The sequence below is a fragment of the Ovis aries genome, chromosome 23 (genome assembly GCF_016772045.2).
Source record: "Ovis aries strain OAR_USU_Benz2616 breed Rambouillet chromosome 23, ARS-UI_Ramb_v3.0, whole genome shotgun sequence".
Classification (NCBI taxonomy): domain Eukaryota; kingdom Metazoa; phylum Chordata; class Mammalia; order Artiodactyla; family Bovidae; genus Ovis; species Ovis aries.
The window spans coordinates 61,035,894-61,178,981 of record NC_056076.1 but is presented as its reverse complement, the minus strand read 5'-3'; the positions used below and the strand labels follow the sequence as shown (position 1 = coordinate 61,178,981).

The window sequence follows — 143,088 nt, the reverse complement described above, 5'->3', positions numbered from 1 at the left end:
ATCTGCATGTCTAAGGTTATTGATATTTCTCCCGCCAGTCTTGATTCCAGCTTGTGTTTCTTCCAGTCCAGCATTTCTCATGATGTACTCTGCATAGAAGTTAAATAAGCAGGGTGACAATATACAGCCTTGACGTACTCCTTTTCCTATTTGGAACCAGTCTATTGTTCCATGTCCAGTTCTAACTGTTGCTTCCTTACCTGCATACAGATTTCTCAAGAGGCAAGTTAGGTGGTCTGGTATTCCCATCTCTTTCAGAATTTTCCACAGTTTATTGTGATCCACACAGTCAAAGGCTTTGGCATAGTCAATAAAGCAGAAATAGATGTTTTTCTGGAGCTCTCTTGCTTTTTTGATGATCCAGCGGATGTTGGCAATTTGATCTCTGGTTCCTCTGCCTTTTCTAAAACCAGCTTGAACATCACGAGTTCACGGTTCACGTATTGCTGAAGCCTGGCTTGGAGAATTTTGAGCATTACTTTACTAGCATGTGAGATGAGTGCAATTGTGTGGTAGTTTGAGCATTCTTTTGCATTGCCTTTCTTTGGAACTGGAATGAAAACTGACCTTTTCCAGTCCTGTGGCCACTGCTGAGTTTTCCAAATTTGCTGGCATATCGAGTGCAGCACTTTCACAGCATCATCTTTCAGGATTTGAAACACCTCAACTGGAATTCCATCACCTCCACTGGCTTTGTTCGTAGGGAGGCATTAGGCACTCGAAATGCGGCTGGCTGAGAAACAGGAGGTGAATCGTACATTTTATTTTTAATTCTAATTAATTTGCATTTAAATCTGAACAGCCACATACGATCAGTGGCTACCATCTCAGGCAGTGCAGTTAAGACTGAACTGCTCATCCTAGTGACAAGGTAAGTACCACATATTTGCCATGACGCTGTGTGTACACACGGCTGAATCTCATCCTGAGAGAAGGGATGGAAGTAACCCCAGGAAACCAGTGTGCACGACAGTGGAATCTCTCCTGTGCTCACTCAGCCATTTCCGACTCTTCGTGACCCCATGGACTGCAGCCTGCCAGGCTCCTCTGTCCGTGGGATTTTCCAGCCAGGAATACTGGAGCGAGTAGCCATTTCCTTCTCCAGGGGGTCTTCCCCACCCAGGGATCGAGCCCTGCTCTCTTGCACTGGCAGGCAGGTTCTACAACTGTGCCACCTGAGCCTCTCATAAATTAACAAAATTTCTTGGTGCTTCCCCTGGTGGCCCAGTGGTTAAGACTCAGTACTTCCACTGCAGGGGAATGTGGGTTGGATTCCTGGTCAGAAAGTTCTGCATGCTGTGAGGTGTGGCCAAAAAAAAAAATTTTTTTTTTTAAAGAAACAAAAAATTTTCTTTACCACACAGCCTTCTCTGTAGTCTTGCTACCCCCTGGACATGCCACAGATATATTTGTTTCCAAAATGAGATTTATAAGATTTGTAAAATCCAAAGCAAAGATCTGTGCAGTGCATGTTGTCAGCATGAAAATGAAAAGTGCAATTTGCATGAAAAGTCTTACTTTTACTTCAGATTGCCTCCTTTTGTTAGTTGATGTCTGTACATACTGCTTTAGTGATGTTAGTTATAAAGGTTTCTATTTGTTCGTTTTGATAACAGCTTGGAGGAATCAAGTGGATGTGGAACTCAGGCAGCCAACCAGAAGAGCCCTCCCCCGCCCCATCACCTTCTTCAGAAACCTTCATGAAAGATTCACGCAAAGTGTTCTCCTTTAAATTAACTGAGTATTTATCTTACTTCTTCATCTTCTTGATGTTTAGCTGTCCCATGGCTTTTCTTATGGGCTTCCCAGGTGGCTCAGCTGGTAAAGAATCTGCCTGCCGTGCAGGAGACCCCAGTTCCATTCCTGGGTCAGGAAGATCCCCTGGAGAAGAGATGGGCTACCCGCTCCAGTATCCTTGGGCTTCCTGGTAGCTCAGACAGTAGAGAATCAGCCTGCAATGTGGGAGACCTGGGTTTGATCCCTAGGTCAGGAAGACCCCCTGGAGAAGGGATGGGCTACCCGCTCCAGTATCCTTGGGCTTCCTGGTGGCCCAGACGGTAAAGAATCAGCCTGCAATGTGGGAGACCTGGGTTCGATCCCTGGGTTGGGAAGATACCCTGGACGGGGGCATGACAACCCACTCCAGCCTTCTTGCGTGGAGAATCCCCTCCCATGGATGAGGGGCCTGGCAGGCTACAGCCCACGGGGTTGCAAAGAGTTGCACACGACTGAGGCGCTAAGCACAGAGCTCAGGCAACCGGTCAGAAGAGCCCCCAACCACACTAGCTTCCTCAGAAACCTTCATAAAACATTCATGCAGAGTGTGGTCCTTTAAACTGACTGAGTATTTATCTTAATTCTTCATCTTCTCGGTGTTATCTGTCCCATGGCTTTCCTCAATGACACAGATGTTCCTGTAGGTCACATTGTAGAAGCAGTTTCAGAGAAAAACTGAAGATGGAGGACAAACACAGCTGAAGTGAATATATCTTTGTGGCATTAAACTGAAAAAAAGGGGTTATTGTGACTTTATGATGAATCATAACAAGCTGTTAAATGAGGTGCAATTACCTCATTGTAACTAAGCTGCTATCACAGAAATGCCATAGTCGAGGTGGATTATCAGCAACAGACGTGTGCTCCTCATGGTTCCCGAAGCTGTGTTCAGTGCAAGTTCAAGGCAGCGGCAGGCTCACTGTTGGATGAGAGCCGGCTTCCTGGCTCACAGACCGACGGTTCACTGTGTCTTCAGGTGGCGGAAGGCGAGGGAATTCTCTGGGGTCTCGTTTGTCAGAGCTCTGACCCCATTTATGAGGACAAGGTCCTGTCGCAAATCACCCCCCAAGTCGCATCGCACTGGGGCTTAGGCTTCAAGGTGTGAGCTGTGGGGTGGGAGGGACCACAGGCACTTTGAAGGGACCCGCTGTCCATCCCCTGGCATAGCTTACAACACCATGCGTGGGCTAGTCAGAAAACCTTGGTCCGCTAAGTTGCGGACCTCTTCCGAATGTTGACCCATCTCATTGCACAAAATCCAACACGGCACTGATACCAGCACCAATATCATCTGAAAAGTCTTTTTATTTTGATACCATCAACCTTATGATGCCTGACACAAGATTTTTAAAAATCTAATGTTTGCTAGAAAGTTCAAAGAAACAAGGGGCTTCCCCGGTGGCTCAAGTGGTAAAGCATCTGCCTGCCGGTGCAGGGGAGGCAAGAGACTTGAGTGTCATCCCTGGGTTGGGAAGATCCCCTGGAGGAGGAAATGGAACCCCCCTCCAGTATTCATGCTGGGATAATTTACAGGCAGAGGAGGCTGGTGGGCTACAGTCCATGGGATCACAAAGAGCTGGACAGGACTGAGCGCCTGACTATGTGGCATCAAAGAAATGAGTGTTGTTGGTTGCTTTTCCTTGGTGTGACAAGCTCCCTTGATTCATTTTCAAGAACGTGCCTGCCAAGCAGCCAAGTCTGAATAACCCTAGTTGCCAGCTGTTCTTTTAGGCAAAAAGAATCTTCCCTGAAGAAAGCAGTGACTTCAGGGCGCTGCTCAAACAATGGTGCAGGTGCTTGCCTCTGGAGATAACCACAGCGGTGGGATGCACAGCAGAAGCGCTCTGTGCTTGCTTTCTGCTTTATCTCCCGTGGCCTTCGGGGTGGGCCCATGCACCCTAGAGACGCACCAGAAACCCACTGGGGCACTGGAAGAAAAGAACAGATGTATACAACTTTTGAATTTCACCCTTTTGTCGTTTCTACTTTTGTATATGTTTGTAGAGCGCCCCGGGCAGACCGCACAGCTGAGGCCGCCAGCCCTCGAAGGCCACACGGCGCAGGCAAAGCACCTCGGCCTTCCTGGGTCTCTAGCCGCGCCCCGCCCCCAGCCCTCTGCTTGTGCCCCCAAGTCGGGGCTCTTGGCCCCCGTGGACAGACAGCTTGTGGTGTTCAGACTCACTCACTGCCTCGGACAATTGCCTTTTAAAACGTTCCGGAAGCTTGCGGGCTCTTTCCCCGAGACATGTCACCAGATCGCCTTCAACACCAGTCGGGGCAAAGAGTCCGCGAGCTGAAGCTCCCCTCTCCCACCCACCCAGGTGCAGGGGGGACTGCAGTGAGTGAAAGTCACTCAGTCGTGTCCGACTCTGAGACCCCATGGACTACACAGTCCATGGAATTCTCCAGGCCAGAATACTGGAGTGGGGAGCCTGTCCTTTCTCCAGGGAATCTTCCCAACCCAGGAATCGAACCGGGGTCTCCCACATTGCAGGTGGATTCTTTACCAGCTGAGCCACAGGGGCGACTAGAACTCTCCATTTCTCTCTGAGAATGTATGATATCATCAGTCAAGGCCTTAAATGCTTGCCAAAAAATTCTGGCCTTCTCGTCATTTCACTCCCTGTCCCTCACAGTGAGCCGCTAATGACTCCTGCTGTGCAAGAGCGAGGGGTGAGCGGGGTCCATCTGCCCTCTGCTCTTTCTCCGCCGCTGCTGCGTCTGCGTTTTCTCCCCGGCTCTGTCCTCAGGCCCAGACCACAGCTGCACATGCGGGCTTAGATTTCGTCCTGAGACACTGGCTTTAGCCTCCCTGTGGGTTTAGGGAGCTGACAGGAAGGAAGAGCGTGCGGTCATTCGCTTGCTTTTCTTTCGAGCTCCTGAGGCTTCATCTTGACAGCGAGGCTGCCTGCAGGCGGTGATTTGTTTCCATGGGAGGCGCGTGTCCTGAGGTTCACTTGAAAGATACAGGAATGACCTTTCTCTAGCCTTCCAAGCCGCCTTTTTCTCTCTTCTCTTTCTGCTCCAGCCATAAAGAGGATTCCCTCTCGGGCCTTCGGACTCATTCTGTTGTGCCTTTCTCCTAAGAGCCTGAAGCGACTTAACTGGACGGTGTGGGACACCACTGCCTGATCCCAGCAGCGCCAGCAAGACTTTTTACTGCATTGTCTCTCCTCCCAAATCTCTCTCTTCACCTGATACCTAGATCCCGAATAAAAATCTAATGGAGACAATAAAAGGTTATATTCATCTGTGAGACACACGAAGGTAGAGTGTTATAATAAAAGGTGGAAAACATGAACATTGAAAACAAGGAGATTCTAAAGGTATGTGAAATAGTAAAATAAAAATGATTTCATCATCAAATACAGAGACCCAAACAGTGGTCAACGAACAAAACAAGACTGTATAGCTTACGCATCATTCCTCCTCCACAGTATGCCACCCTTTTCTCAAGAGGCTCTTGTTTCACTGTATGGCAGCTATTTATTTACAAGGCTTGTTCTGTATTTGATTTTGGTTACTTGGGGATAAAAACCAGGTTCTGTTTATCTCCGTGACTCCAGTACCCAGCATGGAGCTTAGAAAACAGTGGATGCTCTATCAAGGTTTATTAACGGGAAGAAGAACGGAAAGTCTTTCTGGGAGAAGAATGCAGAAAGCCTACTGAGAGAGAAAACTGGAGTCTAGCTTATTAACTAAACAAAACCCAGTGACTTTCTATATCACAGAACAGGGTTTGCACAAACGTAGCTACAAGCCCATGTTTCTCCACTAGCTTATGGGCTTTCCTGATAGCTCATTTGGTGAAGAATTTGCCTGCAACGCCAGAGACGCCGGTTCAATTGCTGGGTTGGGAAGATCCGCTGGAGAAGAGAAAGGCTCCCCACTCCAGTATTCTGGCCTGGAGAATTCCAAGGACTGTATAGTCCACAGGGTTGCACGGAGTCGGGCACGACTGAGCACCTTTCACGTCACTTCACGTTATTGGAAACACATGGAGGACTGACCTACCAAACAGAGAGGGGAGAGATGATGGATGGACACGATATCAGACTCATTGCAGCTGATGAATTTCAGAGCGGTGTTTTTCCCACAGGCTATAAGAATGAAATTAAAATTAAATCAAATTAAGCATCAAATATAAAATGCCTTTGAAGCCACCAGGAATGATTTGGGGATATTTTGAGAAGTAAAGATGAGCAAAAGAATAAGCCCCAAATAGTGGGTAATAACACGATCTTTAATAAGAGCCGGAGGAAAGGAAGCTTTCACTATCATCGCCATCCTCCTCATCATTGAACAAGCAGAAAACAATGTCACTGTTGGCACCCAGGCAAACATCCTCATTAGGAGATGCATTTCAGAGACAGAAGCCCCTTTCATCGCTACATTCGAGAGGCAAATGAGGTAGATAGGTAATGAGATGTAGCTTAGTGCTTATTTTACAGTGTGATTTTAGGAGAGTCATTACTGAAAACCTCCGCTAATAAAAGATTCCCCAAGGGGTTGGTATTCTGTTAATATGGAAGAAGATGGAATTCAGGATTTTTATATCTTCTGAAACAGACGGTTATAATTTAAACTTCATGAAATACAGGAAAGAGGAAATGCAATCAAACCCCTTAAAGTCCTAGTTTCTTATTTTCCAGGCCAGAGCCTGCAGTGGAGCCGTATGAACAGCTCTGAGAGGCCTTCTGCTTCTCCTCCTTCCTGGAGATGACCTGCAGTGTGTCTGCCTGGACACACGGAATAGTGAGCCAGATGGCATTCCAACAGCGCGTTTCTAAGAGTCTGAGCTCTCGTCAGATACACTGGAACGATCTTGAGCTGGTGGAGCAGGAGCCGAGTTACGGGAAGAAGCTTTGGAATGAAAGGAAGGGGCGAGCGTGAAAGAATGCCTTGGAAGGGATATTTCCTTTAAAAGGCAGAAGGATCATCTGAGGGTGAGACAAGGAAAACCTTATACGTATTAAATCTGTCAGGATCCCTGTGACACAGTGTTGCCCTGAGCCAGTCTCAACATTATCAACATATCTTAACAGCAGTGTAAATGCTATATTAGGGTTTGTAAATATTTCACTACCAGGCTTGTTAGCTGCAGGGCTTTCCTAACTGAAGTCAAACAGGTTTGAAAGCAGATTATAATGGATTGAAGCAAAGCTAATGAGCCTCCCTTAGGAGCTGCCAGACACTATTTCAGGAGACCAACACCTCACTTCAGACTCACGATTTAGTGTGTGAAACTGGCCCAGAGCTTCAGTATTTTATGTGTTTATTGTATTTGACTGCACCTTGCTGCTTCCATGATCTTAGCTCCCTGACCAGGGATTGAACCTGGGCCCTTGGCAGTGAAAGCCCCGAGGCCTAACCACTGAATCACCAGGGAATTCCCCAGAACCTCAGTATTTTAATTTCAGGCTCTACTGTCTCTGAAAACACACCCTTCTTTTAAGGAAGTCTTTACTGAATTTGTTACAATATTGCTTCTGTATTATGCTGTTTTTTTTGGCCATGAGGCAAGTGGGATCTTAGCCCCTCAACCAGGGATGGAACCTGCACCCCCCACATGGGAAGGTGAAGCCTTAACCCCTGGACCACCAGCGAGATCCTAAAAAACACGTCCTTAGACATCACGTTTTATTCACATCCTCCCAGAGACAGTACAAAATAAGCTATAGATTGATCACATAGACAGTTACTGAATCACTCAGTGCTTCAGTTTTGATCCTGAGTATAAGTTTTTTTGGTGGCGCTAGTGGTAAAGAACCCACCTGTCAAAGCAGGAGACGTAAGAGATGTGGGTTTGATCCCTGGGTCAGGAAGATCCCCTGGAGGAGGGCACAGCAACCCACTCCAGCATTCTTGCCTGGAGAATCCCATGGACAGAGGAGCCTGGCGGGCTGCAGTCCACGGGGTCACAGAGTCAGACCCGACGGAAGCAACACACACGTGGTTTTAGTCCATTCACAGATTTGTGCAACCAAACTCTTTTTATGACTGAATAACATTCCTCTGGGTAGCTCTACCACGTTTGGTCTACCTATTCACTTGTCGGCAGACATTTGGGTTGTTTCTCCCTATTGTAAACACTGTTGCTATGAACATTCACGTACAGATGCTTGATTTCCATTCTTCTGAGTATATACCTCAGAGCGGAATTGCTGGACCCTACGCTCACGCTCTGCTTGCATTCGTAAGTTCTGTGTGTTCCTGTCTGGCTGCGCGGGGTCTCTGTGGCTGTGTGCAGGCTTCCTTTGGCTGCGGCGAGCGGGGGCTGCTCTCTGTCGCGCGCACGGCCTGCTCATCGTGGTGGCTTCTCCCTCTGTGGGCTCCAGGGCGCATGGCTGAGGTGCCTGGGCTCAATGGCGCCTCAGCATGTGGAATCTTCCCAGACCCGTGTCCCCTGCACTGGCAGGTGGGTTCTTAACCGCTGTTCCTCACACCGGCTGCACCATTTTACATTTCTACTAGCACTGTACAAGAGTTCCAGTTTCTCCATATCCCAACCAACACTTGTTATTTTCTTGTGTGTGTTTTGTTTTATTTATGATGGCCATCCTAGCTGGTATGAAGTGTTATCTTACTGTAACTTTGATTTGCATTTCTACAGCGACTAATGATGTTGAGCAGCTTTTTAGGTGCTTGTTGGCTTTTTCTGTATCTTCTTTGAAGAAATGTCTATTCAAGTCTTCTGGTCATTTTTAGATTGGGTTGTTTGTCTTTTAGTTGTTAGAGTTCCTTAAATATTCTAGATAGTAAACACTTATCAAATACACCACAAATATTTTCTCCCATTAGCACAAATTACTCTCAACAGGGCTGAAAAGGGGACACTGCTAAAAATCCTACAAACTTGGAAAAGATAACTAAAATTCCAAGATAATTTGTGTGCACCAAAAGACATGTTCCAAAATGGTCATTACTCTTAATGGCCATAAACTGGAAGCGATCCCAAATATCCATCAACAGCACATGGGGTGACGGAATTGTTGCATGCTCATGCGGCGGAACGTTGTGATGTCGATGGCAATGAACTGTTGCTCCCAAAGCAACGCTGACGTGTCCTGTAAGCATGACACTGAGCCAAAGAAGCCAGGCCCTAAAGAGTACATATGGTACCATCTCATTGTACAGGTAACGTGAGGTTCAAAGACAAACAGGCAAGACTGACCCATCACGTAGAAGTCTGGAGAGCAATATTTTTCAAGGGGTTTTACCGGTGGAGGATAGGGAGCAGGAGACTCGAGGGTGCTAAGCACGCCCTGTTTCCTGTTCTGGGCGGTGGGTCCAGTATTGTGTTTACTCTGTGAAAACTCATCAAGTTGTATGTTTATGATTCGTGCACTTTTCCATACGTTATGCTTCCCTAAAAAAAATATTCAGACAAAGAAAACTTCACTTTAACCCTCTGTACCTGGGCTCCCAGGATCTGAGCTCCCAGCAAATTAGCTGTTATCTAGCTTGAATCTCTCTTCATCTGTTTCCAGTTTATTTTTCTTCTGCCCTGAGCAGATGACAAATAGCCCAGCCCTCACGCAGAGCGGACGGAAGCTCCCATTCCGCGTGTCTCCCTCTGCCTCTGTCTCTGCTGAAACGCTCCGTCGCGTCTGTCCCTGCTTCCTGCTCTCCCTCGGCCCTCCCGCCTTTTCCTCTCTCTCCATCGTGCCCCGCTTCTTTCTCTTCTCTCCCTGTTTCTCTTCTCTCCCCACTCTCTTCATGAATGAAGTATACATGGAGGTGGGGAGGAAGTCTTCGGCTTTCACTGCAGACAAATTTACTTTCTCTATTCTTCAGTTTAAAAGCAGGTAAGCTGAAAGTACTCATTTCCGCTACGAAGCACTCTGGCATTCTGGTTGTTCAGATTTTAACTTTCCAAGTTGAAGGCTGCTAAAATACAAATTGTAAGCATTATCAATGATTGCCTCTGGGTGGCAAGATTATAGGTGTTTTTTCATATCCCATGTATATTCCATATATGTATATTCATTTCTACATTGGAAAAAATATGTATTTGGCTGCCTTGAGCCTTAGTTGTGGCACACGGGCGTCTCTAGTTGTGTTGGGTGGGGGCCCATGGGCTCAGGAGCTGTGGTGCGTGGCTTCGTTGCCCCGAGGCCCGTGGCAGGCGGATCTTAGTTCCCTGACCACGGATTGAACCTGCCTCCCCTGTGCTGGAAGGCAGACTATCAACCACCGAACCACCAGGAAGTCCCCTATTTCTACATTCTTTGTAAGTATTATTTTCGTTATGATGTGAGTAACAAATTGCCCATGTCTGTTATCCTTTTAAGCTTTACTTTTTTTGGACTAGTCACATAGCAGCCGGCATCTTAATTCCCCAACCAGAGATGGAATCCAAGACACCGGAAGTGGAAGCTTGGAGTCTTACCAGCTGGACTGCCAGGGAAGTCCCAGGCTTTACATTTTTTAAGTTTCAGAAGTTAAATTTTTTAGAAAAAAAATAAAAAAGTTTTAGCCGGCTCTAGCTTTCCTCTTTGGTACTATGGAACATAATACCATAGTAACGAGATACTTATTACTTTTCCTAAGTTGTCCATTAGGATTGCCAGAAAAAATATAGGAGGCTCAGTTAAATTTGAAGTTCAGGTAAAAGAATGAATAATTTTGTAGCCTAACAAGAATTATTCATTTTTTATTTGAACTTCAAATGTAACTGGGCCACTTGTATTTTTATTTGCTAAGCCAAACAATCTTAATGTTGAGAGATCTTTTTCTGTGGGTCACCATCTTCACTAGAAAGACAAGTTTGTTACCCATGCCAAGTAGAAAATTGGTCATCAGGCAATGCCAGTGAAGCTCAGGTTTTAGATAGAATTGTTCTAGAGGCATAGAAATCCTTAGAAAATCTTCCTCTTATCACACTGTTGCCAGCCAGAACTTCCTGAGAGTACTAAGCAGCAATGGGAACTTCCACAGAGCGGAGCACAGTCTTTGGCGTCAGATAAAACTGAGAGTCGATCAGCTGTGTCCGACCTTTGCGGCCCCGTGGACTGTAGCCTGCCAGGCTCCTCTGTCCATGAAGTTCTCCAGGCAAGAATACTGGAGTGGGTTGCCATTACCTTCTCCGGAGGATCTTTGAACCCAGTGATTGAACCCGGGTCTCCTGCATTTACCAACTGATGCACCAGAAAAGCCCAGATTCAGGTGAACCTGGTTCAGATCCTGGCACCATCTTTTATTTGCTCGATGACGCTGAGCAGGTAATCAATGTTCATCCGTGACATGCTAGCAGTACTATCACAGGCCTTCCAAGTTGTCATAAACAGGAAATAAAATATGTAAAATATTTAGCTCAGCACTTGCCATGGATTAAACTTTTTCACAAATAACAGCTCTTGGTATTATTAGCGAAGAGACAAGACTCCTTCCTACTACACCATCAAAGAAAAACCATAAGGTGAAGGCACAAACAACTCTAACAGCAGACGGACCATGACGTGGGGCAAAAGAGGACAGGCCCTGCGTTACGAAGGTTTGAGGAGAGACAGGTGTTCACACAGCTGAACATGAGCAGGGGACAGGGTGGACTGCGCTAGAAGCTGGCCTCGGTTATGGAATTTGGGTCAGGACACTACATGGAGACACAGCTCTCACCAAAGCACAAAGATGGGGAGATAGGAGAGATGTCCCGGAAAAAGCAAAGGACTTTCTTTAAAGAAAAGCAAGACTAAGGCGGAGTGTCAGGTGACCTTCCAGTCTGGGGGTGACCTCACACCTCTGGCGTGTTCACAGAGCCATGACAAGATGAGGACACTTAGAAGATGACTCTGGGGACTTCCCTGGTGGTCCAGCGGCTAAGCCTCCATGCTCCCAACGCAGGTTCAATCCCTGGTCGGGGAACTAGATCCCACATGCCGTGACTAAGAACTTGCTTGCCGCACGACTGAAGGTCCCGCTGCAAAGAAGACTGAGGATTCCATGTGCTGCAACTCAAACCCGGGGCAACCGAATAAAGAACGAAGTTGGCTCAGTTCAGCAGCTCAGTCGTGTCCGACTGTGACCCCATGAACTGCAGCACGCCAGGCCTCCCTGTCCATCATCAACTCCCGGAGTCCACCCAAACTCATGTCCATTGAGTCGGTGATGCCATCCAGCCATCTCATCCTCTGTCGTCCCCTTCTCCTCTTGCCTTTAATCTTTCCCAGCATCAGGGTCTTTTCAAATGAGTCAGTTCTTTGCATCAGGTGGCCAAAGTATTGGAGTTCCAGCTTCAGCATCAGTCCTTCCAATGAATATTCAGGACTGATCTCCTTTAGGATGGACTGGTTGGATTTCCTTGCAGTCCAGGGGACTCTCATTAACGAAGTAATGAATGAAAAATAACGAATTAATAAAAAATTAATGAGTGAAACAAAAGGTTGTTCTGTAGTAATGCATTGCAAGGACTGAGAGGGAAACTTCCTGGGGGCCTAGAGTGGGGGCGCCGAGTTCAGGGTCCGCTAGAATAAGGTTGATCTCATGACTTCCCTGCTTAAACCTTTCTGCGGCTTCCCCTGCCTGCGGGACCACGGCCGGATGCCCAAGGAGTGTCAGGGCTGCAGGCTCCGCTCCTGCTGGCTCCTCTGGCCTCCGTGCCCTGGCCTCCGTGTCCGTGCTCCCCTGTCACCAGCTCGAGGCCGGGCCTTCCTTGCTCCCTGTTCAGACTGCAGCTTCCTGGACCCTTTCTCAGAACCTGTCTCTGACCCGGCCATGGGGTTAGCCCTCCTGTGCATGGTCCCACAGCACCGTACGGCTCTCCTGGGCAAGCCTGTCATTACTCACCGCTTGTAATCATTCCCTTGCTTCCCTGGTGGCTCAGTGGTAAAGAATCCACCTGCCAGTGCAGGAGACCTGAGTGTGACCCCTGGGTCGGGAAGATCCCCTGGAGGAGGAACGGCAACAATCCAGTATTATTGCCGGGAAGTCCCGTGGACAGAGGAGCCTGGCGGGCTACAGTCCAGGGGGTCCCAAAAGAGCTGGACAAGACAGCCACCAAACAACAATGCTTTCCTTGCAGCTCGTAGCGCTCGGAGAGCAAGGGTAGGGGGTGGCGGGGGCTGCTCCCTCAACACGTTCTAGGTGTGAGTGCATAGCCATAAAGAAAAGAAAGTGGACGTGAAGTCGCTCAGCCGTGTCTGACTCTTGTGACCCCGTGGACTGTAGCCCGCCAGGCTCCTCTGTCCACAGGATCCTCCAGGCAAGCATACTGGAGGGGGTTGCCATCCCCTTATCCAGTGGATCATCCTGACCCAGGGACCAGACCTAGGTCTCCCGCACTGCAGGCAGACTCTTTACCATCTGAGGCACCAGGGGTTCCTAGGCATAGCCGTAGGCTTCCAGCAGATGTTTACCAGTGAACGTGGATAGTGATGAGACTCCTCCATTAGGATGATGACGATGGAGATGTCAAAGGCAGGAGGGGGGGTAGGACTTTGTAATCCCATGCTTGCCCCTCTCCAGGCTGAACGCTCTAGAAGAGGGGTGAGCAAACTGTGGATGGGACCAAGGGCAGGCCGTTGCCCGTCTTCGTGAATGCAGTTTTGTGGGGATGGGCACGCTCATTCATTTAGGTGTTGTGTAGACATCTACTCTCTCACTACTCCCAAAGTGGGTAGCTGCCTGGGCAACAATTGTTTACTATTTGGCCCTGTGCCCAAAACTCTGCCAACCTCTGTTCTAGAAGAAAGTTCGCATACTGGTTCACTGTAATAATAGCTGTGGTTATCTGTATGTGCCAGGCTTACAGAGGAGCTTTATATGCATCTTAATATTCTGCACTACTCATATTTTCTACAAAGAACATATATCATTTTTATAATCAGTAAAACAATAAAAGTTATTAAAAACCAGATTGAGTTTCCCTCTAATTCTTTTTTCTAAGCGTTTTATACTTTTTCAGGGAAAAACTTGTTAATCAGAGCAATTTTCCTTTGGTGCTTTGGAGAGCATAGGAAGAGAGCCCTGGAATCTACAGAAGAAATGTCGGTTTCCCTCACTTCCTGCTCCAGGGGGAGAATGTCCTTCTGTTATTTTATGCCTCTGGCTTGTGATTCAACGTTCAGAAAATCAAGCTGAGCGCTTCGTGAGGCTTGGGTCCCAGTAGATGTGTGCCCGTCACACACTGACTGCCCGTGGCCAGCATCGTGACGAGCACACTGCCACTCCTGGGCTTCCCTGGCGGCTCCGCCGGTGAGGAACCCGCCTGCAGTGCAGGGGCTGGGGCTCGATCCCTGGATGGGAGGGTTCACTGGAGAAAGAACTGGCAGCCCACTCCAGTGCTCTTACCTGGAGAATCCCATGGACAGAGGAGCCTGGTGGGCTACAGTCCACGGGGTCACAAGAGTCAGATACAACTTAACAACTAAATCACCACCACTGGCTACTAGCCAGGAGTCTTCTGACTGGGACTTATTTTCTATATTTTAGTAACAATTATTAATATTAAGTAAAATTGCATAACACGGACACAGCTCTCTTTTGTTTGTTTTCAGTATGTTGTTCATGGTTGTCCTTTTTACTTAGTTTTTCCCTGTTGAGATACAACTCTTAATAGTGATTGCAGATTTTTTTAAAAGTGTTAGCAAATGACTTTAATTAAAACAGAAAATGCATAACTCAGATCTTCAAATATCTGGTGAAAAGGACAGGTCCAGTTTCTCAGTTAGATACCACTCTTCTTCCTCTTCCGTTCAAGAACTTTCAAAATAATCGAACTAAATGATTATTGTGGAAATTTTCTGCTTATAATTTTCACTAGATGTAAGCTCTGTGGAAACAGGAGTGATTGCATTGTTCACGACTGTGTTCTGGCACTGAGAACCGCAAGAAGCACAGAGAAAGTGCTGATAATGAATCTTTCTTGACGGGATGCCTATAAAAGAAGTAGAAGAAAAGACAGCTCCCCAGGAAAGTGGCCCTTTTGCGAAACAGTTTTGTTGATTATAAGAAAGACGCACACTTGAAAAACAATTAGAAAATTAAGCAAAGTAGAAAAAAGGACAAAACCTCACTCTGTTTTCTCAAAGTTGAAACTATCATTGTTTTCTTGCGTTGCTTTCGTTTCTTTTCCCTATGCATAATTTTTAATGCAAAGTTAACCAGGTAAATGGTTTTATGTATGTATGTGTGTGTGCAGCTAGCTCTTTGTGACCCCATGGACTGCAGCCCACAAGGCTCCTCTGTTCTTGGAATTTTCCAGGCAAAAATACTGGAGTAGGTTGCCATTTCCGACTCCAGGCGATCTTCCTGACCCAGAGATGCAACCCGTGTCTCTTGCGTCTCTGCAGCTTCTGCACTGACGGCGGATCCTTTACCACAGCACCGGCTCGGAGCCCTGTACACATACGTAGGAAAGGGGAGACAGTTTATATATGTGTACATGCATTTGGGCTTCTCTGACAGCTCAGTTGGTAAAGAATTCGCCTGCAATTCGGGAGATCCCGGTTTGATTCCTGGGTTGGGAAGATCCACCGGAGAAGGGATAGGCTACCCCCTCCAGTATTCTTGGGCTTCCGTTGTGGCCCAGCTGGTAAAGAATCCATTGAATGTATATTTATATATACATATAAGTATGACTATACATATGAATGTATACTCACATACATATATAATATATACAAACAAATAAATTATAGTCTTCCTTTTAAAATTAATCTTGCACTGTAAGAATTTTCCATGCAATTTCAAGTTCTTTATAAACATTCATTTTCATGATTAGATAATAAATTGAGTGGAATTGCACCCTTTACTTAATAATTTCCGCTCTCTTTTCTTTTGTAGCTATGAACAGTGCTGCCATCCCTTTGTTCATTTAGCCGTTTTTCATAGAAAGCACGTAATAGGTGGTATATCAGCCCAGAGAATCTCAGTTATGTCTCAGTAACCCCCTCCCAATCTCTGTGCTTACAACAACAGTGGTTTATTTCTTGCTCACACTATAAATCCACTATAAAAATGAGAATAAAAAAATCATAAAAATGTAGTCCCCTTCAATTCAACAAATATTTGTGGAGTGCCTGTTATCATAAGGCCCACTGCTGGCTCTGAATATAGATGAAAAGATTTTCTGATGAGTCACAGATAAATGCAAGCTGAGAACTCTATTTTCATAACATGCTGCAGATCAGCAGAAAACAAAAATCAATGAAGGTGAAAGATCATTTTTCTAGCCTAGTCATTTGCATGCCACATCTGTATTGTTTTAGATAGGAGTCTCTTTCTGTCGGCCTCTTAAAAACTCCCCTTCGTGTATAAAGGTCAGCCTGGTATGGCCTTACGCCTCACGCTGCCAGCCATGTGGATCGCCAGCCTTGGGTTTTGCAACAGCTTCATGCTCCCATGACCTCAAAAGCCGTTGTGAAATTTTCCAAACAAAACTCACTTTAAGTTACCAAAAATAATAATGTAAAATTCAAAAGGCTCTTTACACCAATAATCCGAATCCTAGAAGCTGTCCTAAGAAAACATCCCACCACAGGAAGAAGTGATGTACATATGAAGATCTTTATTGTAGATGTTTGTTATTATAGCAAATAGCAACAGGTAAATTATGACATACTAGATTGAATATCATGAGTCAGCAAACACTCACAAGCATGAAATTTATACAGACACTTCTGATTTAAGGTAAAAATGGGAAATTGGTGATTTACGCTTATGATTTAAGGTAAAAAAAAGAAGGCAATAAAATTCCATCTATGTCGAATAGTTATGTCTAAAATATGAATACATTTTAAAAAAGACTAGTAGGAAACACGGCAAATGAAATGGCCTGTTTGTTAGGGTATGGGAATTTTGCATTATTTTTAAAGATTTTATATTTCTGTTGTTTTTAATATTTGACACAATAAAGCACTTTTAACAAATACATAGAAACCATTCCTGGGAGGAACCCTGTATCGAATTAATGTTTTTGAAAATCAGAAATAAAGCCTTAGGCAGATAACTAGCATTGTGCTTGCTGGGATGTCGGTGTGCTAGCTCTTCTGGAAACATTTCATCAATTCTGTCTTTGCCTGATACGCCTTGTTACTCATTACTGAGACAGTGAATTATTTAGATGATCGGGGGTGGGTGGGTGGAGGAATAGAGCTGTTTTGAGAAAGAACACCCCTTATGAAGCGATTTTTTTTGCTATCACTTCGAAGAACTCAGGAAATGAATACAGCTGAATACTGAGGGGCACTCTTACCTGAAGTATGTAGGCCTGTGTAACACAAGACATTTTCCGGAAATGAATATACCGGTCTTCCCTTTTGCTTGGGACACGGCACACAGGAGACATTCAACAAATTGCTGACGGAATGCAAAGGAGAGGAAATTCCATCATGCAGGCGAAACCCGAGGGAGAGCGGAGCCGAGCTCTGGGTCGTGCAGAGCCCCGAAGTGGGAGGCGGGAAGGGCGATGGGGACCCCAGGAGCCTCGGGGAGGGCACAGGGCATCAGGGCATCTCCGTGGAGGTTGTCAGGAGGCGCTGGTCAGCAAGAGCTGACCCGGTTATGGGAGGTGAAATGCGGTGCTCTGGGGTCTTGCGGCGCATCTTCGCACCCTGCTGACAGAAGGCGGAAGGAGCTGGCCAATGCCAGCCACCAGAGATGCTGGATTCCTGTAACTCGTGTCTGCATATCGCATTCTTTTAAGTACTTACTCATCTACGGCCGCGCACGGTCTTCCTTCTCGCGCGCTGGCCGGCTCCAGTGGCGGCGAGCCGGGCTCTCAGTTTCGGAGCTCTGCGAGGGGCACACCGCCTGGCTTCTCTTGCAGAGCACGAGCAGGCTGCAGGCGCGCAGGCTTCAGCGGGTGCAGCGCACGGACTGAGTTGCCCCGCGCAGGTATACGGGATCTTCCCGAGCCAGGGATCGACCTCCTGTCCTCTGCGTTGGCAGGCGGATTCTTAGTCACTGGACCACCAGAACTGGCCAGCCTATCACATTCGCTACTGGAAGCTTCCTCAGGCCGGGATGCTGGAGGGACAGGCTCCTGGAACCACCATTTATCCTTGCATCAAACACTCCTTGGAAGCGCGCCTGTGCTTTGCCGGTCTGAATCCACAGCGCAGCAAGAAGGCCAAGGACTTTATTTTCAGCGGCCTTTGCAAGTCCTGCTGCTGCGGTCGGTTTGTTAGTTCGGGGAGTTTTAGCTTTGCCTGGAGCCGGGCCAGTTTCCTCACTTGGTGAGCCCGCGAGTCACACGTCACCGCAGCAGGAACCTTCCAGATGATACTGGTGGCACCAGTCTGGGCAGCCAGTGCCTGCCGGCCACCGCAGCCCCTTGGCTGTGCTCCTGCGGACGGTGCGGCGGCTTCTGACAGAGGCACCCGCCGGGCCTCTTCTCTGTGCTGAGCCTGCAGGCGGCATGGACGCCCACGGGCTGATCAGGGGCCAGGACGAGCCTTTGGGGGACAATCAGCATATTCTCCGGGCAGTGGTATTTGACAGACTTGCCCCGAGAGGCCCTGGTGTGGTTGCTCCGCCGGCCTGGCGTGGGAGGCGCTGGATCAGGAGCCTGGCCCGCACGGCCGGCCCAGCTGCTCTGGCCCTCTCTCCATATGTACGTTTGTTTGCTTTTGTTTTGCTGTGCTTGGTTGCAAATTTAGCTCAAATATATCTATCCCTTGGGTCACTGTGAAGTTTCAATTCCCTTTGCAAAACATTTTGAGGTTCTCAGAGGAGAAGACAGAGTATATCTGTCCGACCGGGTAACGAATTAGACTTGGGCTTTCTCTTCTGCATAGCTAGGAGGCAAGTTACTCTCTGTTCGTAGTGCAGTGAAGTCCCGAAATGCTGACAGCGACAGGGTGGCCGCCTCACCTGCATTCTCGGCTTTCAGTGTCTTTCTTAGGATCTTCCCCCTCCCTTCTTTAGCTCTGGCTTTTATTTTATACTGGAGCTTAGCCAGTTAACAGCGTGGTGACGGTTTCAGGTGCACAGCAGAGCGACTCGGCCGTCCGTACACAAGTACCCATTCTCCCCGAAACTCCCCTCCCAGCCAGGCTGCTTCATAACGTTGAGCAGGGTGTTTCTCAAGATCTTTGATGAGGAAATTTTAAAACAAAAATCAGACAAGAGAACCTCAAAACTTTGTTATCTAAGTTATCTGATGTTTCTTTTGCCGAAGATTTAAAAGATGCAAAGACGTCAGAAAACTGTGGGAAGTGAAGCTTCTGATGCTAGCTTTCAGGAAGAACACTCTGAGTGGTTTTCAATCGCCTGCTGTAATAAATGATTAATTTCCCCATTAAATTACATTAAAGGGATTACAAATGTTACAACCCTCCTTTTATGTCTAATTGTTATGAGTCACTTGTATAATGGTGTGTCATGAGGAATAAAAATGGACCAGGCAGTTAAATAAACTATGCCCCAGCAGAAGGCGGGGCTTCCCTGATATCGCAGTTGGTAAAGAATCCACCTGCAATTTGGATGACCTGTGTTCCATCCCTGGGTTGGGAAGATCCCCTGGAGAAGGGAATGGCAACCCACTCCATCACTCTGGCTTGGAGAATTCCATGGACTATGGGGTTGCAAAGAGTCGGACACAACTTTCACTTTCCCGACAATCTTGATTCTGGCTTGTGCCTATCTACCTCCAAATGTCCTCGTTTATAAGGACACTAATCATTCTAGACTAGGGCCCCATCCTAATGCAGGATCCCATCTTAACTCATCACATCCTCAATGGCCCTATTTTCAAAATAGGTCACGTTTTGAGGTTAGAACCTAGAGGGGGTGAGGACTTCAGCACAGGAATTTTGGGGAGACAAATTCAGCCTATGGCGCTCATCCCAGTGGGCCTTTCCCTAACGCCTGTCTTGCGGCTCAGGCTGTCCTTCCTGGAGTTGTGGGTAAGTGGCCATGTCTGTCAGGGTTTTCCATTCAAATCATGAGGCTGAAACTCTTCCCTGGTCTTCACACCCCTGGAAGAGGGAAAGCTCCCTGGGGGAGCCTGGACTAAGGGGGCAAGCCCAGAGCTGCTTTGCGTTTGAATCCTCCTTGTTCTCTTTTCTCCTCCCTTAGGTTACAAGGGCCTTGACTTGCTCTCCATCCCAATCTCCTTTCCAGAACGGATCTGGGATTTATTCACATAAAAGAGACAAAGCACAGGCTCACAGAACGTTAGTGTTAGGTTCCACAGTTCACCCAGTTTAAAACCCTTCACAAATGGCCTTGATGCTTCAGAAAGCAAAGCCTCAAGTCCAATGAATGAATGTCCCTTGTGGAACTCGGGGTCCTGGTGATCAAGAAGGACTTTTTTTTTTGGGGGGGGGTGGTAGGGAGGCTGGTTGTGAGGATTCTGAAGTCACATCCATAAAGTCAATTGGTTAGTTAGGGCTAGCTTTGGGTTTTCATACCTGCGATTCAAACGGCATCATCCTTGGAGGCGGAGCTTCTGGAGGAAGGTGGCTAGGTAGGCGAGAATCTCAGAACCATTGGGAAGGCTGACATGGAATGGTCCCCACCCCCACACCCCAACACACTGATTCTGATACTCTCTGCCCTTGAGGGGAGCCACCGTGTAGGAGCCCTCAGCTGTGCTGGAAGGAGCCATGTGCCGAAATCCTGCGCAGGGAGCGCAGCAGGCCGGGGACACTTGGCCCCTCCTCCTCCTCGGTCAGGACGGGGTGTTCGCAGTGACCACTGGCGTAGCTGGGTTAACGTCTGCCGTATTTGTCACTGTTTTCTGTTTGTAACCCTTCTGCTTTGTTCCTATTTTCATCATCTGCTTTCTTTCTTTTCGGGTTTTAACCGATCACTTCATATACTCTCATTCTCTCCTTTCTTCACGTATCAGTTCGACTTTCTTCTCTTCCTTTTTCCTTCCCCTTCTGATATTCCCATTATGCTTTGTCTTTTGTAGTTGTCCTTGAATTTTTTTTTTTTTTTAGGTCTTTGTTCTCTTTTTGGTTTTAGAGACTTCTGTTGATATATCCTCTAGCTCAGAGATTCTTTCCACAGCTGTGTCCAGTCTACTAATAAGATCACTGAAGACACTCTTTTTTGTTAGGAAATTTCTCTAGCATTTCTTTTTGGTTCTTTCCTAGGATTTCCATCTCTCATGCACACTGCACACCTGCTCCTGTGTGCTGTTCACTTTACCAGTTAGAACCCTCAGCACATTCATCACAGTTTAAAACTTCCAGTCTGATTATCCCAACATACGTACCATATCTGATTTGGATACTTGGTCTCTCTCTTCAAATCTGTGGGGATTTTTGGGGTATACTTTATTTTTTCTTGATAGCCAGATATGATGTACTAGATCAAAGGAACTGATGTTAACAGATTTTTTTTTTTTTTTGACCTCACCACACAGCTTGGGAGATCTTAGTTTCCCCCAATCAGGGATCGAACCTGGGGCTCCCGTAGTGAGAGCACCGTGTCCCAACCACTGGACCACCTGAGAATTCCCTGAACAGGCTTTAGTAATGTGGTGGTGAGGTGCAGGTGGAGGGGAAGCTATGGTCTCCATCTTCAGTGAGCCTGTGTCTCTGGACCAAACCTCACACGTTTCTCACTTTTTCCTCCCCTGTTCAGTGGTTCAGGGTGAGCAGAGTGGGCCAGGTATTTCCCTGCCCTACGCCAGCTGGCCAGGCTCTGTTTAGCTAGTTTCTCCTGAAGGCATTTCTGTTAAGAACAGAAAATTCTGGTGTATTTCAGAATTGTTCGTTTTTCCCTTCCCCTGGCTGGAAGTAGGAGGAGGCCGTTCAACCTCCTGAAGGTAAGACTCACAGTATTGTGGGGACCCCTCTTCTGCCCTACATAACTGGGTCTGTCTGGAATTTTTACATTCAAAGCCGTCCACACTGAGCCTCCAGCAATTTATCAGTCGCAGCCAGGCTTCCCTATCAGAGCAAGGGGGTGGTATGCAGGTCTGCTTACATCCTGAGACGAGGATGCCCAGAGGAGAATGGTGGAAGGACACTCTCTAACCACCTCATTTACCTGCTTCTCAACCCAGTGTGCTTTCCTTTTAATAACTTGTCCCCTAATTTTTAAAGTAATACATAGTCATGGCACAAAACTTTGGACAGACCAGAAAAGTATATTTTTTAAATTGCTATGATCCCTTTCTTTACCCAGAGATCTCTACTGCTAGCATTCCTATATAGTTTATGCTGATTTTCTCCTTAGTTTATGCTGATTTTCTCCTGTGTATCTGTGTAGATAGACAGATGGTAGATAAATGCTTGCTGCTGCTGCTGCTAAGTTGCTTCAGTCGTGTCCGACTCTGTGTGACCCCAGAGACGGCAGCCCGCCAGGCTCCCCCATCCCTGGGATTCTCCAGGCAGGAACACTGGAGTGGGCTGCCATTCCCTTCTCCAATGTGTGAAAGTGAAAGTGAAGTCGCTCAGTCGTGTCCGACCCTCAGCGACCCCATGGACTGCAGCCTTCCAGGCTCCTCTGTCCATGGGATTTTCCAGGCAAGAGCACTGGAGTGGGGAGCCACCGCCTCCTCCGAGATAAATGTATAGAGTTGATATTGCAGATTACAGTTTCATATCCTGCTTTTTCCAAGTGCTGTTTATCTCCCCATGTCACTCTTAAAAAAATTTTTTTTTTATTTATTTGGCCGCACCAGACCTTAATTGCGACACGAGGACTCTTACTTGGCACACGAGGTCTAGTTCCCTGACCAGGGACCGCGCCTGGGCCCTCCGCGCGGGGAGCGTGGAACCTTAGCCGCTGGACCCCAGGGAAGTCCCTCCCTGGCCGCTCGGGTGCAGTGGCTGCCTCACTGAACACTGTCTGGATTTCCCACAGTTTATTCCCTGGCCCTTGTTTGGGAACTTCAGGTTTGATTTGTGATTTGGGGGCATAAATATCTGATACTGTTTGATTATTTCCTTTCTTCAGTGTTCTAACAGTGGAATTGCTGGGTTGAAGGGCATGGGCACTTGAAAAGATCTGACGGAGACTAGTTCATTGCCAGAGGGCTTGTGCTTGCGTCCTTTCCACGACCCGGCACGGCCTCACCCCTTAGTACAACTGCCCAACGTCTGACGCTCATTCGCTGGGGAAGAGGCCACTGTCCTGCTGTGGAGGAGCTGGGGAGCTTCCCCATCGCTTTTGCTGTAGTGCAATGATGTCCATCAGCCTACCTGCTCTTTCATTTAAATGCTTTGTTTTCCCCACAGATGCTGGAGAAGGCTGGTGAGCACATGACCAAGAAGGCAGAGAAGAGAGCACTGCCAGAAATCAGTCACCTCATTTTTTTTTCTCCAAAACAAATCCAATCCATAACAGGAAGGAGACGGGAAGGAGGAGATGAACCGAAGTGCTTGTTAGCTGCTCACGTGTCCTCTCTCTCAACAAACCTTGAAATATAAGCTGCGGGAGGCAGGTGTGCTATCAACAGAACCATCAGTTCGTGAACCAGGAAACTGAGTGATGTTGGTAGGAACGCTGGCCAAATCAACACCCAGATAAACCCCGAGGCAGCGTCTAGAAAAAGCACTGTTTGCAGAACCCATAGCTGCCCTGAATGACCCGGGAAACCGCCTGTGGCTCACCCCTCCTTCCTAATCCCCTGCTTCATTAAGGTGTTTTTCCTCTTTAAATCTTTTGGCTGTGCTACCAGGCACAGGGGAACTTGGGTCCCTGACCAGGGATTGAACTGTGCTTCCGCATTGGCAGCATGAAGTCTTAGCCACTGGGCCACCGAGGAAGCCCACCTCACTGAGTGTTTGCTTGATGAGACATTTTAGAGCTGTGAAAAGCTGCACCCACAGCCCAACTTGTTAAACAGAATAGAGCCTTTTGCCCAATATTACACCCTCCTCTTCATACGTTCATACCCCTGAACCTGGAAATAACAATCATTCATAGTTCAGTGTCCATGAGTCCCATGTGTTTATATTCACTACGCATATTTGTATCCCTAAACAAAATGTAGCATTTCTCCCGTTTTCTTGTTTAAAACTGTTATAAGAGTACCGAACGCTTCCTTCTGAAACTTGTCTTTCTCCACGTGCTGCCACTGAACACGTTGCTCAAGATCACTCACCTTTGCTGCTGTTAATACCCTTTTTTATGTGTGCACCATTTATCCACTTTCTAAGGGTGGGTGTTTAGGAGGTTTCCAGTTTTTCATTATTAAAAACAAGAGCGCTACAAATATTCTCACACATGATCCTGTGTGCGTTTCTTCAAGTGCCTATTTAGCTGTGGTCAAAAGTAGTTCTCAGCATTCAGGCCAGATCAGTCACTCAGTCGTGTCCGACTCCTTGCATCCCCATGGACTGCAGCACGCCAGGCTTCCCCATCCATCACTAACTCCCGGAGTTTACTCAAACTCATGCCCATTGAGTTGGTGATGCCATCCAACCATCTCATCCTCTGTCGTCCCCTTCTCCTCCTGCCCTTAATCTTTCCTAGCAACAGGGTCTTTTCCAGTGAATCAGTTCTTCACATCAGGTGTCCAAAGTATTGGAACTTCAGCTTCAGCATCAGTCCTTCCAAAGAACACCCAGGACTGATCTCCTTTAGGATGGACTGGTTGGATCTCCTTGCAGTCCAAGGGACTCTCAAGAGTCTTCTCCAGGGTGTGGAGAAAAGGGAACCCTCTTACACTGTTGGTGGGAATGCAAACTAGTACAGCCACTATGGAGAACAGTGTGGAGATTCCTTAAAAACTGGAAATAGAATTGCCTTATGACCCAGCAATCCCACTGTTGGGCATACACACCAAGGAAACCAGGATTGAAAGAGACACGTGTACCTCAATGTTCATTGCAGCACTGTTTATAATAGCCAGGACGCGGAAGCAACCTAGATGTCCATCAGCAGACGAATGGGTAAGAAAGCTGTGGTACATATACACAATGGAGTATTACTCAGCCATTAAAAAGAATACATTTGAATCAGTTCTGATGAGGTGGATGAAACTGGAGCCTATTATACAGAGTGAAGCAAGCTAGAAAGAGAAACACCAATACAGTATACTAACACATATATATGGAATTTAGAAAGATGGTAATGATAACCCTGTATGCAAGACAGCAAAAGAGACACAGATGTATAGAACCGTCTTTTGGACTCTGTGGGAGAGAGTGAGGGTGGGATGATATGGGAGAATGGCATTGAAACGTATAATATCATATAAGAAATGAATTGCCAGTCCAGGTTCGATGCAGGATACAGGATGCTCGGGGCTGGTGCACTGAGATGACCCAGAGGGATGGTGCGGGGAAGGAGGAGGGAGGAGGGAGGGGGTTCAGGATTGGGAACACGAGTATACCCGTGGCGGATGCATGTTGATGTATGGCAAAACCAATACAGTACTGTAAAGTAATTAGCCTCCAATTAAAATAAATAAATTTATATTTTAAAAAAGAGTCTTCTCCAACGCCACAGTTCCCAAGCGTCAACTCTTTGGCGCTCAGCTTTCCTTCTAGTCCCACTCTCAGCGTGGCACTAACTTTTCTAAATGTTCCCCATTTGCTCTTCAGAAGAGCTGTGTCTCCCAGTCCCCCTCCCACGGCCTCAGCAGCTCGGGAGTTCATGGGACAGGGTTCCTGTGTCCGTCCTTGACGACTGCTGTCACTACCCCTGCACGTGGCTGGGGGCCATCGGTGCTGCCTCTGTGAGCCGCTCCCTGTTCTCACTTTAGTCTTCAGGCTGCCTGCCCCATTTTGAATGTCCCGAACTGGGCAGCAAGAGCGTGCTCACCCCTGCAGTGGAGGAAGGGGGCAGCTTTGGGAAGAGAGGCTGGCTCGCCTGGATGGTGGAAAAGAGCATTCCTCAGCCCTCAGCAGACGGAACCACCACACGACTCCAGCCCAGGGGTGGTTTGGAGCCCAGGGAAATCTCCCAAGGCATGTATTCCAAGAGAGATGCCACAGAGCCAAGCCCGTTGAGCTCCCTCAGTGAATCAGCTCAGGGCTCTTTACTACAAGCATCAGGAAGCAGTTCGAGCTAATTTAATCCAAAATGGAATGTACTAACAGGGTGGCAACATCCTTCAGAAGGTTAGAGAGCCAGGCCTGGACATGGCTTTTTACATTAAGACATCTGTACACACACACACACACATATGCGCTTAGTCGCTCAGTTGTGTCCGACTCTTTACAGCGCTATGGACTATAGCCGCCAGGCTCCTCTGTTGGCAAGAATACTGGAGTGGGTTGCCATGCCTCCATATATATACAGACACAGGTGGTTACAGAAGGAATCAGAACAGAACTTCTATTTTCTAGGTGAAGAAGTAGGATCGATTGCCAATAATTAAGAGAAGGGGCAGAATGTTGGAGGCTTGAGAACAGTAGAGAAACAGATAACGTTAATCAAATTTCAAAGGCCATGATAAAAAAATATCCAATTAAAATATCTCTTAAAATGGTTCACCAATGAACAAAAATCAGGTATCATGTGTCATCTTTGAAAAGGACCGCTGGTCTCTGTCAGAGGGCTCCATCAGGCTCTGCAGAACCTCGCACAAACCACAATCTCTCTCTCCAGGAAGGGAAATGACGGCATAGTTAGCACCTGCTTGTTCTAAGCTTAAAGTCCAAATTGTGATACTTACTCTGACTTTCTAAGAACGAGAAAAGAATTTTTTAGAGCAGCAGTTCCAACAACTTTTGGCACCAAGGACTGGAAGACAAGTTTTCCACAGACTGGGGAAGGGAGATGTGATTTCGGACAGAGTCAAGCACGTCATGTTTATCGGGCACTGAATTTCTATCACTATCACATTGTGATACACAGTGAACTACTGATACCCCTCACCACAATGCGGGATCACTGGGAGCCCTGAGCGTGTCTCCCTGCAGCTGCACGGTCCCGTCGGGGGTGATGGGAGACAGTGACACCTGAAGCGTGCTGGCTACGTCCGGTCGACTCTGTAATCTTGTTCTGGCTGCTGTTACTGCAGAAAATGCTGCTTCCTAAAGATAGGATGTTAGAAATGGAAGCAGGCTTTTCTGTGCTTTTGTGGCAACTAAGGATGCTCTTGAGAGTCCCTTGGATAGCAAGGGGATCAAACCAGTCAATCCTAAAGGAAATCAGTCCTGAATATTCATTGGAAGGACTGATGAAGCTGAAACTCCAATACTTTGGCCACCTGATGCGAAGAGCCAACTTATTGGAAAAGACCCTGATGCTGGGAAAGATTAAAGGTGGGAGGAGAAGGGGATGACAGAGGATGAGATGGTTGGATGGCATCACCGACTCAATGGACATGAGTTTGATCAAACTCCGGGAGATACTGGAGAACAGAATCCTGGTGTACTGCAGTCCATGGGGTACGAAGAGTCGGACACGACTTAGCAACGGAACAACAGGATATTCCACTCTGACTTTAATCCAGCAAGTATGGAGATTTGAAGTTGTTTCAGACTAACTCTAACCTCCAGCTGTGTGGCCCAGCTCCTAACAGGTGTACCCGTCCATGGTGCAGGATTTGGGAACCCCTGTTCTAGAGCAAAGGGACAGTTTTGACCAGTGGTGATACATAGTGACATTGGAGGGAAAAAAGGAGTCAGTTTTGCTCTTCTGGAACCGGAACGGGCTCCTCCTGGGCGAGCCGGAACAATCCTCCTGATGTGTGAGTACCATGGGCGGTTCTCCCTGCACAGAGCCTGGGGGACTGAGCACCTCCCGCACTTGGCCCCTCCTCGCACCCGCTGCATCCCAGCCCTGGGCTCCTGGAGCAACGTGGCCGTTCCCCTGGCAGGAACTCCTTCCCAGAGGCCAGGGGGCCACCTCCTCTGCACAGCCTCCCCGCCCAGTGCTTTGATAGCACGCGGCAGACTTGCAGTGTAGTTTGATTTGAACTTTTCTTTTCAGCCCGGAGTTGAACCGCGCTTCACATTCTGCCTCTGGGCCGTTTCCCCAGCGTCACGTCCCTGATGCCGCTTGCGGGTCGTGATGCAACAGAAGCGAGGATCCGTCAATGGTCTGCTCCATTTGACTGAGGATGGTCATGGACCCTCCCCTCCCCGCGGCCTGAATTCTTTCAGAGCGTATCTAATGCCCTGAGCGAATCTGTTAACTGAGTTAGAGGCCGCCGGAGCATCAGAGGACCTCCCTGGGCTCTGTCTCCAGTCCAGCGGTGAAAGGCGGGCTGCAGGAGGCTGCGCTGGTCTGGTCAGGAGCAGTGAGAGCGGGTGAGTGACGGCCGGGACGCGCTCAGACCTGCAGAGCCCGCGGAGCAGGCTGCGGGGGGCACTGGGGGCTTCTGGGCAGCCCTCCTTCTGGAAGCTCTGACACAGGGCAGGCAGGGCTGGGCTGAGAGGCATGACTGCGGGGCGCGCTGTCCTTCCCTGTGAAGCGATTTAGGACTCGCAGCCGCCGTCTCCCGGGAAGTTCCCCTGTCTGCCCCGTGGGCCAGAGTGGAGACGCCCTGCTGAGGACCGGAGCTGTCCCCAGGGCCCTGATGCGGTCCAGATGGCCCTGCGCCCGCAGGCAGAGAGCCAAGCCCCAACGAATTCCTGCACCATCGGATCCGGGCTCCCGCTCGACTCCCCAGACCGCACCCGCAACAGGCCCGCACCACATTCCTCTCTGCAAGCGGGCAGGAAGCTCTGGAATAATTCAGGCCCAAATAACTAGGGAAGGCCGGGCCACTTGCCTGCCAATCCCTGGGTGGGGAAGACCCCTGGAGGAGGGAATGGTGGCCCACCCCAGGGTTCTTCCCTGGGAAATTCCATGCACAGAGGAGCCTGGTGGGCTACAGTTCATGGGGTCACCAAGAGTCAGACACAGCTTAGCTACTAAACAATACATCATATATAGTATAAACACTAATTGTATATGTGTAGTTTTATTATATGAAATAACATTTGTATTTCATGTCAACATAAGAGAAACTTGAATACAAAACTCTTCTCTGCCCTTTGGTCTCCTCTCTACGCCCATCGTGAGTCCTGTACCTGGACTGTAATTCGACCAGACCTCCCCGTCAGCAGGAGCTCCCGCTCAGCCAGAAAGAGCAGCACAACACCCTCCTAGCATTGCCAGCTCCTTTAAAGACAATGTTCCTTCTTAATCTTGTAAAGGGCCTCAAGTGTGCTGAGGTTTGGGCTGTGTAAACTGGCAGTGGGCTTCCCGGTGGCTCAGCGGTAAAGAACCTGCCTGCAATGCAGGAGATACCAGTCCAATTCCAGGGCAGGAAGAGCCCTGGAGGAGGAAATGGCAACTGTCTCCAGCATTCTTACCTGGAAATCCCATGGACAGAGGAGCCTGGCAGAGAGCTGGACACGACTGAGCGACTGAACAAGGCCAGGTGGAACCAGAGGATGGATGTGAAGGGGCACAAGGGCAGCGTGCTTGTTCACCAGATCCCATGCTTAAACAGGAGCCAGTAAAGCGGGAGTTATACCTCAGACAGCTGCTCTTCACCCAGCACTGTGCTGAGAGGTAACCGCGGGGCGTGAGATGGTGTCCTCGCCACCCCCGCAGCTCGAGGCCACAGTGGAATGGAGTGTGGGAGGGGGACACGCGGGAGGTGGCCTAGCACCTCGCCAACAGCTGACTCCTGTAGACAGCAGACTGGCTTTCATCTTTAGGTCAAGACTGGCAGGATGTTACTTCCCCGGCCAGGGATCAAACCTGTGCCCCCTACCTTGGAAGTGCAGAGTCTTAACCACTGGACCACGAGGAAGTCTCCAGACTTTTTACCACTCTACTGGGCTCTTGCTAAGTTGGGGGTAGGGAGTGAGGTGACCCCAGGGTGGGGACACTAGGGGCAAAGCTGTCACGAAGGGCAAAGCTGTCTTGAGTTTGGGTGCCGGGGTCAGCTCTGTCGTGACCGGTCTAAGCTGAGGCCAGTGAGAGGGGAAGGGGAGGGGAAATAGAAATCCTCCAGTTGGTCTGGGCTGGTGCCTCTGGCCCTGAGGAGAGGCAGCCTTGAGTCCTCTCTGGATAAAAGCATCCACATCTTAGGCTCTCAGGAGGACCCCAGAAATTGATCAATGAGCTCAGAATCAAACACTGTGAAAACTACAAGGAAACAGCCACCATGAGAGAATCAGCACAGAATTAACCTCCCTTCCTTCTGCTCATGAGATTAATCAGACACAGAAACATAAGTGATGATTTGGCCCATATGTAAAGGCTGGACAAAGGAATCGCAAAATAAGTGGGCAATATAAGATCATAGAAGAGCCAGGAAGGCTACGGGAGGAAGAAGCCAACTTGAACAATTATAAAAGCTAACAAAACACGCCTCAGTGCGGAAAAGGGAAAATCAGTATAGCTGATGAGATCGTTTTTTATCTAATCCTTAAATATGTACTGAATATTTACCGCAAGTCTTTACTGTTTTAGGTCAGGGGAGTATAGCAGTGAACACAACAGAGAGAGGTCCTTGCCCATACAGAGGTTACAAAGTAGACAACAAGTAAAACGCTTTAGAAACCCTGAGTCTGGGAAAAGAACAGAGAATGCCACGTGGGCAGAGCTGTATTTTAAACAGGAAGGACAGAAACGTCCTGGCTGAGAGAACGGCGTTTGGGTAAAGGTGTGAAAGAGGCGCAGGGTCCGCCCACACGGACAAGGCCGGCGCTGCTCAGTCGCGTCCGGTGCTGCCAGCCCTGGACCATATGCTGCCCCCCAGGCTCCTCCGTCCATGGGACTCTCCAGGCAACAATGCTGGAGTGGGCTGCCATTCCCTTCTCCAGGGGACCTTCCCGACCCAGGGATCAAGCCCACGTCTCCTGCATTGGCAGGAGGATTCTTTACCACTGAGCCACCCGGGAAGCCCCACCCGTAAAAATACTGGGGAGACAAGCAGGCCAGGGAAAGAAAATACTGGGAATGGTGGCTCAGAGGCCATGGGCGGGGGGGACAAACTTGACCTCCTGGAAAAGAGGCCTGGGTGGGTGACAAGATGGGGTGAGGGCCCAAGGGCAGGTCCTGGGACCTTGTGGGAAAGTCAGGGATGAGGCCAGGTGGTGCTCACATCTGAGAGCGTATCTGCAGTTAGTGCTTAAGAATTTGAATTTGAATTTGCCTGTAACACGCAGCTGGCAAGTGACCCTCAAGCTCTTTCCCTCCCAGTTCGTCTGGCATGCCTTCTCGTGTGTCTGTAATCCTCTCCTCCCCCTAGTCCTTCACCTCTGACGTTTTCCTGACCATTTCGGTCTGATTTATTTGCACCCTGACCCCTGCTCCCGTCTCAGCCTGTATTTACAGATCCGCCTTTGTGTCCTGTTGACTGTTTCATGCCTTCAACCAGGAGCTCCATACGCATGAGGAGGAGGCACAATCATCAAAGGTAACGCTCAATATATTGAAATGTCCTCTACAAAACGCCAGATTATTGCAGGAAAGGGCTAAATGGCGACTGCAATGAAATTCTTTTGGCGCTGTTACCGGATTTGGCTTGTCTTTAATTTAGGCGCACTGCTGAATGTGCAATCAATATTTTAGTAATTATGTACAAATAGCTCTTGTTATAAATCAAAGTTGTGCTCACTGCCTTAAGCTCTGGCTTCAGTAACAAGCCTTTTCTTGAACACTGCTGTTCCGGTGTGAGTCTCTTCACTTGGCTCCCGGGACCTTTCTCCCACAAAGCTGCACGTTGGGGCCAGCTGGTCACACAGATACTAACATCCCTACCCAGCTGGAGTGAACCGTGATCAGCTTGCTTACTCACGGGAGAATCGGGCTTCCTTTCCTGACTGCGGGCTTCTAGCCAGGAGGCTGCGCTGTTTGGTCCAGGCCACCATGAAGCCCTGCACAAGGCTCTCCAAGGAAGTACCGGGACTTGAGCTCATGAGTGTGAAGGACACGCTGGAACACACACTGTGGGACGGAGCTGGCCCGTCCTGGGGTGACGGCCCGGGGTGACGGCCCTGGGGTGACGGGCCTGGGGTGACGGCCCGGGGTGGCGGCCCTGGGGTGGCGGGCCTGGGGTGGCGGTTGGCCAGGCTGGTGCTGGCAGGGGCAGCGTGGTTCTGGGAGGGGGTCACCCCTGAAGTAAGACAGCGCTTGGGTGGCCTCAGCAGTTAGGGGAGAGGTGCGTGGACCCAGATAAAGAGCATCTGGGTGGGCACCCACAGTCACCAATTTGCACTTTCAGAAGATTCAAACCGGAACAAGACGGCTTTGCCAACAAAGGGGAAGAAAGCACAAAAATCTGTGGTTTTTTTTCTTCTTCTTTTCCCATGAAGGACTAGGCTTAGTAGCAAACCAAGACCAAGGGGGGTCTTTTGTTTTTCAAAGGGGGCCTTTAAGGAGGGGTAAATCGCCTACGACAAGGCGATTGACACGGAGCCCAAGGTTTCCATGAAGGGTCTTCCCTGTCACCGTCGAACGGCTCCGTGTTTTCTAAGCTTGTCTAAAGCAGGAGACAAGATTTGCTTTTCCATCTTCACCACGGAACCTGCCTCTGCGTTTGCAGGCCTCTCCCCGCCAGCGTCTGCGCAGCCCTCCGGGTTGGGACAGGACTCTGCAGTGATGCCCTCGGTCCCGGTAAACACCTCCATTTCCAGCCACGCTTTTACATTCCACATGCCTGTCCTGGGTGGGCAAGAGGGGCAGTGACCAAGGGCGACTCCAGAGCAGAAAAGCTCCCCCGGCGGCCCTCCCCGTCTCCTGACCGCGGAGCCGCCGCCGTCCAATCAACGGCTGAAGCGACATCCGCCGCCCGCGGCTTCGGTCTGAGTCCCCACGTGCTCCCCACCCTGCGCCTGCTGTGATCCGCCCCAAAGCCTTCGTGTGCAGCCCTGCACACTCATTATGGGCGCTTATATCTACTCTTTTTTTTTTGAATTTAACTTTTTTAAGGGTGGTAAAAGTCACATAATAGGAAACATGCTCTTTGAACCGCATTTAAGTCTATAATTCAGGGCCCTGAGTACACTCACACTGTTGCACAAATCTCGCCATCGCCCATCTCCTGAATGTCTCACCTTCTGAGACTGGACTCTGTCCCTATGAAACACCAACTGTCCACTCTCGCCCCAGCCTGTATTTGTCCCTGGCGCCCGCCAGGGTACTTTCTGACTCTGTGAGTTTGACTGTTTGGGGTACCTTGTATAAGTGGAATCACAGTATTTGTCTGCACCGAATGTGTGCTGGAATGATTTTTTAGGGTCGCCATACGTCCTACAAACAGGTTGCGAGTATGCTCAGTCACTCAGTCATGGCTGACTCTTTGCGATCCCAACTGTAGCCCACTAGGCTCCTCTGTCCATGGGATTCTCCAGGCAAGAATACTGGAGTGGGTTGCCGTGCCCTCCTCCAGAGGACCTTCCCGACCCAGGGATCCAACCGTGTCTCTGTGTCTCCTGCGTTGGCGGGAGGATTCTTTACCACTGTGCCAACTGGGAAGCTCACAGACAGATTAAATACTCTTTAAAAAAAAAAAAAAATCAGTGTGTCCAAAGCTCTGCTGCCGGCCTCCCTTCCTGGCCCAAGCACATTCACGAACCTTCCTGCCTCCCCATGACCTGCACTGGGAAACCCCCGGGGCCTGTCCCCTTCTCATCCCCGAGATGACACCACACAGCCGGTTCTCGTCTCATTCACGCTGGGAACCTCGATGTTCCTCTCCATTCTTGCCCTTGGCTCAAAATAAAAACCCCAAACAAAAATTCTAATAAGAGATGAAAACAAAAACCTGACATATCCAAAGAACTAGTCATTTAGCCCCTGGAAGTATGAATAGTTCCTGCCTTCTCTGTATCAGGGCACTGAATCAGAAACAAAAGCGCATGTGTTAACTATACATTTAAGCCTCACCTCCGACAGACGACTGAGGGGTGTTATGTGCTGTTTTGTGGGTTTTTTTTGTTCAACCCACGGAGATAATTATTTACTCAATAAAATTTAAACAGGTATCATGGCATAACTGGAAGCCGAGGAGAGCTTTTTTCTCTTCCCACCTCCTCTCAGCTGCAGTTGACAGAACCGCGCCTTAGACAACATGGCTATTTTAAATAGTTTGCTTCTATGGTTTGATGCTTCCAGGTGGTGCTAGTGGTGAAGAACCTGCCTGCCAACGCAGGAGACACAGAGACACAGGTTTGATTCCTGGGCCGGGAAGATCCCCTGGAGGAGGGCCTAGTGACCCACTCCAGTATTCCTGCCTGGAGAATTCCATGGACAGAGGAGCCTGGAGGGCTATAGTCCATGGGTTGCAAAGAATCGGACACAACTGAAGTGACTTAGCATTACCAGTCAGCTATAAAGTTCTCTTCTTTTTCATTTATGAGCTTATCAAGACTAGGAAGGTTTTGAACCATCCAAGAGAATCACTGGACCTCAGTGTCCTAAGGGTAACCTGGACGCTTAAAGGGCTCCAAGGTCAGGACTTACCAGGATTAGCTGGCACCTGGCTCATCAGGACAGCTTGCCCATCCAGCAGGTAAGCTAACTAGAGCTCACAGGAGGGATATTTCCGCAGCTGACAGCTTGTGCACAGTTAACAGCTTGTTAGCACGAGACCCAGGCCGTGATCCAGACCAGGTAACTCCTGAAAGGGGCTCCTGGCCCCTTTCCCCAGCTGCACAACGGTGGTCTCCTGGGTGGCTCTGCGAGTTTCTCCTGACGTTTGGAAGGTATCATCCTTCTGGAGTGACTGAACTTCCACACGGCGTCCTAGGCAATGTGGAACCCAGGATGGGGTGAATTAACCCTTAGTTGACATGCGTTCAGTGAATCGCTCCAGCGCATCACAACATGGAGCATGAACACACAGCACACAGCTGGTGCAGGTCCTGGGACACACACGGCGCTTCCTGAGCTCGCGTTAGGAGGCGGCGATGGTTCAGCCACGTTCTGTGCTTCTGGGCGGCGCCTTCTGCTGGTGGATGGACAGTGGGCCCACCGCGAAGGAGGTGCAGCTGCCCCAAGGCTTCGGTCTGCCTTTTGTTTGGCACGACGTCAGCTGCTGCCCTCCTTGGAAAAGGCCAGAGGCCTCATGGGCTTCGCTTCCCACCCGCCACGGCCTTCCTCCGTCTGCATGTTATTGGCTGGAGCTGTACTGGCTGTCGGGACCGCCTGCGGAAACTCCTCCCCTGAGCGGGCCTCTGAGTCAATCTCAGAGACACATGAGGAGCAGAGAGGCCGCGGAGCCGCATCTCAGGGAAGAAGGCAGATGAACACACAGCAACCCGAGGGCACAGAGACTCTGCTGGAAGGAGTGCTGTCCTCCCCGACCTCCTCCTCCTTTTCCTTTCTTTTCTTTAACTTTTTGGCCTCACAGCATGGCATGCTGGGTCTTAGTTCCCTGGCCAGGGGTGGAGTCCATGCCCCTGTGGTGTGGTGCTCAACAGCTAGGGAAGTCCCCCCTCCTCTTTCTCGTTTGCTCCTTTTGATCCCTCCACTCCTGAGGACTTCTGATGCCAGCCCCTGCCAGCTGGGAGCCCAAGACACCGGGTGATGGTCCTGTCTAGAATCTGTGCTCTGAGAATGGCCTCTCTTTCACCCACTAGAGGGGAATAAACAGTGTCATGGAGATTTAAATCATCATTAATGGAGACTGCTTTATGAGAAAAGGTATTTTTCTTTTCTGAAGGGGATAAAAGATTATTAGCCAACTGGTTACTTAAGTTTATGGGAGCATACAGCATAGGGTGCCAGTGGTTTTCTGTTATTATCAGGGGTAATTGTAAACTAAGGAAACTACAAGATAACTTGAGGACTTTTTCCCCCCCCCAAAGATAAAATATGGGTTGCACCCAAGAGCTCTCAAAAAACAAGAAGAAATGCTGCCTTGAAAACGAGATCAGTGTGGCACACGTATACGACGGGATATCACTCAGCCGAAAGGAAACACAAAACTGGGTCATTTGTAGAGATGTGGATGAGTCTAGAGTCTGTCAAACAGAGTGGAGCAAGTCAGGAACCAAACAGCGCGTTCTAACCCATGTGTATGGAATCTGGGAAATGGCACAGAGGAACTATTTGCAGGGCAGCAGTGGAGAGCAGACGCGTGGAAGCGGGGAGGGGAAGCGGAGGATGGACGGCAGGAGGGTGATCCCGACAGGTATACCCAAGCACGTGTGAGAGAGCTGGCCGTGGGAGCCCGCTGGTGGCACGGGCTCCGCCAGAGCTCTGCGGTGACCCAGGTGACGGGGGGCGCCGCAGACGGAGGGGGTGTATGCACACACCACTGATCCACTGTGCGCACAGCAGGAGCTAACACAACGCTGGCGAGAGTTATGCTCAACAATGAAACTTTTGAAAAAAGAAAGAAAAATATGTCAAACAAGAAAAAGAAAAGCACCTTTTCCAGGCAAAATGCCCTGATTAACTGTATCCTCACAGCCAATGGCCATTCGTGTTAAATACCGCACTTGGTGATTAAACCTGTTAAAGATCTGTTCAACCAAGGATCAAGAAGCCTACCCCTCACCCTCCCCTCCTGCATGGGCCTTCTCACTGGGCAACCATTGCTTGCAAAAAGGATCCCATAGTTTTACATTTTTATGACCCTACTTTCAGTGTCCAGTAGTAGCCCACAGTTGCCCTCATCCTTCTCAAGTCGTCTGCTGAGCCCCTAAGGCCGCCGGGGGCCTTCACTTACCTCCAGCCAAGCTGAGGCTCTGGAGCCGGCCGCCTGCAAAACTGGGCCCAGCCTGCAGCCTCTGAGACTGCCTTGGTTTGAATGTCGTCTCTCCCAAGACCCAGAAGAAAAAACAAAACTGGGTCATTTGTAGAGACGCGGATGAACCTGCTCTCCCCCAGGAGCAGGGCCCGCGTAAAGAACTGGGGCCAGACGCATCACTTGGAAAGGGCCATCCCTCCCTAAGGCTGCTGTAACAGCTTACTACAAGCCAGGCGGCTGAAAATAACAGAGATCTCTCTTCTCACGGTTTCAGAGGCCAGAGGTCTGAACTCGAGCGGTTGGCTGGCCACGCTCGCAGGGAAGGCTCTTGGGGAAGGCCCTTTCTCCACTCTCCCTGGCCCCTGGCAGCGGCTCCCTAGCCGTGGTGCTCCCCGGCTTGGACCTCGCTCGTCACGTGACCGTGCTCCTGCTCTACTCGTTCAAGGACACACTTGCTGGGTGAGGGGCCCCTGTGCCCAGTTATCTCCATCCTCAGCTTGACGGCACTCGGGTTTTGGGGGGACGTGGGATTTCAACCCTGCATGGGCTCAAGGACCGTCGATTCTGGAATCACCCAGTGTTGACAGGGAGGCTAAGCTGGAAGTGGAGGGAGAGGGGACGTGGTGGGTGAGGACGCACAGGGGCCGCCTCCTTCGTTCGGCTTCCCTGGGGCTCAGCGGTGGGGAAGGCGCCTGCCAATGCGGGAGATGTGAGTTCAGTCCCTGGGTCGGGAAGATCCCCTGGAGAAGGGAATGGCAACCCACTCCAGTGTTCTTGCCTGGGGAATCCTATGAACAGAGGAGCCTGGTGGGCTACAATCCAGGGCGTCACAAAGAGCTAGACACAACTTATCAACTAAAAAACAACAATCTCCCTCATCGCTTACTCCTACCGCTGAGATTTTTCCGTGAACAATTCCTAACCAACTTGACATAGTCTACAAGCCTCTGTCCTCTCAGACATGGCAAATACCTCTGAGAAATAGCTTCTCAAGCTGCAGTTCTCAAGGGGGTGGGGCCCCTTACAATGGCCTGGCCTGGAGTCTCACCAGAATGCCTGCCCCAGGAATCCTGCCTGGGGTGTGGTGGGGATGGAGGCGTGCCTTGCAAATAAATCATTTCCACAGTGAAATGCTGGCCCTCCTGCAAATGTTTTCTACATCTCAGGTGTGTAGCTTCTGTTTCAAACCGTGACGATGAACTTCCTGGCAATTGTCAACCCTGGCACTTTTCTGGAGCCTGGGGAGGAGTGGTGGGTGGGAAAAAGGGATGGTCAGGGAGACCAGGGAGCAGCTGCCTGAAAGGGCAAATCACCCACATCTCACTCATGTCACGTTTCCTAGAATCATATGCACAAAATTTGTAGCGGGGATGGCAAACCCAGTTGAAACCTTGTGTGCAAACGTGGGGACTGAGCAGGGTGCTGTGCTAGGAAGGTTCAGCAGCTGCATCTCTGTGCAAAGTGGGTGGGAGCCACGGTAAAGTCACCATCTAAGTTCACGGCACATTCTTCACAACAGCCAGGACGTGGAAGCGGCCTAGAAGCGCGTCAGCAGATGAATGGACAGGGAAGCTGAGATCCATATGCACAACGGAATACCACGCAGCTATAAGAAGGAGCGCGTCTGAGGCAGCTTCAGTGAGGGAGGTGAACCCAGAGCCTGTTCAGAGTGAAGTCAGAAAGAGGAAGGCAAACACCATTTATTCACACAAACATACGGAATCTAGAAAGACGGTACTGACGACCCTACATGAAGGGCAGCAGAGGAGACGCGCAGACGTAAGGACAGACTTTTTTTGGACGGAGCGGGGAGGAGAGGGTGGGGGGTGGTTTGAGAGAGCAGCACTGAAGCATATGCTGTCCTAAGACAGGCCGCCAGTGGGAGTCAGATGCATGACGCAGGGGCCCAAAGCCGGCGCTCTGTGGCGACCCCGAAGGATGGGGTGGGGAGCGAGGGGGAGGGGGCTCCGAGGGAGGGGACGCGTGTTGCCTATGGCTGATGCGTGTGGATGTATGGCAGTGCGTGTGTGCGCGAATGCTAAGCCGCTTCAGTCGTGTCCACCTCTTTGCAACCCCATGGGCGGTAGCCCACCAGGCTCCTCTGTCCTCGGGGTTCTCCAGGCAGGAATACTGGAGTGGGGGGCCGTGCTCTCCTCCAGGGGATCTTCTCAACCCACGGATCGAACTTGCATCTCCTGTCTCTTGCATTGGCAGGCGGGTTCTCTACCACCAGTACCACCTGGGAAGAAACCCGACGTGAGGCAGAGGCCGTCACAATGTCGTAATTATCCTCCAATTAATTAAAAAAAAAATTTTTTTTTAAAGTTATCATCTGCCACAAACACCCGCAGGGACTCTCGGGTCAGGTGCCACAAAGCTGTCATGCTTCAAGTATAGCTCTGTTTGGATCATTTCCTAAATGTGCTGCTTATAGACACAGGTAACAGACGTCTATGGCCTGATATAAAAACACACACAGTTGTAGAAACAAGCTATGTGTGCGCTGTCCCCACTTTCCCGTTCTTCTAGAGACGTGCTGATGCTCAGTGGACGAGCTGATCTTTGAACCGTCGGTTGGGAGAGCCGAGGCACTGGGCCTGTTCACTCTCCGCAGCTGAGCGCCTGCGTGGTGTCTCTTGTGTAGCCAGGGTTGCTGCGCTTAGGCCAGGCCTGGGCTAGGCTTACTGAAGTGGGGGGCGGAGGACAGATTAAGAGACGGGGGTGGGACGGCGCTGCATCTTAAACCGACAGGGTTTCCCGGGAAGTCGAGTGCTTAAGAACCCGCCTCGCGATGCAGAGGACACTTTGTCTCCACCCCTGGTCCAGGAAGACACCACCTGCTCAGAGTAACTGAGCCGCGCCCACAGCCACCCAGCCTGCGCTCTGAAGTCCGCGAACCCGCTACTGAGCCCGCTACTGAGCCCGCGGGCCGCCCCGACGGGGCCCCGCGCGCCCTCCGAGCCCGAGCTCGGCGGCGAGAGCAGCCTCCGCGGCGCGCAGTCGGCGCAGCCAGCCAGAGGGCCGCCCGTGCGCGGCAGCGGAGCCCCCGTGCGGCCGAAGTGGACACTACAGAGACGCGTTCATCTACAAAACTCAATCAAGGGGGTACACTGCAAGGACCTACTCCGCAGCGCAGGGGACGCCGCTCAACGCCGCGTGGCAGCACGGACGCGAGGGGCTCGGGGGAGAACGCGCGCACGTGTGTGTGACTGAGTTGCCTTGCTGTCCGCCTGAAACTATCACGACATTGTTCGCCAGCTATATTCCAAGATAAGCTTAAGATTTTAATTAAAAAAAGAAACTGGGGGTGGGAGTGTTTTTTGGTCCCAGTTCTGCCCCTAAGGGCAGCTGCACGCACCCCCGTGGGTAATTTTCAGCCCTCGGCATCTGTTTCCCCATCTCTAAAATGGGAATGAAGAGGCCGCCCCGTCTTCCGGCGCAGGTTGGCGAGAGGCGGATACGGAGGGGAGGTGGGAACAGAGACCAGGAACAGGGCGGGCGTTGTCTTCGAGAGCCATTCCTGCCCAGTCTGAGGGCAGGGCCACGACAGACAGGGCTGTGCGCCTGAGCAGGGCACTGCCAGGAAACCCGGCTCTGGCTGTTAAAGACGGCCACCCGGACGTCCCCAGGGCCCAGCCGATCTGAGGATGCCGAGCAAGGCAAAGCGCTCACCCGGAGGCCGAGCAGTGCCCGGGACGGGGTGCGAGGATCGCCCGAGGGGCTGTGCCCGCGGCCGACCCTTCCTGCAGGGGCCCCTTCTGCAGATGCCCAGGAGGGGCGGCCCAGGCCCCCGCCCTCACTCACGGCCAGCCCCAGAGCTCGCTAGCAGGGGCCCCGGAAACGACTCAGCAGAATGTCTGCGGTGAGGGAGCGGGAGAAGAGTCGTCTTTGCCAGGATCTCAAATGCGTGGCTGAAAGGGGACAAGAACTCTACTTCCAGAGGCCAGGAAAAGAGGGTGTCTGGAGAGCTGGAGAGCAAGCCCATCTTCTCTGCGGAGAGCTGGCCTGGGGGGACTGGGGGGACAGACCGTGAGACTAGAGGGTGTCAGCTGGGCCCTGATGCCCGCGGTCCCTCCCAGGTAAAGGGGGTGGTGTGAGCAGAAAAAAAAACCCACCCATGGGACTTCTGTTTTTAAACGTTTAATCCTGTGCAAGGGGCTTTCCTGGTGGCTCAGCGGTAAACAATCCGCCTGTCATGCAGGAGACACAGGTTCCATCCCTGGGTCGGGAAGATCCCCTGCAGGAGGGCACGGACACAGTGTTCTTGCCTGGAGAATCCCATGGACAGAGGAGCCTGACGGGCTAGTCCATGGGGTCACAAATGGGTCAGACATAACTTAGTGACTCAACAACACCGATCCTGTGCAGTAAAGCGAGCTGGAGGCTAAGAAGTCACGAGGCTGTGGGAGCAGAAGGGGTTCCTGACATCTGCATCCCACGGGTGAGGTCAGTCAGTCTTCTGGTGAAAGGCCGTGAGTTAAAAGGCAGGCAACGGGGGCAGTCTGCCTGGTGCAAGAGGGCACACTGTCTACACAGAATATCAGAACGCTAGGAAAACCATCTAAAAGTTGGTCAGCCACTCAGGATCACTGCGCTAACGATACAGTGACATTGTGTGTGCTGAGTTGCTTCAGTCGCATCCGACTCTCTGTGACCCCATGGACTGTATCCCATCAGACACTGGAGTGGGCTGTCAGGCCCTCCTCCAGGGGGTCTTCCCGACCCAGGGATCGAACCTGTGGCACTGGGAGGCAGTTTCTTTATCACTGGCGCCACCTGGGAAGCCCAATGATACAATGTTCCTCACCAAAAATCTGGTGGAAGTTCTAAACAGCTGTGGTCACTGTGGAGTTTACTGTTATCCCCTGAAGCCTTGATGAGCACAGCTGCGGTGTTTATCCTTTTAATAAACAGTCCATGTGGACATTAACCCTGCTGTCACCTAGGGAGGACGCAGTTACAGGCGCTTGTCCCCAAACAGGACATGAGGCCTTGACAATGGGGGTGACTGCAGACAGAGCTGTGGGCTGGAGTGACTTAAATTCTGCTGTTCAGGAAATGGCAGCCCACTCCAGTACTCTTGCCTGGAGAATCCCATGGAGGGAGGAGCCTGGGAGGCTACAGGCCATGGGGTCGCAAAGAGTTGGACACGACTGAGCGACTTCGCTCACTCACTCACTCATGTAAGCGTACAAGCATACTTTCAGACTGCCAGGATCCGCCTTGCACAAGGTATACGATGCTTTACGGCTGTGTTTGAAAGATGAGTATGAAGAAATTGGTGAGAGGACCGCTACTTCTGCAAAAAAAAAAAAAAAAAAAACTAAGGAAAGGAAGTTATATTAAAAAGAAAATCAAATTCGAAGAAGTGTTAGGAGAAATGACTGAAGATGTCAATGTTACATTTGCCAGAAGAAATGAAACTTGCAGTGTTCAATGCGTGAGTCAGTTGCCAGGAACTGGACAAGCGCCTGGTGACTCAAAGAAGTCCTGTTTGCCATCATTCTGGCACTTTCCTCTGATTTTTGCAGAAGTAAAACTTGAGGATCAAATACAACAGAAATGTGTGGTGTTCTCTGGTGATGGGTTTTAGGGAAAACTTTTCAACTGTGGCAGAGTTAGAACGCTGCTAGAGTCGATCCTGAAGAAACCCAGGCTGCATCGCCCATTCTGAAACTTGCTGCGATGTGAGGCTGAGCTGGGCCCTCATCAAATTTATCTGTATGGTCCAGACTTCTGTGTCTCTACTTATACGTCTTATATGTAGACATATTAGCGTGCTAAGTTGCTTCGATCGTGTCCAACCCTGTGACCCTAGGGACTGTAGCCCTCCAGGCTCCTCTGTCTGTGGGATTCTCCAGGCAAGAATACTGGAGTGTGTTGCCATGCCTTCTCCAGGGGATCTTCCCGACCCAGGAATCAAACCTGCATCTCTTCCGTGTCTTGCACTGGCAGGTCAATTCTTTACCACTGGTGCCACCTGGGAAGTCCTAGGCACGTAAATAATGACTATTTAAATGACATAACTACCTATATGTCTCCTGTTACAGGCGAGAGAAAACTTCAGAAATTAAAATGAGGGCAAAATACTCCTCAATCCACTATGAGCTAGATCTGCAGATGTGACTGTGCTCTCTTCAGCCACCTCCTCAAACCCTCGCCCACTGAAGGCTGTGTCACAGACACAGGGGAGAAAGCTGGGGTCTTGGGGGGGTAAGACTGACTTGTTTTGGTAATCCTGGCTCTGTTCCTTACCGGCTGCAAGATCTTGGGCGATTCATTCTCCGAGCCTCAATTTTTGTTGTCTGTAAAACAGAGACAACAGCAGACTCTGAAAATCATTAAAGAGTAAATACACACAGAGGATTTAGAACAGATACGTCCTATAGGCACCACAGCTCTGGGCCCCAGGGAGGGAAGCTCTGCGGTAGTTTGGGCGTCAGAGAACAGGGCGTGGGGGGCAGGTTTAAGGCAGCCGGTAGCTTCTTCCGGGAGACCTGCTCTGCTGTGTCTCAGAGAATGGACCAGTCGGAAGATGCCCTGTCTTCCCACAGGGACCCTCCTGCAGCTCTGATTGGAAGGCTGAGGTGTATTAGCAATTGCTGCTACAGCAGAGAGCGCAGACCCCAGGAGCTCCATGCTTCCGGCCTGGCTTCTCAGCAGTCAAAGCCAAGCTTCCTAAATCTGCCCTCTCCTTACGAGCGCGACCAGGCAGCGGGATGGAGTCTGGAGGCTTCAGTAAGAACAGCACACACAGGGCTTGCCCCAGTTCAGGTCATGTTTTCCTAGTGCTGGGCTCATCACTAGAGAGATGGGGTCAGGCCAGATCTTAAGGACCCACTTGGCAACTCTAAGGACTGGCAAGGAAGGAAGGAAATGGTAAACAATGTTTTTAAAATATGTTAAATGCTAAGCAGTCTGTCTCATTTCTAATGTTTATTTACAGGTATTTGCTGCTATTTTTCAAGAATTCTGGTAGTGAGTATCCAACTATTGCAAGCCTCCACCTGTTCCTGGGGAGCGGCTTCTGAAACACAGTCACACACTTCCAACAGCCCACGTAAGCTGACAGGTGGACGTGTCCTCCGGGGTGAACTCAGGGGTAGCAGAAGACCCTGCTTCCAAACAGTCCTGCCACCTTCTTGGTGAATAAATGAGGAAAATCTCCCCTAGGGAAGAGCAGTGTACAAACGTCCATTGACTCAAAGTTCAATTCAGTTCAGTTGCTCAGTCCTGTCCAGCTCTCTGCGACCCCATGGACTGCAGCACGCCAGGCCTCCCTGTCCATCACCAACTCCTGGAGTTCACTCAGACTCACATCCATCGAGTCAGTGATGCCATCCAACCATCTCATCCTCTGTCGTCCCCTTCTCCTCCTGCCTCAATCTTTCCCAGCATCAGGGTCTTTTCAGATGAGTGAGTTCTTCACATCAGGTGGTCAAAGTATTGGAGCTTCAGCTTCCACATCAGTCCTTCCAGTGAACACTTAGGACTGACCTGACTCAAAGTTATTGATAATCAATCAGATCAAGTTTTAACAGAGGAGAAGAGGGAAGAAAGACGGGGGCCCGCAGTTTTGATAAGAGAGCAAAGAGAGGGATGCAGAGGATGAAATGAAAGGCGGCCAATAGCAGACTTGTCCACTTCGCCCTGGATGGAGCAGAATGAGCAACAGCGGGAGGCTCCAGGGCTTCCCGGGAGACCCAGCGGTAAAGAGTCCTTCGCCGTTACAGGAGGTGTGGGTTCGGTGCCTGAGTCAGGGAGATGCGCTGGAGGAGGGAATGGCAACCCACTCCAGTGCTTTTGCCTGGGAAATCCATGGACAGAGGAGCCTGGTTGGCTGCAGTCCACGGTACTGCAAAGAGTCAGACTCGATTTAGTGAATAAAGAAAGTTCTAGCCTGGCCCTGTCTGACTCCCCTGTTGAAACACTTCCAGTGATGTTGATGCGAGAAGTTGGCTCAGATCCGACCAGAAATGCACTTAAACCCATCCCATCAAACCAGCCCGTCGTTAGCTGGTCCCTCTGAGCGAGCTGCGGGTGTTGAGGCACAAAGGGTTCTCCCGTCTCTGCAGCCCAGGCGGCACCGCCAACGCGGGCCGACAGCGCCTTCTCCACCACCCACGCACCCAGCCCGGCATAGCCCGGCCCCTAGAGAGCGGCGCCGCGATGCTCCGCGGCCCCAGAGCCTCCTCCCGCTCGCCTCCATCTGACTGTATGGTCCGGCTGTGTGTTGATCCGGGGTCCTTCAAGGGATGGAGGTGATAGGAACTTGATCACAGAGGAGGCTGTTGATGAGGGGAGCAGCCGGAGGGTCTATTTAATCTCAGAATTAAGGATAAGTGATGTGGTCTTCTGGGCTTCCCTGGTGGCTCAGAAGGTAAGAATCCGCCTGCGGTGCAGGAGACCCAGGTTCCATCTCTAGGTTGGAAAGATCCCCTGGAGAAGGGAATGGCTGCCCACTCCAGTGTTCTTGCCTGGAGATTCCCATGGACAGAGGAGCCTGGCGGGCCACAGTCCAGGGCGTCGCAGAGAGCTGGACGCGAGTAAGCAGGACGGCACACCAGCTCGGTCACTGGCGTCGTCAGAGCTTCTGTGAACCGCCGCGCTGACACCCTCCTCCGTCCCGGCCGCTCCGCTAACAGGTGCTGGAGGGGCCCCAGGGCCCGGGCCCACCTTCCACGGGCCCGTCCCGCCGAGGGCGTCCCTTCAGGCGCGGTGTCAACCGGGTGAGTGGGCATTTCCTAAACCCGAATCAGCCGAGTTAACATGCTGAGGATTTAAACAGGACGGCCCATCTGAGCGCGGCGGTTTCACAGCCTCATCGCGGGGGTCCCATTTAGGACCCTTGACTAGGGCAGCAGAGCGCGCCCGTCTGCACCAGGACAGAAGCGCTAACGGCAGGGAAGGAGAGGGGAGAACCTGGCAACGTCCTGAAATTTCTGTGAAGGGCCACGCGCGGGAGAGTCCATGGACACCACCCTCAGGGAAAGAGGCAGACAGGTGGCCTCACACCCCGGGCTCCAGAAGCTGGTCTCAGCCACCAGGAGAGGAAAACGCCGTGTCTCCCACCCGGGTGGGCTGGCATCGCGCAAGGATCCGACGTGTTTAGACCCTTTCCACATCGCCTGCTGCTGCACGCGGCCTGACACAGATCACTTCAGTCCCCTCGTGTCTCTTGTTTAGAGGCAGCTCCCTATAATTTTATCGGGTTAGAATTTCGGGGATGAAGAACCGCTCCGATAAACCCACAGCACCCAGCCCCTCGCTGGAACTCCTCTCCGCCAGAGGCCTTGTATTCGTTTCCCGGCGCTGCGTTCATCCAGTGCCGCGTACGGAGCGGCCTCAAACAGCACACGTGCCTTCTCTCCGGACGCTGGAGGCTCTGCTGGAGGTGAGGGTGTCAGGGGGCCGCTCTCCCTGCGGGAGCCGGGGCGGCGCGCGCGCCTGTCCCGGTGGCTGCGCCGTCGGTGGTCTCCAGCGGGCAGAGACTCCGGCGGGCAGACGCCCTCCGGCCGCCGCACTCGGTGCTCCCCGAGGCCCTGTGTCTGCCCCCGTGCGTGCCCTCACGAGCACGCTGTGTGTGTGTGTTTCTCGTGCTCTTCTTACAAGGACCCCAGTCCTGCTGGGCTTGGGGTCACCCTCCCCCAGGGTGACCTCACCATCACTCACTCTTGAGACGTCTGCACAGAGCCCGTTCCCAGATCCGGTCCCGTTCGCAGGTCCTCACATTCAACCCACAAGAAATAGGAAGGGGCAGGAGCAGGCAGAAACCCTCTAGACCAGGGCCAGCGACAAGCGTGAGAGCAGACGGCTTTCCGCATCTCACCGCCAGACCTGCATCGTGTGAGGCTCTGCGGCAGTAGCAGATAGCACCGCGCTCTCATAGGCTATGACTTAAATAGGCTGAGACATAGGTCTTAAAGACACACCATTTCCTGAGAAAGGCAGCAAGGGCCCATTCTTTCTTTGAAACACCCTTCCAGTGTATATCTGCCACTAACTTACCACCCTTTATTTTTAGCAGATGCAGAGGAAATAAATATGACCCATTTACCACCATCTGTGCGTTTCCACTGAAATGGAGACTCAGCCTGAACGGTACAGGGACTTACCTTTCAGTCTCTATCTGGGATTCCTTCTTATTTAGTACATTAACCATTCTACAGGTCATTCAATAAATCCTATTGCACCAAAACACAGAGCATTCTTGTTCCTTGCGCTTTTTTACGTCCGCATTGCCTTGTTACTGATAATCCATGCATGCATGGACTACGCTGAAATGCTGTCCTCACAGAAAACACTTTCTCCTTCCAAACAGATGTAACAGTGACATCTGTCACTTACTGAGAGTCTCTGTGTTCCAGACTGTGTGCTAGTTGGTTCACACACATTATTCTATTGAATTCTTAGGACAAACACACTGTCAGTATTGTCAGTCCCATTTCACACTTGAAAAGCCTGAGTCTTGAAAAACTAAAATTCTATCTTCAGTTCAGTCCAGTTCAGGCACTCAGTCATGTCCGACTCTTTGCGACCCCATGAATCGCAGCACGCCAGGCCTCCCTGTCCATCACCATCTCCCGGAGTTCACTCAGACTCACGTCCATCGAGTCAGTGATGCCATCCAGCCATCTCATCCTCGGTCGTCCCCTTCTCCTCCTGCCCCCAATCCCTCCCAGCATCAGAGTCTTTTCCAATGAGTCAACTCTTTGCATGAGGTGGCCAAAGTACTGGAGTTTCCGCTTTAGCATCATTTCCTCCAAAGAAATCCCAGGGCTGATCTCCTTCAGAATGGACTGGTTGGATCTCCTTGCAGTCCAAGGGACTCTCAAGAGTCTTCTCCAACACCACAGTTCAAAAGCATCAATATTTTGGCACTCAGCCTTCTTCACAGTCCAACTCTCACATCCATACATGACCACAGGAAAAACCATAGCCTTGACTAGACGGACCTTAGTCAGCAAAGTAATGTCTCTGCTTTTTAATATGCTGTCTAGGTTGGTCATAACTTTCCTTCCAAGGAGTAAGTGTCTTTTAATTTCATGGCTGCAATCACCATCTGCAGTGATTTTGGAGCCCCCCCAAAATAAAGTCAGCCACTGTTTCCACTGTTTCCCCTCTATTTCCCATGAAGTGATGGGACCAGGTGCCATGATCTTCGTTTTCTGAATGTTGAGCTTTAAGCCAGCTTTTTCACTCTCCTCCTTCACTTTCATCAAGAGGCCATTTTAGCTCCTCTTCACTTTCTGCCATAAGGGTGGTGTCATCTGCATATCTGACGTTATTGATATCTCTCCCAGCAATTTTGATTCCAGCTTGTGTTTCTTCCAGCCCAGGGTTTCTCATGATGTACTCTGCATAGAAGTTAGATAAGCAGGGTAACAATATACAGCCTTGATGTACTCCTTTTCCTATTTGGAACCAGTCTATTGTTCCATGTCTAGTTCTAACTGTTGCTTCCTGACCTGCATACAGGTTTCTCAAGAGGCAGGTCACATGGTCTGGTATTCCCATCTCTTTCAGAATTTTCCACAGTTTATTGTGATCCACACAGTCAAAGGCTTTGGCATAGTCAATAAAGCAGAAATAGATGTTTTTCTGGAACTCTCTTGCTTTTTCCATGATCCAGCGGATGTTGGCAATTTGATCTCTGGTTCCTCTGCCTTTTCTGAAACCAGCTTGGACATCAGGAAGTTCACGGTTCACGTATTGCTGAAGTCTGGCTTGGAGAATTTTGAGCATTACTTTACTAGCATGTGAGATGAGTACAATTGTGCGGCAGTTTGAGCATTCTTTGGCATTGCCTTTCTTTGGGATCGGAATGAAAACTGACCTTTTCCAGTCCTGAGGCCGCTGCTGAGTTTTCCACATATCTAATCACATAGCTCTTCGACGGTGAAGCTGGAACTTAGATTCAAATTTATGATTCCAAAGCTCACGTTGGACTACCGTTACACTTTCCACAGTGTTCCTGGTGGATTTTTCTTGACCAGCCTAGTTTTGTTTTCCCCCTTCTCCCCAGCCTTTGACTCCCAAGAAGAGCAGCCCAGGCGGAGGGACAGAGACTGACACCTAAGGGTCCAAACCCGGCTCCACACGCCCGCATTTTGCTGGCGGCCACCAGGGGGCGATATACCGATAAAGATCCTGAACTCAACCCAGTCCCTGCGCGAGGGCGGCTCCCCTTGGAAGGGGGCTTGGAAGCCCCGAATCCAAATGGCTGCAGAACCAGAACCTGACTACTCATGAGTCAAAACACACAAGACTGGGCTTGTGAACTGCCTTATTCACCGCAGTGTTTCCCTAGGCTTTATCAAAAGTGAAAAAAGAATTCCACACTGATGCCCTGTGATGGCTGAATCAAAATCCGCTTTTACATGCAACAGCCTGTATGAGCCTGGATCCGCTTACATGCAACAGCCTGTATGAGCCTGGATCCGCTTACATGCAATAGCCTGTATGAGCCTGGATCCGCTTACATGCAACAGCCTCTATGAGCTTGGATCCGCTTACATGCAACAGCCTCTATGAGCTTGGATCCACTTACATGCAACAGCCTCTATGAGCTTGGAGGCCACTTACATACAACAGCCTCTATGAGCTTGGAGGCCACTTACATACAACAGCGTCTATGAGCTTGGAGGCCACGCGAATGTGCTTTTGACCTGTAAAGAGCTGCATTGATGTAAAAATCATCATACTAAGAATTGTATGTCCCACGAAGCTGAAGATGTGACCCTTGCCTGCCTGCTCAGTCCCTCAGTCGTGTCCGACTCTTGTGACCCCACAGACTGTAGCCCACCAGGCTCCTCTGTCCGTGGGATTCTCCAGGCAAGAATACTGGAGTGGGCTGCCATTCCCTCCTCGAGGGGATCTTCCCGACCCAGGGATCAAACCCATGTCTCCTGTGTCTCCTGCCTGGGCAGGCGGGTTCTTTACCACTGAGCCACCCGGGAAAGACCCCTGTGGTTATCAGCACTAAATTGCCTTGGACGCCTTAAAAAATATTTTGAAGTTTATCTAGAGTTACAAGGGAACCAGAAGATGGGTAGCTGAGCTCCTTGTTGCAGAGCCCGAGAGGGAGAAGGAAGCCTGGGAGAAGCGGGTGGTGGTAGCTAAGGAGGGTGGCCCTAGGGCCCCCTGAGCAGAGGGGACATCCTCACCCCACAGAAACCCTTCAAAGACATCGCCCATGGCGAAGCAGTTCTCAGGGGACTTCCCTGGGGCCAACCACCCAAGAGGAACCTGGATCTTCAGAGCCACGTCAGGAAGCGCTGAAGACTCCAGGGGTCAGGCTGTGTGAAACCCGCTGTGGCCCAATCCCGAGGGTTCTGCTGATCCATCAGAGCCAAGGAACAAGGAAGGCCGCTCCCCGGCCCGAGGGACGGTGTGAATACTGCTGAGGTGCTGACGGAAGCCTCGGCACTTCAATTCGGCCACTCAATAGTGCTGTTGTTTCTGTATCATGGAAAATGATCTTTCTGCTGGGAAGTGAAAAATAAAAGCTAGCTTCGAGAGGTGAAGCCCAGAGAAGGAGGGGCCCTCCAGCTTTAACCTCTTGAATTCCTGAGACAGTGAGAGCAGACAGGACTTGAGGCTCAGGGGAACCATGTTCGGGGGGCGGCGGGTGCAGGGAGCGAACGCAGAGGGGGTGACTCAAGAGGCAGGTCAGTCAGAGAAATGACAACCCCGATGACCAGTACGATGTCACCATTTAAGGAAAGAGGGATCTGGGACAGACAGACGAGGAAGTGTTCATTCCTGGCCAAAGGCAGGACTCAGTCACTAGACAGATTTTAGCCTGAGGCGGCCACCAGGCCCAGGCAGTGCCAACCTCAGCACAGGTTCCCGTTTCTCAGGATCACCAGTGGGTCAGCACACAGGGCAGCCACGGGGCTCGGGTGTGTGGGTTTTGGCACAGGCTCTCATGCAACCACGGAAACGAGATGGAGAGAGGTGCCTTGACTAGCATCGCACCCTGGCCGTGGGCTGGAGGAGCGCTGACCCCGGGCAGAAGGCTTCCAGCACGGGCTGGAGGGGCAGCTGACCCCGGGCAGAAGGCTTCCAGCACGGGCTGGAGGGGCAGCTGACCCTGGGCAGAAGGCCCCGCCCAGTCCCCAGACACCGACCGTCCACAGGATGCCAGCTTTGAGCCCGGAGCTGAGGACTGACCGCTGTTGCACTACTGTCTGAATACTTAATACTGTGCCTGTGGAGATGCTCTCCTCCCCTAAGTGAGCTCGTTTCTCAAAAGATTAGACTCAGTAATTCCACTCGGTGTGTGCGTGTGTGTTAGCCGACTCTGCAACCCCAGGCACTGTCGCCCGCCAGGCTCCTCTGTCCCTGAGATTCTCCAGGCAAGATTACTGGGGTGGTTTGCCATTTCCTCCTCCAGGAGATCAGGGGATCTTCCCGGCCCAGGGGTTGAACACATGTCTCCTGCACTGGCGCGTGGGTTCTTTATTGCTTGGCTAGCAGGGAAGCCCTAACAGCATTATATAGAGCCCCAAAGTGGAAACAGCCTAAATATTCATCGGCTGATAAACAAAACGTGGTATGGCCACACAAGATTTGTACATTTCATTGTATATAAGTCTCACCCTAATAAAAGAATGGTAAGCAACAGCAAAAATGTGGTATGTCAAAAGGAGACTGAAGTACCAATCCATGCTGCGACGCTGACACACTTGGGAAGCATGCTGCTGATAAGTGAAAGAGGCAGTCAGCAAAGACTGCGTGTCGCATGACCCCATCGCCACCGACTGCTCTAAACATCCAGAAAGGCTCCTCTTTAGAGGCGGAAAGATTACTGGCTGCCTAGGGTGGGGAGGTGGTTGGAGGAGAATGAGGGGTGACTGCTCAAGGATGCTGGGTTTCTTTTTTGTGGTGATGAAAATGTCCTAAAATACTGCCCCATTCTGTGCAGGCGCACAAATACACTGAAGTGTGCACGCCCAACGGGTGGAGTCTACGGTGTGTGAATCCAACTCCAGAAAGCTGTGTCCAAGAAAAAGAGGAAACTCCACTAGTGCAAATCTACATAAAAAATGACCACACATTCTGAACGGTCCCATGTCAGAGGTTCTATCAATTTATAGTAGAATTTACCTGCCAGTGCCCCCTGCTGCTGCTGTTGCTAAGTCACTTCAGCGTCCGACTCTGAGTCCCGCCCATCACACGGTGAACTCCTCTGGGGAAGGAAACATGTGTCGGTCATCTTTGTCTGCCTAGCTTCTAGCATGGCTTCACGCCACAGGAGCTCAGCACTATATGGTGAATTCTCGGTAAATTGCTAGCACACTAACTGGCAATCTGGTGAAATTAAGTGCTCAGTGAGTGCTTCTTTGTAAACATGTGATATTGTCCCTTTCTATAAAGTCAATTCTCCACTTACAAGACCCACTTTATAGCACTGAGTGCCCAAACTGATCAAAAATAAGCAAAAAGAAAAGAAAAGACAAATCTATATTTTTGCTAGCATTTATTCAGTCTTGAAATCCAAATAGGTAATATATGTAATATATTGTGAATATTCCTTCTGGAGTTCTTTTGTATACACAAGATGAGATGGAGATTTTAAGAGTAAGAAATTCGTCAAGTTTTGGCTGAAGGCACCATGCTCTTTGCCCAGTTAATCCTTCAGTATCAACCACGGTTACCTTTATTGTGCCAAGAACTTCTAACTCCAGAGCAAGCTCAGTCTTCTCAATAAGTGTCCATGGATTATCTGATGGGTATAAATGTCTCCAAAGATATTCAATGGCACATGATGATGAAAAGAGCTCTCTGGGCCTTCCTGAATCGTGGTTTTTGGCTATTCCACTTATACACACACCCTGTGGCTGAGCTGCTCTGATGAGAGCTCGACAATTCAAGCCCATCTGTAGGAAAAACATCTTTATTCAATAGCATACAATGTAGACAGGGGGCAATTTTTCTGCTTTGACAACCTCAAAGGTGCTACGGTCCAAAAGAAGTTTTGTTCCCTTGGAATTAAATTCTTAATATATAGATTATAGAAAAAGAAATAAAAATTTAGCTTCACTAATAGACTATTTTTCCACTCCCTTTGGCAAAAATCCAAAAGGAGAGGGGCGAACAAACTCATTGCTAGTGGGAATGCTAAGCGGTGCAGCCTCTATAGATGGGCATTTAGCAATAGCTGGCAAAACCACACGCATCCACCTTTTGATTCAGCTTACGGAATCTATTCCAACGATCTGCTCTCAAAAATAAGAAATGAATATGCGTAAGACGTTTCACTATAAACCATTTATAAAAGCAGAAGACTGGAAATAGCCCAAATGTTCATCAATAGGACAGCCACGGGAAAATTAAAGTGTGTCCACATGTTAGAACACTGGGCAGCTATAAGGAATGGAGGTTCTCTGCTGACAAGGAGAGGGAGCTATTTTTAGATGCAGCTGAGCTGCAGAAATGTGTGTAATAGATTATCTTTTTTCTAGGAGGGAAAATAATGAAAAATATATTCATGTATATTCAGGTACATGTTTTCTTATATCAAAAAACTGAAGGGGAAATCAGAGCCCCCCAAAACATATTATGATAGGAAAAGGGATACAAGAGAGGGGACAGGAATGGCGGCTGGGCTTTCCTCAAGATACCTCGTTTTAAGACCTGTGGAGGGCTAGCCCAGGTCGCCGGCGGTCAAGAGCTGCGGCCAACGTGCTGGGATGAGCGGCTCTCTGGGCCGGGCGGCGGCGGCGGCGGCGACCGCTCTGCTCCGCTGGGGGCGCGGCGTAGGCGGCGGCCTCCGGGGCCCGGGCGTGCGGGCGGCAGGCTCGGGCGGCAGCGGCTCGTCGGAGCACTTGGACGCGTTGGTGAAGAAGGACAAGGTGGTGGTCTTCCTCAAGGGGACGCCGGAGCAGCCCCAGTGCGGCTTCAGCAACGCTGTGGTGCAGATCCTGCGGCTGCACGGCGTCCGCGACTACGCGGCCTACAATGTGCTGGACGACCCCCAGCTCCGGCAAGGCATTAAAGACTACTCCAACTGGCCCACCATCCCGCAAGTGTATCTTAACGGCGAGTTCGTGGGGGGCTGTGACATTCTCCTGCAGATGCACCAGAATGGAGACCTGGTGGAAGAACTGAAAAAGCTGGGGATCCGCTCCGCCCTCTTAGATGAAGCGAAAGACCAGGACTCGAAGTGAGGGAAGGAAGCCCCGGGCGAGGAGCCGCTGGCGTCAGAGTCTCACCACCAGAGAAGCCTTACCCATCCAGGTTCCCACTCTTCAGATGACTGCTTGCGCTGGCTCCTCCAGTTTGTAAGCAGCCAAGTGATTTTAGCGTGTCTGGTGTTTGGGCAAGGAAGATCCTATCGCGAACATAATTGTAACCACTGTATTGTCATAATCAATGTTGCATTACGAGATTGTTGTAAACAAAATTCCTTCTTGTGTTGTCCTTTGCTGTTTGCCTGATTCAGGAGTAAACCTGGGAGCTTTTGAATCATTGTTATTCTTCACGGGTCCTCCACAAATATGTCAGTCTTCAAAGATAGTATACCATCCCCCCCAACCCTCCCCCAGTTTTTTGTGACTTGTTCTATTAAGAAAACTGATGGACAAGGAAGAAAATAAGATAACCGGGTTTTTTTTGTTTTTGTTTTTGTTTTTTTCAAATAAAATGCCAACCCAGGGAAAAAAAAAAAAAAAAAGACCTGTGGACCCTGCGGGGAAGGAGAAGGCAGGTGGGACGGCTTGGGCGAGTAGCACTGGAACACACAGGTGGCCTCGCGTGAAACAGACAGCGGGGGAGCCCGGCCGGCGCCCCGCCGCAACCAGAGGAGCAGGACGGCGCAGCAGGGCGGGAGGGGCCGGAGGGAGGGCCGCGCGCACGCCGTCGGCCGATTCAATCGCAGTGTGGCAGAAGCCGGCACAGCGTAAACCGGCTACCCTCCGATTAAACGTGTAAAATTTAAATTTAAAAAGATCCCTTGTTTCATACTTATGACCCTTACCTATGTATATATCTAACAATACAAAAGCAAAATTAAACCGAAATGGGGAGAAAACTCAAACTCAAAAGCAAAAGGAAACAACTGACCCTAACGGTTTAATCACCGGTGTCTTTGCAACTGACTTTAAAACACGGTTATTATATTATGATATGTGTACATGTGCACTGGAGAAGGCAATGGCAACCCATTCCTGTTTCCTTGCCTAGAGCATCCTGTGGACAGAGGAGCCTGGTGGGCTGCTGTTCATAGGGTCGCACAGAGTCTGCCACGACTGAAGCGCCTTAGCAGCAGCTGCAGTGTACATACACACGCAGTAAGCACACACATATACACATACATGTGCGTGCGCACACGTGTGTACATATGCACACATATGTGTGCGCACATATACACGTGTGTGCAATACACATGTACATATACACGCGTGTGTACATATACTCATGCATGTGTACATATACACATACACATGTGTACAAATATACACGCACACGTGTACACTTACATGTGTGCATATATACACGTACGTGTGTGTACGCAGCCACTTCAGTTGTGTCCGATTCTTTGCACCCCATGGACTGAGCCCGCCAGTCTGCTGTCCATGGCATTTCCCACGTAAGGCTACTGGAGTGGGGAGCCATTTCTTCCTCCAGGGGATCTTCCCCAGCAGGGATCGAACCTCCGTCTCCTACACTGCAGGCAGATTCTTTACCACTGAGCCGTCAGGGAAGCCCCATACATATACCTATGAACTCCTAACTATCAACAAACAGAAATCAGAAAAAAGACCTCCGAAGAAATCGTAAAAGTATTTTCAGTAACCATATTGCTGGTAAAGATGTAGTGTTGTTATTTGGAACCAATATTTTGAACATATTTATAGAATAGAACAAATAAGGAATTATACTAATGTTATCAGGAACCAAGATTCTCAGCATAAGAGAAAAGAACATGAAAAGTCAAAGAAGCAAAAACTACATAAGCCTAATTCTGAATTGCAAATATCAGTATGAACTCAGAATGTACAGTATCTTTTAAAAACTTGCTTCCTAGGTATTCCATTTAAAAAGTTTAAAAACAGTGATGCTCCTCATGAGGACAGAAGCAGAGGCAGGCAGGCTGTTGGGGAGGGAGAACTCCACTCTCCCACAAACAGAGAATCAACTGAATAAGTAAAAATTGACCAAATGCAGGAATAAATGACCGTTCCAGTGTCTTTAGTCTCCATCTCATGCCTCATAAAAGGCTGGAAACTTGGGCCAGAAGAGTTTGCTTTTACAGCTGAGGTTGCCCAGGACCCACACTTGCTTGCTCCTCTCTTGTCTGGGAGGCACCACGTTTTTGCCTTAACTTCGCCTTTTCAATATACTGAACATACCAAGAGATACGTCTGATGACTAGAGCAATCTGTCTTCCCTTTTGGAAGGCTGGAAAATAGGAAATTCCAAAAATGTCAAGTTGGAAGGTTATTTCATAATTGATGTTTCAGCCAGCTAAGTAGATTTCCTCAACTGTAATTGTCAAGGGCTCCACATTGCTTCTGCCAAAATCTTTTCATTATCACACCAGCCATATTTCTGAATTTCAATTTAAATTCATACAGCATGCAAGCACTTGTCTGCATAAGATGACAGGTGGCAACTATTAGTTACACTGGCTATCACATGCTGTAATGTCAAACCCCTGCCAGGAATACGCTCCTGTGATTTTTCAGGGAAATTCTAGGTGTTTGGGCCTACCTTTTAAAGAGCTACCTCTTCAAGAAACTGACTCCCAGAATTATCCTTAATGGAGATCCTTGGGGAACTGCCTGCACAATAACGATGTTGCTACTTGACTAACAAGAATACATTTCAAGGAGGATTTAATTGAATAGCTAAAAAGAGTCTTTTAGAACAGGGTCTGCCTCCCTGAAAATCACCTGGAGAAGGCAACTTTCTATAATCTGAGATGCTTTGATGAGTCCTCCAGCATAGGCAGGAAAAAGGAAAAAACACCCAGTGTGACGACCTTCTGCCAGGACTATAGATTTTTCACTCTAGATTGAAGTCTTCAAAGCCTATGGCTTCATCAGCTACCAATTTATTTGAGCATCAGGCTGTGAAGACAGTGAAATCAATTATGTTGGCTGCAGCGATTAACGTGTGTCTAGCCAGCGCTGGCATATAATGACTGCTTGTAACGCTTGCTGTCACAACCTCTTTATCATAAATGACACCTTCATTAATAACCAAACTCATCCCCATGCTAATGGCCAGGAGGTCGCCCAGTCAGTACCCAACCTCGAGCTAACGCATCTCTCTAACAGCTCTCTTTTAGTTTTGTACATTTTTCTTCCAATTTTGACAAATTTTCATCTATCACTGTGACTGAGAAAGGAAATACAATGCATAAAATATAAACTTGGCAAAAATGTCAGAAGAGCCAGTGCTCAAAAAATGAAGCATGATGGTTTGGTGGCAAATGTTAACACAGGCTCACAGACTTCAGACCAGAGCAGACACAGAGATGGTTGTGTGATTGCAACAGGGTCTCGTCTCTAAAGGATCAAGGAGGTCAACCTAGCGAGGAGACCTGTGGGAAATCAGATGTGCTATCAAAGACACGAAATTAAAAGACATGTGCTCCTTGGCAGAAAAGCTATGACAAACCCAGCCAGCATATTAAAAGGCAGAGACATTACTTTGCCGACCAAGGTCCGTCTAGTTAAAGCTATGGTCTTTCCAGCAGTCATGTATGGATGTGAGAGTTGAACCATAAAGAAGGGTGAATGCCATAGAATTGATGCTTTGGAACTGTGGTGTTGGAGAAGACTCTTGAGAGCCCCTTGGACTGCAAGGAGATCCAACCAGTCCACCCTAAAGGAGATCAGCCCTGAATATTCATTGGAAAGACTGATGCTGAAGTTGAAGCTCCAATATTTTGACCACCTGATGCGAAAAGCCCACTCATTGGAAAAGACCCTGATTTTGGGAAAGACTGAGGGCAGGAAGAGAAGAGGATGACGGAGGATAAGATGGTTAGGCAGCATCACAAACTCAATGGACACGAACCTGAGCAAGCTCCAGGAGACAGCGGAAGACTGGGGAGCCTGGCATGCTGCAGTCCGTGCGGTCACAGAGGCAGACACGACGTTGCAACTGAACAGCATCAGAGACAGAGGAACAGCCTTCGAGATCAACATTGTCCCGCAGAAGGTGGAGATGGCGGCGGTGCCAGCGAGTGTGCCGGCCCACCACCCACACGTGACTACTGAGCACCTGGAATGCAGCTAGTGCCGTGCAGCAGACGACGTAACTTCACGTCGTTCAGATCGGAAGGGCCAGGCCAGCTCCAGACCATTAGGCCCTCGTGGGGGAAAGGGGCACTGTTTGGTCTCAAAGAATGAGGGTCGCGTGAGACCTTCTGGAAACCTAACCATTTAAATATGGCTATAGCAGGCACGCACGTAGCCTAACCTGGGTATGTCTGGAGACTGGCTTACCTGTCCCGGGGGCCCTGACCCGCCTCAGAGTTACACAGGGTGCCGTGCAGTTTGCTCGGCATCCTCAGATCCAGGCTAGCACAGCCTGGTCCAGGGATGTTTCTGAACTTGGTGCTGAGGAATGGAACAGGGTCAGGCCCAGATATCTCAATGAGTCACCCTGGAGAGTAACAGGGACTGTCCCCCACGCAGGGATGGGAGTCAGAAGTAGGTGCACGAGGAGGACTCCCAGGTCGAAAGTAGAACGCGGGATCTCGTGTGCACGCTAAGTCACTTCAGTTGTGTCCAACGCTTTATGCCCCCATGTGCCGGGGTCCAGCCCCGGTGGATCCAGGGTAATTTGAAGGTGGGGACGGAATCAGCGTCCTGGAAAAAACTTATTTAATTACAGATATAGAGGGAGATTAGAAACAGATAGTGTAGTCGGAGAATTAATGGAGAAAAGGAGGCTGAATAACTGGTTTACGTGGAATACTGATCACCACCTACGAAGGCCACAGGCGTCTTTCCACTCTCCCGAGGGAGAGGAGGCACTGAGGCCTCCCTGGTCTGATCTTAGAAGCCCCGGCAAAGTCAGTAGGCTTGATGTGTACCCTCGTACCAGATGGGAATTCAGCCAGGAAAGCTGGGAGCGAGAAAGAAACGACACGGGGGAATCAGTCTTTCCAGAAACTGATCCGACTTCTTTATTTTTCGGGTTTGTTTATACACCTTTTTGTTATACATGGGGATGAATCCAGAGTCACGCGGGCGTCAGCAGACCTGACCCTCGTCACAATCAGGTGCTTCATACAAAATTATACAAAGGTCTTAGGAGTTTCATCATCTTCTGGCCATGAGACCTGCTGACATTTTATGGCCCTTTCTGATACCAGTTAGTTAACCAGAAAACTTATTTTTCCAGGGGTGATTTTTTCTTAAATCAGGTGCCACCCTCCAAATAAAGTTGCATTCCTATAGGGTGAGGGTGTAGTGAGTTACAATCAAGAAAGAAATTTACTTAACCTAAGGTTTAACATGATTAATCTTAAAGGTTAATACTTATTTCTCCTATATGCTAGTTATATTTATTATAAGGGTAGGAATATGGAGATTTAGCAGCAAATATTGGCTCAACAAATGTAAACCCTTCACCAATGTTCCCCTTAAGATCTATTTTGTCTTAAGATAGTGATAAAGTTACATTTTTACATAGCATAGTGATTTATAACAAAGTACGGTGATCTATAACAAAAGAGAAAATTCATTAGCTCAAAAAGTCTAGTATTGCTAACATCAAAAAACTATATTTCCTTTTCTTTATTCCAAATACATTGATTAATATATTCCCAGGTGCCTAAGGATATGGAGGCCTGATGGCAATCATTGACTCATCAATGAAAAAAGCCCTATGCTAATACTCCAAACTCTCTGTGCTGTTTATGGTTGAGAGGTTGTCACACAAGCTAGTCTGTCAACAGAGAGGTTTGACCTGAGACATCCTTGTCACACCCAGGGCAGGGAATTAGCAGTAATTATTGGCAGGACAAATGAAGAAAAAACCCTTCACCAATATATTTCCTAATCAACCCACTAATACTATACTAATGATCTTCTAACTTCTCAAAAGAGTCTGTATTTAGAAAGTTTTAAAACATCCCGTGCCTCTCACAGTTGGGAGGCTGTAAACCATCACATGAGGCCGGACGAGCCTGATCAGGCAGGCCAGAGAACCTCCAGAGTTCGTAAGCTGAAACACTCTTGTCACGCCCAGGAATTTTTATTAACTGGAGCTACAAGTTAACTCCTTCTCCGAGAGAAATGGTTATGGGGGAGAGCTCCCCGTAAAGTACTCTGGTTTTGGGGGTAGAAGCTCGGGAACAGGGGGTTTCCTGAGGCTTGATCACGCCTTTGCGTATGCCAAGCTTCCTTCCTCATGACCTTTGCCATGGGCAGAGTTCCTCACGCTGGCTCCCAACACCCATGGACTGTGGCCCGCCAGGCCCCTCTGTCCATGGGATCCTCCAGGCAAGAATGCTGGACAGGGCTGCCGTGCTCTCCTCAGAGTCTCACGTCTCCCTGCACTGGCAGGCGGGTTCTTTACCACGAGCGCCCCGTGGGAAGCCCCGGGGACCATTACTCCGCCGGTCCTGAGGGCACTGAGGAAAGGAGGGGTGGCCGTGAGCCCCAGAGCTAGGTTTCCTGAGCCCAGTGGGGTGCATTCCTCTCCCACCCTTCCCCACGCAGCACCCAGGGGGACGCTCCGATAGGACAGAAGGCCCTGGCCGTGAGGCTGAAGACCTCTGTGCGCAGCTCTGGTCAGGAAGGACGCGGCGGCTGGGACAGCAGGCAGGGGGCCTCAGGGCACTGTCGCTGGAAGGCAGAGGCCTCTCCCCACCTTTTCCAGACAGACTCCCAGCCCCTCGGGGAGGCAGAGGGGCGGCCCACCCCCGGGCTAGTAGTGAATTTCTCACCGCCCTTGTAGAGCGGAGGCTCAAGGTCACGTCTAATTTGATCTAGAAAAAGCGACGCAGTAATGGGACACGTTTGGTTGCTGAACGTGAGCAAACCCACACCCGCTCGGAAACACGGCCTGGCTGGCTTCTCAAGCAAGTGTTCCGACCTGTCGATTCTCCCATCGCGCCGTCACTATCTGCTCCCAGAGGCCTGCTGCTTGCAAAACGGATTCTCTCATCTCCCAGGCTCAAGGTCCTTTTCTAGTTTACAGCAGGAAAAAAACGTCCAAAGAAACAACATGCGGAGACATGCCTGTGGCTTGGCTCGTTAATCACAGGACCCAGCGGGCCGGGTGGGAGCGCCCAGGCTCCTGGGTGAGGAGCCCCTCTCCTGAGAGAGAGGGACGCTGTGCCTGCGGGTCAGGTGTGAGCCCCACCCGGAGCTGGTCCTCAGGCCTGAGCAGCCTGGGGCTCCACGGAGCGCCTCCTCCTCCCAAGGACCCGAGGGCTGGGAGCTGGAAGCGTCACCGCCCCCCGGGGGCTGGGTAGCTGAAGACAGTGGGTCCCGTCAAGCAGGAGCTGGACGGGCTCGTTTATAAGCGAGAGAGCACTTTATTTAGAGCCCCAGGGGACGGTGGCCCCTCTCCGAAGGCAGTGGCATCACTCATTTCCACGGGAAAACAAACCCTCCCCCGCTCGGTCCACGCAGAGGGCCGGGAGGCGCGGGCGGGGCCTGTGCTCACCTGGGCGGCCCTGGGCACGTGCACCGCGCCTGGGAGCCACCGGACCGAGGCGGCGGCAGAGCAAGTCCAGAGACGGAAGGGCAAGGCCTGGAGAGACATTGGTCGGGTCGGGGGAGGCCGTGGAGTGAGCGGAAAGACAAGAGAGGCTGTGGGGAGTCCGCCCGGGGGAAGCGCGCTCTGGAGGCCCGGGTACCGTTCACTTAGGTATCTGTACTCTGCAGGTGCTGAGAATACTGTTTATTAGGTGTATGGGCTCCCCACACGGCGCTGTTGGTAAAGAACCCAGCTGCTGACGCAGGAGACCTAACAGATGGACCTCCGTCTTGGGTGGGGAAGATCCCCCGAGGAGGAAGGCACGGCAACCCGCTCCGGTGCTCTTGCCTGGAGAATCCCGTGGACAGAGGAGGCTGGCGGGCTACGGTCCATGGGGTCACAGCGTGGGACACGACGGAAGGGACAGCAGGGACATTAGGGTCACAGGCTGTGCCTGGCACCCCAGGTGGTTTACATCACCTACTTCTCATGACAGCCAGTATGTTCTGTTCATATGCTTGTTCCGGGGCTGACAATTCAAGTGCAAAAGAGTTAAGATCACAAAGGCTTTGGGTAACAGCGCCATGACCCCAAGTCTGAACCAGGGGTCTGCCCACCGTCCCACCCACCCTCCCACCCACCCAACCGCATGGCAGCAGGCCGGCTGGACTTGTGCCTGGACACACACAGACACACAGGAGTGCAGCTTCAGAGAGGTTTCTTTTGGGAGGGGCTGGACAGTGAAAGCCCACTGGGCCCCTGCCCCGGGCTGTGGGGTGGAGAGATGAGAAGAGCTCTGGGAAGCAGCCGGAGAGCTGGGCAAGGCCCTGGAGCCCACCGAGCAGCGTGGGCGCCGTGTTTTGCAGCATTTCCTCGATGGACTTCTGGATTTTGCGTTTTGCTCAGCTTGTTCTTTGGATTCTAGGCTGTGTCTGGCTCTTTGCGACCCCAGGGACTGTGGGGCTCCAGGCTCCCCTATCCTTCACTATCTCCTGGAGTTACTGCAAACTCACATCTAGGAGTCTGCTCAACTAGATAAAAACAAAAGTTACCAGGATATTTTTCAGCTCTTTTCAGCTGTTTTAAAAGAATCTGTGGGCATCATATTGCGCTTTTGTGTCTTGTCTCTTTTGTTCAACCCCTTTCTGCAGTTCACCCATATTATTGTATGAAGTCCATGTTCAATTTCACCGTCGCAGTGTCCCACGGAAGGACGATGCCAGCCCTTTCTTGTTAATGGGCATTTGGGTGTTTGCACTTTGGGGCTGCTTTGGGGAACGGTGCTTGGAGCCTCTTTGCCTGTGTGTCCTGGTGCAGGTCTGCAAAGGTCTCTAGGTGGACAGCTGATGGTGAACTCTGGGTCCCGGGGACTCACGCCTTGAGCTTTGTCCTGACAGCAAACTGCTCTCCTTGGTGGGGGTCCCTGACTCCCATCCCCAGCACAGCGTAAAAAGTACCCGCACCTCTGTGTCGTCGACAACTGAGAGTGTTAGAACTGTTCAAATTCTGCCCACCTGTTGGGTATGTAACGACCTCCCACTTTAGTGTTTTCTTGATGAAAAGTAACTTTGGGTCACTTTTCACATATTTATCAACTCTTTGGATTTTCTCCTTTTAAAGTACCTGTTTTGTTTACTAGATTTTTTTTCTTATTGCCAGAAATCCTACCCATATTTTGAATACTAGTTTTTCATTAGCTACATGTATTTCAAATATTTTTTTCCCATCTGGTTTTCGTTTGAACTCTCTTTATGATGTCTTTTGATGAAGAGACGTTCTTTCAGTGTGGTTGAATTTGCCATTTAAAAAAAAAAGATTAATGCCTTTTGTATCTTCCTTATGAAACCCTTCCCTACAGTCAGGACAGTGTAGTCATCCCTCAGAATCCCTGGGGGGACCGGTTCCAGGACCTCTGAGATTACCAAAATCCTTAGATTTTGCAGTGCCTGGGCTTTTCTGAGATTCCCAAACACCAACAGACCTGCCTCTTGGTTCCCCCACTCCCAACAAAGGTCTCAGCGTTTCTGATGCGCTACCAGTGACCTACCATCTGCAGCCAGTCAGATGCTTCTTGGCTTCTGAATGTTGATGCCTTCCTCTGCCTCGCCTGGGGTGTGTGTGTGTGTGTGTGTGTGTGTGTGTGTGTGTGCGTGTGTGTGTAAGCACACATACTTTTACTGTCACCATGGTGGGTTTCAGGGAGAGAGACAATAGATGCAAGTTCAAATCTCTGTGTTTAAATAGAAGTCACAGCAGCATGGCTTACAACAGCAAGATAAATTGGAAACCTAAACATCCACCCACAGAAATAAAACAGGTCCACGCAGTGGATACCACACAGCTACACAGCACTGTGCTGCAGAGGCAGGCGAGTGTGGTGGTGAAGAACACGGATCCTGACACTCAGCCACTGTGTAACTCCAGGCGCGTTACTTTACCTCCCCCTTAGTGTCCCCACCTGTGAAACGGGATAACATTTTAATCCAGGTAGAACTGTTGGGAGGATTAAAAAAGTTATTATTTGTAAAGAAAGATGAGGAATTGCAGGAACATAGTTAGGTGTATATAAGAGTGACTACTCTTATTAATAAAATAATGAAGTGCATTTATAAATGAAGATATGACTCTCCAAGATATATTACTAACTTTAAAGGTGAAAAACAGTATGTAGAAAAAACATATAGAAACAGTATGATCGCACTTTCAAAAGGACAAATGTACGTAATAGGAACACAGAACATTTCTGAAAGGGACTCAAGAAACTGTGAAAGTGGTTATTTGGGGTAAAAGGTAGAAGGGATTTTGAATTTAATGTCTTCTGGTATTCTCTGATTTTTTATGTGTGCTTAATACTGTTGTAATTAAAAACAAAATGTAGATAATTGTTGAAACTAGGAGTTTGTTATATTAGCTCTACATTTGGGTATCTTAAAAAAAACCTTTTTAAATAAATTAAAGCAAGTAAACCATCTTTGTTAGATACTCTCCAAAATCCAGAGTTGGAAACTGGAGGCATGCGTGCCGTGCTCAGTCACTAAGTCGTGTCCGGCTCTTTGTGACCCTCTGGACTGCAGCCCACCAGGCTCCTCTGTCCACGGGATTTTCCAAGCGAGAATACTGAAGTGGGTTGCCACTTTCTTCTCCAGGGGATCTTCCTAACCCACGGATCAAACCTGAGTCTCTTGCTTTGGCAAGCAGATTCTTTACCACAAAGACACCTGGGAGACCCGATTGCCTTAGCTTTTCTCAAATGTTGCTACAAGAAATGGCCACACGCAACTTGCTTCTGCAGCTGCCATAAAACATTCTCCACTACACCATTCATGTAAAGCCATATGAAAGGTTTGTTTTCATTTATAAATGCACATAATTGAAGCATTTCCCTCAATTTCTCAAGCTATTAGGAAGCTCGGAAGTGGACCTATAACCCAGACACGGCAACTCAGTTCACCAGAACAGTTGGTCTGCTTACAGTCTCTTCATCCCTCCATCTTTATTTCCTATTTCATCACATTGGGTGTGCATCTATTATTGTTTCTTTGAATCCTTTTTTTTTTTTTTACTTAGTTGGTTCTCTTAAAAGTTTAATAGGCGCCTACTTCTTGGGACGACTGAAGCCAGGATATCTTTCTTCTGCAGGATCACCAAGAATGGTTCCATGAAGACATGGCACCTGAACGGAGCCTCTGGGGACAGGTCGGGCTTGACAGACACGGGGAAGGATGTTATTGGCAGAAGGAGGTGTAAATAAAAGAGCTATGGAAAGAATGCACGGGCCATTTGCGGAGGAGAATAGGATCTGTTTGGGCCAAGCCTTGGGTGTAAGGAGACTCTGAAGGGCGGCCATGCTGGAGATGCTCAGGTCAGAAGGAACCCACACACCAGGCTGATGAATTCTGGTGCTATGGTGTAAGAGAAGATTTTTTCCCCCAGAAAAGGGAAAACTATTGCATATTTTTAGGCAGAGGACAGAAACTATCAAGACCGAGCTTAAAGACAAAGCCCAAATAGTACAACTGCTCTAGCAAGGTCCACGGTGATGCAGCAGGAAATGACGGTCAAAGCATTAACCTCGGAGCTTAGCATCACCCACTCGAAGGACAGGAGTCTGAGCAGGCTCCGGGAGTTGGTGATGGACAGCGAAGCCTGGCGTGCTGCAGTCCCTGGGGTTGCAAAGAGTCGGACACGACGGAGCGACTGACGTAACCTCAGAAAGACCTGGTGGAAGAGCCGCAGATAGTCTCAGAGACCAGGTTCTCCCCAAGCTCTGCCACTCTGGATGCTTAAATTGTGCTTTTCTTTAGGGGAACCTTGGTGAACATTAAACAAGCAATATCACACACTTCTGGAGTAGAAAATGGCAACCCACTCCAATATGGCTGCCTGGAAAATCCCGTGGACAAAGAAGCCTGGCGGACTACAGCCCACGGGGTCGTAAAGACTGGGGCGTGACTGAACATCACACACGTAACCACAGCAATGAAATAGGTTCCTGCCCAAGAGGTGATGAGGGGAGCTTTTGGTTTTGGTTTTAACAAAAGACTTCCAGCCAACATCGGTAGAGGGAACATGTGTGTGTGCTTAGCCGCTCAGCAGTGTCCGACTCTCTGCGACCCCGTGGACTGTAGCCCACCAGGCTCCTCTGTCCATGGGGTTCTCCAGGCAAGGATACTGGAGTGGGTTGCCATTCCCTTTTCCAGGGGACCTTCCCGACCCTGGGATCTGCCATCTCACCACTTTGAGTGAATAGAGTACTCACTGGTGGAGGCTGCAACCATCAGGTGAGCCTTTGGGGGAAGGGAGAGATGGCACTCCTAGGAAAGAACTTCATGAAGATAAAATCTTTCTAAACACAAAGACCCTGATTTGGAAAGGTGCACAGGCCCCAGTGCACACAAAGACCCTGATTTGGAAAGGTGCACAGGCCCAGTGCTCAGCAGCCTTGTTTACAACTGCCACAACAGGGAGCAACGTAAGTGCCGGGTGACAGAGGAATGGGTAAAGAAGGAGCAGGTATATGCGCAGAATGGGATACTACTCAGCCACAAAAAAGAATGGAATCTTGCCATCTGCAACCACATGGATGAAAATGAACTAAGTCAGAAAAATGCAGATACTGTCATATCACCTATGTATGGGATCTAAAAAGGCAACCGATCAGTGAACATAACAAAAAGCAGCAGGCTCACAGATACAGAGATCAAAGTGGAGAGAGGATGGAGGGAGGGGCGACGCAGGGGGAGGGGAGAAGAGGAACAGACTGGCCGGGATAAAACAAGCCACAAGGGGACAGTGTGCAGCATGGGGGACACGGCCAAGATGTTACAAAATCTATACATGGAGTATCACCTCTAAGAATTAGGAGTCACTATACTGCACTCCTGTAACATACAATGTTGTACATCAACTGCACTTCAATAAAAAAACAGTAAAAAGATCACAGAGTACTTCAGAGTTGCGAAAAGGAAAATACAAAAAAGAGGAAAAAGTAAAACTCCTTCTTCGAGGTATTTACCTCCTTTGGAATATTTGTTGCTGACTAGAATGAAAAAATAATAAAACACTCCCATAAAACAAAAATAAAAATAGAACTTTCTAATGGAGTGATCATCAGGCCAGTTGAATCCACTGCTCCATCCAGGACACAGGCGTTAGCAAACGGGAGACTGTCAGACAAACGGACCTCATGACAAGAGGAAACAAGTAGGACCTGACACCCAGGAAGCTTTTTGCCTGAAATAACTGAACCTGAATCTAATTGTGAGTCTTGATATAAACACTGTTTTACAGAAGAAGCAGTAGGAAGAGCTAGTTAAATGACAGCTTGTGGAAGGAATCGGATGAAACCAGCAGGTGCAACATTCTACAGGATAAATGACCCATTTTCAAACAAATCAATGGCATTAAAAAAAAAGTCTGTAATAGAATAAAAGGGACTAGAGACATAATACCAAAATTGAAACAGTGACAGAATTTATTTCCTTGGGTTCCCAAATCACTGGGGACAGAGACTGCAGCAGTGAAATTAAAAGACGCTTGATTCTTGGAAGAAAAGCTACGAAAAACCTACAGTTACAGTGAGGTCACTCAGTCATGTCCGACTTTTTGCGACCCTGTGGACTGTAGCCCACCAGGCTCCTCTGTCCATGGGATTCTCCAGGCAAGAATACTGGAGTGGGTTGCCATTTCCTTCTCCAGGGGATCTTCCTGACGGAGGGATTGAACCCAGGTCTCCCGCATTGCAGGCAGACACTTTAACCTCTGAGCCAAGCCTCCTGGCATGACAAACCTAAACAGCATATTAAAAAGCAGAGACATCGCTCTGTTGACAAAGGTCTGGATAGTAAAAGTCATGGTATTTCTGGTAGTCATGTGTGGATGTGAGAGTCGGAAGATAAAGAAGGCTGAGCGCCGAAGAATTGATGCTTTTGAACTGTGGTGCTGGAGAAGACTCTTGAGAGTCCCTTGGACTGCAAGGAGATCCAACCAGTCCATCCTAAAGGAAATCAATCCTGAATGTTCACTGGAAGGACTGATACTGAAGCTGAAGCTCCAATACTTTGGCCACCTGATGCGAAGAACTGACTCATCAGAAAAGACCCTGATGCTGGGAAAGATTGAAGGCAGGAGAAGGGGACGACAGAGGATGAGATGGTTGGATGACATCACTGACTCAACGGACATGAATCTGAGCAAATTCTGGGAGATGGTGAAGGACAGGGAAGCCTGGTGTGCTGCAGTCCATGGGGTCACAAAGAGTTCGACATGACTGAGCAATTGAAAAACAACTCAAATGCAATATATGGAAAGAGCTGATAGCTTCTGGACGACCTCCTCTGAGCTGAGGCCAGCGCAGGATCTGGGGGCTGCCGGCCCAGCTGTCTAGCTGGGCGCAGGGACCTCTGTGTGACGGGCTGGAAGCTATGCCGAGGGGTTGGCCTGGGAGCTGGGACCACGGGCATCTCAGCTGCGCCCCCAGGTCCTGAGTTCATTGACGAGGGTGCAGCTGCTCCCCACCTCACAACACCCCATGTCTGGCGCCTGGTGCACCCCGAATTCTCAGCACTCCGCACTGAATCCTCAGTACTCAGCACTCAGGGCCTCTCTCTGCTCTTTCTTTATTTTTAGCCACCTGCATGTCTTGTGGGACCCTACTTCTCTGACCTACGGGAATCCGGAATCTAAGGACACCTCGGAGTCTTACCCACTGGGCCGCCAGGGCATTCTCTCTCTCCATTCAGTTGGAACCGCTGATCACGTCGTGCTCTGAGTAATTAGTACAATTAGCTTGCAGTAACTATAGCACTTCCCTTCTCATCTTTAACATGATATAAAGATTTATGCAAATTGAGAATATCTTTAATAATCAAATATTTATATAACATCTGCTGAGACAACAACCAACAGATAGAATGAAGACTTTCTGAGGTAAACTATTTCAAATCCTGAGAGGCGCAGAACTCTGCGGCCGCATTTGGGGGGAGATTTATCTGGGAGGCACTGGCGGGCTGGAGGGTGACGAGGGCTGTCTGTGGCTGATGACAAGTCTATGGAGTGGAGGTGAGCTCACATGCATGGGTTATCCACCAAGGATGCGCAAAGACGGCCTTTCCTGGTGGCACAGAGGATGAGAACCCACCTGCCCATGCAGGAGACACGGGTTCGACCCCTGGTCTGGGAAGGTTCCACGTGCGGTGAAGAGGCTCAGCCCGTGCGCCCCAACTGCAGAGCCTGTGTTCCGGAGCCCGCGCTCCCAACAGGAAGAGCCACCACGGGGAGGGAGACCCACGCGCGGCAACCAGAGAACGTCCCTGTGTGGCAGCAGACTCAGTGCAGCTAAAAAATACATAAATTAATCATTTTTTAAAAAAGAAGTCTTAAAAAAGGAGGTGGGGATAAGGTAAGACGAGGACAGAACTACCCAGGGGTTGATCTGTGTAGTTCTGTGCGGGCTTCTAAATTCTCGGGAGCAACGCCGTCCACGGCAGTTAAGGCAGGAGGCAGGAACCTCCCACTCCTCAAATAAGATCACATTTACAGACTTCAATATTTTCGGGGGCAGGGGGACAACACCCTGATGACCCACCTATATGGGAAACGTCTTTCTTCCAGTAAGTAAGTGAAGTTGCTCAGTTGTGTCCGACTCTTTGCGACCCCGTGGACTGTAGCCTACCAGGCTCTTCTGTTCATGCAGTTTTCCAGGCAACAGTACTGGAGTGAATTGCCATTTCCTTCTCCAGGGGATCTTCCTGATCCAGGGATCGAACCCAGGTCTCCCACACTGTAGACAGACGCTCTACCATCTGAGCCACCAGGGAAGTCAGATCCCTAAGTCAAAGACTCAGGTCTCCATCTAAAATGGCCTCTCTTGTCCCTGATGTACTAGAGGGGGAAGTGACCCCAAACTCCAAAGCTTCAGTGGTTCTCCATTGTGCTGACTTCCAGCTGGGGGCCAGAAGTCATCTTTGGGGGCAGATGATTCTTTCCCTTTGGGAAAAATACATTGATTGTCCGTTTGTACAAAGTAAAACAAACATCCCGTACTGGAAAAGGGTGCATGCGCGCTAAGTCACTTCAGTCATGTCCGACTCTGCAACCCTATGCCCGCCAGGCTCTTCTGTCCATGGGACTCTCCAGGCAAGAATACTGGAGTGGGTTGCCATGCTCTCCTCTAGGGGATCTTCCTGACCCAGGGATCGAACCCGTGTCTTGTCTCCTGCATTGGCAGACAGGCTCTTTACCACTAGCGCCACCTGGGAAGCCCCCTGAAAAGAGCAGCTCAAGATGAAAGGACTTCTATGATAGTGTAAAAATCTGTCTTCGCCAACCTGCAGATTGTTTTGGGGGAAGTGGAGGAGCCTGGATTCTAGGTAGAGCAAGATGGCTCTAGTGCCTCCCTCTGCTCAGGGTGGAGGTGGGAGAAGTGGACGTGGGGAGTGGGTGGGGGTCACAGGCCACGCAGCATGGAGCCAGGCTGAGGGCGAAGGGAGAAGGCCCCCTGAGGGTACAGGGCGCTGGAGCCGGCAGTGTGGACTTGCAGGAGACGATGGCAAACTCAGGATGCATTCTAAACTGGAAGCAGACAATCACATGCACCCTGTAGAGAGCTAGCTTTAAAAGTCCACCGTCTCCTACACGAGCACCCAGAGCACTCCGAGGTTACCGTTGTTCTCATTTTGGTTTCGGTTTCCCCCAGAGCACAGGAATCTGCACATTCTTTTCAAAACAACATTAAGGAAGTTGGAAGTTTCCTTTTAATGAAAATATAACCTCATTTCAATGTTTAAAAATGCCCCTTGAGCACAGGATCAATTGCTAGCCTACTTACTGCTTCAGTATTGAAGATGTTGGCTGCAAAGTTTTAATTACATAATAAGAGGGGAAAAGCCATAATTTAAGAGTGCAATTACCCAGAAGAATTTATCTCATTATTAACTTCTTTGGATAGAGCTAAAGCCCACAGAAGCCTTGCTTTCAGAAAACAAAACAAACTCTGCTCATCATCAGTAACTATTTTAAACTGCATTTGGAGTCAGTTTGTGACTATCAAGTGCTGGTGAGGAGGACTGGGGCAACTGGCCCTAGTGCTTGGCAGTGTTGCAAACACACACTTACCAGGCAGTCCAGCAACCCCACTCCTAGGTATTCAGTCAAGAGAAATGAAAACTGTGTCCCCACAAAAACCTGTATATAAGATTTACAGCAGCTTTATTCATAATTACCCCAAACTGGAAATACCCCAAATGTCACTCAACTGGTAAATGGATGTGGAGGCTGTGGAGGCTGTTTCATTATTTATCATAAATGCTCTAAAGAATACACAGTCATGGAAAGGAATCTAGAGCCCTGCAGCCTTCACCCAGCAGACGCAAGTACAGACCAGTGTCCAGGAGCAGCCGTGAGTGGAGGTACTCATCCTTCTGGCATTGAACGTGAATCTACTCTTGTTCTAATAATAACCAGATGATAATTAAGATGATGATGACCAGCATCATCTTAACTCAGAGAATGGAATCTCTTTGGGGACAGAGGGCCAACAGATTGTATGCTTAGGATATAAAGTGTCTAATGCGAAGTTTTAGGGCTCACTACTGAATCTGGGAGATTCTAAGTTTGATTTTAAGAGGGTTTGGGGCTTAAAAAAAAATTTCCATCATTGATTTATTCCACCCACATCAGTTCAACTCTAGTGTACACTACTTTGCTATAGCCCCCAAACAGAATACCTCATGATACTTTAGTGGAAGCAAAACACGGTGGATACAATCATGACCACCATCTGCAAAGTCTAACAGTGGGTAGGCATGCAAGCCTTAGGACTTAGGTGCAAAACCCACACAGCAGCTTTGTGAGCTTGTGAAGTTCATTAACCCCGCTGACCCTATTCTCTCTTCTGTAAAGACAACAAATGTCACTTGATGTATCTGCTGTGATGATTAAATGGGATAACATATATGTGAAGAACTCTGCAGGCTGCTTCAACCAACGGTCCCCAGGTGCCTCAGATGGTAAACAATCTGCCTGCAATACAGGAGGTCCAAGTTCAATCCCTGGGTGGGGAAGCTAACCCCACTGGAGTGGGGCAACCCACTGCAGCATTCTTGCCTGGAGAATCACCATGGACAGAGGAGCCTGGCGGGCCACTCTCCATGGGGCCACAAAGAACTGGACACGACTGAGCAACTAACACTTTCACTTTCAACAAATAGTAGCTGTTTGCCCGAGTGTTGTTTACAGCCCACGGGAGGTGAGGCTCTCTCTTCCCCTTGGGCCCAGCCCACACTCTTGCCCTCCTGTAACAGGACTGGCGGTGGTCACTGCTGTTGCCCCTCCCTTTATTTACAGCAGACGCTTGTGTGCTGCTGCGGGGAGGGGAGCCTTCAGGAATGACGCTGCACTTCCCTGGCTCACGCTCAGCCACTGTCCCCATAGCCGAGGCGGAAGCGGCCAGCCTGGGGAGCGTCCACCAGTCAGCAGCAGCTTTTCAGTGCCAGCCCAACTGGGAATCCTCGGCGCCTTTCTCCTACTGGGCCTCTCATGGATGCCCCCAATCCTTCCCGAAGCTCCCGAGGGTGCTGCGCCTCCATGCAGCCCAGCCTGCCCTGTCCCCCAACACCAGCTCTGCAGACCAAGGGCAACCGTGGAGCGATTTTGTCAGGGCACGAAGGATCCTGTTATAATGAATCTCCAGCCAACAGATACCAACTGGCCTTACCTTCGTGTGACTGAACAACCTTTCCCGTGATAACAAAATCTACCTCAAGGCTACCAGCTCCCCTTGTTTCCAGACACCGGTGATCGTGGCATTTGGAGTTTATTTTCATGGTTTCCCTCTCCCAGCACCTCTTTATTATCATATTATTTTTGTTGTTGTTTTGTGGTTTAGTTGCCAAGTCGTGTATGACTCTTGCAAACCCACAGACGGGAGCCTGCCAGGCTCCTCTGTCCATGGGATTTTCCAGGCAAGAGTACTGGAGTGGGTTGCCATTTCCTTCTCCAGGAGATCTTCCTGACTCAGGGACTGAACCCGCGTCTTGGGTCTTCTGCATTGCAGGTGGGTTCTCTACCGCTGAGCCACCTGAGAAGCCCAACAGTATTATTAATACATAAAATAATGAAAACAGAAAATATTGATAGAAAACATTCCATGTTTCTAACCAGATAAAGACATTTATGCCAACAAGTAAAACACAAAACTCACAGTTTTCATGGGTGAACGTGCTCTCTAGAAGCCAGACTGTGGCATTCCACAACATCTCAGAGGCCAGAGCAGCCCACAGAGCAAGCAACAGCTCGGGGCCCTGCCACTGGGAGTCCCACTGTGAAAAGAGGTCCTATTGTAGATACATTTACTCTGAATAAATGCTGCTGCTGCTGCTGCTGCTGCTGCTGCTGCTGCTGAGTCGCTTCAGTCGTGTCCAACTCTGTGTGACCCCATAGACGGCAGCCCACCAGGCTTCCCCGTCCCTGGGATTCTCCAGGCAAGAACACTGGAGTGGGTTGCCATTGCCTTCTCCGCTGCTGGTTTATATATCCTGAAACTTAATTTTATTATAAAATGAAAAATTGTCTGTTTTTTCACTAATAGTAAATAAAGAATGCTCTAAAAGCTTTAAATATGTGTTTTTCCATGGTTTCTTTGTCACTGAAATAAACGGCCTAAAATCCTGTATATTCTCATATCCAGAATATATAAAGAATTTGCAAAACACAATGAGAAAATAAACCGATTAAAAAATAGGCAAAAAATATGAAGACACACTTCACTAAATAAGAGATTGAGATGGCGAAATGAACATAGGAGATGATGCTCAGTCATGGGCTGCAAATGTCGGTTAAATTAAGGCCACAATCACACCTTTTAGAATGGCTAAAACTAAGCAAACAACTGACACTAATGAGTGCTGGTGCGGATAGGGAGCAGCTGGGGATGCAAAACGGTACAGGCACTTTAGGAAACAATTTCACAGCTTCTTACAGCGTTAAATATATACATTCACCATATGATCCCACGGGCTTCCCTGATAGCTCAGTCGGTACACAATCCGCCTGCGATGCAGGAGACCCCAGTTCAATTCCTGGGTCAGGAAGATCCCCTGCAGAAGGGATAGGCTACCCACTCCAGTATTCTTGGGCTTCCCTTGTGGCTCAGCTGGTAAAGAATCCCCCTGCAATGAGGGAGACTTGGGTTCGATCCCTGGGTTGAGAAGATCCCCTGGATAATGGAAAGGTTACCCGTTCCAGTATTCTGGCCTGGAGAATTCCATAGACTGTATAGTCCATGGGGTCACAAAGAGTTGGACACGACTGAGCGACTTTCACTTTCACTATGATCCCACAATTCCACGCCTGGGTATTCACCCAGGAGAAATGAAAGCATGTGGCCACTCAAATTATTACAGCAACTTTATCTGTAATTGCCCCAAGCTGGAAAAAATACAAGTATAGGTGAATAAATGGTGGTATATCCATACAATGGAATACTACTCAGCAATGAAGAATGAACTAATCACCGATGTACCCAACAACTTAGATGGCTCTTAAGGGTATTATGCCGAAAGAAGATAAACTCAAATGGCTCCCTACTGTACGATTCCATTTGGACGACTTTCTGTAAAAGGTAACAGCACAGAGACAGAGAATAGATGGTGATTACCAGGAATCTGAAGGGAAGTAAGGAGGAAACTGACCACAAAGAGAAATGGGAGCTGTAGGGGGCACTGAATGTAGCCTACATCCTGACTGCAGCAGCGGTTACGCAACCACATATTTTTGTGAAAACTCATAAAACTGTATACCTAAAGAGAGGGAACTGTAGCGGATATAAATTACAAAGTCAAAAAGCCTGATGGAAACAAAAACTTGCTTTTTCCCATGATATAGTAAGTATTTTTGAGAAGTTCTTCTAAGGGCTTGAAATATGCATCTTTTTTCAGGTTTCTTTGCCATTGGAATAGAGAGGCCATAAAAGCCAGTAAAAATGAGCCTGATTTTCCGTTTCACGGGGATGACTCACTGCCCCTGCCTGGACTAAGGTGCCTCATAGGAGTCCCAGCCTAAGAACGCAGTTTTTCTTGTGATTCTTCAGTCCGTGTAGCCTTGTTCCAGGGCTGCCCCTTCTTGTGAGAAATCAAGCACCTTGGTCACAGTGAAAGATTTCGCTGGGCTCCAGTTCCTGGCCAAAGGGGTCTGGGCCTATATCACGACCTCTTCTGTGCCGGCAGCCAGTTTATTGTCCTCCCCACACTGGGAGAGAAAGCCAGGACTCTAGGAGAAAGACAAATGTGGCATTCCAACCAACACTGCAGCGCCCTTCACTCTGCCCAAGTGTCGGAGCCATGAGGGACCCACCAGGCCCGTTCTAGCTGTGCGGCCCCGTGAGGCAGGGCCGCGAGGGCACAGCCCACCTCCCTCACTGCGCGACGTCAGGTGGTGACACCTTCAGATCGACGACAGTCTCGTCAGTTGCCTGTGGAGAAGGCGCGTCCCTGAGCTAGCTTCAGCGAGCAGGAAGGTGTCTGAGGGCGGCGGCAGAGCTGCTTTTGGTGCCATGCGGTCTGTATGACAGGAAGAAAACATGATGCCCGAGACCACTTCTGTGTCCAGAAATGGACGGTGTAAGAGGCAGAGGGGAGGGTGACGAACAAGTTGGCTCTCCACTGCCGGGACTCTTCAGGAGCGCCGCTGGTGCCCGGAAGCTCCTCACCCCTTTTCACCCTCACAGCAGCCCTAGAAACTAATGTTCCTTCCGTTCACCCAGGTGGAAATAAGGCTCAGAAATGAAGTGACTGCACAGGCAGGTCAGCTGGTGGTGGGGCTGAGTTTTGACTCCAGGTCTGATTGCAAACCTTCTCCTTGTCCCATCAGATACGGGAGGAGGGTAACTTCATCAGCCCCTCGGGGTGGAATGAAGTTACCAGATCAGACCTGGAATTTGGCTTTTTAACTTTGATGCTATTAGACATCTTATTCTTCAATGAAGATTTTTTTTTTGGAAAGTGTACATGCTATTTTTATTAACACTAAGGGAATGGGGAGAAGAGATACTGGCTAAGCATGAGTGTCAACCTCACCCTGGGGTCAAGATAACCGGAGTGGTGAGGTGGACAGACAGACAGACATAAAATCAGACTCCCAGGAGCTGTGAGAGACCACGGTGCAGCGAGTCGCAGAGGCCGCATCAGAATCCCTTAGGGGTCCCTCCATACGCTTCAACCCTCGGGCCACATGGGGCTGTTCCACCAAGGGAGGCAGTTCCTCAGCAGGGGCCACCAGCAAGTGCTGGTCCAGGCTTTCCAGCCTCCGTGCCCCCCCGCCCGGCACCTTTGCTGATTCCTTCCTGTGATACCACCTGCCATGCTTGTGCCACCTGCTGGCTCCACCAAGGCCCAGTTTCAGGCCCCCAACCCCCACCTGTTTTCAGCAAGGCTGCAGTAGGTGCAAGGTGGTCCGTTCACCAGCATAGCCCTGGGGAGTCAGAAACTGCACAGACAACCCCTTCCCAGCACTGCAGCAGAGCAATGTTTACAGTCCTCCCCAGCAATCTAGAACACCCCTGGACTCCCTGGGACCCTCTAGTTATCCTCACCCTCTTTTCCAGGGATGCTCGTGGCCCAAGCATCAAAAGCACACTGAATAGAAATGACTCAGACTCACCAACCAAACGTTTGGACCTTTGAATGATTTATCCTTTCTCACAAAAGGACGTTATGCAGCTCATACCCAGAGCCCCCCAAAGCAGATGGCCAAAGGGAGTCACATGCCATCAGAGACTGTCAAAGAGAAAAAACTTCAAAATTATACCTCTTCCACCCGAGCAGCACTGTGCCTCAGGTCACCCTTCTGCCCAGCACCTCGCCATCAAGAGTCTGTTCATTACATCAGCCTGAACAGTGAACACAACATCGTTTATCTGTTTGTGAACAGGTTCCTCTACCCAAAGATCTCACCAATTTCCCTGGTTCTATAAATTATCACTTTTCCACGATCTGTGCCAATGGCATGCAACAGTACTGTAGACCCAGTGCGGTCATCACGGGCACCTGGCTTTGGAAGGAATTTCATACTGAAATACGAATGCAAGTCTCTCACTTGCAGGAATTCTCTGTCGTCTGCAGCAAGGGAACCTGCTCGCCGGAGAAGGAAGCCCTGATCAGGGCTGGGAAATGTTCCTCCCCGGCTCCCGACGCACCCTCCCCACATCATCTGATAACCAACAACGTGCCTGTGGTAGAGAGATGGCAAAAGGGCCCCACGCCCCCTTTGCTGTCTACCAATCCCCCAGGGTTCCCTGCAGCTCTGCGTGCCCTCCCCTTCAATCTGAGCGGTCCTGCCCGTGTCTTGCTCTGCTCAAAGAATGAGGCAGTAGTGTCAGCCTGCCAGTTCAAGCTTAGGTCTCAAAAGCATGGGACGGTTTTGCTTGCTCTCTGGGAACTCAGCCATCACCAGGACAGGCAGGCCAGGGCAGCCTGCTGGGAGAATGAGGGGACCGCAGGGAGCGGGTTCAGTCCAGCATCCAGCCGGCCAGCCCCCAGCCAACCAGCCAGCAATCTGCACATGGCTCAGCAAGTCCAGCCAGGCTCACCCCAGCCTAGTGAACCAACCAAGTTGAGCCAACCCAGAGGTGGGAGCTAAGTCAATGGTGGTTGTTTTAAACCACTGAGTTTTAGGGTACCTCGTTACACATGCAGAGCCCTCTCTCTTCTTGCCCTATGAAGGTCCCAATATCTCACACTCAAACTGCTCTTTTCCTTACAAGGAGAGCGAAGAAATTAATTCTTTCTATTTCTGAGAATTGAACTAGGTGGGGGTGGAAAACACCAGACTCCATTTCCCTTCACCCCCTCCACCACACAGCAACCCGCACTTTAAAGAATTTGACTGGGGAGATCTACGGTGGCTATATTATTAAAACAAGGCACTTCATGTCCCAGCTCTTGCCAAGGTTTCCGCCAATGACACAATACAACCAACATGTGATACACCACGGCACGCCACAGAGATCAGAAAGAAGTCAGGTCAGTATTTCACAAAAAGATTTGTTTAAACAAGCCATGAAAAAAAGTGTGTTGTCAAATATAAGTTTAATAATCTCTTTATCACATTCCCCAGTTTTTCATTACTGTCTTCATTTCATCCTGTTTACATCTGTCATACCCAACTCTCTACTACACAGACACAGAGCTATATTTGCTATCCATCTTCCATCATTTAACTGTCTTTGGATCAATATAGAATTAGCAGGGATCAGCATGGGAACAGAATACTAGCTTCTTCTGAAAGCAGATTCTTACGTGTTTTTTAGCACCTTTTATTTAAGGAGCTCAAGAAACTTTAACATTCACTGTAGCATTCTTTTGTTATTTCCAAGTAGGGAAAGTGTCAAAAATGACCATTAGTGCCTTTTTGTAGGAAAACTTTAAAAAAAGGAAGCAGAGAAAGGTAAAGTATCAGTGAGGTGTGACAGTCACAGTGGAAACTTGGGTCCTCAGCTCTACCTTCTCCTCAGTGAACTGTGATATGACAAAAGGCATAATAGTTACTTCCATTTCTATAACACCTGTCTTTGGATGGATGTTATCTAAAAGGGCAGTGCAGACAGTAAATTCTCACCAAAGGATCATTCTGGCAATAAGCTTATTTCCTGCCACTTTTCATGTCTGCTAAGGAGCCACAGAAATTATAGAGCCACCTCTGCTTCTCCGTTAAAAATAATAATTGACAGCTACTATTCTAGCATTTCCAACAGACCTGCAACCAACAGGGAGAAACCCCTGTTTGAGGTGATTCAAGTCTGGACAGTGACTACTATTAGCACTTTCAAAACCTACCAGATCCACAAAATCAATTTTAATGTGCCCAGGCATTGTAACTTCAGTACCTGAGGAAAACAAATGCTAACTGGCCACAATAGATGAAATCCGCGGGGTAACTCCTTTCAACTTGCTCACACTGTATGTTCCTCACAAGGGCACTGATGCTAAGAGCATCTCTATGATAAAATTTCTTAAGTTCACAATATAAGGATTTGGTTTTTAATTCAGATGCATGGAAAATAACAGGAATGTTTTCCACTTTTACAAGGCTAAACCACAGACACACATTAGGAAGAAAATGGGGCCTATCGCTTAAACACATTCATGCTATTCTTGTTTAGAAAGAAACAATGCATATTAACATCTTTATTCTTCCTTTCTTGAACTTTCCCAGCACCTTTTTTTTTTTCCACTGAGTGTGCAGGCCATCATCCCATATCCTACTCATTCCACGTTTTCCCCATTCTTGAGAAATGAGAAAGCCGAGTGCAGCAACGTGGAGATTTTTAGACATTTAGATACCCGAGTTCTGCTGTCTCTGTCGGGATGGGGATGCACATTCATCTCCGCATGGATGGGGATGAACCATTTTGAGATGGATTAAAGGAGAAAGACACAAATTGCAGCTTTGGGCTGCCTAGAAGTTGACACACACCTAAAAATATTCAGGGGGATTCTCCCTTCCTTGAGAAAACTAAGAACTCAGAAAAGTTTTCAAAAGCTCAAAGTCTCTCCTCTTGTTTCCCAAGCTTCCCGCCAGGTTTCACATTTCTATAGCCTTTTCCCAAAGTGCTTAATACAGACTCCTCGCCCCCTCCCCTTCCATCACTACAGACACCTGCTTGTGAGAAGGGGTGAAGGAAATATAAAGAAGACTGTCACCCGCAGAATTTTCAAGAAAATCGTTAAATAGTAAAAAGAAACGGGGTGGGGTGAGGAGACAGTATCAAGAAAAACGTCATGAAAGACAGTGAGACACAAATATAAAATATGGAGAAAGGGCGGGGGTACAGACCCAAATGGAACGGGCAGCCGTAGAAACAGAGGCCACGGAGAGGCGAACTACTGATGAGCTCATAATGGGAGGTCAAAGGAGAAGAAAAACTAGAAAAAGAGGTAAAAAGTGGAGCGACTGAAGACAGCAACGTGTACCTGTGCAATGCACTGACACTTGACTGTGGACGCCAGAGTAGTAACAACAAACGTACATTTCCCCCCCTCCCAAGTCCTCGATCCCATCTAAGCAGATGGACGAAGGACGCCGAGTCATTTCACGCAGCTGTGCAGGGGCGTGAAGGCGCAGACGCTGGACAATGGCCCCGCCCACCAGAGACCACGCCCCCGGCCCCGCCCCGCCCCGCCCCGCCGCCAGGCGGCGACGCGGCTCCCGACGTGCGTGGCGCGCGTGCGGAGGCCCCGCGGCCCCGAGCGGCGCCGAGAACTGCGGAGGGTGCTCCCAGCTCAGCGCCGCGTCTCGGCCGCCCCCTGCTCCTGCACCGGCCGCGAGGCCTTGTCGGGCGCCGGGGCGCCGCGCTCCTGCAGTCCTGGGCCCACGCCGAGGCCGGGGCACGCGTCCGGGAAGCGCGGCCCGAGGCCGGCGAACGAGTCGCGGCTCGGCGGGCTCTCCTCCTGCACCGGGCGTCCCGCCGGCTCCCCCGCGCCGCCGCCCGGCCCCGCCGGGCCCTCCTGCGAGTTCTGACTGACGTAGACCACGATGATGTCGCCCTTGAAGTTCATCACCTGCCCGCTGGAAATAAACGTGGAGTTACTGTTTCCAGTCACACTGCCTGCAGGGGAGAGCAAGAGGGAAGCGCGGTGAGTCAGGATCTGGGCGGGAGGCCGGGGGACCCACCCCGGCTCCGGACGGGCTCCGTCGCCTCACCCGGCCTGACCAGGGGAGGAAGGGCGCGAAGGAGACGCCTCGGCCTCGTCGCTGGCCGCATGGGCGACACGCGGGCAGGCTCGCAGACCCTCAGATGGTTCGGGAGTGCCGACGGGCGCGCGCGTGTGACTGGTGCGCCGCAGACACGCCGAGGGCGCAGCGGGGGTCCGCGTGTCAGCAAAGACGCAGAGGCTGGAGCCGACCTGGGGCCCACTCAGCCCAGCCTCCTCGCTCAGCGGACTCCCGTCTTTTTCCCCTCCCTGGAGAGGCCCCTGAGCTCAGCCCTGGATGGCCCTGCGGCCACGTGGGCCCAGTATCTAGTCGAAATGAACTTCCTTAACATTTTTTTTAACTCCTAGAGAACGAGATTCATAAGACTAACATGAAAAGAAGAAAAAAAAACCTCAAAAACAATCTTACAAATCACTGTTCCCTTCTGAACCCTGAGGTGGGGGGTTGTTTTGTCCCCAGGGTGTTCTATCAAGACCTTTTGTGGGTGACTGGATTTAGCCAGTCTTTAATTAGTGGGCTTTTTGAAAACCAAATAGAAAGTTCATCAATGTTAGGACAACTGCCGCCTCTTATTCTCCTGTTTTAAAGACTGATTGCTCTAGAAATGACCCCGGGCAAAAATCAGTGCCAGATACCAAGCAGAAGCAGAAAAGCCCCAAACATCAGCAACGCAAGCAGAATCTCACTCTGACCAGCGAAGGTGAGCAGCCAAACAGTGCCTCACTATTAACTTCATCTTTTGTTCCTTCTCTGTTATGACAAAGCTTAATAAAACTTTTCACAAGTAAAACTGTTTTTGTCATTACTCTCCACGAAGAGACTTCCTCCAATATGGAGGGCATATTTTGGATGGTCTGACTGAAGAAACAACCAGGAGCCTTCCGTCCACCCAAAGGGCACCTGCAGAGATGCTGAGACAGGCCCTGTGGCCCACTACAGGGATTTCAGTGAAAACAGATTTCAAATATGAGCCACAAATTGGAAGTCATAATTGAGGATTTATAACTCCTGCTGTTTTTCCCGTAGGTAGCTGTGTTGGGTGTGCCCCTAGGTGGGTGTTGGCGGGGATTTATTTATTAATTCCCCAAGCAACTTAGGCAAGGCCAGCTAGTATTCCACTCACCAACACGTTCTCCATTCCCTCTAAAAAATGACCTAGCAATCCCACTCCTGGGCAAATATCCAGAGAAAAGTGTAATTTGAAAGGATAACGCAGCCCAGTGTTCACTGCAGTGCTGTTTACAATAACCAAAACATGGGAGCAACCTACATGTCCACCAACAGAGGAATGAATAAAGAAAGTGGGACATATATACAGCGGCGTATTACTCAGCCATTCGGAAAGATGAAATGATGTGATCTGCAGCAACATGGATGGACCTAGAGATGATCATAGTAAGCAAATCAGACAGAGAAAGACAAATACATGACACCACTTATAGGAGGGATCTTAAAAGAACAAAACAAATGAACCTATGTACAGACAGAAGCAGACGCACAGAAAACAACTTATAGTTACCAAAGGGGAGAAATGAAAGAGGGCATGAGTTGGGAGCTTGGAATTGATATATGATACTGCTGTATTTAAAACAACCTACAAAGACCTACTGTCTTTGTAGGAACTCTACTCAATATTCTGTAATAACCTAAATGGGAAAAGAATTTGAAAAAGAATAGGTATGCATATAACTGAATCACTTTGCTGTCCACCTGAAACTAAAACATTGTAAATTAAACTCCAATATGAAATAAAAATTAAAAAGTATACAGATGTTCTTATAACCCAGCACACCCTAAGCTAGGGGTCTACTCTCCAGTATGCCGATGTCTTTCTGCTCCCACCAGTTACCAAGTTCTCAGGTCTGTTTTTAATCAGTTGAACTCATGAAATTTAATTAAATACAAGCATAGCATACCTTGTTTTCTTGCTTGAGTTTATTGTGCTTTGAACACACTGGGTTTTGTATAAATTGAAGGTTTGTGGCAACCCCGCGATGTCAGATAATGTCAGCAGTTCTTGGCAGTAAAGTATTTTTAAGGCATCTACATTGGTTTTTAGACATGCTATCACGCTTAATAGACAGTGTATGGTGTAAACACAACTTCATACGCACTGGGAAACCAAGAGGTTCATGTGATGTGTGCTTTATTGTGGTGGTCTGGAACTGAACCTGCTTTGTGTAAAGTTGTGAAATGTAAGTGTGAAAAAAAGCAAATGTTTCTAAGAAAACTAAAGTGAATGCTTTGCAATGACCCAAATAAATGTGAGCCACTAAACACAAAAGACATCAACAAGCTGCTGAACTGGCCAAGGCCTCTGTTAAAAGAAAAAAAGAAAAGGGGTCTTTAAAAGTGCAGAAGGAGTTTACACTCAAATTTGTTCTGCAGAGATCTACAATTTCTCATTCCCCACTAAAGAAACAGAAATTGGGAATTATGGTGGTGTGGTTAATGTGAAAAAGGCTCAGGAAACTATAACCAACCAACACATATGTCCCTGTACTAAAAAAAGTCAATGTGTGACTGTAAGTTATATGTTTTAAGTTAAAGATGTTTAAGATATGAACTTGTAAATGACTTTTTCAAGTAACTCAGCAACCAGCCAAGCCTGACACAAGAGCCCCTGCCACAGTAGCAGCAGAATGAGTGACCATAAGTAGGAGAAGTCTTCCTAGTTGAGGGATCACTAGTTAGTTTAACACAAAAGTCAAAGTGAGAAACCAAAAGCGATATGTGTATACCATAAACATTCCATTCCAATTTAAAATATACCATGTTTAACAATAAAAGATAAAAGATACTATGTTTATTTAATAAGAGCAGCAATTGTAAGTGGCTTTAAAGTGTGATTTTTGTTTTCTTGGTATATTTCTTCCAGCTTTTTATTATTTCAACATCGACTGCTGATTCTGTCATTTTTCAAAATTATAAACCTACACACAGGGCAATGCTCACCACAGTATGACTGATTTATGGTCTTGAATTAAATATCCTCTTCATCCTCTTTGTATTGATTTATCTGTTTTTGTCATGATATATATAATTTCTCCATCCTTTAAAGTTTTGTTTTCCAACAAATCGTCATCATGACTCCATTGCTGTTAAACCTTATTCCTTGTCAGAATCTTCAGTTTGTCTGAACTCAGATTGAAAAACAATTTTTTAAACCATCCTCTTACATGTCAAGATTTTGTTAAACTTTTCTTCTTAAGAATTTCATTCCATGCCTTTGCCTCATGGCCAACATACCTTTGATTTACTCTATTTAGGGGTCTATATTTTTATTTTCTAATTTTTTCCAAAATAGAACTCAAACCCTTTTGCATGAGAGATATATTTAAACATTTCAGAATTCTTTGATCCATAGATTGGATCAAGAATATTATTCTTGGGAGGGGGAGGTAAAGTAGAGGGGAGAGGACCAAAAAAAAAAAAAAAAAAAAAAACCTTTAAATTCCTGACAATTAGGATGTAAAGACCAGCTACCTAGAAAGAGTATGAGAGTCTCAATTTTATTCTTCATGTATTTCCTTGTCAGAAGTACAATTAATGATAAAGACCATCTTTGATCAAGTCCAAGTCTGTTCCATTCACACTGACTTTTTATGAGTAATAAACTGGTACAAACGAGACTTCTTAACGAAGTTCTACTTACTTGCCAGTAGCAGTCAGTGGCAATGGAGCCATGTTCACGGGCATGTGACCAGCACAGGCACCCAGGACCCTGTGCTCAGAAGGGCCCCAGCCTTGTTTAATGTTGCTGCCAGCATCTTGAAGCTCTTACTAAGATTTGCACAAGGGGCTTCATAGTTTCATTTCCCTGGGCTCTGGAAACTTGACAGCTGGTGACAGGCAGCCCTCAGAAGTCCTGCTCTGTGTTCTCCCCCTCCCTGATGCTCTAACTTAGTGTCACTCTTTGGGGAGGTAACATTTTAAAAATTGGACATGTTTCAATATTGCAGACCTGTCTGCCGATCTAATTTTCTCTATTGAGAAAGAACTTAAGTTTTTAAAAACTCTAGAGTTGCAGAGGCTATCCACCAGTGCTCCTAAAACACAGATTATATGATATGTTTCCTTGGTGTTCAAGTCACACGTCACTTGCTGTAAAACTTTCAACACCCACTTTCCGATGGAGAATTACTGAGACTTGTCCCTTTGAGAAAAGGTCTGCTCACTTATCAATGATTCCCGGAAGGGTTTGCTTCTGATCTTGTTTTGGTTCATTTAAAGTGAAAGGAGCGGACTTCCCTGGCGGTCCAGTGGCTAAGACTCCGCACTCCCAATGCGGGGAGCTCAGGTTTTATCCCAGGCTAGGGAACTAGATCCCACGGGCTGCACAACTAAGGGTTCGCAGGCCCCAGCTAAAGATCCCACGTGCTGCAGACAAGACCCAGAGCAGCCAAATAAATATTTTAAAAAATTTAGGTTATATTTTAAAAAGTACAATGAGCACTCAGTCAGCTGCCAAGTGGTCTAAGTGCAGAATCCTTCTAGAGTTTTATCCCCCCAATCTTGGATAGTCTCACCAATCCCACCTTCAATAGCAAAAGGATTTTAGCAGCTCATACTTTGAATTGTCCTGAAGCACTTCATCATTTTCATAGAAATAATTCTCATGCTTATCAAATTCATTTTTTTAAACCAGTTAATGTTCAGTTAAAGTTTAAAATTACAACAGGATCAGCTCACACTCATGGGACTGGGATGACCCATGGATTTTAGTAAGCCTGGCCACTCACTGGGGAGGAGCCGCAGGTCCTAGGCGTTGCAGCCTAGAGGGACCCACTAGCTGTGAGTCATCCGTCAGCGTGCTGTCGGCTCCCATCAGCTCCCTCTGCAGAGGCTAGGAGAATGCGGGTTCCTCTGTGCTAAAGGGCAGCTAGATTGAGATTAAGCTGGGTCACTATTGCAGTGATAACAGTGATGTGACTGTGTGCTCAGTTGAGTGCGACTCTTCACGACCCCGTGGACTGTAGCCCTCCAGGCTCCTGTCCATGGGATTCTCCAGGCAAGAATACTAGAGTGGGTTGCCATGCTCTCCTCCAGGGGATCTTCCCGACCCAGGGATCGAACCCTCGCCCCTCATGTCTCCTGAAGGTTCTTTACCACCAGTGCCACTGGGGAAGCAGTAACGGTGGTGCAACGCCCGTGTCCAGACCTCACTGCGCGTCCCCGCTACGCCAGACGGGCGGCATTATCACACCAGCCTGCCCTTACTCTGCACCTGAGCGCCCCAGGCTTGTTTCTTTCCCCCCTGGACTGACTGACGTGGCTTCAGCAATGAAAACTAACACCCTTCTTTCCCAGCCTTGTCACAGGCAGACTCACCTGCAAGTAATCTACTAGCTTCAATGGCGTGCTAGTCTCCACCGTCTCAACTTCAATAGCAAAAAGATTTTGGCTGCCTAGAGTGGTGTCTCACTCCCTGAAGAGCAGAAAGCGCATGACGGTGACTAGCGGGGCGCTGGTTTCAGTGGCTGCCCGAGTCCAGGAGGGCCAGAAACGGGGCTGGGACGGAGGAGCAGACAGGCTCTGAAAGCCCTGGTCCTCCCCAGGCTTGGCCTCGACTCGCTGTGGAATCGGACAAACCACCTACAGTGTGGTCTGCTCCTTCATGAAACGAGCATCAGCATTCAAGCCCATCTAGCCCGGCAGGTGCAGCCGCCAGAGCAGGCATATGATAAATGTGAAATGAATGAACACAGGATTGCGTGAATACCTGGCAGGATGGCGTAGGGTCGGATGAGGTGGCGGCTTGCAAAACGCTTGGGAAATAACAAAGAATTTTTCACAGGTGCAAGGCTGGCATTACTACTCCCAGAACCTAACAGCTGTGCTCGTGACGCTTCCCAACCGGGAAAGGTCTCGAGCAGTCATGCTGTTTTCCACTGTTGAAGGATTTCAACTGATCTTGAAGACTGAAAGGGCACTTACCTCTAGATATCTAACCAACTTTTGTTTTCTTGGCTGAAGTGGTCCATTGTTCTAACCATCTCTGGTTTGAACACTCATCTGAGTACTTCTACGCGGATTCTCCCACGGCCTCGGTTTTCATCCTGCAGGTCAGCTGTGAGCTGGGTGTAGCACGAGAGAAGGTCAAGGCCTCTTTCTCTCTCTGGCTGGACCGAGCAGCATATGGGGTCTTAGTTCTCGGACCAGGGATTGAACCTGCGGCGCCTGCACTGGAAACTCAGAGTCTTAACCATTGGGCCACCAAGGAAGTCCGAGAGTAGGGCAAGGTTTTGAGTGAGTTGGTGATATCCTTATCTTATGTTATGCCTCAGTCCAGAATTGTCCTTGCCTACAACTAATCATTCCCTAAGATCTGCTTTCCACCATTCAGTGCGTTTTACATGGTCGTGCGAATGGACCTGACAGGCCGAGGCCTGGGGCGGCGAGGCGGTAGGGCTGCACGTCCACACGGTGGGTGCCCCATGGCTGCATGGTTTCTGCAGTTGGCGCAGGCCCTGGGAGGGGTAGCTCTCTCCACTGAGAACCAAGGACACGGCAGGATGTTCTGGCTGGTAAGGGGGGACTGTGAAGAAGGAAGGGGGTGCATGAGGCTTGTCCAAGAGGCCTTAGGAAGACTCGAGGTCTTTATAGGCCCCAGCTGTCCACAGGGGTATCCTCGGTGGCTCAGCAGGTAAAGAATCCACCTGCAGTGCAAGAGTAGCAGGAGACGTGGGTTTGATCCCTGGGTCAGGAAGATCCCCTGGAGGAGGGGCCCGGGAAATCCCACGGACAAAGGAGCCTGGTAGGCTACAGTCCATGGGGTCACAAAGAGCGGAACTCGACCGGAGCAGCTGAGCACACACGAACAAGCCACAGACCTCTGGGAATACAAGCTAAACCAGGCCAGTCACGTCCCTCTTCCTCACTGTCTGAAGCTGCCTTTCTGCCAGCTTTTCCCCAATCAAAGCTGCCCCTGGCGTTTATTTTATTTTACTTGCAAAACAGGATGAGGTTGGAGGATGTGGAAGAAAGAGCTTTCCTCACCAAAGCAGCAGTAACTGCAACAGAGGGGACTCAGGCCAGGGGAGCCATCACCTCTTTGCACAGACACTAGCATCTCTCCCCACGGACACTTCTGGGCCTGGCCTGGCCTGGCCACCGCCCCTCGCTCAGCCTGAGTAGCCAGCAATCCCGGCCCAAGTTTGTGTGTATTCTGTGGCTCACTGAGGATTCTCCAGTGCACGATAAACAAATGGAAACAGGATCACTGGCACTGATTTATAGGGAGACAGTGCCATGGTTCAAGGCACAGGCTTCAGAATCAGCTGTGTGAGTTGTGGTTTCATTGCTGACTCGCTGTGTGGTCCTGGGTGAGGAATGTGCCCCTAGGATTTCTGTGAGGAAGTAAGAAGGTAAGCATTAATTGCTCATCCGGTTCCAACTCTCAGCGACCCCATGGACTGTAAGCCTCCAGGCTCCTCTGTCTATGGAATTCTCCAGGCAAGAATACTGGAGTGGGTTGCCATTCCCTTCCCCAGGGGATCTTCCCAACCCAGGGATCGAACCGGGGGCTCCCACTTTACAGACAGATTCTTTACTGTCTGAGCCACCAGGGAAGCCAAACTTGGCCAGCATCTGGTAATGCAAACCTCTGACTCTGTCGTTCAGTTGCTAAGTCACTTCCAACTCTTTGCAACCCCATGGACTGCAGCACGCCAGGCTCTTCTGTTCTCCATTGTCGCCCAGTTTGCTCAAATCCATCTTGAGCCGACGATGGCGTCCAACATCTCCTCCTCCGTCGTCCCCTTCTCCTCTTGCTCTCAATCTCTCCCAGCATCAGGGTCTTTTCCAGTGAGTTGGCTCTTCACATCAGGCGACCAAAGTATTGGAGCTTCACTTTCAGCATCAGTCCTTCCAGTCAGGGTTGGATTTCCTTTAGGATTGACTGGTTTGATCTCCTTGCTGTCCAAGGGACTCTCCAGAGTCTTTTCCAGCACCACAATTCAAAAGCATCAATTCTTTGGCGCTCAGCCTTCTTTATGGTCCAGCTCTCATACCTCTGATATCACTGATAAAAATACAACCTTCAGGATGTCAGAACAGTCTTAATATGTCTCTTAACACAAGGCGATTGTTAGACCTCTATGTGAAGGCGATCTAAAAGGATGCTTTGAAAACCAGCATGACATGAGAGCTCTGGCTTTTTTATTTTCTGGGTGTTTATTTATTTACTTGGCTGCACCTGGTCTTTGTTGTGGCGTGTGGTGCGCAGCTCCCTGACCAGGGACTGAGCCCCAGCCCCCTGCATTGGAAGCATGGAGTCTTAACCACTGGACTACCCAGGGAAGTCTTGAGGGCGTTCATTGAATTGGAAAATCTGAAGTTTCTAACATTTAAAATGGGTTGGTTGGCTTAACGTTAATATTTAATGTGACTTAGCTAGAAAAGATTTCAGGTCACTTGAGAAAGTTAAAAATAGCATTTTAAGTCAACAGAAACAATGAAGAAATGAAGAGTCTTATCACGACCAGAAAGATTCTATACTTTGTGAACCCCCTGTCTTGCATAGCAAGCTCCATGGAATCACTATTTCTCAGGCAGAGAGAATAAGCTTCCTTGTAAGAACCCAACCCCTGACAGAATTTACATTTTAAAGCAAGGTAATGCACACTTGTCTCCTCAAAGGCTTATTATGTTGTTTAAAATGCATGATGTATGAATATTAAATCACAAGAACTATAGCAAATATTATCACCTAATTGTCATGTAGATTTTCTTCCAAGGAAAAGAACTAAAAATATACACAAATACACTCAAATTACCCAAGCTATATTGGGTTCTTCTGGAATTTTTTAAAAACATATTTTATATTTAACCCATATGCTTCTCATGTGACTTTCCTTTTTATGGAAATGCAAGATCTGTTTCAGGCATTTGGGAGAAACTGGGTCTATGATGATACGGGAAGGGAAGCAGGATTTAATAGTTCCATTCTGAATCATGCTTGAAAATTACTTAGAATGGCTTATAAACGAAACCTTTTCCAAAATGAGCCCCATTAGAACAGAAAGAAGGCAAGCAGGGCTAAATGAAAGTATATAGTGAACAAAATTTTCATAAATTTTGAAATAATGCATTGACTTTTAGCACCAGTGAATGCTCAATTTTATTACCAAATAACTGAACTATCAAGTATTTTTAACTTATAGAGTCCTTGAGCTAATGCCTGCTCCTATAATACTTGGCTAAAAGTCAAACATATGGCTCAGGTAAACAAAGTTTCCCTGGTGCTCAGACAGCAAAGACTCTGCCTGCAATGAAGGAGACCCAGGTTCAGTCCCCAGGTGGGGACGATCCCCTGGAGAAGGGAGTGGCAACCCACTCCAGTATTCTTGCCTGGACAATTCCATGGACAGAGGAGCCTGGTGGGCTGCAGTCCATAGGGTCGCAAAACAGTTGGACACGACTGAGTGACTCACACTTTTCACTTTCCAACATCAATACAAGTCAGTGGATGGCATTTCAGCAGGAAAGAGAAGCACGCCAGAAACAGAGGACTGTTCTTTGCTTGAGGGGAGGGGAGAAATGGGAAGAAAATTGGGGTAAAAAGACCTTATCTGTCTCACAGGATGGAAGTGGATGGTCAAAAACAGTCGTTTCAGGACAGGGTGGGCCCAGGGATGGGAGGCCTGGAAGGGGGACCAGGAGTCGGGCGGGGCCCTCACCCTCCTGTGTCTCGGGCTCCAGGCCTGGGGGTGTCTGTGCCGCTCGGATGGACCAGCATCCTTACTCCTGCCACGTCTGCCTCCTCCGCCAGGACACCCGAGCCTGCCCAGGACAGCTAGTGGCCGTCCTGCCATCCCCTGCCTAGCCCCCAAGCCCCAGGACAGACGGGAGATGTGGGGGGCTGAGAGGAAGTCAGGGGACAAACTGGAGCTACGGTTCTCATTCCTCTAGTTATTCACGACTGGACGAGTGAGTGAGTGAGCTCATGGACAGGCATTCATTTATCCAGCGAGTAAGCTGCCTTGGGAGAGACCAGGAAGGCCAGGCGTGGTGACGGTCCCGGCAACTCCTACCAACTAACTGGCCGTGGCTGCCTCGAGATGGCTGTTGTTAGAGATGTGGGTATCCTGGGCTGGGTGAGAAGGATGCCAGGGGTTGTTACTAGGGGCTGCTGGGGGCACAGACGGGGAGTTTCCCTCGTTTAGGAAGCAGCATTTGAGCTTCCCCGGCGGCTCAGTGCTAAAGAATCTGCCTGCAGTGCAGGAGGTGCAAGAGACTTGAGTTCAGTCCTTGGGTCTGGAAGATCCCCTGGAGGAGGAAATGGCAACCCAGTCCGGTCTTCTTGCCGGGAAAACCGTGGACAGAGGAGCCAGGGGGCTACAGTCCATGGGGTCACAAAGAGTCGGACACAACCTGAGCAGGGACTTCAAGGTCAGGAGGCACTGGGTGCTCTGGAAAGGGGACAGGGCAGGGATGAGGTGGCCACACGAAGGGAAGCGTGTGGGCACAAGCAGGAAGGGGAGAGGTTCCTGCCAAAGGGGCCAGGCGGAGGTGGGCGAGCCGGCAAAGGGGCCTGCGGGGTGCCCACTAGAGAGGGGCCTGCGCTTTCTCAGATTACTGATTCTTTTTGTGTTCTCCACTCCCTGGCGCCCATCCCTACTTCCCAGCTTTTCCAAGTCTCCATGTCTCAGGAGAACCTCAGTGAAGACTCGATAGAGAATCGTGTAGCTGGTGCTCATGAAGAATCGTTAAGTGTGCTCATGAAGAATCGTTGTGAGCCCCATGAAGAAACACCTCTCTCCAGCTCAGAAGTGTCCGAACCAATTATGTCACCTCAGGAGCCAGAATCAAGTCACTGGCCAACTGGTGACGCCTGCATCACCAGAAGCCGTTCTTTCCTGCACATGGAATGATTTTCTAGACAGAATCCTCCAAACTCAGGTGAAAGAGCTTGTCAGCAAGGTAACCAGCATCACGTCATCAGGAGACTTTAAGGCGTAAGTTAGGGCATGGTTACATAAACTTCGACCCCAGTGTCTTTTCCCCCTCCACTGGTTTTGGCTGATAATCCTCCCTGCTCTTTAAGAGTCGTAACATGACTAAAATAGACTTACCATCGGGTGTTATTTTTGAAAGGTATGCTTATGGAGCTGTTTGAAGAGCTATCATCGTCTGCAAAAGTTGGGTGCCAAGAAGGTACTTTTCCTACTGAGGAAGTGTCCAGGCCTGTCATTTCTGCACAAACCACTTGATTTGGTTGCAAGTTTTTTTTTTTTTTTCCATTTTAAATCCTCACACATATAAATCCAAAAGCCAATAAAAAGGTCACCTCCCTCAAGGTCACCTCCCTCAAGTCCTGGGAAGATGCTGCCTTTTAGGATTAAGCCCACTCATAACTTTTACCCAAGCATCATCCTCTTTCACACATTTTTATAGAACATAAATCATGACAATTTTAAAAAAGCAGTAAAGAAGCACTTCCCTGGTGGTCCAATGGCTAAGACGCCTTGCTCCCAATGTGGGGGGCCCAGGTTTGATCCATGGTTAGGGAGCTAGATCCCATAAGCCACAACTAAGACCTGGAACAGGCAAATGAATTTTCTTTCTTTCTTTCTTTCTTTTTTAAGTAATAATGGGCTTCTCTGGTGGCTCAGACAGTAAAGAACCCACCTGCAATGTGGGAGACCTGGCTTTGGTCCCTGGGTCGGGAAGATCCCCGGGAGGAGGGCATGGCAACCCATACCAGTGTTTTTGCCTGGAGAATCCCCATGGACAGAGGAGGCTGGTGGGCTACAGTCCTTGGGGCCACAAAGAGCTGGACACGACTGAGCGATGACCAAGCACAGCACAGCACTGATGAGGACCTTCCTGGTGGTTTAGCGGCTAAGACTCCATGATCTCGGCGGAGGAGGCCCAACTAACGACACAGCTAAAGATCCCGCATTCCACAGCTAAGGCCTGGCACAGCCAGGAGAAAAAAAGCAAGAGTGAGAAAGCGCTATCTGGACCAGGAACCGGGAGGCCATTCGTGTAGAAGTAATTATAGAGGCAACAGCACAGCCTCAAAACTCAGTCTGGCTGCTCCTCAGGCGAACATGGATCTGGCCCGCTTGCTGGCAACGCTCTACGGATGTTTTATATGGCTGAGCACCAGATTTAGACAGAAAAAGCAGTGTAAACTTCTTGCAAATTAACACCACTTAGTGGATGGTACACATTTTTTTTTTTTCCATGCTTAGATGTTTAGTGCTGGAGAGAAATAAAGGATAAAAGCAGAGATGGGCAGTTTTAACTCTTCACAGGACAGTTCAAATCGGCCATTTTGGTGTCATGACACTAAGGAAGAAAAAAACCATCTCTTTCTCTTTGGCCAACATTGCTCTTCCTAGAACTGCGTCCGTTTTTCACACGGCAGCAACGTCACCTTCGTGACGTCAGCAACTGAGAAAGCGCTCTGTCCCAGCAGCATCAGGGACTTGGCCCCTGCCCCATGCGCTTTGTGTGTGTGTTCAACCAGTGGAAAGAAAAGTCATCTCCAGAAAGGAAAGAGAACCACACAAACGGACCACAGAGCCAAACTTTTAGATATGGAAATCACTTAAGATCTTTGAAAAAAGAAAGCTGAGGTCTTTGGAAGGAAAAAGACATCAGGATTCTTTGAAAACTAGCCCCCAGCTTATCTCCCTCTTTCAGTTTGACTGAGAGCTGATCGAGCATTGACACAACAGTGAATCTGTGTAGGTACAGCCAAACCGCAAAGCTTGGAAAACAGATTCAAATTCACCCTTCTACTCAATAAGCTAGGAGTCATCACCAGCGTGAGACAAAGCGGTCCCCAGTCGGGGCCCGATGGAGCTGCCTCATGGTTATAAAGCAATTCCGAGATCGGCTGCTAGAGCTGCCGGCGGTCTAAACCAAGAGGCAGGAAAGCAAAAGCATCCCAGAATAAAGGTGTCTCTGACTAGGCTTTGTGGTTTTGCAGAGGGGAGGAGGCTGTGAGGCCCTTTAAATAGAGCGTGTGCACATGGCTCAGACGGTGAGCAGTCTGCCTGCGATGTTCTGGGAAGGTCCCCTGGAGGAGGGCATGGCAACCCACTCCAGCATCCTTGCCTGGAGAGTCCCATGGACAGAGGAGCCTGGGAGGCTACAGTCCATGGGCTCACAAAGAGTTGGACAGGACTGAGCAACTAACACTTTCATATATTCATAGGGCTTCCCTCGTGGTGCAGATGATAAAGAATCTGCCTGCAATGCGAGAGACCTGGGTTTGATCCCTGGGTTGGGAAGATCCCCTGAAGAAGGAAACAGCAACCCACTCCAATATTCTTGCCTGGAGAATTCCACAGACAGAGGAGCCTGGAGGACTACAGTCCATGGGGTTGCAAAGGGTCAGACAGGACTGAGCAACTAACACTTTCACTTCACTTTTCATATATTTATTTTTCTGGCAAGAGTGTCTAGAGCTTTTAGAAATTTCTGGAAGAGATCCCTGACCTCCCTGCTTCCCATAATACAGCAAATAATCTCCAGAGCCAGAAGAAGCCCTCAGCGTCAGTGACAAAGTTCCTTGTAACTGCACAATAAAACAGAGGGTGTCTTACCTTCGCAGAAAGAAGCTATATTACCATTGGTGGGTCATTTGTGCTCAAGCAGTGGTCCAGCAATAAATCTCGGTCATGATTTTAAATTGTAAAACCATCCTCCTGGTTCCATAAATGCATCCTATGCAGTGACTACAAAAGAGGCTTCTTGTAAAAAGTATCAAAGGACAGCTGCTGCTGCTGCTGCTAAGTCGCTTTAGTCGTGTCTGACTGTGCGACCCCATAGTCGGCAGCCCACCAGGCTCCCCCGACCCTGGGATTCTCCAGGCAAGCCACTGCCTCATGAATTTAGTCCCGAATCAACAAACTACCCTCAATAAATACTAATTCCTCAAGGATTAACTAGACAATTTTGTTTGTTGTCCTGAAATTTATGAGTTTTGTGGGGTGGGATTTGAAGCCTAGGTTGCTTTAGGAAAAAACAAACCAACACCCAAATCCAGAAATCTGAGGGAATGCCTTGACTTCAGCCAGTCCTGAGGTCAATGTCGACAGTCTTCAGGGCTCAATGCTGGGATTTGAGGCCTAACCCCATCGCGAGGAGCCTGAAGGCAAAAGGGCACGAGACACGTGTAAATCAAGAGAGAGAGTCCGGAGAGAGAGAGGGTACAGCCCACAAACCTGTCGTGCAGACTGAACGCAAACCCACCCAGCAAAGAGGCTTCCCAGGAGAAAACAGGAGCGGCTGTTTGCCTCTGCGCATCCCTGCTCACCGGGAGGCGGGTGACTCGCGCGCAGACCCTGGACGAGCCCAGGCCTTTGTGCCGGAGGGAGAGCCCGCGGTCACTTACCTGAGGCAGGCGGCTGGTCACCGGGGGCCCCCCTCGCGGGGCCGGGAAGCTCGGCGGCGGCCCCGTCCGGGGGCTGGCCCCCCGCCTCGGCCCGCTCTGCTGCGGGCGGGAGGCCCATGCCGTAGGCGCACTGGGGCAAGGGTCCACTCGGGGGGGTCTCCAGGCCGGGCGCCGGGTCCCCCGCAGTCAGGTCCCCGCAGCCTGCACAGCCGACTGCAGAGCGGGCGCCGGCTGCCCAGTGCGGGCACCGGCCGCCCCCCGCTTCTCCGTGCAAGGACTTCTTGGGGGACGCGGGCCTCCACGCAGTCCTGCAGGGGGGCGCGGGGAGGCGGGGGCTCTCGGAGCCCCCCAGGCTGTCCGTCCCCGTGAAGCACTGGCTGAAGCTGTCGTTCTCGCCCACCTCCAGGGGCTCGGGGAAGGGCGACCGGCCTCCAGGCGGGGTGAGGACCACCACGGAGTCTGCGGTCCGGGGGGGCCTGTCTGTGTATTCGTCCTCCGTGGGCACCGGCCGGCAGGGGTCCCCCTCGATCTCGCTGACCAAGGAGAGCATCTCGGCGTCTCCCCGGGGGGGACAGGCCGCTGCGCACGCGCCCCCCGCCTCCGGACAGCACGTGTCTTCAGAAAACACCTTCTGTTCCAGGGTCAGCAGGAAGACACCCTCACAGACTTCGCGGGCGCTGGCGGCCTCCACGTGAGTGCAGCTGAAACTGTTGCCTGCGGACTCCTGCTGATTTAAATTCAGAAGGCAGAGCGTTAATACCAGCGTTAGAACGTGCTTCTGCTAAACGCGGCTGAAAACGGTGTTTATGGTAATCATTTCCACCATAACAAGTACAGATGGAATGCTCAGTGCTGCGCTTTATTTGGGTTATTGAAGATTAGGGGGTGGGAGGAACCCTCAAATAGAGCCCAACCAGAAACAGATGAATCGAACTGCATTTCCAAGGGGGCAGCGTGTTTACATCCAAGCAAGGGGGGGAGCTAACCCAAGTAATTTCAGAACACTGGATCTGCCCATGCTCTCAATCTCAATTAAAAAAAACAACAACCCATAAACAAATACTGAATTCTAGTTAGTAGCTTTGCTTTTTGCTGTGGTATGGCTTAGTAATTCTGAAACTATTGTCTGTGTATTCTGGAATTGAGAAAATGAGTAAATATATTGAGAATAACAGGGTTTCCTGCTTCGGAAGAAGGGAAGATTCAAGCACAGATAAGGAAAGACTACAATGAATTCTGTAGTGCTGGGACCAGAATTAGAGAAATCAGTATGAACTCTAGGTGGTGGCTCAGGTAGTAAAGAATCCACCAGCAATGCAGGAGACCCGAGTTTGGGAAGATCCCCTGGAGAAGGGAATGGCAACCCGCTCCAGTACTCTTGCCTGGAGAACCCATGGACAGAGAAACCTGGCTGGTTACGTGACTGAGCGACTAACACAACGGAATGCCTAAGAAACTAGATCTGAAAAGGATATAATGGGATAATTACGGAAATCTTAAGATCAAACGTAAATTATATAATAGTATTGTACCACTACTAAGTTTTTTGATTGTGATAAATGTACTATGATTACATAAGAGAACGTCCTTGTTCTGATGAAACTCTCATGGGCGTACTTAAGGATGGAGGCGCATGGTGTTTGCCTCTGAAAAGATTCCAGAGAAAAAATACACCTGCACATAGACACACATCCTGCTGTGCTCAGCCGCTCAGTCGCGCCTGACCCTCTGCGACCCCATGGACTGTGGCCCGCCAGGCTCCTCTGTCCACGGGATTCTCCAGGCAAGAATACGGCAGCGGGTTGCCATGCCCTCCTCCAGGGGATCTTCCTGACCCAGAGATCTAACCCGCATCTCCTAAGCCTCCTGCACTGGCAGGCGGGGTCTTTACCACTAGCAGCGCCTGGGCAGCCCAGACACACATATGGAGAGCAAATAATAAAGCGCTGTGAAAATACACGCAGCTGCTGGATCTGAGCGGAGGGCACGTGGAAGTTTCTTACACTACTCTCACGTCTCTCCTACAATGCTGAAGTCATACCCCAATTAAAAGCCACCGAAATAACTACAAAGGAAAGGAATGTGACTGCTCTTCTCTCCTAGGGGTCTGTCCCGGGCAGTCGGCACAGAGGTCGGAACTAAAATAATACTGTAGACAATACAAGGGCACAGAGATGACCAAGACAGAGTGAGATGCGAAGAAAACAGCATTCAGGATCGGGATGGGTCCTGGGATGCGAGGCCCCACCCCCTTACTCGTTCACCATTTGGCTCAATATTTGACTAATGATAGCTATAGCCACCTGCGCACTCCACGGGTAGGCTCTTAATTCCCCACCCAGGGATCGACCCCAAGCTTCCTGCAGTGGAAGCACAGAGTCCCAACCGCTGGGCCTCCAGAAAATTTCCCCGAATTGTTAACAGCACTTAAGGGAGGCACTTTAGACTTCTAAATTTACCTTATTTCCATTTAGGCGGCCGCAAGCCTCATTGACCCAGTGCCACAAATTAGCTAGAAAAACAAAGTAAAGATAAGGCCTTCATATTATTATTTCCTATTTCTAATTCAGTATTATTGACCTCTATGTCAGTTCAATACTATCTTTAAACAGTCATCTGCAAATCTGTGAGTAAAAGATCCCGAGAGTGAAAACACTGAATCAATTTAAAGACTATGAAGGCATCTTCCTCCTCTTATCAAAAAGGAACTTTTTGATCTATAAAGCCGAACATTGGGTTGGCCAGAAATTTCGTTCAGTTTTCAGTTCGATTCAGTCACTCAGTCGTGTCCAACTCTTTGCAACCCCACAGACTACAGCATGCCAGGCCTCCCTGCTCATCACCAGCTGCCAGTTTACTCAAATTCATGTCCATTGAGTCGGTGATGCCATCCAACCATCACATCCTCTGTCATCCCCTTCTCCTCCTGCCTTCAATCTTTCCCATCATCAGGGTCTTTTCCAATGAGTCAGCTCTTCGCATCAGGTGGCCAAAGTGTTGGAGTTTCAGCTTCAACATCAGTCCTTCCAATGAACACCCAGGACTGATCTCCCTTAGGATGGACTGGTTGAATCTCCTTGCAGTCCAAGGGACTCTCAAGAGTCTTCTCCAACACCACAGTTCAAAAGCATCAATTCTTCGGTGCTCAGCCTTCTTCACAGTCCAACTCTCACATCCATACATGACCACTGGAAAAACCATAGCCTTGACTAGACGGACCTTTGTTGGCAAAGTAATGTCTCTGCTTTTCAATATGCTATCTAGGTTGGTCACAACTTTCCTTCCAAGGAGTAAGCATCTTTTAATTTCATGACTGCAATCACCATCTGCAGTGATTACTGATAACTCCTATAATAATCTCTCTCGGAGGATTGCAAAAGCCCTCCTTACTGGTGGGTCTGAATCCAGGCCTACTGTACCCCTAAATTTGTTTTAATTAGTCAAACAGCCAAGTACTAACCCCACAGGACTGGTTTCCTTCCCTCTGCTCAGGATGGGAGCAGGCTCCTTCGCACCTGCAAGGCTGCGCCACCAGGACGTGCCTCCCTTTCCAGGTTCATTTCACCCTGGTTCTCACTCTCTGCCCCAGCTGCACTAACTTTCCAATCCCCCCAGCTCGCCCTGCTCCCCCCGAAGATGCAGTTCTCGTCTCCCCTTGGGCTAGTGCAATCCCACCTGTCCTTCAGAACTTAGCTCCCCTGGGAGGCCCTGGCTGGCCACAAAGCTGGACAAACAGCTCTGCCACCTGAGGCCCTGTACCTCCCTTTCCACACTCAGCCTCACTCTGGGCAAAACGCCTGCCTTGCCCACTGAGGAGCCTCCTCCATAAGGACACGGGCTCTGTTTGTGTTGCTTGGTATTGACACCCCAGTGCCTGTCCAGCCCCTGGTGACTAATAAACGCGTATTGAATGAAGGGATGAAGAGGAAGCAGACAGTCATACATCCCGACTCACTGCTTGGCAGCCCACTGCCCTTGGCATTCGTAAGATATAGCCAGAAGAGATTATGAAGAGACAAAAGCTGAAGAATAGAACATCAGAAGCCTGTTTATCTCGTGATAACATGACTGGATGAGCCAGCAGTACATCAGCATCTCTGAACACACATTATTCAAATCTCCACTTCCAATGCTGGGGAGGTGAAGCTGCATTGAATAACAACAGTCAACAGCGAAGAGACTTGTAAAACAGGGAAGTCCAACTTTTCCCCTTCGCTTTCTGCTCAATGCTTGGCATCTTCCATCACCATCTTCCCTCTTCTGTTAGTCTTTTGATTGCCCAGGGTTACAATAGGTATTGGAATGTGAATGGAAATAGATATGCAGGGTTTTGTGAAGTCCACGGATGTGACTGTGGGAGAACAGATGGAACCACAGCAAAGGCGGATGCGATAAACAAGCAAGCAGCTGAAAACGGGGAAGGACGGTGAGACTGCAGGTGCTTCAAAAGACAGCATGTTACATGTACACGTATGGCTGAGCCCCTTTGCTGCCCACCGGTAATTATCACAACATTGTTAATCGGCTGTTCTCCAGTATAAAACCAAAAGTTAAACAAATCAGGGGCACTAGGTTTAGGAAACCTAGTGATGTCTTGAACCCTTTCTTAAAAATTATACTGTTTTAGCTTTGGAGTACAAAAGTCAGACAGGATGTGATGTTAAAAGATACTATCAAACAATTTTTTGGTGGAAAACTATTCCCAATAAACAAGATGACATTTGATTATTCATCCAAGAATGAGCAACTGCATCTTACTGAATATAAAACAATCTATTTTCAGAATTTTAAATTCACCTATCAAGGTAACCCCCCAGTCAAAACTGTCCATCTGCCATTTACCTGAACATATTGTTTTTGTTTTACTTAATTATGTAATTTAAAATGTATTCTAGGTTACATGCAACCCCTGTATATCTGATATGCATAATCTTTACAATATTTATCACTTTCCTGCACCTAGGATAAATAAGTATATTTCTTATTCATAAACAATTTTTGTTTGTTTTGCTAGAGAACAATGAATTAGATATAAACCGTGTTTCACCTTAAACAGATCAAAAGAGGCAGTCAGAGGGCAATATATGTGTCTTCAAAGCATACACCTAGAAATGCATCAGTTTGCTTTAAAACTCATATTCAAAGCCCACCATGGACACGATACCTGTTAGTGCTTTCCCTTTTTTCCTGTAGTAAACACCAAAGATGACGGCAGCTACTAAAGCCACAGACGTGAAGAGGAGCAGGATGATTAGACTGGGCAAGTAAATCTGCGGTTCTGTGTTGGAAGAAAATGAGAAAAACGGCATTAACTACTGTTCATTTTCACTCTTTCTCAAAAGCATAACCCTTTCAATTAAATCCTGGAATCAAGGCTGTTGGAATGGAATGAAAGCAGCAGGAAGGGGCCCAACGCGGCTATGGGTTTGTCGAGGAAGCTCCCATTTGAAAGGGTGAAATCAACAACGTAGCCCAAGCCTGCTGACCGCCTTTGCTCAGAGAGAGGCCAGCCCAGGACCAGCTTTAAATGCTTGCACTTGAGAACAACCCTAATCGGCTTCACCGCACCATCCGGCTCCATCTTAGCTCAGCTACAGAACATTTCACTCTCTCCAGGTGGATGGGCTCTGGGGGCAAGAGGAAGCCCCTATCATAGCTCCTTCCAAATAACCACATGGTGCCAGGGCTTTGCTGGTCCTGCGAACAGAACCACAGCCATCCTGCCAAGTGCCTCAGGTCCTTCACCTACAACACAACGTGGACTCAACCGTTCTGCTCATCCCGCCCAATGACGGAGATGCTCCTGCCTTTTCACTATAAACTCTTGGTTTACACGGCCTGGTTTCTGGGACTCTGACCTTGCTTTTCCTTCTGTCTTTTTTAAGACAGTTTTTAATTCCCTTGGTTTTCTTTAATGTCCTCTTCAGAACGGTCTCTTTAAAATGCTGCTCTATGTAATTTCTTATCCGGAACCTTTGATGCCCTCCTGTTTGCCAAAATGTCCAAGCTACAGCCTTGCTTTTCTTAGTCTGGGTTCGCTGACATAGCTCTGCAGCCAAGGTGCTCCTGCCTCATTAGGAAGCTCCTCCTGCGCTGAGATGCCTGGACCCACCTCCACAGCATCTCACTCACCTGGGCAAGCAGCTTGCACACTACCTGCCCGCTTTCTGTCAGTCACTGAAACGGTCCTTAAGGTTGCCTGGATCCTCCAGATGTTCCAGAAATAATGGTAATTGTATTCTAGCAAGTTGCTGACTCTGTTTGGTGACCAAAATCTCCCACAGATATCCTGCTGTGATAACCACTACCTTACCATATTTGGGCATTTTAATTTATATTTGCACCTCAATTTTCTTTCCTTTTTTGGGGGTACATATGAATAAAGTGTTGGTTACCCATGCCACAGTAGAGAATCATCACCTAAACAGCCTATCTGGAATTACAACACTGATAAAATGAAATACTGAGCTGACCATGGATAGTGAAGCCGCTCAGTCGTGTCTGACTCTGCGACCCCATGCACTGTAGCCCGCCAGGCTCCTCTGTCCATGGGCCGGGCAAGGATACTGGAATGGGTTGCTATGCCCTCCTCCAGGGACCAGGGATAGGATGAGATGAAAAGGGAGAGATGGTTGCCTTGGATACAGCATGTAATTTGAGAGAAACCTACAAGCGCTGACTAGACTGAGGCACCCCCACCCACCCAATCTTTCCTATTAAACATACCATTCGGTGAACTTGCAGGTAGGGGACGACTACAAACCACATCTGATTTATCAGTTCCGTGATGCACTTCTGTCCGTCCAAGGATGGTACAGCTGTGAAGGGGAAGGCACGTAAGTCCTTTGGTTTCATATCCTTATTTAAAAAAAAAAGAAAGCTATAAAAGATTCTACCCCGTTAGACTGCAAGCTCCTTCAGGAGAGGAACCATGGTCTTCCTGGACGTCTGCCCCCCCAGTGCCTGTCCACAGACACTAAGGTGGACAGAGAGACAAGCGGAAGTGATTCCTGCTACGGCTAACATCTGCTCTGAGTGTGGTCCGAGAGAGCAGACCGGTGCGCTTAGTAAAGAAGATTCCGAATCCAATTATCATGGCTAAGTGATAAACTACAGATGAATACCCTTTGAAGTTGAAAATACAGAAAATCTTTTTGAAAATAAAACCTGGATAGGTGGATCAGACAATGAGTATTTAATGAGAATTAATTTATTGGGAAGTGAAAGAATCATGACACTGACGATGAGCATTCAACAACAGGCATGCAGTGACAGCGTCCAGGAGTCTCACCACGACTTTGCTCACATAAGTGTGAGATAGTACACAGGCGAGACGATACATTACAGATTTATTTATCTCTGGAAAAGACTGGAAATCACTTAAACGACTATCAACAGGGCGCTTGTGCGGAGAAGGCAATGGCACCCCACTCGAGTACTCTTGCCTGGAAAAATCCCATGGATGGAAGAGCCTGGTAGGCTGCAGTCCAAGGGGTAGCTAAGAGTCGGACAGGACTGAGCGACTTCACTTTCACTCTTCACTTTCATGCATTGGAGAAGGAAATGGCAGCCCACTCCAGTGTTCTTGCCTGGAGAATCCCAGAGACGGGGGAGCCTGGTGGGCTGCCGTCTATGGGGTTGCACAGAGTCAGACACAACTGAAGTGACTTAGCAGCAGCAGCAGTAGCAGGGAGCTTGTGAGAGTTGGACCATAAAGAAGGCTGAGGGCTGAAGAATTGATGCTTTCAAACTGTGGTGCTGGAAAAGACTCCAGAGTCCCTTGGACTGCAAGGAGATCATATCAGTCAATTCTAAAGGAAATCAACCCTGAATATTCATTGGAAGGACTAATACTGAAGCTGAAGCTCCAGTACTTTGGCCACCTGATGCAAAGAACTGACTCACTGGAAAAGACCCTGATGCTGGGAAAGATTGAAGGCAGGAGGAGAAGGGGGCGACAGAGGACGAGATGGTTGGATGGCATCATCTACTCAGTGGATATAAATTTGAGCAAGCTCCAGGAGACAGTGAAGCCTGATGTGTTGCAGTCCATGGGGTCGCAAAGTCTGACGTGAACGTGCAACTGAAAAGCAACAAGGGACCTTGTTAAATGGCTTATGGCGCATCTCTGTGGTGGCACCAGGTGGTTAGAAAAAGCCACACAGATGTAAGCCAGTTAGTGTGGAGTGAGCTTCCTTCAGGATATATTATGTGGGAAAAAACCCAAGTGTGTAAACATTTATTTAAGCAGGAGGCTTCTATATGCACCTATACAATGCACACACACACACACACACACACACACACGTCTTTGTACAAATAAGCCAGTGATGCTGGGAAGCTGGGAAAACAGAGACTGGTGAGCGATAATAAGCATCATAAGCAGCTAAATAAAGTTACAGAAGGGGGAAAGCAGCTGCAGCTGTAAACGAAACGAGTCTGCAGTGATACCCGGCTCCTGCCCCCTGTCCGGGGGGACTGGCTGCAGGCGCTTCTCTCCCTCGCACCAGCTGACAGACTGTGTCTGTTGTGAAACTAGCTTCCAGAGGAAGCCTCCCCAGGTTGCGCCACTCTGTTTTCACAACAGACACAGACAGCGGAGGTGGAGTTCTTCCAAATCAAGCAGCTCTCGATTCCCGCGTTGTCACTTACTTGGTCCAGGGTCTGCACGTCTCTGTGGCGGAAACGGTGTCGGAGAAGTAGCCTGCGGGGCAGGGCTCACACACTGTGTCCTTGTTGAGCTGCACTGTCGGAAAGACCGACAGACAAGAGAACACGGGACAGACGGACACTTAGAGATCGGCCAGGAGGGGCCCCAGCCTCTGCCCGCCCTGGCCCTGGGCCCCCTGCGGCTGCTGGTGGCAGCACCCCCACCCCAGGCTTCAGGGGGCCCGAGATCCCGCGGCTCGAGGCAGCAGCAGGTCCAGGGGCTCCCGGGCGCAGGGTCAGGACGTGGAGGCCAGGCCTGAAGCTGGCCCGGCTCCCGGTCCACGGGCAGGCGCCCGCCCTTCGTTTTGGGGCAGGGAGCTGCTGTCTGTCTCCTTTCAACCAACTCTGTTCCCTCCTGTCTCCCTCACCAGGCTTCGGTACAGAGAATGATAGCCCATTAACCACTTGGAAAGGAAACTTCTTGCCCTGACACCTTCTGATCAATAATCTTACCAGTCTGAGTATCAGAGTATTGACAAAGTTCAAAAACAAAACCCACGCTACACAATGGGTCTCCTTCTCTTAAACCAAGGGGTGGCAGGAACAGCTGTTTCTATGAAGGGCCATATGATGAATATCTTCAGCTTTTGAGGCCCTCTGGTCTCTGCAAATACTTGCAGCATGAAAGCTGTCATAGACAACGTATAAAAACACATTGGCTGCGTTTCAATAGAACCCTATTTACAGAAGCGCAAGTGGTGGGATGGATTTTGGACCCCTGCCTTAAGCCACAGCACTCAAAGCAGGAATTAATCCTGGTGAGTAAGCTGTCTTCGCCTCTCTCATAGTCCTCATAAACTATATTATCAAACTAGGAAATGTCTCCGATTTCCTCTGTCTGTTCCTTTACTGCAGCCGGCACATGATGACCCTTTGGTAATTCCAAGAAAGAAGGACATCGGCCACCATGTGCTGTCATAAGAAACCATTGTCTTGTGCCAAAACCACAAATTAGTCTTGAAATTAGTAGCACTTCTGTGGTTTATCTTCATGAACAAAATGCAAAAATAAGGAATCACATTTTCTCTGTCCAAAGTCAAGTGGGAAGTACACTCTTGGTTTTTGCAATTGTTCAATACAATGGGTGTGTTGAACCCAACTGCACAAGCGGGTGTGCGTGTGTGCCAAGCTATTTCAGTCGTCTCTGACTCTTTGAGACCCCGTGGACTGTAGCCGGCCAGGCTCCTCTGTCTGTGGGATTCTCTAGGCAAGAGTAGTGGAGTGGGTTGCCAAGCCCTCCTCCAGGGGATCTTCCCGACCCAGGGATCAAACCTGGATCCCCCGCGTTGCAGGCAGATTCTTCACCGTGTGAGCCCCCGGGGAAGCCCCAGTAAGTGGCGGACTCATTCCTTACTCGAGCAACAAGATTTGCCTCGAAATGATATCAGCAAAGGTACAGTTAGCATCTAGTCACTCAGATGAATTCAAACAGCTTTTAAAACGATTGGTCACACTCTAGAGTAACCCTTAAAAACAAAATGACTTCCTCAGGGGCTGCAAGGCACAGAGAGCTTGAGAGGTGCTGCCTTCCATACACTGGACTCTCACGTCTGCTCCGACCTGCTGGGGGCATCTGCACTTTCTCCTTTTTTTCCTCTTTCACAATCACACTACTCCCACTTACAAAAGAAGGCACACTTCATACCTACTCCAAATCCTACCGTAGAGCCAAACTTCTCAGGTGCCAAACAAAGCAACAAGTCAGAGGATCGGTGACAGAAAGCTCCTTTGTTTGGAGCACCTCAGAATAGCTTCTGGCTCTCCCTGTCCATCTGGGAGGGCGTCCCCCCACGGCTCAAACATAAAGAAATCACGGGCAGTGCAGGAGATCCCGGTTCGATCCCTGCGTCAGGAAGATTCCCTGGAGAAGGGAATGGCTATTCACTCCAGTATTCTTGCCTAGAGAATTCCATGGACAGAGGAGCCTGGCAGGCTACAGTGCATGGGGTCACAGAGAGTCGGACATGACCGAGCGACTGATATCCATTAAGGGCAAGGGTGCAACAACATAAAAGGGGTAACTGGCATCAGGCTGACCTGTTCTGAGTTCAAATACACTGTACTGCAGGGGTGAGATTTTCATGCATCCTTGTCACCCTCTCGACCCTTCAGCCAGTGCATTCCCAAAGGGGCAAAGCAGAGAAGACATGGGCCAGAAACGAAAAGAGAAAAAAGCAGAAAGCGACCAGCACCTCCTTTCATGCAGTTTAACAAACTGTATGAAAGGCGCTGGGGCTTGCCTACATCTTAGAACCAGGATTCAGAAGGGAGTAGGCTGTCATGAGATTTGCTTTAGTAAACAGAAAATCAAGTCCGACTTTTCCCAAGAGAAAGCCTGTCTAGTTCCACTGATAATCTGATAATAAAGGCTGACTTAGTCAGACTCTGTGATGCAGATTTTCCTCAATATGAAATGAAATGAATAATGTTTTAATTCTCCCAACCTCAGGCTTTACTTTTATAACTGCAGTATAGCAAAATACAGTCATTCATCTTTTGGACCAACTGTGTAATAATCACTGTAGAACAAATCAGTTCAGAAGAAATGTTTGTAACCTTAAAAGCTTGAGTCACAAGAAGTTTTTAAAAATTAAAATTTCATGGCATTCCCTGGCGGTCTAGTGATTGGTTGGAACTCAGGGTGGGGGTGGAGCGGGTGAAGGATGGGGGGTTTCCTTCCTGGTGGGGGAACCAAGATCCTGCAAGGTGCCTGGTGCAACCAAAAAGAAAAGAAAATTTAAATTTCAAATGGGTGCATTTTTAAAATGTGAGAGTATGAAAAGGTAATTAGTAAAAACCCTCTGAGCCTAAAAATATATTACGATGAAACTCTGTGGGGAAGGTGAAATGGATACAAATCAAAGGAGAGAAAAGAGCCACACCTTGGGACCTGAGGGACCTTAATTCCCCGACCAGGGGTCAAGCCCGCGTCCCCTGCTCTGGAGCGCGGAGTTTTAACCACTGCACCTCAAGGGAAGGCCTCTGATAGCTTTTTACATGGATGATGATGGGTATCCAATTGCTACGGAGTTCAGAACCCACTGAAAATTTTAGAAAGTGTTACGGACTAATTCCCTGGAAACGAAATCCTTAGCAACTCTTGAAATTTGTAATAAAAATGCTTAGATGTCGATTTAAAATTTTGGCTGGAGGCACATGGCTTTGCAAAATTCTAAGAGGGTACACAAGTTTGGGAACCCCCGCCCCTGCAAAAAGTTTGGGGACCGCTGCCTGATCCGGTTTTCCCCTAAATGGGGGGTGGGAAGGTTTCGCAGGAGGAGGAGCCTGGGGATGGGCGCCGAGCTCTCACGCGTCCTGCGGGCGCGCACCCCGCGCTCGGCCTCCGGGGACCCTCGTTCCTCCGCGCGCCCGCGCCGGCCGGGCGTGACGGCGCAGGGGAGCGCCCCGGGAGGCCGCAGGCGCGGGGCCCGCCCGCGCACGGGGGAGCGCCCCGGGAGGCCCGGCCCGGCCGCGCGTACCGGGGCGCCGGGCGCCGAAGCCGCGCGCGCACTCGGCGTTCCGGCTGCAGCAGCGGCAGTCCTCGCTCCAGTGGTAGCCGGCCGTGCAGGCGCAGCGGCGCGGCGCCGTCCGGTTGCCGGGCTCCACGGCCCTCAGGGCCTTGCCTGCGGGAGAGAAAGACACACCGTCCGCCTCGTGCTATTCGCGCCCGCCGCCCCCGCCCCGGACCCCGGGTCCCGGGCCCCTCGGACCCCTCGCGCCGGCCCGCCCGCCCGCCTGGGGCGCGCGCGGTGGGTCACCGAGGCCAGGATTCGGGAACCCTCGGGTGCCTCCGCGCACCTGCAGTGCTGGGACCAAAACATCCCGCTCGTTTTTGGTTTGTTTTTCTCTCTCTCTCTCAATAATTAGGAGACCTGTGCGTTTTGAGAAGTCAATTTTCATGTCAGTAGGAAGATTAAGGCCCGGGGGTTGCTAAGCACCGACGATTCTGACTCGTGCAAAACTGGACTTCACAGCTCCTTAAACTCAGCAGTGGCCACAGGACTGGAAAAGCTCAGTTTTCATTCCAATCCCAAAGAAAGGCAATGCCAAAGAATACTCAAACTACCGCACAATTGCATTCATCTCACATGCTAGTAAAGTAATGCTCAAAATTCTCCAAGCCAGGCTTCAGCAATATGTGAACTGTGAACTTCCAGATGTTCAAGCTGGTTTTAGAAAAGGCAGAGGAAGCAGAGATCAAATTGCCAACATCTGCTGGATCCTGGAAAAAGCAAGCGAGTTCCAGAAAAACATCTATTTCTGCTTTATTGAGTATGCCAAAGCCTTTGACTGTGTGGATCACAATAAACTGTGGAAAATTCTGAAAGAGATGGGAATAACAGACCACCTGACCTGCCTCTTGAAAAATCTGTATGCAGGCCAGGAAGCAACAGTTAGAACTGGACATGGAACAACAGACTGGTTCCAAATAGGAAAAGGAATACGTCAAGGCTGTATATTGTCACCCTGCTTATTTAACTTCTATGCAGAGTACATCATGAGAAACGCTGGGCTGGAAGAAACACAAGCTGGAATCAAGATTGCCGGGAGCAATATCAATAACCTCAGATATGCAGATGACACCACCCTTATGGCAGAAAGTAAAGAGGAACTAAAAAGCCTCTTGATGAAAGTGAAAGTGGAGAGTGAAAAAGTTGGCTTAAAGCTCAACATTCAGAAAATGAAGATCATGGCATCTGGTCCCATCACTTCATGGGAAATAGATGGGGAAACAGTGGAAACAGTGTCAGACTATTTTTTTGGGGCTCCAAAATCACTGCAGATGGTGACTGCAGCCATGAATTAAAAGACGCTTACTTCTTGGAAGAAAAGTTATGACCAACCTAGATAGCATATTCAAAGCCAGAGACATTACTTTGCCGGCTAAGGTCCGTCTAGTCAAGGCTATGGTTTTTCCTGTGGTCATGTATGGATGTGAGAGTTGGACTGTGAAGAAGGCTGAGTCCCGAAGAATTGATGCTTTTGAACTGTGGTGTTGGAGAAACTCTTGAGAATCCCTTGGACTGCAAGGAGGTCCAACCAGTCCATTCTGAAGGAGATCAGCCCTGGGATTTCTTTGGAAGGAATGATGCTAAAGCTGAAACTCCAGTACTTTGGCCACCTCATGAGAAGAGTTTACTCATTGGAAAATACTCTGTTGCTGGGAAGGATTAGGGGCAGGAGGAGAAGGGGACAACAGAGGATGAGATGGCTGGATGGCATCACGGACTCGATGGACGTGGGTCTGAGTGAACTCCGGGAGATGGTGATGGACAGGGAGGCCTGGCGTGCTGCGATTCATGGGGTCGCAAACAGTCGGACACAACTGAGTGACTGAACTGAACTGAACTGGAGACGCATTCCTAACACCAGGGCCAATGGGCTCTAACCCCATGTGGTTTCTGGAGATGGGGGTTCATCTGGGGTCCCGCAGGGCCGCCCTGAACACAGACCTACCTCCCTGTGCGAGCAGATAAGCGGGAGAAGCACAGAGGCTTGGGCCTGGCAACATACTTGGAAATTAATCTCTCCCCCAAATTCAGAATAAGGCGTTTGTCCTCTCTTTTCTTACAACACAGAGCAGAGTGCTCTCTGCTTATCTCAGCCTCCTGGCCCTTTCCAGGCTTTGTGCAACAGAGGTGAATGCTCACATGCTCAGTTCATCCTCGCTATTTGCTGGTTCATACTTGTGATTTCACCTTCTCCTTAAAATCTAATCCTATCCTCCAAATCAATACTCCTGGCGCTTTTGCAGTTATTCTCAGAAACACTCAGAAGAGTAAAAACTTTGAGCCACCAGCCGGACAGGTGTGTCCCGGCCGAGGGCAGGGCAGGTAGTCCTTCCAGTTTCAGCTCACGCGGCAAATCAGAGTCCTTCCTGTGGTCTGTTTAGAGCCTAATTTTTGTGTTTTTTGTTGGTGAGCTCCTTCTGTAAAGTGGCCCCCTAGCCTAGGGCTGAACTGTTTCTCTGAGTGTTTCAGAGAAGGCAGTGATATGTCTTTCAGAGAAAATCCATATGTTAGAGAAACTTTGTTCAGTGTTTATTGTGACATTGTTAATGAATCAAAATATTTCTTAAATAAGGTGACTTTACACAAAAAAACAGGCACAAATCTAGGTCATATTTACACACCCAGGGGCAGTATTTACTAACTCAGTGTTTGTGATGACTTTATAGAACTTAACTAAACTATCATGATAACGGACTTCCCTCGTGGTGCAGGTGGTAAAAGAATCTGCCTTCAACAGGGGAGACCTGGGTTCAGTCCCTGGGTTGGAAGATCCCTTAGAGAAGGGAATAGCAACCCACCCCAGCATTCTTGCCTGGAGAATTCCATGGACAGAGGAACTGGTGGGCTACAGTCCAAGGGGTTGCCGAGAGCTGGAACCAGATGAGCGACTTAGCACGCACGCGCGCGTGCACCATGAATAACAGGAGCCAGCTGCGCACACACAGAAGGCAGCACGAGAACACAATTCAAGACAGGCCTCCTGCCGCGTACAGCCTCACCTAATCTGACTGTCCAGACAGCCCTGTGCTGTGTACTCCTTAATGCTGACCAGTGTTAGCTATGGACTGACGTTTGTGTCCCCGGAAAATTCTTCTGTTGAAATCCTAATCCCCTTCAATGTGATGGCGTTAGGAGGTGGGGCCTTGGGGGGTGATTAGGTCATGAGGGTGGCGCCCCGCTGAATGGGATTAGTGCCTTTTTAATGAGAGACAGCAGAGAACGTGCTTCCACTCCCCCTCTGCCCCCACCACATGGGGACACAAGGACGTGGCTGTCCTGGAGCCGAGGACAGGGCCCTCACCAAGGGCCTGAGCATGCTGGCACCCTGATCTCGGGCTTGCAGCCTTTAGCACTGCGAGGAGTACGTATCTGCTGTTTAAGCCACGAGTCTGGGACATTCTGCGATAGCAGCCTGGACTGCCCAGGACACAGCTGCAGGAGGAAACAAGCCAGCCAGAAACCCGTCCCAGTTCGCTGTCTCCAGCTGTAACCGCAGGGAAGCAATGTCTCCTACCCCACTTCCAGACCAGAGCTTGGGGGCCGGGAGGTCCCTCTCCCTTCTGGGTCCACTCTCCAAGGCCCGGGTCAGCTGTGAAGCACCAAGACCAACTTGCATAAACATGGATATACTGTCTGGAACACACAAGAGTCATTTTCCTTTGAAAACTTGAATTCCAGTCTCTCACTCAAAATGTGTGGTTGTCGTTTATTGTTAAAGAGTGTCCGAATCTTTTGCGACCCCACGGACTGTAGCCTGCCAGGCTCCCCCATCCGTGGGATTTCCTAAGCAAGAATAGTGGAGTGGGTCGCCACTTCCTTCTCCAGGGATCTTCCTGACTCAGGGATCGGACCCCTGACTCCTGCTTGGAAGGCAGATTCTTTACTGCTGAACCACCAGGGAAGGGCCTCCCCTCCCTCAAAAGTAAGTGCATATAACCCTGTGTGGTGGTGGATGATTTGACATATTTTTAAATATCTTAATGCACCAGGTTTGGGGCTTTAATCAATTTTGGCAGTAGACAGAGTGAATCTTTCTTTCCAAGAGACAGTGATGAGTCAAACTCATTACTAAGCAATGGGAAAGAAAAAAGACTTGATCAGATGCTTCTGCTCAGTGGAGTTTCCATGTTATCTTCTCCAGACAAAACCTGCCCGCTATCTCTAATTTTAGAAATATTACAGGGCTTTTAAAAAAACTTAGTTCCTAGTATTTTTGTTCTGTCTATTGAAAAAAAAAAACAACCCTATATATCAATAGAAGGATCAATCCTTGTAGCAATGAGCCTTCTGAGCACCCAGATTGAAGTCACTAAATCAGACGTTCTAATGAAGCCATGAGAAATCCTTGGAAAAATGGCTGATGCCAGCTTCAGGGAAGGAGATGTCCAAGATAAGCCTGGGAGAAAGAGCTCTTAAAGATACCCAAGGCTGCATCAAAAGAGGGTCACTTGGGAGAGGGGAGAGAATCGAAGCCCCAGTAAGACTGGTAATTGCGGCAGATGAGGACGCCTGCAGTGTGCACACGCGTGAGCTCATAGTGTGCACATGTGTGAGCTCATAGCATTCTTTTTCTAAAAAATAAGCTCTGGCTAGTTTTGGCAACCCACTCCAGTACTCTTGCCTGGAAAATCCCATGGACGGAGGAGCCTGGTGGGCTGCAGTCCATGGGGTTGCACAGAGTTGGACACGACTGAAGCGACTTAGCAGCAGCAGCAGTTTTATTAAAGAAAGGTCGTGCGTGGTCTGCTTTTCACCAGTCTGTCCTGGCATGCTTCTAATGATACCAGAGTCACCTGGCTCAGGAAGCCAGCATATCTGGCTCTGGAGTATTTTCCACAGCTGTGCCCAATTCACTGTTATTTTTGCCACCATAGTGAAAGACACTGGTGGTAAAGAATCTGCCTGCCGATGCAGGAGACATAAGAGGTACAGGTCCGATCCCTGGGTCAGGAAGATCCCCTGGAGGAGGAAATGGCACCCCGCTCCAAAATACTGCCTGGAAAATTCCAAGGACAGAGGAGCCTGGTGGGTGACAGTCCATGGGGTCGCAAAGAGCTGGATACAACTGAGTGACTGAGTGCCGGCGATGGACACCACTTTCGGCCGTTGTAGCATAATACGCGATTTCAGATTCCCTCAAGGCTGGGCAGAGTTTAGCGAGGACGACCAGTTTCACTTTGCCTTGTCTGATCATTTTCAGAGTCTGCTCGTACCCCAGCACACACTTTCCACTTTACATAACGAACTGGAGCCTAGAGGTGATCAACTCCAGCGACTTTTTCACCTTCTTGGCAGCCTTAGGTGTGGGATGCCCCCAACCAAGTGCGGCTGCCAAGATGACAGGGAGCGAGCAAGGGAGCAGAAAGGAAGCCAGCTCTTCATGCTCACGCAGACCCTCTGGAGACGGCCTGGTGGGGCCGTCACTTTGGAAAGTGGAAAAATGAAGTCCTGAGCATTCCTTCCGTCTTTCCTGTGTAGACTGCACTTCAGGGTGACGACAAGTTGGTGAGAGAAGTTTCTGTTTAGAAAGCATTCCAGCCAATAAATGAAGACAGGATGATGGAGTTAGAACATCACCTTTCTGCAGCCCCTGAATGAAAACGGACCTAGGTCATGATGGTCAACAGCTGCTCATATCACTCAGAAAAGAGAGAAGCACGTACACGGTGACCCGTGACATCACCCTTTGAAGGAGTTTTGCCAAAAAACAAAGCAGAAAAACCCAAACCAGATTCTGATCAGCCTTCTAGATCTAATAACCCCTTTACAGGAAATACAGGGGACAGAAGACATCGTTTCACGAGGCCGAGATAATGCAGCTAGCAAACCTTGACAGTGGAAACCCCACAGGACTAACGGCGTGGCCTCCTTAACAGATGAACTGCATGAAGGATGGAAAGAAGGGGAGGAAAGGAGCTTCTGGGTTGGGACTCAGGAGACATATTCTGATCCTATTCTTATAAATAAGCTTCAATTTTTAAAAGCTCTGAGGCAAAGCCCTATAGTAGTATGATAAGGAGATCAGACTATGCAGGTAGGAAGACATGGATAGTTTAGGAAAGAGACCTGGGAGTTAGAAGGTCTGGTTTTGAGTCCTGCTTCTCACTTGTAACCTTGGAGAAATCACTCACTCCCTCTTAGTTTCTTCATTTTTACAGTAGGATAATCGTAGCTTTCTCACAGGGTTTTTTGTGAGAATTAAGTAACACAACATATGTGGAAGTGCCGTGGAAACCTTTTGTCAAGTGTAAGACACCTTTTAGGGCTAAACACGCAAATGTCATATATTATCACTTATATGTGGTATCTAAAAAAATGATACAGATAAGCTGATTTACAAAGCAGAATTAGAACCACAGACATAGGAAACAAACCTGGTTAGCAAAGAGGAAATGTAGGAGGGGAGATAAATCAGGAGTCTGGGATAACATAACATTGCTGTATGTAAGGCAGACAGGCATCAAGGCTCAAGGCTCAAGGCTCATTCCTGTACGGCACCGGAAGCTACACTCGATGCTTTGTAAGAACCTATAAGGGAAAAGAATTGGAAAAAGAACACCCACCCACCCCCCGAAATAAGCGCAGCACTGTACATCAACTGCACTTCAATGAAAACAGAACAGAACAGATATATTCCAGAACAGCAGTTCTATATGAAAAGCCGTAACACAGTGCTCCTGGGATCCAAGGCACACCCTCGGGGGTCTGTGGGCACTGTCTTCCCTTGTCCCCAAAGGCAGAGCATCGCTGCATCCGACAATGTCATTTGCCCACACTGCCCCTGCCGGGCTGACTCACCTGGGTCGCAGACTTTGTGCAGTAAGCATTTATCTTCTTCGTTCCAGGTGTCCAGGTATTCGTCCAAGCCGCAGGGCAGACAGACGCTCTCAGAGGTAGTGGTGCATTTGGAAGACATGTACGTTCCTTAAATTAGAACGGGGAACATGTGCCAATCAAAACTGCTCCCTCCCAATAAATCAACAAAAATGAGTCAATCTGGGAATTCCCTGGCAGTCCAGTGGTTGGGACTCTGCATTTTCAGTGCCAGGCACCCAGGTTCGATACTTGGTCGGGGAAGGAAATGGATGGCACCCCACTCCAGTGTTCTTGCCTGGAGAATCCCAGGGACGGAGGAGCCTGGTGGGCTGCCGTCTACAGGGTCACAGAGTCGGACACGACTGAAGCGACTTAGCAGCAGCAGCGAGGAACTGAGATCCTGCAAGTCTTATAGTGTAGCCACGGAAAAAAACAAAAGCACCAGTCTACCAACCCCTTTACATGAACATGGTCCCAGGGCGTCCCCCAAAGACAGAGGTCATGTCCAACAGCAGGGGCTCCTCAGGCCTCCCGGCTGGCCCAGATAACCTCACTGGGGTTTGCTGTGCCTGTGCTCACCACAGTCTTTTAGACCTTCTAGGTAAAACCCTAGCCCTTCCCACTCCCAGCCTCTGCTGACTCAGGAAAAGAACTATGGTTTTCAAACAGGTGCCTGCAGAACTCAAGGGGTTCCCTGGGGACTAAGCGAGAGAAACTTCATCTCCTGCCTCACCTCTCCATCTTCAAAACCCCTTTACTGTTGACCCACAGAGTTCCTTTCTTTTGTCCTACGCACACTGTGGGCTCACGGTTAACTTCGTTTGATCAGAGAGTAACACACACGCTCAGAAACACACACACACACACACACACACACACATGCATGAAAATCAATGGATCTTCACTCTGTGCACCCCAAAATATTTGTAGCGGAAATATCTGAAGGATTTGTAATCAGGTAAGCTCCTTTTCCTCAAAGCTGTTCTCCCTTCCCCAGAACAGGGAGTGAGTGAGAACCCTCTAGACTTGGGGCCTCACCGAGGCCACAGAAGCAGGTGGCCACCTCCTTGTCAAAACAACTTTGGGGAAGTGGTGACCGGTCTACCTCCTACTCCTCAGTAGATGTTGTGCGAGAAGTTATAACAGGATTTAGGCAAATTTTAGCAGTGATTCAAAGAAAGTCATCCCCATCCCCACCCCTGGGTTGACCCTGGGCTACAGCTGAGCCCAAACCACTGAACAACCAGGGAACTACGGCAAATAATACTTTTAAATAAGAGTTGTACTGCATATTTTGAGAGTTTGAATCATAAACTTCTAAAACAGTTAAAAAAAAAATTGCCTTCTCCAGAAATAGTGTTCTGGAAAACTAGTGCTTAATTCCAGTTCCTGAAACTGCTCTTGATTGTTAGGTTAGTTCATCTATTGAGAGTAAGATTTTTGTCTTCAGAGTGACAGACATTACTACCTCCACTGCCAGAAGAAGCCCATCCGATTTCGTTTCTCATCTGGCAAGATGGAATCAGGTATTTACTAACATTAAAACAAAAAAGAGCCCCACCCGCTTTGGGAGGACCACAAAAGGAGGTTCAGCAGCACGAACCTGGCTCACATTTCTTACAGCATTGTCCAAGATGCTCGTAATGCCTCTCGCTGGTACACGGAGGGGTGATCTGCAAAGTCACCTAAAGAGAAAATGTGCGTCAGGCAGAGATTAAACACAAGTTCTTCCCAGAGGAAGCCACCAGAAAGCGTCCTGCCGCCGCTCGGCATGACCCCCCCCCCCAACCCCGTCCCAAAGGGATCACTATCCTGTTCTAGCCCGTTTCTTCCCCCTGACAATGTACCAAACCAATGATACTGGCATCAAGATCCAATGATACTGGCGTCAAGTATTTAAAAATATTTTGGTTATGCTCATGTTAGCAGGATGGATTGAAGGGAAATTTATAAATGGTACCCAGAAGGTTGAAAACTGCTTTCGACCAACCACGTACAAAAGTGGCCCCACTTCTGTGTCAGCCACAGTGTGGTCAGTGGTGGACAGTATGGTCAGGGCACTTTGGCCGTGAAAACTGGAGAAGCACAGAGTGGGGTCCCTTCATACGTGCATTAGACTCTTTGCAACCCTCTGGACTGCATCCCGCCAGGCTTCCCTGTCCATGGGATTCTCCAGGCAAGAACACTAGAGTGGGTTACCATGCCCTGCTCCAGGGGATCTTCCTGACCCAGGGATCAAACCTGCGTCTCTTTGTCTGCTGACTTTTACAGGCACATTCTTTACCTCTGAGCCACCTGGGAAGCCTGCGTGTTATACCAGGGGAAATGTGATCTGACAAGCTATTTCTGATTTTAGAAAGATGCTTAATACTGCTTGCCTTTAAAAATTTTTAAACATGCAAAGAATTTTAAAAAGTGGGACAGCAAGGGGTTATAGGGAGCCTGTGACCTGGAGCCTGGAGCACCGCGGCCCACCGGCTCAGGGGATATCCATGTGCCGCTTCAGCTTTTTGAACTCGGATTCTAACATGATTCTAACACCAATAATAATTTCCACATTTGCTCATCTAAGCAAAGCAAAACAAAGGCCAAGTACCCTGCATTCACTCAGATTCTTATCAGTTTGCCACAGTAAAGCTCTTTCCCTTATCAGCTGTCTCTGCTAGAGAAAAACAACACACACCCCTGTTGACAGGCAGGCAGTTGAGTAACAGACCCAAGGGAGACGCGGAAGCCCGAGGTCAGCGGCACAGACGGCGCGTGCACACACCGAGGGGCAGGGCCTTGCTGGGCTGGGGGTCCGCAGTCACCACCTTGCCCTCCAGGGGCTTCCGCTCTCCAGGGTGGGCTGCAAGGGGGCAGCGGGCCCTCCCTGCGTGCACGGGGGTCTGGGGGTGTCCTCAGGGCTGTGAGTGAGCACCAGCTCACAGGGCAGAGATCAGCCGGGGCTCCCGGGCAGCTCAGCGGTGAAGAACCTCCTCCCAACGCCGGCGACACAGGTTCGATCCCCGGTCTGGGAAGATCCACATGCCGCGGAGCAGCTGAGTCCGTGAACCAGAGCGACTGAGCCTGCGCTTTAGAGCCGGGAACCGCGACTCCCAAAGCCGCACGCGGAGCCTGCGCTCCGCAAGAGAGCCCGGTGAACCGCAGTTGGGGCAGCCTCTGCGGGCTGCGAGTAGAGAAAACCCGTGCCGCAACGAAGACCCAGCACAGCCAAAAATAAATTTAAAACCGGAAAAGAGGGACCTCCCTGGTGGTCCGGTGGTGAAAACTGTGCGTCCAACGCAGGGGGCCGGGTTCAATCCCCGGTCAGGAAACAAAGATCCCACACGCCATGAGGCATGGCCAAAAAGTAAAAATTAAGAAAAGAGTAAGTAGGGCGTGCAGGACGCAGCCAGTAAGGGCCTCTCCGACCTCCCCCGGGCCAGGCAAAGAGCTTCCGGGGGGCTGCGGCCAGGGACAGTTCCTCTGAGGTCAATGAGAGCGTCGAACGTGTTTCTGGAGCCAGGCTGCCGGGAAGGCTGTATCTGGACTTGGTTCCTAGGCCGTCTGACATCTCCGTGGACCCGGGTTAAGGGACCGACGTTCCCCAAGCATCCACCACGGGACAGGCTCACAGGATCCGTCAGTGAGCCCTGTGGACACTGGGAAATATGACCTAACAGAAACCGCCCCGCCTCTGCTCTCTGGGGTCTTTCCCTGTTTTTACAGGAGCCCGTGTCTCTGCCTCTGCACAGCAACGTGTGCACAGAGAGGAGACACGCGCAGAGGCAAACGGTGAAGCTGGACGCGGTCAAGGCAAATTCTGTTTCACAGGAAGGGTCTGTTTAAGCCTGATGGTATGTGAGCGCCCCTGCGATGGTGATGACAAAGCAAGCCGGAGAAAGCTGCGGTTGGACTGTATTTCAGATGATCAAGGCCGATTGCTTCTGACCGGTAAGAAAACTGCACGCCTCTGTAAGACAGGCGCCGGCTTTGTCTGGGTCATGTACACAGGTTCTTTTTAGGGGAATTTGCTAAAAGGGCTCCTCCTGAAGCAGCAGCCGGAAGCTCTGTCACTTGCCACTGTGGGCTGGGCGCTGGGCTCCAAACCCTGGCCTCTGGTAAGCATCAGCCGCCCGAATATGTGGACAGTTTGTTTACATGTTTAGGCGCACGGCTGTGATTCATTCCGTCCATTCGCCCTCTAGCCCAAGAGTGTAACCCTGGCAAAAACAGGGAAGCTGTGATTCCAGAGGTGACCAGATGTCCTAACTCTTAAACAGATTTTCACAGACTATTCCTCAATATTTATCTCTGTCTCCTAAGCTAATTGTGACTTTACACCTGGACATGTCTTCTTTTTAAAGTGCTGAGAGATAATTCACATACCATGAAATTTCCCCTTTCAAAGGTTATGATTCAGTGGGCTTCTTTTTTTTTTTTTTTTTGTATATTCAAAAAGGTATGCAACCAGCACTGCTGCCTAATTCCAGAATATCTTCATCACTGAGAACTGACATGTTTGTTTCACATGCTATAGGATTACCGATCTTTCAAGTTACATCAGTAATTCTGCTACTGGGAAAACTGACTGTGGTGAGGCAGACAGTTTTGGTATTAATCTAATTTAAGGTAGAACTTAGACTGATCCCTGCTTCATTCCTGAGTTACATTAGACACTTTGCAGCACACCTTCAAACTTTCAAAATGACAATCAACATACAACTTATAAGGCAACATACGTACATAGATATGGTTAACGAAATACATGTGTGTGTGAGTCTCTCTGTGATGTCTGAGTCTTTACGACCCCAAGGACTGTAGCCCACCAGGCTCTTCTGTCCATGAGGTTCTCCAGGCAAGAATACTGGAGTGGGTAGCCTATCCCTTCTCCAGGGGATCTTCCCGACCGAGGGATCGAACCCTGGTCTCCCGCATTGCAGGCGGGTTCTTTACCATCTGAGCCACCAGGGAAGCCCCAAGGAAACGTGCTTTGAGGGCAAATAAAAAGAATCTAGAAACCTCTCTTGAGGAGGCCCGCACCTTCCGGAGAAGACCAGATACACGTGGTCGTTGTTGTTTTTCCCTTCCTTGTTCTTTTTTTCCTCCCTTGCTAGTGGAGGTGACGGAATTCCAGCTGAGCTATTTCTTATCCTAAAGGATGATGCTGTGAACGTGCTGCACTCAATATGCCAGCAAAATTGGAACACTCAGCAGTGGCCACAGGACTGGAAAAGGTCAGTTTTCATTCTGATCCCAAAGAAAGGCAATGCCAAAGAATACTCAAACTACCGCACAATTGCACTCATCTCACTAGCAAAGTAAAGCTTAAAATTCTCCAAGCCAGGCTTCAACAGTACGTGAACTGTGAACTTCCAGATGTTCAAGCTGGATTTAGAAAAGGCAGAGGAACCAGAGATCAAATTGCCAACATCTGTTGCATCATCAAAAAAGCAAGAGAGTTCCAGAAAAACATCTACTTCTGTTTTATTGACTATGCCAAAGCCTTTGACTGTGTGGATCACAACAAACTGTGGAAAATTCTTCAAGACATGGGAATACCAGACCACCTGACCTGTCTCCTGAGAAATCTGTAGCAGGTCCAGTTAGAACTGGACATGGAACAACAGACTGGTTCCAAATCGGGAAAGGAGCATGTCAACACTGCTTATTTAACTTCTATGCAGAGTACATCATGAGAAACGCTGGGCTGGAGGAAGCACAAGCTGGAATCAAGATTGCCAGGAGAAATATCAATAACCTCAGATATGCAGATGACACCACCCTTATGGCAGAAAGTGAAGAACTAAAGAGCCTCTTGATGAAAGGGAAAGAGGAGAGTGAAAAAGTTGGCTTAAAGCTCAACATTCAGAAAACTAAGATCATGGCATCTGGTCCCATCACTTCATGGGAAATAGATGGGAAACAATGGAAACAGTGACAGACTGTATTTGCTTGGGCTCCAAAATCACTGGAGATGGTGACTGTAGCCATAAAATTAAAAGACACTTGCTCCTTGAAAGAAAAGCTATGACCAACCTAGACAGCATATTACAAAGCAGAGACATTACTTTGCCAACAAAAGTCCGTCTAGTCAAGGCTATGGTTTTTCCAGTGGTCATGTGTGGATGTGAGAGTGGCCTGTGAAGAAAGCTGAGCACCGAAGAATTGATGCTTTTGAATTTTGGTGTTGTGCCTGAAGCCAGTGTGAGGAATCCCGCCAGTGACAAGGTCATGAGGAAGGAAGTTGACATACGCAAGGTCGTGATCAGACTTCAGGGGTCCCCCTGGAATTTCCTGAGCATCCACCCCCCCCCCCCAAAATAAGAATCTGCCTGCTTTTCCACTCTTCTAATATTCTCTGGAAAAAGTCAACTCAGGGCTTTAGCCTTCTGCATTTGAAAGGGATGTTTCAGTTAAACCCCCTCTGATGACTCTCTAGCTTGCCTAACAGGTTCCCCCGACCTCTTACAGCTTGTGAATTGCTTACAGCCCCTCAACTTCGAGAGGCACAAAGCTTAAAAGCATCTTAAAGATACAGAGCCTTTTCTAAAGAGTTAAAAATTATATTGGTAGAGGGTTTTCACTGTTGACTCAATGACTGCTGCCAGGCCTCCATATTCTTTATCTTTTAGGCACCTGGGAGGATCTTAATCAATGTAAACGGGATATGGAAAAAGATATATAGTAGTTTTGATGTTAGCAACACTAGACTTTTGAGTTAATTACTTTTCTCTTTGTTATATATCACTGCACTCCTCTTGTGTCCTTGCTATGTAAGAATGTAACTTTATTTAGTGCTTTCTGAGAATGGCACCAGACTTTGGGAAGATCAACACAAATAAGTCTTCTGGTTGACAAACCCTTATCAGAAAAAAGGCTGTAAAATGTTAATTGGCCCTTTTGGCCAGAAGATGATATAAATCACCTAAGACTTGTGTATACAATTAGGTATGCAGAGAGAAAAGCCTGGTTTTGATAAGAGTCTGGACTGCTAACGCTGCATAACTTTGTGTTACCCATTGATCTCCATGTTTTATCAAAAGTATAAACGGCCTTCTGAACAACAGAGGACGGAGCCAGTCGCTGGACTGGTTTCCCCCGTGTCTCTCTCTCCTCTTCTCCCTCTCCCTCCCTCTCTTCTTTACTTTAATTTCAGGCTGAATTCCCATCTGGGGGGCGGAGGCTCGCCAAGTCTACTTACTTGCCCTGGCTGTTAAGACCCGCGCAAAAGGGAGCCTAAGGCGAGGCACCCTTAGATATTCAAGCGTTGGTGGCCCAACGTCGTAGATGGTGCAAATTCCTTGTCTGGAATTTTATTGGTCTTCCACGTAATCCAAGTTATTCAGCCCTCTTTCTCCACTTAATTTTCCTACTACACTATTTCTTCCTAATCTAATTTAATCTTATATTAATAAATAAATAAGTTTTTTCCTCGCTGACTCCGTCCACCCTTCGAATTCCCTGGATCCACCGGGGCTGGACCCCAGCAGTGTTGGAGAAGACTGTTGAGAGTCCCTTGGACTGCAAGGAGATCCAACCAGTCCGTTCTGAAGGAGATCAGTCCTGAATATTCATTGGAAGGACTGATGCTGAAACTGAAACTCCAATACCTGGGCCACCTGATGGAAGAACTGACTCATTGGAAAAGACCCTAACGCTGGGAAAGACTGAGGGCTGGAGAAGGGGATGACAGAGGATGAGATGGTTGGATGACATCACTGCCTCAACGGACATGGGTTTGGGTAAGCTCCAGGAGTTGGAGATGGACAGGCAGGCCTGGGGTGCCGCCGTCCACGGGGACACACTGAGTCGGACACGACTGAGCCACTGAACTGACTTGACCCTTGCTCTTTGCTCTTTGCCTCCAAGAAGCTCTGCTTCTTTTCCTCCACTTGCAGCTCTAGGATGCACCTTCTTAGTTGAGGATTTGCGGCTCCCTGGGGCTCACACAGCACGTAAAACTCGCTTCATTCTGTGCTGTTCTCACTCCGATCCCACGCTCTGTGTCCGGGACCCCTCGGCTCTCCCTCTGCCCTGCAGTCCCCGCGTTTGTAACCAGTGGGAAATCTAGACCCTGGACGCCCTGGCCTGTTGCTCTTGCTGACCCCCTGGGGACCTGTCCCTTGATGCTGCAGGCCAGGCCAGCTCTGCCTCTGGCCTCCCTGCTCCCACGTCCCCAAATCCCACCTTCTTTGGCTTGGTTTCCGGTGAGCCAGAGCTGGATCTTTTGGATACGAGCCTCTGTACTGATGGCCCACATCCACAGAAGGGCATTTCTGGTGTGAATGAGTGGATGCCCTCAGCCCCTCCCAGTCCAACCCCTCCTTTTTCCTTTGGGTTCTAGTTCTGACATCCCTCATCTCACCAGCACTGGGAGAGCCCTCAGGCCTCTCAAGCTCCTTCTGGTCCTTGGGCCCTTTCCTCCCACTGCTCAGAATGTGGGCCTGATGCTGAAGCTCCAGTACTTTGGCCACCTGATTGGAGTGGACTCAGTGGGAAAGACCCTGATGCTGGGAAAGAATGAAGGCAGACGGAGAAGGAAGCGGCAAGGGATGACATGGCTAGACAGCACCACCAACTCAATGGACCTGAGTTTGAGCAAGCTCAGGGAGACAGGGAAGGACAGGGGAGCCTGGCGTGCTGCAGTCCATGGGGTCGCAAAGAGTCAGACACAGCGACCAGAAAACAATCTTCCCCTGGAACCAAAGATGGCAGCTCTCATCATTGGTAGTAGTCCTCGGAAGGCAGGAATTAGATGAAAACACGCTCCTGGTTAAGTATTTCAGAAGCAGTCTCCCAGGGAATGGGGGTAGGGGGTGGGGGTGGCGAGCAGTGGGAGCCGGGATTCAGCATAAGGCTGCAGGTTTTCAGTAAATGGGGTGATTTTCTCAACCACCTCCAGTCTCCTCTCTTTGCCCAAAACGGAGTGACAGGAGGCCTTTGGTAACTTGAGCAGTACAGACGTCTAGTTATCTACATTTTATCTCATTTGCCTTCAGAATCGACTTGTTTCCCTCTAAAGCAACAGGGCTTTTGACCCCTCCTTGTTTTCATTAAACAAATAAAGCAGAGCGACTTCTAAACTATTTATGGAATAAAAGGGGTGGTCACATAAATCCAGCCTCAGGTCCAGTGCAGCACTTGTGTTTTGGGGAATACGCTTTGATTCAGGGTACTTAGAAGTCTTGTAAAAACCACTTATGTGCTGACAGGGCCCTACTACAGGTCTTAATAAACTACAAAAGTAACATCTGGCCTGCAGAGTTTACATCGACTAACTTCTGCTTTTTAACAGACAGCTCCTGAGCGCAGACGGAACACTGCTGCTGCTGCTGCTGAGTCGCGTCAGCCGTGTCCGACTCTGTGCAACCCCAGAGATGGCAGCCCACCAGGCTCCGCCGCCCCTGGGAATCTCCAGCCAAGAACACTGGAGTGGGTGGCCATTTCCTTCTCCAATGCACGAAAGTGAAGTGAAAGGAAGTCACTCAGTCGAGTCTGACTCTTAGCGCCCCCTTGAACTGTAGCCCACCAGGCTCCTCCGTCCATGGGATTTTCCAGACAAGAGGACTGGAGTGGGGCGCCATCGCCTTCTCCGAGAAGGAACCCTAGGGTCTGTTTACAGCAAATACCTTTTCTGTTTCCCCCTTTCTTCTCCCCTGCCCATATACATTCCTTGGACAGTCTTAAAAAAAAGAAGTTAAAATTAAAATTAAAAAAGAAGTTAAGACAAACACCTAACGTATTGGCCATCCGCTGCCTCACTTTCTTCTGTGTTTTGAGTCATGTCGATTTTTGTTTCAGGGCATACAAGCTGGTATTTAATTTTAATGGCTGACAGACTCTTCTGGAATAAGCATGTCTACAGTCTATGCAAGGCTTTGGGAGATAATAAATTATAAATCAAAATTGTCTTTAAAAGCTCTGTGGAGTTATTGGATTTGTTTCCCAATGCAATGCCGTGTTGGGTCTAATCCTGAAAAACTCCAAGCTGAAGAAACAAAACATTTCTCTGAGCAGAGTGGCAGACATTGGAGGATCTGTATTTGGAATCCTTCAGGGAAGATTGACTTAAATATTTATTTTTCGTGCAGTTAAACCAACCCAATTGTACCAAAAGGCATTATGAATCCTAAAATTACTTTTCTGCTCTACTGAAAATTCATGCTGACATGTAACAAAACAGAAAGAAGCTCGGCTCCTTCTGTCAAGTCAAGAAGAAAAGCACTCAACCTAGAGGAACAAATGAGGGATTTTCCACAGGTTTTACTTTGTAAAATCTCGTCCATGACTGTACTCGAGAATCTGGCTGTAAATTAAGCAAAGATCATATCACATTTCTGATTGTTACAGTCGAACTGAAAGAGGTGGTTTTTCTTAACAGAGGGAACTACTGAATGTGAAAAGGCCGCGCAACAGTCTTACAGCCCTTGGGAAAAATATCCTTAAAGAAAGTCAAAATTGAAAGTGCTCTCACCCAGAAATCAACTACTAGAGAGCCCCGTTCCCCAGAACATCAAGAAAATGGCTTTACTATGAGGATTTCATGCCAGGGAATTTTTTTCCTCTGAAGCCTTTCGGAGAGAAGCTTTTCGTCTTCAGAGACCAGTAGACAGCAAACACAGAAGAGGCTCAGCCACAGACCTGCAGACAAAGGCGCCTTCTTGTCCACTTCTTCGCTCCGCTGGCTGGGAAGTCAGGCCAGAGGCAAGGCCTAAGTCTTCCGCTCTAAACATTTCAATTGGTGAGTCCAAACACAGACCCTTGAAACTGAGATGTTCTGGGGGACCTCTTCAGTTTGGTCCCTTTCTTATCCCCTTTTCTCTAGAAGCTTCCAGCCCCTCCTCTCTTTGATCCAGCTTTATATTCTCGAATATGGCACAGTTATATGTCTGTTACCGGAGAGAAAGCATCCACCATCAGACTTCTTGGTTAACAGTTCCGACCTGGGAGTGGACGCATAGGAGTCATTTTAAGCTTGCCGATCAGATAAGGCAGGTTTCCACAGAGAAACGAGACACTAGCTGAAGTCGAGTCTGAGGAGCCAGAATGTAAGGAGTTAGCAGAGCAGAGGCTCGGGCGGGGAGAGCCCCTGAGAAGGACGGGCAGTGGTACCAGGGCGCCGGTGAGGACAGAGGCGCCGCCTGGCCAGGTGGCTGCGCCGGCCAGGAAGGGCGGGGCGGGCTTCCCGTTCCGGCTCTTCCCTCCAGGGCAGCTCTCAGGACCGAACGTCCAGGCCGGTCTACATTTCTTTAATAAGGCTGTCTGCTTTCCTACAACCTGAGGACCAGTGGGGATAGGCCACTTCTGAGTCGCTGTCTCCTCGCCTGTAAAACGGGGCGAATCGCAGTGAAGACGCGGTGGGGCAGCTTGTGCACAGTGAGGGCGCGATGGGGCAATTTGTGCAAATGAGGCAGCCGTGTGCTGGTTCAGCTGCTCAGTCATGTCTGGCTCTTTGCGACCCCGCAGACTGTAGCCTGCCAGGCTCCTCTGTCCCTGGGACTTCCCCAGGCCAGAATGCTGGAGTGGGTGGCCATTCCCTTCTCCGGGGGGCCTTCCAGACCCAGGGATTGAACCCAGGTCTCCTATGCTGCAGGCAGACTCTTTACCAACTGAGCCACGGGGAAGCCTGGCAAGGCAGCAACGGCAAGTGAGAACGAAGCCTGTGCTTCCTCCCGCTGAGGCCAAGGACCTTTCCAGCCAGTCGCTGGGGGACTGAGGTGGGGCAGTTACTGTCAGTGACTGCGCACCCTGGCTGGCGGCCGCTGAAGGGAGGGTAAACCGCGCCCCTGGGTGGAATCAGGGAGCCTGGGTTCCTTCTATCAGATCATGCCCTGATGGGGGAACGGAGGGGATGGAGTGTTGGCAGAAAAAGTAAAGAGGGTGCAGAAGGGTAGGGATTTGCAGGAACATCCAGAAGCCCTTTCCTGTTAAGTTTTAACCTGCCTGTGATCACAAAAGCTGACATCAGAGTGTTTCTGGTGACTGGGAAACGGGGGGGTTTTTTTGGCCTCTTTGCAAGACATGCAGGACCTTAGTTCCCTCACTAGGACTCGAACTTGCGCCCCCTGCAGTGGGAGGTGCAGAGCCCTAACCACTGGACAGCCAGGGAATTCCCAGAAAAAAACATGTTTTTAATTGAAAAGGTTCATTTTTTAAAAGCCTGTTTGACTTCACATAAAGCAGTGCTTTCTCATGGGCCTGAGATCGTGGCGGGAGGCCAGAGTCACTGCGGTGGTTTCTGTCTGGGGCTTCAGTCAGTGACGGCGGTGGGAGCTGGGTGCAGGGTGAGCTGACTCCAAGCTTCTGCTGAGAAAGGGGCTGCGAGATCCTGCAGGGATTGCTGTCAACCAGGACAGAATCGAGGGATGTCCAAACGCCCTGCTAGACGTTTCCACTTTAAAAAACCCAACAAACAGCACTTCAAGCTGACGGTTTACAGAGGAAAACTCACACTTTCTCTTTGCACAAACCCAAGCCTCACATTTCATACTTCAGAACATTACACAGGCACCTATGAAGATGGCATGTTACCGATGAAAGAGATGAAGAAAATAAACAGGCAGCCTTTGGGGATCTCCTGTGCACCCCAGTGCTTGGGCCCCCTGATGTGAAGAGCTGACTCATTTGAAAAGACCCTGATGCTGGGAAAGATTGAAGGCGGGAGAGAAGGGGACGACAGAGGATGAGATGGTTGGATGGCATCACTGACTCGATGGACGTGAGTTTGCGTAAACTCAGGGAGTTGGTGGTGGACAGGGAGGCCTGGCGTGCTGCAGTCCATTGGGTTGCCAAGAGTCGGCCACGACTGAACTGAGCGACTGAACTGAACCGTGCACCCCAACAGATCACCCTAAGCACTCCCTGGAAGACCACTGAGTTGTGTGAAGACCCCGCACTATACAAGCCAGGTGCATGGTCCAAGTCGTGAAGCAACACAGAGAATCAGGGGGTTCAAGCAGAAAGCTCCCTGACGTCTAGAATACTCCAGTTCCCTTTGCTGTTGTCGTTTAGTGGCTAAGTGGTGTCCGACTCTTTGAGACCCTGTGCCCTCCAGGCTCCTCTGTCCAGGGGATTTCCCAGGCAAGAAGACGGGAGTGTGTAGTCACTCCCTTCTCCAAGGGATATTCCCAGCTTGGGGACTGAACCCACGTCTCCTGAACTGGCAGGTGGATTCTTTACCGAAGGGTCACCAGGGAGGCCAGAGTCGCCTTTACAGAAACATATTTTACATACGACTCTTGAAAAAAAAAAATTCTGCTGCTAAAATTGAGGCTCAACTATTCTCTGATTGGTACAACATGAAAAGATGTGTCTAGTTTGAAAAGAAGGTGAAGAAAAGGATGATATCGTGTCTACTATTGATAATGTATTAATAACTGAGCTGCTACTGAGGGATTTAGGACATTCTAAAATGCGTTTTATGAATGTGTTTCCAGCGGTAAAGAGTATTCAAAACTCCAGCTTGAAAGCATTCATCAGGGCTGGTCAACTACTAGGCTCACTGAAAACCACTAATAGGAGTCCACCCCCTCCCCATACAGACCACTCCCCATAAAGGGGTTGGGAGCTGACCTCTTCACTCGCAGACAGCAGAGCAAGGCCAGTCACTTCTCTGCCTGAGTCATCTGCCTTACCTTGTAAAGTGACTTTTCATGTGGTATGACCGGAAGGCGAATTTCAGCTTGGTTTAGGGTTTAATGACAGAAAGCACCCATCTCTTAAAAAGCACTGCTATCATCACACCTTCAAGGACACCTTTCCTGGGCTCTCACGTGCCCGAGCAAGGGACAGGCTTGTGTAGGACAAGGCCGTGGGCCCATCCCACCGTCTCAAAGCATGTAGCGCCAGACCCCACAGGCACCAAGGAGAGAAAACTAGCAGGTGGGGACCCTGCAATGGCACAGGGCCTGGTCTGCCGAAGATCAAGTTCCAGGAAGTGCCTGGACGCAGCCCTCACTGGTCACAGGAACAGGAAGGGGAGGGCACTCGGCCTGGGATACAGGGAAAGGGATCTCAGCAGGAGGACTCCAAGGCTGGGGGGCAGGGGCGAGGGGCAGAGGAGCCAAGGATGTTTGGGCAGGAGGAGGAGAGGAGGAGGGAGACCCTAAGGGGTGTGGGCCCCGGGGCTGGGGGGCCAGGGAGTGGACCGGGAGGACGTAGCAGCTGTGGAAGCAAGGGGGCCTTTTTAGCAGCACCCTGGGGCTTCCCTGGTGGCTCAGATGGTAAAGAATCTGCCTGCCAGTGCAAGAGACAAGGGTTTGGTCCCTGGGTCGGGAAGATCCCCTGGAGGAGGAAGAGGCAACCCACTCCAGTATTCTGGCCTGGAGAATCTCATGGATGGAGGAGCCTGGTGGGCTGCCATCCAAGGGGGCACAAAGAGTCAGACACGCCTGAGCAGCTCACACTCGAAGCATACTGCAGAGAGTGGTGGCGTGAGAAAGGCGGAGAAGAAGGCACAGGCTCCTTCTGACAATGCACAGTGTCCGATGGGGGGACGACCAGCGTCTCAGGGACGGAACGGCCAGGCCAAGAGCAGGTGTGAGCGCATGAGGCAGGGAATCTCGGTCGTGGAGGGGGGCAGAGAAAGAGACTCTTTTTAAGGGAGGGGAGAAAGGGCTGTCTCCATCTGGAAACACTGAATTTGGCTCTTTCACGTCAGCCCTTTGAAAAGTAAAAATTTTATGTATATGTTTTTAAAAGCATGTATATATACACATAATTTGCCATCTGAGCCGTTTCTTAGTGTATACGGTTAGTGGCGTTAATTAGACTCATGATGTCGTACAACCATCACTAAGGCCTCACCAGAACATTCTTATCACCCCAGACAGAAACTCTCTTAAGCACTACACAGTAACTCCTGGCGCTGTCTGGGAACCCTGGAGTTCCAGAACAGTGCCGTACTTCCTCCAGCACCTGGCAGCCTCTTTCTGCCTCCCGTCTCTGTGAGCCTGACTGTTCTAGGCGCCCCGAGAAAGTGGGGTCGTGCAGGGCTTGTCTCTGCGTCTGGCTTATCTCGCTCGGCATGGTCTCAAGGTTCGTCCACGTTGTTGCGCAGTGGGAGCTTCGCTCCTCCTGACGGCAGAACGACGCCCCGCTGCGTGAACGCGTCTGCTTGCTTAGCCGTCCGTCTGCGGGTGGACGTGTGGGCTGCTGCCGCCGCCCGCCTGCTGTGAACGGGGCTGCTGTGAGCGGCAGTGAATACTGGCGCGCAAGAAGCTGCGGGGGCTCGTTTCCAGTTCTCCGGAGTCCACGCCGGAGTCACGCAGTCACTCTGCGTTCAGCTCTTTGAGGAGCCACCAGACATCCCCCCGTGGTTGCTGCACCGCCTTAATCCATTCCCACCGGAAACGCACCGGAGCTTCCCCGGTGGCTCAGCTGGTAGAGAATCTGCCTGCAGCGCAGGAAACACAGGCTTCAATCCCTGGGTCGGGGAGACCCCTGGAGGAGGGAGTGGCACCCACTCCAGTGTTCTTGCCTGGAGAACTCCTTGGACTGAGGGGCCCGCAGGGCTACAGTCCACGGGGTCAAAACGGAGATGGACTCGACGGAGCGACTAGCACTCTCACCAGAAACGCATGAGGCTTCCAATTTCTCCCTGTCTTTGGCAACACTTGTTATTTTTCCTTTCTTTTGGTAATAGTGATCCTAACGAGTGTGGCTTTTTAAAATTAATTAACTTGGGTATCTGCAGCACCAGCTGTCAGTTGCGGCATTCGGGATCTAGTTCCCTGACCAGGGACCGAACCTGGAACCCCTGCATCGGGAGCACCGAACCTTAGCCGCCGGCCACTCCGCGTGCCTGTGGCTGCATTTCCCTAACGACGAGTGACGCTGAGTCTCTATTTTATGCGCCTATCGGCCACTTTTAGAGAAATGTCTGCCCAAGTCCTTTATCCATTCTTATGGGGTGATTTCATTTTGCCCAGACTTGTGCACAGGACTAGACTTAGCTGTCAACAGCACTGACTCTTTATATAGGACCAGGATGGTTACCATAGGGCTGTAGGACCCTTGGATTCATTTTCTCCATCTTGAAAGAAATCCTTGATCTTCCTATTGTAGAAAAACTTTCCCAGTCTAAACAGTATCACTGCATGGTTCTCCAGAAAATAATCAAGGAGGTTTAGCATTTAAGTAAGACGTGCTTGGCCAGTTTACAACCTAAAAATGGAATGAATTAAAATTGCATTCATTTACTCCCCAAATGTTAAGTGAACACACCCTATGTGCCAGAGACAATTTTAAGTTTTGTGGACACGGTAGATGTTAGCCAGAGAGAGTCCTTGCTGATAGTCCTTGGGAGGAGAATGACAGGAAGCAAACATGTAATGGAATCTGGCTGGAATGATCACGATGCAAAAAATAAAACAGGACAAGGTGATGGAATTATGAGGGGAGCCTCACTGACAAGGTGACTTTTGAGTGGAGACCTGCATGAAGTGAGGGAACAAGTCAGGTCAAGTCTAAACTCTCACAACTGGTGGCGTGATTTATCCACATCCTGAGTTAAGACGTCCCTGCAGCTTCAGGGCTCTGTGACGCTGACTGCAGGTTCACAGTGGACGCAACACTTTAAATAATGAGCACTTCATGCTGTTTTTATCATCAGGGAGGAAATAATTTGTCATAAGGTTTTTTTAATTTTAAAGTTTAAACGAGATAAAGTACTCATAACAAAATTTACTATCTTAACCATTTTGCTATGAGATTTTTAAAAAATAGATACTGCACACAGAAACAAAAATCTGACTCAGGTCAAATTTAATTGGGGGAAAAAAACCCCGGAAAAATGTAGAGTAACAGTGGCCTTTCAGAAGTCTTGGCATAGTCACCATTTCGACCTAGCAGGCAGCACAGGCAACTTCATGAGCTGTCTCGAAAGTTGGCTTTTAGGCCTCATCAGCATTTCTTTCCCCATCACCTCGATTCCAGATAAGCTCATTTAAAAAAAAAGTCTTATTCAGACAAGAGCATATCAAAGGTCTATTGATTTCTGCTCATCTCTCTTACTCTGCTCACAATGCATGTATTATCTCTGCTCCTAGAAAACATATGGCCCGAGGGAAAATGAAGAAATAACCTTGCGTTTCAAAACTTTAATTGCAAGTGTCTTTGTCTTCTGGGAGATGAGGGGCGAAGCAAGTGTGCAGCTGTGCGCTACCTGAGACAGCGGGAAGGGCTGTTTCCTAAACAGCGCGACCAGGACCGTGACTTGTCCTCACGCCCAGGCTCCTGTGAATGCCCCCTTTATCCTCCCAGTGTGGAGGGGTTTTTTTTTCTTTGCCATTCTTGAATTTTTTGTTTTAACTTTTATTCATTTGAGAGGAGAGCTCCTTTCCCCTCTTCCCTGCAGTAGCCGTTACTGACCCCTGTGCTGCTCAGCGCTGCTCTGCTCTGCTGGGCGCCCAGGGCCGGGCGCGGCTCCACCCTGCTCTTCGAGGGAAGTGACGTGTCAGTCCTCAGTCACGTCTGACTCTTTGTGACCGCATGGACTGCAGCCTCTGTCCAAGGGATTCTCCCAGAAGGAGCACTGGAGTGGTAGCCACTCCCTTCTGCAGGGGATCTTCCTGAACCAGGGGTCGAACCTGGGTCTCCCACATTGCAGGCGGATTCTTTACCAGCTGAGCCGCCAGGGAAGCCCATGGTGGGAGTGCACCTGGCTAATAAGGCCTTTAGCTCCCAAAGGGGTCAGGGAAGGGGCTAGACTGCCCTGGCCTGCTTCCTTTTTAAAAAATAATTCCTGTTTTACCTTTTTTTTTTTTATGTGGACAGATTTTAAAGTGTTTTTTGAGCTTGTTGCAATGTGGTCTCTGCCTTCCGTTTTGCGTTTTCCGCCACAGGGTGCGGGATCTTAGCCCCCTGACCAGGGGTCAGCCTGCACCGCGTGCACGGGCAGGTGAAGTCCCCACTGGACCGCCAGGGGAGCTCCCCGGCCTGCTGCTTAAATGCGCACAGCGTCACCTGGAAAATGGATTCAAAGGCGCCCCTCAGTGGGTGGGTCTGGGGTGGGGTCTGCACTTCTAACAGGCTCTCGGGTGATGCCAACACTGCTGGGTGTCGACCGGCAAGGTCAGAGATGGGTCAGACTGAGACGAAGGCCCCTCAGGGCTCCCCAGGCCCCCACACCTGCCCCGGCCCGCCCGCATCCACTCCTGCCATTTCCCCAGCAGCCCTGCCCAGGACCAAGGCCAGAAGCGCACCGCGGCCCCTCGCCTCGGCCTTCCAGCCTTGCGATCCTGCTCCACCCTCGGCCCGGGTAGGCGAGGCTGATCAGTGAACTGCCCACTCGGGCCACTGTCCTTTAAGGGAAGGTCTCACACCTGGACTCCTCAGCCCCCGTGCTGGAAGCTCTCAGCCACCCGGACTGTCTCCTCCCGCAATCCCGCTGAGGATCACCGGCGGTTTTGCTTCTTTTAACTTTCCCTTTTGTAGTGGGGTACAGCCGATGACCAATGGTGTGAGAGTCTGGGGTGAACAGTGAACCCAGCCATACACGCACCAGCCTCCCGTGCCCCCGTTCTCCCCCAGGTCTAAGGTGGGCTTCCGTGTTCCTCCTCTTCCCAGTCGACCGCACGCTCCCCACCTCCCCCACTTGCCTGCCCCCCACGTCACTTTCGGGGTCACGCCCTGCTCAGGACCTTCAGTGAGCGCACTGCTTGTCTTTGCGACCCCGGGGGTCGCAGACCCCCCATGCCACTCTGGCGAGCCCTCCCGCCCCTGGGTCAACCCTGACCCCCCGCTTTGCTGCGCCCTCCCTGCCCCCGGCCGACCCTCCATCGCCAGCCGTACCCCCCTGCCGGGCGCACGGCCCGCCTCTCCTGGAGAGCCTGTCCGGGGCCGCTGAGCCATGAGGCCCTAACCCCCCGACTCATCTCACAGCCTCCAGCGACCTTGTGGGCTCACATCCTAGGACTTCGGCTCGATTTCAGGTTCAAGGAAGGAGGAAACCCGCGCCGGACCCCGGGCCCTGGGGAGCCGCCGAGGGGAGACCCTCCGCGTCTCGGCGGCTGGGAGGGGAGCACCACGGCCCCGCTCTGGTACAGTCACTGCCACGCTCCACAGCATTCATCTGCCTCGCTTTTCAAGACTGAGAGCCCATGTCCAGGGCCATTCCTGGACTTGGCTGAACTCGTCCCTCTTCCTTTCTTTCCTGAACACAGTTGAGCTCCACCTTCTCTAGTCTCAGCCACAACTGAGCTCCACTTAAAAAAACAAAACAAAACAGACGAACTCAACCACCCAGGATTACTCAATACCTCTGAGCTCTGCACGGTGCCAGGTACGAGAATCTGACTCGCCTACACTGTTCAGAGACCAGCGCTTCTCAGCCCTCACTGCGCAAGCGAGCCACCTGGACCTCTCGTAAAGATGCGGGTTTTCTAACAAGTCCCAAGTGATGGTCTTGGAGGAGCAAGGTCAGAGATGGCATCAAGGCCCGAGAGCCAGAGGAAGCGCCCGAGGGCCCTGCCAGGCTCTGCACCGTCGTCTCCATCCGCAGGAGGGACCCCGAGCCCCGCCCCGCCCACCGCCGTGCACGCGCCGCGCGGTGCGAGGGGGCGAGAGCGGGCGAGAGGGCAGAGCTGGTCCTTGCTTGCCGGGCACCGCGCTCGACGCTCTCCTTTCCTCATCTTCCCTGTCTCCCTTCTTCCTCACCAAGAGACAAGGTGGCCCACTCAGACCGTGCGTGATAAGCAGAGTGGCACAGTGCCAGGCACGCAGCAAATGCTCACATTCTCGGTAAATTATGAATAATATTTCCTGAAGGGCTGATTGCGATCTTACAACTTCCCCTTACAGAAAACTGTAATGGTTTCCTACGAGTTCTGAATCAGATTCACGCTCCCCAGCACGGGCTCGGAAGGGCTCCGCCAACCGGGGGCAGCGATAGAGACACCCTGGGGGGAACGGGAGGCCAGACCAAGATCGGGAATCCTTTCCTGGGCTCGGATTCGCTCTCGAACGTGGACGGAAGGCAGGCCCGCCTGGCCCACGCGCGGCCGCTCCCGCTGCCGGCGGGAGAGGGCTCTCACACGGAGGCCCCCGGGACGCCCTGGGCTCCCCGCGCGGGCGCAGAGCAGCGGGCGCCCATCACTCCCGCATCCCGTGTCCCGAGGGCGGCCCCACGCAGTTACGACGACGAGCTGCCCATTCTGGGGTGCTGGCTGTCGTTCAGTCGCTCAGTTGTGTCCGACTCTTTGCAACCCCATGGCCTGCAGCGCGCCAGGCATCCCTGTCCCTCACGAGCTCCCGGAGTTTGCCTAAGTTCATGTCCATGGAGTCGGCGATGCCATCCCACCATCTGGTGCCTTGGTCATCTGTAACCAGACACATAAATAGGACCTCGGTGACCTGGGCACAGGGACCCCGACTGGAACAAGGAAAACCTAAGCTCCTCAGAAGGGCCCCTCCCCCAGCCCCCAACACGGAGGACAGAGTCCGGGGGCGCAGCAGAAGGGGATGAACACGCCCGGGACGTCCTGACAAACGCAGGGCAGAGCTGGAGCGCCTGGCCCAGCGGGGACAGGACAGCTTCCTCCCGGCGCCCGAGGACTGCCCACAGTCAGAGATGCCCTCGCGTCGGGAAGTGGCAGCGGTGACTCAGCCTATCACATTTCTTTTCCTCCTGAGTCAGGGAGCGACCCGCACATGGGCCCTGAGCTGAGGCTGCCCAGGGTGCCCGCCTAAACCCAGCCTTAAAGTCACAGCCTTTCCCCTTCTGCTTGGTGACGGTCGACAACAGAGCGCCCTCCGCAGATGAACCTCCTTGAGCGAGTCCCACAGATGCAGACCGGCGGTGCTGCCTCCCCAAGCCCTGAGGAGCCTGCTTCTCTCTCTGCACGCCCCAGGCCTGGAGCGCTCCCTGTCTGCGCCCTGCCTGTCACGCAGCGACTGCAGAAGCGGCTTCCCTGCAGGGTGACGGCCGCGCTCACAGGGCCCCAGGCGTGAGTCCTGTCTTCCCGGCGAGCTGGAGTGGGGATTAGACGTCTGCAGCACCTAACACGTGCCGGGCAGGCGGGAGGGCTTCGACAGGTGGCAGGTGCGTTTAAGACAGTCATCAGGCCATACTCGTTTAGCTCTGAGCTCACAATCGTTCCGTGGAGTCTGACGTCTAAAGCAGCAGGTCTGGAACTCCAGCATGCTCCAGAACCCCCTGCGGAGGGGGTGACACCGATGGAGGGTCCCACCTGCAGGGCGTCTGATGTCGGGGCCTGGGGACGTGCATTCCTCAGCTCCCAGGGCCCACGCCGCGCCCTCCCCGGGGCTGAGGCCCACCCGCCCCGACCTGGCCGGCTCCGGGCTCAGACACCAGCCAGGCCTTGGTTTTCTCCCGCTTGGCTCTGCCCTCAGCATCACGTCCGTCCAGGCCCAGAGGCGTCCTTGGCCCCTGTCCTGCCCTGCACATCCGAGGCTCCTGGCTCGACCCTCCGGGCAGCTGTTGACCCACTTAACTGTGAGAGACGCAGGCGGGGGGCAGTCTCAGCGCCCCAGCTCAGGTGCAGAGGGGAGGTCTGTTTTCCAGAGCACCTCCTGGAACTGCAAAGCCAGGATCCCGAGAATTGAAAGGAAAGAAGCTGACAGAGAGGTTAAAGGAAGTCGCAGGAATAACTTGAGGAAGAGGAAGCAGTGGCTGACGGTCTTCAAAGAGAGAGACGGGAACACAGAGACAGTGGCCGGCGGCGCTTCACCCCCAGACAGAGCAAGTGCGAGGAGCCGGGTGGAGCGGTGAGGCAGCACTGGACTCAGGGCCACAGGGACCTTCCGGCCACTGAGGACTGTTGAAGGGTGTGCGGCCGAGCCAGGGCAGATGTGGTCCGTCCCCACGAGGCTTGAAACAGGGACCAGGGGCTCCGTTAACACGAGCGTTTCAGACACGATGCTGCTTTTCTACCCTGGGTGCAAAACCGAGAGCCTGACAGTTTTCAACTGGAGAGGCGCTTGGCAGCTGTCTGTGCTACTTAAGAACAGTTTTCAGTGAGGCGGTGCCAGTGGTCAAGAGCCTGCCTGCCAATGCGGGAGACATAACAGGCTCGGGTTCAGTCCTGGGACCAGGAAGATCCCCTGGGGGAGGGCATGGAAACCCACTCCAGTGTTCCTGCCTGGAGAATCCCACGGAGAGAGGAGCCTGGCGGGCTACAATCCACGCGGTCGCAAGGCATAGGACACGACTAACGGACTGAGCATGCACGCTGCAGAGAGGAGCAAGTGTTTTTAGAGTCAGAACCTCAGAAAAAAGGCTCACTTCCTATTTGGGGGAAGTAAGGAGAACGGAGCTGGCAGAGGCCGTGGCGCAGACAGGACTTGTGTGACAGAACCCGTGTTCTCTTCCCGCCTCCCAGGTTTAACCATCACGTTCACAACATGTTAAAAAGTTTTTCTTCCTCATTTTTCATGGAAAGTCTTCAAATTTCTGGTGGCTGGAGGAAGTGGCTCTTGTACTCTGAACACTGAACAGGAAATGTCATGAGTTATTATTATTCCAATGAACCCAAAGGGTCGTTTTTTTTGCCGATGGTTCTTCCTGCCACTTGGGGACCTGGCAGCTCTCTGCCTTTGCCTGTGCCAGGAGGGCCTCTGTGTCACCTGTGAGGCCAGGGCTTTTGGGGGTAGAGGCGCAGAGGGGGCAGGCAGAGCGGAAGGGAAACACTCAGCTGAGGCACTGACATCCATCAGGAAAAGGGGCCTCCTGCAGGAGAAAGAGCTCTGCCCAGCTGCTGTCCAGGGTAAACACGGCTTGGGCTGGGGGCGGGTGCGCTGAGGGCACGGAGGGAAGACCACGGGGTAGGTCACGCCAGCCCTGATGATGGACTCAGGGGACCAACGGCCGCTTATCTCTCGAGTCCTGAGTTTTCAAACTCTGCCTACATCCTGACCCTCTGATTCAAAGACACCTTTAGGCCAGGAAATGGCTCTGAATTCCAAGGCACACAAATTTCCTGCAGTGCCTTGGGGCCCTCAGCTTGTTTTTACCTCTAAGGGCTCTAAGGAATTTTGCTTCCCAGTATGACAATCCGAAGCAAATGGGATTCCATATCCTACACTGCGTTCTTCTTTATTGTTTAGGGGGAAAATTCCTTTACTTGAAACTGAAACTGATTTGATTTGGATTTGGACTAAGCAGTTTCCTTAATAAACTGTGCAAAAGTATCACGAAAATGGTCAGCTGTGTTGTCCTGACATCTATCTTTTTTTTTTTTTAATAATAGGTCCAACCACATCCTCTGCCCCGTGTCTTCGGCACCTGGCACAGCTCAGGGCGCCCTGCACTTGCCTCCTTTCTCTCCCCACCTTTCTGACCCCATTCAAGCTTCTCCAAGTTCCTCCCCAGAGCAGCGGCCGGGGCCTCCTTCCCGCCCCCTGGGGACCCACCCCCTTCCCCATGGCGCTGCTCCCCACAACCTGCAGATCTGACCGCGGGTCCCTCCCCAGCACACCACACCGGGGGTAAAACCTAGGCTACTTGCACATAAAGCCCTTCTCGGCCTCCCTTTCGCCACCTGCCCTCGCAGCCTGGGAACATGGCCCTCTGTCGTCATCCCAAACACTGGACTCCGTCCACCCCTGCTATCCCCCCTGGCCCTCCCACCGCCAGGCAGGGCGCCCACCAGCCTCGCACCCCCGCCCAGGCCGCCCCCTTGCCCTCTTTCCGCGCCTTAGACGTGCACAGGCGCACGGCAAGAAAGTGAGGCCATTCCCCCAACGCTTCCAAGCAGGTGAAGGCCCTCTTGCCCTGGGCGCGCACCGCACTCTGAGCGCGCTCCGGGGATGCACAGGTCCCATCTGCTCGACTGAGGGGTGCCGGGAGACCAGGGCTGGGCCTGCTCTCCCTGGCGTCCCACTGGGAGGAGGCACTCCTTTTGTTGAGCTAAATGAACACGTTCAACACACACAGTCTTCTTTCTTACCCTGAACATGGCAGCCCACGGAAACCTGAGGCTGGAGGTCACCACTGGCCCACAGGACGAGGACATGTGGGTCCTGAGCACACATCCACGCAGGCGAGCGCCTAAATGCTGACGGGGCTGCCTTGGCTCAGCAGGGCCAGGGAGGGGGAGGGTTGGGGAGCCGGCAGGCCGGGACCCCGCCAGGAAACAGACCGACAGCACCCGCGGATGGAGGGCAGAGATACCGGTGGGCCGGGCCGCCCGCTCAGTGCCAAACTGCACGAGCTCACTGAGAAGTCAGACCCAGCCGCTCTTCTGTTCTGCCTAAGTCCACCGTCTCACTCTGGGTTTTTTCAGGCTCAGAGGTTGGGTTTGGGGCGGAAGGAGCTGAGTTTAATCTGTTTCTAGCAGTGGGTCCCACGAGGCAGCTCGGTGCTTGGAGCTTCCCAGGTGGCGCTAGTGGTCAAGAATCCACCTGCAGGACACAGGAGACGTGGTTCCAGCCCCTGGGTGGGGAAGATCCCCTGCAGGAGGGCAAGGCAACCCACTCCAGGGTAGGAGACAGGAGACGCGGGTTCCATTCCTGGGCCGGGAAGTGGCACCCCACTCCAGTGCTCTTGCCTGGAGAATCCCATCGACAGAGGAGCCTGGCGGGCTACAGCCCATGGGGTCACAAAGACTCTGACATGACTGAAAGTCTAAGCTCCCAGATGGCAGCCGGAGGGACACATAAGGCTGGGAAGGAATCGGTGGTGGGAAGGAAAATCAGCTGTCGGGGGGAATCCCACCCACCACGGCGGGGGGTGACTGAGGTGGGGTCGGGTGTTGTTTCTCCTTCGGCCTAGGGTCCGGACTCTGCAGGCAGACAGCAGACAGGCCATGGCTGTCCGCCAGCCTCCCTGGCCCGAGGGTGGGTGCCGTGGGGCGTGAGTCACTTGGAGAGCTGAGGACCGTTCCAGGCGGAATTCGGACCCACATCCACAGCCAGACGGGCCCGCCAGCCTCCTCTGGACACACATGCGGAAAGCGCACCACCTTCTTTTCCCACGCACTTCAAAAATAGGAAAACAGCATGGGGGGAATTTAATACTGAGCTGGCAGAGAAAGTTCTCGTGGCTCCTTCTTCAAACAGCACTCTCTGCAAAGGAGGCCCTGACTTGGAACTCCCCTTTTCATGGCCTCATAAAACACTGATTTACTGACCTTCAAAGATACACCTTTATTGTTTCAGTTTTCCTGGCATAAGAATTTCTGGTAGATAACTGCAAAAGCAAAGTCGTATTTCCTTATCAACACAGAGAATACGTTCAGACTACAGATGTGCCATTTTCGGGGGAAGTGGTGGGAAGGAAATAACGGGGCGGGGGTGGGGGGACATTTGAAATATCTGTGATCAACAAAACCAGTGAAAAGGACGCTGATCCCGGAGTCTGTGACTCTCTAAACAAAGTAGGAGCACACGGCCAGGTCTTCCCGCTAGGATGGGCTGGCGGGGTGGGGAGACTGTTGGGCCAGGGCGGGCACCCATGAGCCCTGCAGCCCCACCCAGGGGATTTCCTCTTCGGGGTCTCCCCATGGGCCTTCCAGGGCCCTCGACCTCTCTGTTCCTGATTAGACTGCCTGCCACCTCAACGAGGGCCACACAAGTGTTATCTCAAACACTGTTTACTGCCCTGTCTGTCTCGGGCTTCCTTGAGTTCAGCCAGCTTTACAGAGCGCTATTTGGTATCCATAAAGTCATAAAAGCATGTGGGTTTTCTTTTCTTGGCAAGATTGCTTTAGGCCTAAACCATTCGAGCCAACTTCTCCAACAGAGAGCTTTCTTCCCCAACTGCCTCAGACCCCTGATTTCCCAGCCGTCCTTCAAAGATGGCCTCGGGAGTGTCCTCCTCCAAAACCCTTCCTGGTTCCTCCAGCTGTATCCCTGCCTCCTTCCCTGCACCGCCTTGTGTATAGACGGTGTTACCCTTCACCCACCTTGTCCTCTGGACTGGACAGTGAAGACCCAGCTGTGTCTTGGCCGTGCACCTCCCCAGCACAAGGTTTTACATCGCAAATACCAAACACACTTGCTGGCCCGGGTTTGAGCGACTCTGCCCTTAGGTCTTGGATTACTAGGGATAAACACGGCTGTGTGATCAATGACCTCAATGAACACAGTCTGCTCCTATAATTTCTCAACTCCAACAGCAGAACGATCAACATAAAAGATTTCAGTGTTTTTCTTTCTGTAGACAAACACTCTTCTGTCTGAACTCAAATGCCCTCACTGACACAGGCGCAGAGATACGATCGCAGAGATGTTTTAAAAGGCCAACCTTATAGCCTTCCAGGTACGTTTAAATCGATTTAATATGATGTTCATGGAACGAAATGCAATGCTTGCAGATAAGGCACTTTCTGGAAGCGGTTTCTGCCAGCTATTTCACACAAGCGACGCCTCCCCCACACCCCCCACCAACAGCTCTCTAGGCCTTGCCTAGTGGGTGAAAACTAACCACCAGGGCAATTCCTTTCTTTGAACAGAACCGGTGGCCAAAAGCAGCTGCAACTGCAGGATGGCGCCTGGAACCACAGTTTCTGCAGGGGGGACACGGCCACGCAGGCTCAGAATCAAGGCGTCTCCACTGGGGAGACTGGGCACACACACACAGCATTTGATTAGAGCTACTCCAGCATCATTCCACTGCTTCCTGTTGGCGTTGTTTTGTCGCTGAGCTGTGCCCAACTCTTTGCGACCCCATGGACTGTAGCCTGCCAGTTCCTCTCTCCATGGAAGTCTCCAGACAGGAATATTGGAGTGGGTTGCCATTTCCTTCTCCAGGGGATCTTCCCAACCCAGGGATTGAACCCGAAGTCTCCTTCAATGGCAGGCAGATTCTTTACCACTGAGCCACCTGGGAAGCCCCATTTCCTGTTTAGGTATGATTTAAAAATGCACATAATTCATGCAGCTCAAAGGGAAAGGGCGGGGGTGGTGGGGGAAAGTAGATAGTACTTGCTGAAAGATAGCTCTGAGAAATAAATGGGTATTTTGGCTTTTTTTGGCTGCACCGTGAGGCGTGTGGGATCTTAGTTCCCCTACCCAGGATCCAACCTGTGCCACCCACACTGGAAGCATGGAGTCTTAACCACTGAACTGCCAGCGAAGTCCTGAGAAAGACACGTTTTGATAGCAACTGCTGTCAATGTCAGACCCTACAGCGCCGCATGTACTCATACATGCACGTATGAAGTTTTTGCAGTTAACACTGTGAGGTGCTTTTTTTTTTGAGCTGTGTAGTGAGCAGGGTTTTCCCAGGTGGCTAGCTATTCCCTGGAGCCCTCATCCTGTGGCTCAAATAAGACAGCACACCTGTCCAACCTGCTGAACACTCCATTGGGCAACACCTGAAGTGCTCACACTGAGAAAACGCCTTCAGGCTTTCCCAGCAACCCTGCCCTCAGCCATTCCCAGAGGCTCCCCGAGGCAGAAAGGAACAGGCCACCTCTTCCAGAGAGCCATCTGCTCCAGCCCACAGCCTGTACTTCGGCCCAGGCTCTCGGCCCAGGCTCTCGTCCCAGGCTGGTTTGCCATCTCTCCTCACTCCAAACACAGCCCTAGAAGTGCCATTCGCTCTGGAAGCTGTCAGCAAGAGCCGAAGCCAGTCGTAACAGAGCAGGGGAATCTGAAGCTGCTGAAAGCTGAAAACCACCAGCATTTGCCCTTCCCTCTGAGGGACTTCCAAGGGGCAGGCTTTCAGAGGACTGTGGGGCTGGCTTTCCCGCACTATAGCTCTCCTCCAGGGGACAGAAAACCATAACTGCTTTTATTCACCTGGCAACTGGACCAAGTGATCCGATGGAGAGATTTCTTCCCAGAGGGCTTGGGATGGGGAGGGAACCCGGATCGGGGAGACATGGTTTCCCGGCCCCGCCCTTGAGTCTTGAACAGCCCCCGGGACTCCAGGGGGACTCGAGGGGAAAGGCCGCAGAGGGGAGTCCCGGGCTGCTCCCGGGCTGGAGCCCCAGCGGGGCCTGGCCGCGGTGAGGCCGCCCGCTGCCCCGCCTGCCCGCCCGCTCAGCGCTCGGAGAGCAGCTCCCTACAGACCAGCTCCCCGACTGACTTCAAGCGCCCCAGGTGCGTTGGTTTTTCCAACTGTGAATACTATTTTGTCCCAATATCATCACAGGGGTTCTGAGAAGTGATTCTATGTCATTCTGGTCCGGAACCTGAGCCGGTGGTTCTTAAACTGTTTGCAGGTTCGTGGGAGTGGGGCGGCGGTGGGGGGGAGGGGTGTGCGGTGGAACTGGAGGGGAGAAGGGAGACTTACGGAAAGAGGGGAACATAAGAAAATCTGATTTTCTTTCTTTCTGATTTCCTTTTTCAGAAAAATATCTCCTCTGTCCGTGGGATTCTCCAGGCAAGAATGCTGGAGTGGGTTGCCATGCCCTTCTCCGGGAGATCTTCCCGACCCGGGGATGGAACTCTGGAAGGAGAACCCAGGGTCTTCTGCACTGCCGACGGATTCTTTACCAGCTGAGCCACTAAACTACCAAACCCTGTCTCAGCGCGAGCTCTGGATGGACACCCCCGCGGGGCGAGCATCAGCCAGCCCACCTTCCCACAGCTGCCAAGCGGAGGTGGGGAGACGGTGCGAGGCGCAGGTAGAGTTGAGGACCGGGGCTCAGAATGGCCCGAAAGGAGAATCCTACTTAGGACGGTCGCTTAACTTGGGCACGGCCTGCGGTTCTGAAGTTTTCTCTCGACTCCGTCCGCAGGGGAAGGGGCCATGTCTAAGCCGCTGTCTCCGCGGCAGCGATCGTGCGGGGGCCCCTCCAGTCGCCCCATCACCGACGCCTGCCCCTACGTGGGGCTTTTGGAGGCCTCCGCGTTCGGGTGCCGGGGTCCCGCAGCTCCCTGTTCTGCACCCCGCATCCCTGAGGCTCCCAGTTCCCTCCTCCCACCGTCCGACCGCACCCCCCGTCGCTCTCCCCCCAAATCCTCAGCCCCCCGGCTCCGTGCGGGTCTCGGAGCGCTCGGCCCCGCGGAGGCACCGCGCGCGGCAGGGCGCGCAGGGAGCCGGGGCGCGGGGCGCGGGCGGCGGGCGGCCTCCTTACCTGCAGCCGGCCGAGCAGCGCCAGCAGCGCCAGCGGCGCGGGCAGCGGGCGGCGCCGCCGGGCGCGCAGGGCCATGGCGCGGAGGGCGGGGGACGGCGGCCCGCTCTGCGGCCTCTGCTGCCCGCTCGGCGGCCCGGGGCCTCGGGCCCGCCTGCCCCGCCCCGTCCAGCCCCGCCCCGCCCCGCCCCGCCCCCGGACACCCTCCCCGCCCGCGCTGCGCCCTCCTCCGGCCGCGCCCGGCGCAGGGCCCGGACTAGGGGGCTGCGCCCGAGTCCAGGGCGCTGGGGGTGCTGGGGGTGATCCGGGGCTCTCGCCGCGCCCCCGCTGAGCTCCTGTCTTCGGGAGGCTCCCGCAGGCACTGCGGGCCCGCATCCCGGGACAGTCGGGGGCACACTCCCCGGAAAGAAGGTAGCCCGGTGGCCCCGGCCCGCCCCGCGCGCGCCCCCAGCCCGCGCTCAGCTTTCCAGGCCGGGACCTCCCCCGAGGGCGCGGGTTCAGTTCCCTGGGGCGGAACTCAGCTCAGTTCAGTCCAGCCCAGTCGGTCAGTCGTGTCCTACTCTGCGACCCCAT

At 50.3% G+C, this 143,088-nt stretch overlaps 2 protein-coding genes across 5 annotated transcripts; one reads left to right on the top strand and one right to left on the bottom strand.

Annotated features, from left to right (window-relative positions):
• Window positions 1-52,932: 52,932 nt before the first annotated feature.
• LOC114110487 (glutaredoxin-related protein 5, mitochondrial) lies at window positions 52,933-53,746 on the top strand. The gene has a single exon (XM_027961092.3). It carries the CDS (start codon window positions 52,972-52,974, stop codon window positions 53,446-53,448), a length of 477 nt encoding a protein of 158 aa, XP_027816893.1. The 5' UTR covers window positions 52,933-52,971; the 3' UTR covers window positions 53,449-53,746.
• A 23,769-nt stretch (window positions 53,747-77,515) lies between these two features.
• TNFRSF11A (TNF receptor superfamily member 11a) lies at window positions 77,516-142,661 on the bottom strand. Of its 4 annotated transcripts, none has more exons than XM_042239675.2 (10): window positions 142,519-142,661; window positions 115,152-115,233; window positions 113,531-113,656; window positions 106,700-106,843; window positions 103,164-103,257; window positions 101,238-101,329; window positions 99,676-99,789; window positions 96,971-97,023; window positions 94,512-95,238; window positions 77,516-94,265 (listed from the first exon to the last, which is right to left on the bottom strand). In XM_042239675.2, the coding sequence occupies exons 1-10, from the start codon at window positions 142,591-142,593 to the stop codon at window positions 94,246-94,248; spliced, it is 1,527 nt and encodes a 508-aa protein (XP_042095609.1). In that variant the 5' UTR covers window positions 142,594-142,661; the 3' UTR covers window positions 77,516-94,245. The 4 variants fall into 4 exon arrangements, with proteins under 4 accessions (XP_042095609.1, XP_042095607.1, XP_027816653.2 ...); XM_042239673.2 differs by having other exon boundaries at window positions 77,516-80,051; XM_027960852.3 differs by having other exon boundaries at window positions 77,516-80,051; window positions 94,512-95,235.
• Window positions 142,662-143,088: the final 427 nt, after the last annotated feature.

Coding starts and splice junctions, on each gene's coding strand:
- LOC114110487 (XM_027961092.3), top strand. CDS start 52,972: ATGAGCGGCTCTCTGGGCCGGGCGGCGGCGGCGGCGGCGACCGCTCTG.
- TNFRSF11A (XM_042239673.2), bottom strand. CDS start 142,593: ATGGCCCTGCGCGCCCGGCGGCGCCGCCCGCTGCCCGCGCCGCTGGCG. Junction 106,844..113,530: donor GCACAAAGTCTGCGACCCAG/GTGAGTCAGCCC, acceptor TCTCTCCCGCAG/GCAAGGCCCTGAGGGCCGTG. Junction 80,052..94,511: donor TGACCAGCCGCCTGCCTCAG/GTAAGTGACCGC, acceptor TCTCCCCTGCAG/GCAGTGTGACTGGAAACAGT.